Source organism: Chaetodon trifascialis, chromosome 11 (genome assembly GCF_039877785.1).
Source record: "Chaetodon trifascialis isolate fChaTrf1 chromosome 11, fChaTrf1.hap1, whole genome shotgun sequence".
Classification (NCBI taxonomy): domain Eukaryota; kingdom Metazoa; phylum Chordata; class Actinopteri; order Chaetodontiformes; family Chaetodontidae; genus Chaetodon; species Chaetodon trifascialis.
Window position 1 is genome coordinate 8,334,349 of NC_092066.1, and position 102,309 is coordinate 8,436,657.

At 40.1% G+C, this 102,309-nt stretch overlaps 4 protein-coding genes across 7 annotated transcripts; 3 read left to right on the forward strand and 1 right to left on the reverse strand.

Annotated features, from left to right (window-relative positions):
• Window positions 1-1,301: 1,301 nt before the first annotated feature.
• On the forward strand, window positions 1,302-16,995 carry mrc1b (mannose receptor, C type 1b). Its single transcript, XM_070973726.1, has 31 exons — window positions 1,302-1,486; window positions 1,989-2,345; window positions 2,789-2,959; window positions 3,061-3,216; window positions 3,579-3,689; window positions 4,444-4,581; window positions 4,693-4,869; window positions 5,217-5,371; window positions 5,834-5,947; window positions 6,228-6,343; window positions 6,788-6,936; window positions 7,034-7,233; window positions 7,918-8,033; window positions 8,665-8,737; window positions 8,844-8,997; window positions 9,452-9,490; window positions 9,836-9,999; window positions 10,112-10,173; window positions 10,710-10,810; window positions 10,948-11,090; window positions 11,804-11,909; window positions 12,199-12,326; window positions 12,544-12,588; window positions 12,795-12,897; window positions 13,275-13,507; window positions 13,853-14,018; window positions 14,323-14,487; window positions 14,572-14,688; window positions 15,267-15,422; window positions 16,145-16,174; window positions 16,370-16,995. The coding sequence occupies exons 1-31, from the start codon at window positions 1,384-1,386 to the stop codon at window positions 16,615-16,617; spliced, it is 4,296 nt and encodes a 1,431-aa protein (XP_070829827.1). The 5' UTR covers window positions 1,302-1,383; the 3' UTR covers window positions 16,618-16,995.
• A 3,944-nt stretch (window positions 16,996-20,939) lies between these two features.
• Window positions 20,940-35,236, forward strand: LOC139338777 (macrophage mannose receptor 1-like). Its single transcript, XM_070974040.1, is given in 30 exon segments — window positions 20,940-21,003; window positions 21,330-21,686; window positions 21,987-22,157; window positions 22,447-22,602; window positions 22,887-23,006; window positions 23,397-23,534; window positions 23,660-23,839; window positions 24,242-24,396; window positions 25,048-25,161; window positions 25,741-25,856; window positions 26,026-26,174; window positions 26,266-26,465; window positions 27,074-27,189; window positions 27,566-27,638; window positions 27,761-27,914; window positions 28,123-28,161; window positions 28,315-28,478; window positions 28,607-28,668; window positions 29,375-29,475; window positions 30,163-30,305; window positions 30,576-30,681; window positions 31,226-31,380; window positions 31,836-31,938; window positions 32,223-32,455; window positions 32,946-33,111; window positions 33,447-33,614; window positions 33,705-33,821; window positions 34,144-34,302; window positions 34,838-34,873; window positions 34,964-35,236. Coding segments are annotated over 30 exon segments (4,272 nt in total). The 3' UTR covers window positions 35,221-35,236.
• Window positions 35,237-42,241: 7,005 nt separating this feature from the next.
• Window positions 42,242-59,904, forward strand: LOC139338578 (macrophage mannose receptor 1-like). The gene is made up of 33 exons (XM_070973725.1): window positions 42,242-42,380; window positions 42,667-43,023; window positions 43,403-43,570; window positions 44,658-44,813; window positions 45,086-45,196; window positions 46,109-46,246; window positions 46,364-46,543; window positions 47,070-47,224; window positions 47,576-47,689; window positions 47,941-48,056; window positions 48,175-48,323; window positions 48,414-48,613; window positions 49,259-49,377; window positions 49,562-49,634; window positions 49,739-49,892; window positions 50,079-50,117; window positions 51,270-51,433; window positions 51,538-51,599; window positions 52,003-52,103; window positions 52,256-52,398; window positions 52,585-52,690; window positions 54,070-54,197; window positions 54,323-54,343; window positions 54,536-54,559; window positions 54,746-54,781; window positions 55,395-55,497; window positions 56,221-56,447; window positions 56,709-56,874; window positions 57,099-57,269; window positions 57,375-57,491; window positions 58,032-58,190; window positions 58,369-58,395; window positions 58,484-59,904. The coding sequence occupies exons 1-33, from the start codon at window positions 42,317-42,319 to the stop codon at window positions 58,744-58,746; spliced, it is 4,311 nt and encodes a 1,436-aa protein (XP_070829826.1). The 5' UTR covers window positions 42,242-42,316; the 3' UTR covers window positions 58,747-59,904.
• A 2,181-nt stretch (window positions 59,905-62,085) lies between these two features.
• Window positions 62,086-100,443, reverse strand: cacnb2b (calcium channel, voltage-dependent, beta 2b). 4 transcript variants are annotated; one of them, XM_070973727.1, is made up of 14 exons: window positions 99,259-100,443; window positions 75,169-75,234; window positions 72,236-72,358; window positions 71,853-71,992; window positions 70,814-70,875; window positions 70,685-70,710; window positions 70,010-70,090; window positions 69,806-69,864; window positions 69,591-69,700; window positions 68,589-68,597; window positions 67,432-67,583; window positions 67,180-67,275; window positions 66,408-66,581; window positions 62,086-64,865 (listed from the first exon to the last, which is right to left on the reverse strand). In XM_070973727.1, the coding sequence occupies exons 1-14, from the start codon at window positions 99,304-99,306 to the stop codon at window positions 64,125-64,127; spliced, it is 1,887 nt and encodes a 628-aa protein (XP_070829828.1). In that variant the 5' UTR covers window positions 99,307-100,443; the 3' UTR covers window positions 62,086-64,124. The 4 variants fall into 4 exon arrangements, with proteins under 4 accessions (XP_070829828.1, XP_070829830.1, XP_070829832.1 ...); XM_070973729.1 differs by lacking the exon at window positions 99,259-100,443 and adding an exon at window positions 88,337-88,846; XM_070973731.1 differs by lacking the exon at window positions 99,259-100,443 and adding an exon at window positions 82,389-82,539.
• Between the last annotated feature and the right edge of the window lie 1,866 nt (window positions 100,444-102,309).

The window sequence follows — 102,309 nt, forward strand, 5'->3', positions numbered from 1 at the left end:
ATATTGTGTTGCTACACTCAGGATGCACAAAAATTTCTCTTCATCAGCAACAGTGCAATATCACTCTACTCTAATAACCTCACAACAGCCTTCCAGCTACCATAGTACTTCTAGTGTATAGACTATGAGTAAATTATTGGTTTTTAGCATTCCTTTTTGTGCATGCCTGCTGTCGAAGGAAAGCTCACTGGCTTATTGCTAGTTTCTCGTCTAAGGCTGAAACTTGCATGCTTGCATTGAGCAAATAATCTCCATACTCAACTCTGATTGGGCAGTTATGTCCTCATGTTGCCACTGTACCAGGGCAAAATGAAGTGGTTCCATAGCCATGCACACCAGCGGTTCCTTAAAGTCATTTAATAGAGAACTGGAAAGCCACTGATTGCGACAATCTTCGGTTTTAGTTGAAGCGCTTTCACAAAGTTGGGCACAGTAGAAAAGAAGTAATGGATTTTATTTCATGAGGGAATCAAAACAAAGGCAAGTGATTGTCTCCAGGCTGGTGCTGCCATACGTCTGAGGACTTTGAATTAAGTTGAATCTTTCTAAACTTCAGTATGTAATACAGTTGGGTGCCTTTTACATTTAAGAAGTACATTATCATGCAGTGGGAGTGTGAATCAGGTTGAATGACACTGTTCAGATCTTGGCGTCTACATTCAGCTCACCACACTGAACCATACTGTAAGTGTGCACAAGGGCAGGAGGTTGCAACTAATCAAAATGTGCCAGGTTATTAGTTGATAAGATCTCATGTTTGCTGTTCATCTACTGGACATAACAGACTACAGCACATATTAGTGATTAACATGAATGAAAATACATGCACATAACCAGGCCATCAGTGAGAAAAGTGCTTGCTGCTGCAGTATAAGTCTGCAGACTTATCATCTCTTTCGGTGTTTATTCTCTCTTTTGTTTCAGACCATCCATCTCGTCCCTATTTGTTACATTAAAATGCAATGAAAAGTGTCAGAGTGGGCAGGTCCTGACACCTTGCAGACAAATACTGTCAAAATCTGGAAGGCTGGATGCTGCACGGGATCATCAACTCTGATGAGTCATGTTTAGCATAAATCACTTACGCATCAGTTTTTTTCCGGGACGGGAAGTGAATGGGGCCACTTTTTGCCATTTCTGGAGAGAGATATCCGTGCAAGCAAGAAAGTGTGTGTTTGTGTGTGGGTGTTATTGTGTATGTTACCCCTACTTCCCTCCCAACCCCCCTTTTTACCAGTAGCAAAATGTTGAAATGTGGCAATCTGAAACATGACACTTTCTCAATGAAAAGAAAAAAAAAAAAAACTGACAGTGTCAGTAGTATTAAGATTCCTTCCTTTTCATGTTCATGCTCATAAGTCCTCTGCTTGCAATGCATGGACAATGTCTGCTGCTCTGAGACTTATCAGAAGAATGCTGACCCCAAGGATAACTCTAGCTGCCTTTGTGCTCTTCATCCCAGCATCTCAGTGCTTAACAACAAATGGTACAGTATGCACTCAAGTTTTCTTATGTGACATATTCTTTATGTCATATCTGTATGTAATGCCTGTCTTCCAGATACGTTTGAGAGCTGTTAATATGTCTTGGTGCTGATGCAAAGATCAGCAGTTCTCATACATTTGTCTGAATAGGTATTGTACTAGAATCTCATTCGCTTCACTACAGGATGGTGTTTTGTAAATTATAATTGTGATTATGTGGACAGTGTACATGTGGACATGTCAATATAGCCTTATTAAAAAAACTTTCAATTTGGGCAAAGCAAAAAGCTGACACAGCTACAGACTGTATTTCAAGGACGCTCTGAATGCATCTGTCAGAGTTAAACAGGAAACTATGTTTTAAAGGGACAACAGCTCCAGTTGAAATGCACCAAGTCGTTCTAAATGCTGCACTCCAGAAAAGTCCTACAAAGCACATCCATGTGCAAGAATAGAACCGCATACAACATAATTTAAATCGATTTTCTTTCCATTTCCGTGCAGATTCCCCATTCGCACTCTCGAACAAGGCCACTGGTTTTTGTTTGCTGAAAAGATCAACCCGCTGCCTTGACGTGCGCTGGACGACTGGCGATCGACTTTTTGTTACCACAACCAAAAAGTGCCTGGGAGCGCAGGGTAAAAGTGTGGGGAGTGAAGTAAGCCTCTATGATTGTGACGACAAGAGTGACCTCCAAAAGTGGGAATGCAGGAATGAAACACTGCTTGCCCTCAAAGGCCAACAGCTCTACATTGAAGTAAAGCCTGATGAATCAATTGCTCTCTCCAGAAACGTCGGGCCAAACAACCAACTCACAATCACAGGGACATCCAGTGGTGCTTGCTCGAGAACATACAGAGGTACAGTATGAAAACCTCTGCTCTGAAGTCAACTGTCATTGAGAACCTCAAGGTGAAGAACACAGTCCATGAGCAATTTAACTTAACAGCGTTGAGAGCACTCTTCCTTTAAGCTGACTTGCATCACTGTACGGCTATTGTCGATCACTGCTGCTGGTGGGCAGGCTGTTAGTTGACTACTCTTGATTTTTACTGGGATTTATCAAACACCTAATCTCAAAACCTATTGAATACAAATGTCATCGGAAGTATGATCAAGCAGAATGATGCATCACGTTCCTTCTCATGAAATTTTGGTTATGCATGCCTGCAGTATGGAGTATGGTGAAGAAAAAATTTTAATGATTTTTATCAGCCCTGCAAGAAATTTGTAAAACAATACATATTTACAGCCAATTCAATTTTAGAAGATTTAATTTGGTCAACCTCTTTTTCCCTTTCAGAACTTTATACCATTGAAGGAAATGCGTTTGGTAAGATCTGCATGTTTCCCTTCCTGTACAAAGACCGGTGGTATGGAGACTGCACCACGTACGACTCCTCAGCAAAGCGTCTTTGGTGTGCAACTGGAACAAAATTTGAACATGAACAGTGGGGATACTGCCCAACTACTTGTGAGTACTGCATTCGAGAGCTCTACACAAACTTTCAGACAGCACACATTAGATAAACCGTCCTGAAGATTTATTTTCCATATTTCTGTATTGATGCACAGCCACAGACCACTGGGCAAAAAACCTTGTAACTGGAGCATATTACCAGCTCAACACACAGTCAGTTCTGACGTGGGCTCAGGCTGAAGCCAGCTGCAAACAGCAGAGTGCCTCCCTGCTCAGTGTCACTGATCCCAACGAGCAGGCTTTCATCTCAGGTAAGGTGCCAACTGGTGGATGTTTGCTGGCTCTGAAATACAATTTTTGACAAGTTTTGTTCTGGAGTGATATGAAGCCTCTGCACTTCAAGTTTATTTTGAGTTCAACTGCAAAAAATATTAACATCTGATCCTCATTAGGGACATTAATCTTGTTAGAGTTCCCTGCACGGTATATTACTTTACTTGTGTTTTCAAGCATTTGGATTATGTCCCTGTGTTTGTTTCACAGATTCTTGTCTTTTTGTGGCATTTTGTTATTAAGCAATGAAAAAGAGGAACAACGTGGAAAAGAGGAACAATTTCTTTACTCCTTTTCTGTTTTGTCCCTCTCAACCACACAAACACTCATAAACACACAGCATTTCTGGGATCTGGGAAACACAAACTTTGGATTGGGTTGGTCCTGGACCCAGAACATGGCTGGCAGTGGTCTGATATGAAGCCCTTCCGTTATCTGAGATGGACTACAGGTAAGTCACTCTTTGTATGTGACAGAGGTTACTCATACTTCAAAACCAAAGCCAATACAGTTCACCTCAGCTCTTTAAAGTGTTTTAACGTCCGCTTTCAGATCATTGGGTTAGATTTTATTGCCTGCAACTTTACGGTTTCAGTTCACTGTCATGGCGCTCACCAGTATTGTTTCCAGACACTGAGTTTTTAGAGGAACAACTCTAAAAACCCTCTGTACACTAGCTGCCCGGCACCAAAAGCCAGGCAGACAAAGTTAGCAACTAGCTGGTGAACACAGTTCAGTAGTTTAAGAGCCAGATATTTCCCACAGGTGTTAGAGGAGAGCAAAAGCAGATTTAGGGAGAGAACACTGGACTTACCTTTTGCTGTTCTTCAGAAACACAAATCCAAATGGATGGAAACATTGCTTTGAATCTGCTGGATGTATAAATAAGCAGCTGTTCGCCATATCAACTATAAGGCCCAACATGGCAGAGTTAAGGTTTCAGTCTGTTGACACTGACCCCAAGTGGCCAAAAATCAATTAATGCAGGTCAACTTCTTTTGAACAAGACATTTTCTTTCACCCTGTCAATCATAATTAGCATTTTCTTTCTGTGTACTTCTGTTAGGTCTTGATCAGATCTTATTAAATTTCAAATAGAACATCATACCCTCTGATATCTGATATGTAATGATTTGATGACACGATGGATGTGGATCTGCACTAGCAAAGAAGGAATCTCAAATTAAATCATCCTGTTGTTTTAGGAAATCCACTTCCTAATCCGGGACACAACTGTGCATTTCTGGACACTGCTGGGCAACACTCTTGGCAAAGTTCATCCTGTGGCAAGAAACTGGGCTACATCTGCTACAAGGACGGGGCTCCAGCAACTCATCCACAAAGTACATGGAAATATTCTACTCTCCGCTGCAGTATTGTTTCTTTAGGTAACACATTCACTGTGTCATAGCAGTCATTAAACCCCATATATCTTTTTTTCTTTGTGTCGTTAGTCGAGCAAGGATTTTGTTCAAACCCTTGGATTCCCTACAATGGCCACTGCTTCCACCTTTATCGTACTACTCAAACATGGTCTGATGCTCAGAGAGAGTGCCGCAAAGAAGGAGGGGACCTGGTCAGCATCCGCAATGTGGAGGACCAAAGCTTTGTCATTTCTCAACTTGGATACGGTGAGGACAAGACATGAAGACGGTCTAACCTTTCAAACGACTGGGACTGTACTGGTCTGTTTGCTGTAGACTGGTTTTAAACCATAAGCTACTTTTGTTTTCAGTATGAGAATAGAAAGAAGGTACATATAAAAACACAGACTGTAATAACTGTCAATATTATTGTTTTCATCATGCTAAACAATGGCTACAACTTAATTTACAAACTACTTGCTGACAGATTTAATGGTCTACAACTGTCCACATTTACCAGTGTTCAGGTGGTACCAATAAATCAGTTCATTTCAGCGTGCAGAGCATGTTAACATGTTAACATGAGGTACATTCTTAACCGTCCATGTCTGCAGCGTCCACCGATGAGCTCTGGATTGGACTGAATGACATAAGGACGGAGGGGCTGTTTGACTGGAGTGACCACGCTATTGTCAGCTTCACCAGCTGGGAGTTTGGGAAACCTGCCACATCCACCGAGACCGAGGACTGCGTTCTGATCAGGGGAGAGGTAAGATGCACCATGTGGACATGATGAAACAAAGGTGGCCATTGATTTGTGCAACAAATATTCAACTGCATTACCACACAGGAAATCAAAAGTAAGAAAATAAAACAAAAATCCAAATATTTCTGTGCAACATTCATGAAACATTTGAATGCACAGAAGTTATCTTACATTGGGTGTACAAAAAGAAATCAAGAACTTTTCAGATTTGTATGTCATTACAGATATTATGGTTTGTGAAAAGTTCTAGGTCATTAAGTAGTAAATAAATCATTGGACTGCAGGAAATCACAAGATATGACGACAACTGTGAATAGTTCAAGAACAAATCAATCGCTATGGTGCCATTTTTTATATCAGTTTGTTTTTAACCAAAATACTTCAGAGCAAAAGAAAAAAACATAATCTATCCAGTACATTCAAGATGTAAGTGCACAGGTGTTTTACAGAGATGCTTTCTTGCAGAATGGGAACTGGGCAGATCGCTCATGTGATGAGAAACATGGCTACATCTGTATGAAGCAGAGTGCCACTGAAAGCACTGGAGAGGAAGTACAAATGGATGTCGGCTGCAAAGTTGTGAGTGAAGTTTACATGTAACCTATGAAAGAAAAGTATCTGGCCTTCATAAACATCTGAATAACCAGGGTGCATGATTAAAACCCAGAAACTAGTCAGGTAAGCATGTAGATCCAAACACTGTAGACTTTGCATTGGAAGCAGATAAGTAAGTAAATAATAATAATAATAATAATGATAATAATACAACTTGACTCTTTGCCCATGAACTGCAAACAAATGTTTTTTGTGATTAAAATGTATCAGGCAGCATTTCTAACCAGAGTTCTGTTTCTCACAGGGTTGGAAAAGGCACGGCTCTTACTGTTACTTCGTAGGAGCAGAGACAAAGACGTTTGATGAAGCCAAAGACGACTGTAAGGCCTCAGACTCCTACTTAGCTGATGTTTCAAATGGGTGAGAACATTTTGTGTTTTTACAATTATTATTGCTGTTAACACTGATTGCATGTGAACGACTGAGCCCTGCGAGGTGCCCCTTTCAGACCTTATCATGATACCTGTTACCAATGAACCTGTTTACCTGTGGAATGTTCCAAACAGGTGTTTTTGGAGCATTCCGCAACTTTCCCAGTCTTTAGTTGTTTGTGTCTCAACTTGTTGCTGCACCAGATTCAGAATAAGCACATATTTACAAAAATCAATGAAGCTGACGTCAAACATTAAATATATCATGTTTTCACGGTTTTCAATTGAATATATGTCACAAAGGATTAGCAAATGATTCCATTATGTTTTATTTATGTTTTACACAGCGTTTCAACTTTTTGGGAATCAGGGTTGTGCTGTAGGGTATGTTTCACATGATTCAATGAGACAAAACTTGTGCAAATACTTCCAGGGTGGATAATGCATTCCTTGTCAGCTTGGTGGGGTTGAGACCAGAGAAACACTTCTGGCTAGGCCTCTCAAACCAGAAAAACATTGATGAATTTGTGTGGACCAAAGGAAACGCAGTGAGATATACTCACTGGAACGCTCAAATGCCAGGTATGGAGAAAGAAGCAATTCCACCTCTGAATGAGCAGGCGTGAACTGCAGCTCCATCATTTAAATGTGACTATTTTATTTCCCTGAACAACTCAAGGTTACCAACAGGGTTGTGTTGCCATGACAACTGGGATTTTGGCCGGACTTTGGGACCTGCTGCCCTGCACCAATACGGAGAAATACATCTGCAAACACCTGGCAGAGGGGGCAGTTTTGACAGTTGCACCACCCACTCAAGCTCCTCCCAAGTGTGCCGAAGGCTGGACTCGAGTGGGAACAAGAAACTTCTGCTCAAAGGTACAAGCAGAGGTCAATCTCCACTGACCACCGCTGAAACACACTGCCTGCTAATAATAACAAAACAAGAGGCTCTCCAGCTGTCCAGTGTCCACCCACCATGAAATATTCAACACGAGCACTTAGGCTACTGCAGGCAATTCAAGTGACGCAAACATGCCAACTGTGAACACATTTAAGCAATTGTTTCTACATCCTAACATGCTTGTTTCCACCTAACACATACAGAAGGCCTACCTGTAGTGTCAATTAACGCTGGGATCAGCCCACGACAGTTGTCAGCTCTAACAATCACTGTGCCATAAACCCCTTGTTCATAAATGCCTGTAATTCTCCAGCCAGGAGAAAATCAGCTCAAAATCCAGTTTGTGTAGTCTGATCCCCCATAAGAGGCTATTGGTTTTATATCTTCAAACGTTTATGGATATAACTGTTATTTTTTCTTATTGTCAACAACTCCTATGAACAGATTTAAACCAGCAAAAAAAGTGAATATTTGACTTACACTGATTAACTGGCCAGAAATCAGACTCCAAATGAGTGATGATGTTACAACACTATAACTTGCTTCTGCTGCCCCCAAGTGGTAAAGAAAAAAAGGCAAATTCTACTTCAATCATCTAGTCGACTTCTGTACATGTGGTCTGCTTTAATTCGACATTCACTTCTTGTCATGTGTTCCAGTTTTTCACAGGGCCTCGAGCTCATGAAAAGACCTGGTTTGAGGCCAGGGATTACTGCAGGGGCATCGGTGGAGACCTGCTCAGCATCCACAGTGCTGCAGAGCTACATGTGGGACGGTATGAGTTGGTTAAATGCAATTTAACTGTGTCAAAAAACTGAATTCTTGCAGCATTAAAGATGGCAACCATTAACATGTATCACTAGATCCATCTGTATCTCAGAGAACTGTAAAACACAAACATTGGTAAACAGGCATACGCAAGAATATTCCAGTCAAAGAAGTCCACATTCATGTATTCTTACTTAGCGGTGCAGTTACTTAATATATAAAATGCTCAATGGAATAGAAGATGCTAATCTTCATGCTAATTGCCTTAAAGAGCACCTGTCAGTGTCATTCAGACCTGTTCAGAACAGATCTGACATGCTGGAAGGCTCACGTTTCACACCCTGTTTGCATTTTCACACACTGAAATCTGAAGCACTAATCCAGTAGTGAACATCAGACTTATTTAGCTCTCACCTCTTCATTGTAATGACTAATTCAGCTTCAGCTTCTTTACTGTAGTTCTCATCACTTTAGTAACGGCTTGCCTCTAAATAGCAACAACATGTATAAAGGTAGATATTTTAGTGTACAGCTGAGCAGTGGCACAGAGCAACATCAGGAAACTGCAAAATCAGACAAAAGTATTTTTGAAATAAGGTTGGACACATGAATCAATCACGTGATTTTGTGTACTGCAGACATGGAAGAGCCTGGATTGGACTTCATGCTCCTGACCCGAGCACTGGTTATACATGGAGTGATGGATCCGCGGTTAGTTAACTGTGTTCTACTTTTTACCGCTAATCTGACTCTACAAATAATCTTGTTTTTTGTTGTTTTTAATATTGTTATTTATGTTGATTCTTTTTGTCCACAGCTAAACTTCCAGCACTGGCAGGAAGGAGAGCCAAACAATCATAACAATGACGAATCTTGTGCCGAATTCACAATGTACAACTGGAATGAGGGTGGATCTTGGAACGATGTGAACTGTGAGAGCTATAATGACTGGCTGTGCCAGATCCGAGCAGGTACAAATGGAAAAATATACACTGAAATCTACACTATTATTTTCAAACTTCATATATGAAAAATTGACTTGAGCATGCACTCCTTTTCAAGCTCAGTTTCAGTTTCAATGGTGGAGTGGTTGCTTTCTCCCATTCTGCAAAGCTTCCCACAAGCCAGATCTTTGTCACATACAGCAGGAGTTGAGAGCTGGTGTGACTTTGTTACAGAGTTACAAAAATGACTTCTTTCAAATTTGGCCAGTAACCAGGTCAGGTATTTAACTAAAGGCAAGACTGGAGAACTAAACTTCATGTCTGTCTTGGTTTAGATTTTTACAATAACAGACCATAAACAAACCTGCAGACTGTAGAGGGAACAAATGATCAAATCAGTTAACCGAAGACAATCCAGTAAAATGAGCAGGTTTGTTTGCTTTCTGTCTACAACAAACTGACACTCGTTGTGACCTTACAGGAGTGACTCCAAAACCACCTCCAAACAACACTGTTGTGGGTAAGTTGCATAACCACACACCACAAAAACACACACCACGGGTATCAAAAACATAAAATGCAACATATTAATAAAGTAGGGGTAGCTGTACATTGGAGAAATTTGGCTTTGGGCAGAGATTTATTTCATGGGTTAAACTTCTCTACTCTTCTCCAATAATCTTCTCCAAAGAGCTTTTTGAAATAAAAATGAATCAAAAATCTTAAGCAACACAGTCACAAACAGCGACAGGCAGGTGATTTTCAGCTGGAACCATTGCAAAACATGTTGTCTAACCTTTCATTAGACAGGCAGTCAGAGGGTAAGCTGTGAGAGATTTATTTATCGGATCTAAAACCTTTGCAGATTATGACACCACTGCAGATGGTTGGCTTGTGTGGAGAGGGAACCAGTATTACATTAACAGAAACTCAATGGCCATGGAGGAAGCTCGTCACTTCTGTCAGCAGAGACATGGTGACTTGGTATCCATCAGCAGTAGAGATGAAAATATCTTCATATGGAAACAGGTGGGTATTTTCATGTCAACATTCAAATATTGCCACCACTGAAAGATCGTTTACTAACTAGAAAAATACATCTTTAAGCTTTAAGTGTGTACTTCTGTGTGTGTGTTGACAGATTTCCAGAAGCTATGGGTCCTATTATTTAGGTTTGTCAGTGGATCTTGATGGGTCATTTTGGTGAGTATCAATGATAGTTACAAAATGTAATACAGGTTCTGAGGACAAAGAGCATTAATGGTCCTTACAGTAGAGAGGCTGATAGACTGAATAGCATAATTGATTTGTTTGCATCGCGCTTTTCCAATTTGACTACCACTCAAAGCGCTTTTACAACAAAAGTCTGCATTTACCCATTCACACAAACATTCGTATGGCGGCTTCATCCTCTGTCTATTTACTATGTCCCCCCTCACATCAGTGTGGGTTTCCTCCAAAGTCCAAAAACAGGCAGCTTAATTGCTAACTAGAAATCTTCTTTAGGTCTGAATGTGAGCGTGAATGATTGTTTATGCCTCAGCCCTGTGATCTGTCCAGGGTGTACCCCATCTCTCGTCCAATGAGAGCTGGGATCTGCTCTGCCACCCTCCAAAGAGTAAGGGGTTATAGATAATGGATGGATGTTTATTCATTATGCATGAAAAAGGTGTAATGTCAAGCAATTATTGTTTACATGATTACACTTTTTAATTCAACTTAACTGTTTGTGCTTCAAGGTGGATGGATGGTACTCCAGTGGGGATACAAAGATGGGATGAAAATCAACCAAATTCCAATAGCTTTGATGAGAACTGTGTTAGTATGACTTATTATATGGGTGAGTAATCAAAACAAATAAAACAAAGCATTAACCCGAGATAACATGTTCTGGATAAAATTAACATGATGCTCTAAATTAAAAATAGTAAAATGCTGCTGATGAAATCTTTCTCATTGTGTCTCTGCTGCTTCCAGGCTTCTGGCAAACTTGTAATTGTGGTCAAACGTACCAGTCCATTTGTAAACGAGGAGGCTCGGCACCTGTCAACACCACCGCAGCCCCCACAGTTCCTCCTAAAGGTGGCTGTCCACTCAAGTGGTCCAAATTCGACTCCAAGGTCAGAGATCAAACCTCTCAAAACGTTTCAGTGCACAACCTTCTTTGACACTTTTTAAATGTCAGATCTAGAGTCCATGTGGGATTGGTCTGATTTTTTATAATTACAGCGGCTCTCATGAAGGAAGCTTTGGAACTCATTTACACACACATTGCAATTATTGGGGTCTTGCAGTGACAAGGAAGGCTGGTCACAGTTTAATTTGGAAACCACATGTACATAAATGGCATGATGGAAAAAACAAAAGATGGATCAAAGTTGCTGAGCTTTACAAGAAGTCCTACATATGCAGGAATGTCCCATCCTTCAGATAAAATTTGTACTTTTTAATTTTAGTTAATACTTTTGCCACCAATAATGAGTAGATGCATCTTTCAAAGTATAACTAGTAATAAAATACTAATATTGATGAAAATACAAAAAGCACAAGTCAATCTATCAAATATGGAACACCAAACAACCAAAATACAGTATATCTAAATAGCTTTTATGCAACATTTACACAATTCCTCACACAATGTAAATACTATCTTGATAAGCAGAAAAAGATGACACTGATTTTAGGCCTACAAGAAATGTGAAGTCAACAGTGTTTGGAAGAGAAATAAGCATAGAAGTTTTTAAGATCACATCAAATGGTATCAAAGTTTCACAAAGGAAAGCTAGTGTTTGTTTGTAGAGTGAAAAATCAGCATTTCATTTCTTTTCTGTAGTGTTACAATATCATTAATAACCGGGCGACCACCTGGGAAGAAGCAAGGAGACAGTGCATTACCATGGGAGGCAACTTAGTCTCAGTTCCCACGAGGCGTGTGCAAGGTTTGTTCGGCTGTTTTCCCATAGATTTAAAAAAAAAAAAAAATCATAATCATACAAATCCTGTGTACAGTGTTAATAAAAAGTATGAACGTTAATTTTTAGTGTTAGAAACAACAGCAAAACTGTCTCCATTTAAGATGTTTTGTTAAGCAAATTTAAATCTAACTTAATAATAACTCTGCAAAATGATCACTGTACTTTAAATTAAACCTCTGTAAAACTTTGTTAGAAATGTTGCCAAAATAAGGAAAAATTAAAATGACTTAATTTCTACCTTTGAAATTTTCAGCATTTTTGATCACCAAAATGGCAGAAGCACCAGCGTCAGACCTGTGGATTGGTTTAAACTGTTTAAAGCAAGATGGGTTTTACTGGACCGATGGAAAACCAAGGCGATACACCAACTGGGGCTATTCAGTAAGTATACACAATCTATGTATATCTGTCACATATCACATACATGAATATCTATCTATCTATCTATCTATCTATCTATCTATCTATCTATCTATCTATCTATCTATCTATCTATCTATCTATCTATCTATCTATCTATCTATCTATCTATCTATCTATAATTAAATATCCCTTGTGTTAATATTTAAATTTAAAAACATCTTGTTCTGCTCTTCAGAAACAACGACGCCGTCCGGGGAGCTTTTATCAACGATGGAATGAGGTAACACTTACTCTAACACTGATTTTAAAGTAAAATATAACTCCTTTCTGGTTTTGTCATGACGTCAGGTCAAAATGTCATTTGCTAACAAAGAAAGTTTTAGTCATCAAGTCAGTCAATCAATCAATAAATGAAACACCACTACAAGTTTAAATGAGTTTTAAAAAGATCTTGAAATCCTAACCACTCCTGCTGTCCTCCACCAGGAAGACTGTGTTGTGATGAGCACCTCTCCGACCCTTGGCACTGGCAAATGGTTGATTAAGTCCTGCAATGACACCAATGGATTTATCTGCCATCGAAATCTTGGTGAGTTCATGAACTGTTTCTCTTTCATTATATTGTATTGTAGATTGAATTGATTGAATTGTAGATATTGTCTTAAAAATGAATCAGACAATATCTTATTTGAGTACAATATGCTGTCTTGCATTAAATAGTATATTAAGTAAAAATAATATCAACCCATAATTGCAATTGGTGCACAGCCCCGTTCTGCCCAAACAGCAGTTTCCAAACCTCATGTGGTTCTTTACTGTATACAAAACATGGTAATAACTGAAAGAATAATAGTCTGCAGTACTATAAAAACAGAATTTGTCAATAAGGGGCTTACAGAACGTGTGACAGTAATGATGTCTGTAATAATGAAAAGAACAAACTGATTTCATTTCTCCTCTCAACAGACCCAAGTTTCCAACCTAAACCAGATCCAGCAATTCCAAACATCTATGTAACCCTGGGAAATGACAGCATCAAGCTTGTGACTAAAAATCTGACGTGGGAGGATGCCAAGAAACACTGCGAAGGTGATAAAGCCAACCTGGCAAGCCTGCGAAACGACTGGACACAGGCCTATGTCGAGCTGCTGGCTATGAATCTCAAAGCTCCTGTTTGGATTGGACTGAACAAACAGCAGGTACAGGGGTGCAACCATCTCATATTACTGTACTGCAGCACAAAAACTTCTACAGGCTAGTTCCAGGGAAAAGTGCAAGCTCAAAAAATACTTCAGCAATATTTTAGGTCAGATATTAGACAGCTCCAAATGACTAATGTATTATAAATGAATAGCTTTTATCCATGACATACAACATGGGCTTCTCACAAAGTAGCTGACCATCCACTCTTACAATACCAGGGCTGCTTAATCCATTTGGCAAAGTAACACGTTTTGTTATTGCTGTTGTTGTGGAATTTAAGTAATGCTGAATAAAAGCGTATATTGTCAATGCGAGTAATTTTGATTCATTCTTGCTTTCAGACTAACGGTTACTTCAGGTATATTGATGGCTGGCACCTGAACTTTGCCGGCTGGGCTGAAAATGAACCCAGCAGGGACCGACCGTGTGTGTACCTGGATGTGGATGGAAAATGGAAGACTGCTATCTGCAATCAGACCATGAACAGTGTTTGCATGCAGACTACAGGTAGGACTGTTAGCAGGCAATGTTAACGAACAGTCAGATGCACATAATGTATATGACAGGACTACAGCATGACTGATGCTGGACTGTACCATAAACTGAATTACAGTCCATGCCGACACTAATAGCTGGAGGCCATATTGCATGTGTCACTGTTGTCATTGTAATTCAGGATCTGGATCAGAGCAAGGTCTTACAATCATTATGCATCCCAGTATACAAAGGTTTTATGTTCACTGTGTTCAATGTCACAGCAGGACATTTTGGAATTATCTGATCCACTCATCACTGTCTCTGTCACTCACAGATGTTCCACCAACCCAGTCAGCCAACTTCCCAGGAATCTGCCCTGAAGAGGCACGTGAGGAGTATCGCGAGAGTTATTCCTGGCTGCCATATAAGGGTCACTGTTATTTGTTTGTCACAGATGAAATTGAATGGGCAGATGCAGCTAGCAGCTGTGTGAGACATGGTAAGAGACACTCGTTCAGAGAAAATTAGACAGCAAGTAACGTGTTTCGTAATTCTAAAAATCAGACTGATTTTTGTTGTAAAGGTGGAGTCCTGGCCAGCATTGAAGATCCTGAGGAGCAACAATTCATTAAAAGCAACGTGGAAATATTTCAAGACAGTGTCAACTCTTTCTGGATTGGCCTGTACAAAACTCATAAAGGTATGATCACACGCTCCGCCTCTGAGCAAATTAAACAAAAAAAATGTCCCAGACAATGAACATTTTTTTTATTGTCAAATATTCTTTCTGTTTTGAAATGAATAATACATTAGTGATAAATAAATATTCGTTGGGACCAAAAACAAAGAGGTGCTGCTGGGAGGACTCACATTATTTATTTATGTAAGTTTGCAAATTTACCTTGTAGCAGGTGATGCTGCTCTCTGCTAATTAATGTTTTTAACTACCTAGACTTTTTTCACTCAAAAGGTTTAGTTACAAAGGCTTGTTTTTTGATTTCCTGTGGATAAAAAATTTTCTATTTAAGTGCACTGCAGAGTTCAGATCTACTTCAGCAAAGAGACAATGCAGACAAACATTACTCTTAAAGAAATGTTCATTTAGGTTCAGTAACATTTTATCAGATGCAAAAAAAAAAACAGAACAAAACATGATGATAGCATTTTGTATTGGCCATTGGCCATCTGCTCTCCAAATATCGGCATCGACCGCTGGAAAAACTCATATTGGCCGACTACGAGAAAATAGTAACACACTGAGTTTTTATTTGGCTCTAGGGACATGGAAGTGGTTGGATACAACAGTCATGGACTACACCAACTGGGCTCCAGATGAGCCCGAGGACGACTATGGAGAGATCAACGCCGCAGATGGGACTTGGACGACAGGTCGCAGATGGCACGACAGAGGATACATCTGTGAAACACCCAAAGGCAAGATGTTCACATCCATGTAGCTTAAATATATGGTTTTCACACATGTACGACACACGGCTTGCTCAAAAATAATCTGGAGTAAAAGGGAGCCATACACAAGACTTACAGGTCCATCTTCCTAAAAGAACTGCTAAAATTCATTTTCCATTTTAGTGAATATTGGACATGGGAGTTGCAAACAATGACAATAATGATAATGATGTTCAGTAGGAGAAATGCACAAGATATTCTCTCTCAAAATCTCATATTACTTAATCAAATTGGTAGACTTTCACCGACATCCTCTAGAAAAGCATCATCTGGCATCAGCAACAACCCCCGTAACCTTACTTAAACATAGTAATGTCAGTATTTATATTGCAAGACATTATAAATTTAGATTTCTGCAGACAAATGTTGCTAACAATTAGACTACAATGGTGCATGTGAAATAACTGATGGTTTGGTTACAACTGGTCAGTACATATATCAGCAAACTCCAAAAACCCTTTCATTACTATCCTCCCTGGAGTTTTGATATAATACTCTAGTAAATAATAAGCATACATACTTCTCTGCACAGTGCAGTCATATAAACAGCTACTTTGTACTAGCTTCTAGGACCTGTGGTCCTTTTTATGAACAGCAACCAAATTTTTCAAGAGTAAGGGGTGAATGTGGAGCTGATAAAATCACAGGTTATATTCCTTAAAAAAGATTGTCCCTTCTTTTCCCAACAGTGATGCCCAATGATGCAGAGTCAAAAGCGGGTAAGTTACAGCTTTGTATCTCCTTAGGCTGTGTTGAATTTGAATCATTTAATAATAATGTTTGAAAAACCATGTAATGCTACACTGACGGTCATATAAAACTAGTAACAAAGTATTAATAGTAAAACGCAATCACTTAAATTTTGTTTTGAATTGTTTTGACTGATCAATATGTGCTTGCTGAATGTTGTGCAGAGCCTCACGGAGGTCAGAATCCTCACAGTCGTGCCCACTCGAGTCTGGTAGTCGTGCTGATCATTACTGCCATTTCTACGCTGATCGCCGTTGGATTCTTCCTTTACAAGAGGTCTCCGCGTCCCTTGCCCACATTTGACAATCCACTCTACTTCGACAGTGAACGATCCCAGCCCGATGTGGTCGATACCAACAAACTGATAGAGAATGCAGAGGCAGAAAACCCTGAGCCGATTATAACTCTGTGATTTACAAAGTAGCAGAATCTCATGGGACATAAACTGTAACCCAGACTGATGTATTACACTTTGATGCTTCATTAGTATTTTTGCTTTGTTATTTTTACTATATACAGTATATGTTCAGTTATTTAACAATATGTCACTAAGTGCGAGTTTCAATGGAGTTGGCAATGTCCAACTTCATGGAACAGAACAATTTAGGCTCTAGGATGTCTCAATGGGAATGATTGGTATTTGATTTTTTCTTTTTATCTATGATTGAATGTATATAATTGTTACACGTTGGGCTTGTGCTCACTAGAGGGTGTTCATTGCATATATTCTTGAATTGTGTAAAAAAATCTCACTGCCTGTCACTGTTAAATAAACATTAAACTTGGCACTAAATAAATGCTCCTTTAGGTTCTTTAAAAATCAATCAAATGGACACTGACATGAAATTCCCACTGCATATTTTACAGTCTGAGTTTACAGAAGGTTCTGTCTGTCTTTAAACCAAGCAACAAAAACACTCCCATACCCATGCACCAGCTCCATCTGGTTATTGTACACACAGACCAAGGTCGCTATAACAGTGTTTGCTGCTTTGTCTCAGCAGGACAAAACAAGCTTATTCTCACAATAGGCACTCTGTCAACAGAAGGCAAGCATGTCTGCGTCATGTGACAGTAATTCAGTGAGCTTCTGCTCTTGAAAACAATAAGCTGTTAGTAGCTTTCACTTCATTATTCACTAAATTTTACTTTAACAGTTAAAGCACTCTAATTGCATATTAGCATATTGTCAGTAAGAAAAATATGTAACACAAATGTCACAAATGCTCCATCATTAGACTCTGACCTGTTGATAACTCCTGACCAACTGCTGCACAAAAGACTGACTAAAATGCACACATGAAATGCACTAAAATGCACACTGTAGTAGGCTCAGTTAGTCGAGTTCAGTCGTATATCCACAGCAATAAATAGTCCTACAGGCTTGCTATTGCTTTGGGAAGGATGTGGGTGATGCTGTCATAAATTGCATTTTTTGAAGTGTTTCCACAGACACTTTAACTGAACAGTCTGGCACCAATAGTTGTCAGTTTTCGCTATAACTTACCAGCTACCAAAGGGGAAAGGAAGTGAGGAAGGTTTAATGACAATTCAAAAGGTCTGTTCAAATGCAGAGTTTGCAAGTAATATTGCTTCATGTAAATGTGCATTCTCTTCCTATTTTCTCACTCTCTTCTCTGAGTGTGTCCACCACACAGTTCCATGGAACAGACTGATTAACAATCTTGAATCTGTAAACTCGATTCCATGGAGTTTCTCTTCTCCTTTACAAATTCTGGTTAATGAACATGACCAAATATGAGATGGTGATGGTGAAAGTATCAGGTCTTTGTAGACATTTAAGTAGACTGAATGCATTTCTGCCGATCTAACTTTGTTATCAGACCAGTTTTGATAATGGACTTTCATTTGTTTTGGTAAACGCTGTTATATGGAACGCCACTTAAGTGGGGTAAAATGCTATAACGCAAAGGCTGTAAAGTGTATTTATGTGCATTATTACTGAAAGCCACCTTTAAATGTGCAAAGGTAACCCTAACCCTAACCCTAACCCTAACCCAAACATAACCCTAACCCTAACCCCTAACCCTTTAAAATTCAATCTATTTACTTTAAAAAACAATAAATAAATAAATAAATTTTCCAAAACCTTATCGTTCTTTGACCATAATACTACAAGAAGCTTTGACATTACTTGACATTATTCACTTTGGACCACAGGTGCTGGGAGGAGATTTGCCTACGGCCAGGCTGTGTTCACACAGACAGAGGCACCTATGAAGCCACTTGTCATCCTAAAACTCATCTGCTGAGTGCTGAACATGTTACTCACCGCCAATGTTCTCAGTTTATTCCACAGACTCACACAAGCCACTTCCTGTTTTTGTACTACGCTCCCTACCAAGGCCAAATCATACTCTTTCCTGTCAACTCTGATGGCTAAACCCATCCCGTACAGTAAAACACTTCCACTGCAGAAATACTTAACATGGAGTGAGTATTACTCATAAGTAACTGGCAGTCATGTAAGTGTGTCAACATCAAATCATTACTACATCAAAATCACTGCTTTAATCAAAGCGTCACCTGAATATATGGTTCAGCATTAATGGTGCCTTCACAAATGTGCAGGTTACCCATATGATGTGCATCAATGCAGCCCCATACCACCACGGATGCTAGCTTTTGAACTCTGCGCCAATAACAACCCGGATGGTCCTTCTCCTCTTCAGCCTGTAGGACGCTAGAAGTTAAAATTTTGGCTCGTCAGACCTCAGGACAGCCCAGGACCAGAGAAGGTGGCAGCGTTTCTGGATCTGGTTTATATGCAGTTTCCTCTTGTTTCATCTTGTATTTGTGGATGCAGTGATGAACTGTGTTCACAGACAATGGTTTTTTGAAGTGTTCCTGAGCCCATGCTTACTTTTGATCAAACCTGTATTGGTTTCTATGAGCTGAGTGTCATTTTAGACTGTAGCCACTGAATTATCAAACAAGACTCATGAATGTCCAAGAATTCTAGTGATTACAGAACTCGGGACTGCCAATCAATTCCTGACGTTTGTGTTCACTCTCAAAGACAAAGTTAAAGAACAGGCCATCAGCATTATGATGGCTCCCTCTCTATAAATGTTGCCCAATACTTTACCCAGTAAAGAACAGTAAAGAAGTCAGACAGCCAAAACACTCTTTTCTCTAGAAACCATGTGAATCATGCCCGGCTTTCACACCACAATCTTACTCATGTCTCCTTTCTGTCCGAGGAAAAAAAAAAAAAAGCGTAGATAGCAGATACTGTAGATTGGCCACTGTGTTGTTCATCTGATGTTTTATATTAACATTTTCTCATTGACTGAATTTTTTCTTGTTTGATATTTTGATTAAATCTTATTTCATACACTACTCTCCACATGCCTTGTTGGAGAATTATCTGGAGGTTTTTGAGAACATTAACAATGACTGCCTTCCATTTAGCTGAGCTATTTTCAGTGGGACACTTGATTAAAACCATGTCTTTACGTAGCGTGTGTAGTCAGCTGTACTGATTGTTCCATCAGACAGGTGTGAGGCAGATGATTGAAAAACATGGCTGAAACGTGTCTCCTGCGTAGAAATACATTACGAGCTAGGACACAATGAAACACTGGCTAAACATTACTTGTTACTGTTAGGAAAAGACATAAGACATAAAGTTGCATGAGCTGAAAAATAACAGAACAAAAATAAAATCAAATACTGTGGTAGACTGGTGTAAAGTGATAAAAATTACTAAACTATAATGTAGACAGGTTGTATATACATAAATAATGTGCTGTGTGCAGGCATATATGTATACACAGAAATGAAAACAGGTCGTAACAAAGAAAAAAGTACGCAGGTGTACCAATGTGGCGCAAGTGACACAGTAATGAGCTTCAGAGTTCAACAGTTCAAGAGTCTGATGGCCAATGGGAAGAAACTTGCAAATTGTATTTTGGCAAAAATCCAATACTGTACATTTCTCCTTTTACTCTTCTGGACTTTGTGCGTGATTACTAGATTATTTACTGTGTTGTACCTTTTATGAGAACTAGAGTGTGGACCCCCAACTCGAGCCCAACAAGACACATTGGGACCCGACAGGTCGGGCTAGGTTCAGACAAAAACTCGCTCATGTCAGCTGAGCTAGCCTACTTGGTGACATTGTGTTTCTTCCCGACATGAAGCACAAATCAGAAATCAGAATCAGAAATCAGAAAAAGCTTTATTGCCGAGTACGATTTTACACATACAAGGAATTTGCTTTTAAAAAGTTAAAATATAAAAAAGTTAAAATATAACAAAATATATATAACAATATATGTGTGTGTGTGTGTGTGTGTGTGTGTGTTTGTAACTAATTTGACAGCTAGTCTATATTTTTGTGAATCCAGCTCTCTTCACTGTACCATCTAATTTTTTAACTCATTAAAAGGTACAGTAGCTTTTTTTTTTATTCTTGTTGCTGTCACTGAACTTGTGCAAGACCATTTTCAGGGTTTCACAATTGTCACAATTTATAAGTCAGTTTGGGTTCAAGGGGAAAAGAAGACTTATAGTAAATTTGCTCCTCCCCGTTCATCTGAAAAATGAAGCTGATTCATTAAAAAAGGATGAAAGAAGTCATGATGACATGACTTGTCAGGATGGGCCAAGTGGTTTTAAGATGTCCATCCTTTCGTAATCATTTACACAAGCCTTAAATCCTGTGTTTGAAGTGCATGGACAACATCTTCTGCTGTAAGGCCACTAATGATGAAGATAACCTGTACAGCCCTTGTGCTCCTCATCCAAACACTGCAATGTCTGGCCGCAGATGGTACAGTATATTAATGTTGACTTTCAAATTTCTTTGCTGGGTTTTACAAAGTAGGCATGTCATGCAAATTGTTTGATAAATCAAACAATGTGTATTTTTGTAAGTATGATACAGCTCAATATTGCTAACTCTAATATAAGAACTTTATTTATTTATTCCATTTCTGTTTATTCTGTGAATAATTTAATACAATTGTGTGTGGAATATAAAATCCAATCAGACAAGACTGATAGTCTGTGCTATTTTTTATTTTTTTTAGATCATTTTCTGATTTCTGATGCATTCTATCATAAGAACTGTCTATTAATTCTTATTCTTCTCTACAGATTCATCATTTCATCTAATTAACAAGGCCACTGGTTTTTGTTTGGTTAAAAGATATGACTACTGCATCGACATACGCTGGACATCTGGTGACCGAATTATGCTTGCCTGGACAAACAAGTGCCTGGGAGCGCAGGGCAAAAGTGTGGGCAGTGAAATAGCCCTCTACAATTGTGATGAAACGAGTGAACTCCAAAAGTGGGAATGCAAAAATGAAACAGTGCTCGCCCTCAAAGACCAAGAGCTTTACATTGAACTCACTGCAGATAACACTGCAGTTCTCTCCAAAACAATAGGACCCAATAACCACCTCACAATTTCAGGGACATCCAGTGGTGCTTGCACAAGAACATACAGAGGTACAGTTTAAAACACTGCTGTTTGTCCAAACTCTTTAATAATGAGGAATTAGTGTGGCAGCTTTTATACATCTTTTAAAGAATTATAATGTTATTGTCAATTGAAAATCTTGTGTGAATTCAAATGTGGAAAAACATAAAACACCGACTCACTGAATGGACTCCAACTCGATTTCAATTATTTTGCATCACAAGTGGTGAAGTAATGTGTCATGCTTACTCTTTAAATGTAAATTACTACAGGTACAGACTCTAAGCTGTTCTTTGTTTTGCTCTTTTGTCCTTGTGTTGGCCTTCCAGAATTTTACACCATTGGAGGAAATGCACATGGTGGGATCTGCATGTTTCCCTTCCAGTACAAAGACCAGTGGTACTCATCCTGCACAACGTCTGACTCCTCACAGAATCGTCTTTGGTGTGCAACTGAAACAAAATTTGAACATGAACTCTGGGGCTTCTGTCCAACTAACAGTGAGTACTTCCTGTGAGAACTAGTCTTATTTATTGTATTACACTATAGCGGGAGAAGGGCATAGTTGTAGTGCACAATTTTTTAAGTGTACACAGTCTCTCAGGAAAATGATGGTCCTATAAGCAGGAAATCATTTGATTGATAACCTGCTACTTGTTTACATTAAAGTCAGCTTCTAACATTCAATGTAAACAAGGTGCAACTAAATGTGCAACTTGAGGTTATATGAAAAAATGATTTCATTTGGAAAAGCATTGTCATATTTTTGCTGTTATGTGTATTTCACAGCCAAAGAACACTGGAGCAAAAACAGTGTAACAGGAGAATCTTACCAGCTCAACACACAGTCAGCTCTGACTTGGCCTCAGGCTGAAGCCAGCTGCAAACAGCAGGGTGCCTCCCTGCTCAGTATCACCGATCCTCACCAGCAGGCTTATGTCACAGGTAAGGTGACAGTGACTGTGCTGGATGTGGTGATAAAGGGAGCATGTGTATGCCACCAAAGCTGTTCATCATTTGTCATTTCTTAAACATATGAAAGTAATCTAGTCTGTATATAATTAGTCTAAAATGGATATCAATAGGATAAATTCAACGTGTACATGGATACTTCTCTTTATGACAGTAGTCCAGTCAGTGGTTAGTGCTTGAACCTCACCCATCATACTTTCATCATCTTTGTTTCCTGTGTTTTTTTTTTTTTTAAACACACACAAACACATTCACAGCACTACTAGTGACAGCAGGCAGGACACAGGACAAGCTTTGGACTGGGCTGATCCTGGATCTAGAGCATGGCTGGCAATGGTCTAATGGGAAGCCTTACCGTTACCTGAATTGGGACTCAGGTAAATTTTCTTCCCACTTGCTAATCTGACAATGCTCAGATTAGTGCACCTCTGATATCTTCCATGTGTCTTTTATACTTCCTACCTTTTACAACCCATGTCGCAGTCAGCAGTAAAACTGGCATAATTTTGCTTATTACACCTCTACTTTGGAAGTAGAGGACTTCTGAGTGTTGAGAAGTTTGGATTTTTAGTGTGTTCCCAAGAACACCTGCCAACTAATTTTGCCATTTGTATTATTAGTTTTAGGATGGAAATGGTGCTGACTGTTACTGTTCATCTGAGTTTAGGTGCTACAAATTAAATTTGTGTGAATTTGAGGACTCTGAGAAACTTCTGAGAACTAACAAAGAGTGTCTCATGTCAAGTTTAACCATTGTTCTGTTTTAGGCCATCCATTTCCTAATCCTGGACACAGCTGTGCAATTGCTAATGGTGCTGTCCAGTTCTCCTGGCAAAGTTCACCATGCACTAAGAAACTGGGATACATCTGCTACAGTGAGGGAGCTTCGACTCCTCCTACTGAAGGTTAAGACGAAAATCTATTCCCTTCTGCCTTAGCAAAGCTTTCCGCCAGTTAATGTATTGTCTTTGGTTAACTGAACAATAACAGTAACTCAGAAATTAGACATCTTTGTTCTTTTCATGATCAGAGGCTGAGACAGGATTTTGTTCAAGACCTTGGATTCCCTACAATGGACACTGTTTCTACCTCAATCGAACTCAGAAAACATGGTCTGATGCTCAGAAAGCGTGCCGCAAAGAAGGAGGGGATCTAGTCAGCATCCGCAATGTGGAGGACCAAAGCTTTGTCATCTCACAACTTGGCTATGGTATGTGAGGACAACAAAAAGAAAGAACACTCTTTTGAGACCACTAGCCTTTCCTCTAGTGCCACCCTTCGGCAAATTGTTAGATAACTACATGTAGAGGCATGGATCTGAGAACAGCAATCCATGCAGCAGTTTTGTTTCCTGGTATGTCATAAGCATTGCAGTCTCAGCCATCTATGGCACCAGCGCGGCTGTTGACTTTTAGTCCTGGTTCTTAATATCTGAAGAAAGGATTTCCCCAAAAACTTTTTAACACAGGCTAGTCAATATAAAACTCTTGACAAAATTACACTTGATGATAATCTACAACGCAAAACAGTGAACTGCATAATGAGTTGTGCAGAGCCACAATAAATGACAGATAACTGAGGGAACAACAATTTCTTCTGTCCATGTTTGCAGCATCCACTGATGAGCTTTGGATTGGACTAAATGACAGGAAGACAGAGGGGCTGTTTGACTGGACTGACCACTCTACTGTCAGCTTCACCAGCTGGGAGTTTGGGAAACCTGCTGTCTCCACAGTCCAAGAAGACTGTGTTCTCATCAGGGGAGAGGTATGGAGCACCATATCAGAATGGTACAAACCTCCTTGTAAAAGTATAAGATATAAGATTAAAAATCTTGACTGCTTCAAAGCAAACCTGCATCATTACATATCACACTTTAATTCATACCTTTTGACTGGAACATATGGAAACTCCTGTCAACACACTATTTACTTTTGCTCTGGAGCTGTTTTTTATGGTTTGAGCTCAGCCCTGTAGTTTGAATCATGGGAAATCTCGATGATACAGCAAACGATATTTTAGACAACAGTGTGCTTCCAACTGTGTGGCAACAGTTTGTGAAAGGCCCTTTCCTGTTTCAACATGTTAACGCCCCTCCATACAAAGCAAGGTCAAAGAAGACATGGGGATCAAATCCCTGCAGTCAGGTTGCAAAATCTCATAGAAAGCGTTCCAAAAAGAGTGAAGGCTGTTTTCAATATCTTTGGTTTTGGAAGAAGTTCAACGATCACAAAGGAGTGCAATATCTGGATGTCTATATATTTATTGAATTTACATATTTATCTATGATATTAACTTATTTATAACATATTCAAGACAACAGGCTTTTTGTTTGATGAAATGCATTGTAGTTTGCCTGTCTGTCAGTACATCCAGTCTCTACACAGATGAACATTTTACAGTGCTTCTTCCTTGCAGAATGGGAACTGGGCAGACCGTGTGTGTGAGGAGAAACATGGCTTCATCTGTATGAAGATGAGTGCCTCTGAACCCTCTGGAGATGTTGTGGAACAGAATATAGGCTGCAAAAGTGTACGTGAACTTTACTCCTTCTAATTTCTGAAAAAATGTCTTTATCTCTTTTATAATGGTTTATTCCCCAAAGCTGAAATGTTGTCATACAGATCTGGGTACTGTGCTTCAAAACTTTGAATGGGGCAATAATGAAAGTTAGGTCTACATGCTTGATTAAATTACTGGTTTTGTTTCCTTTATATTAGATTTTGCCAAAGTGGTTGTGAAAGTACAGTGCTATATACATTTCAAAGTAAAGCAACTGATGATATTTAATGGCGGCCCCAAACTCCAACCTCTACTGTAATTTAAAAACAGATACAACTTCAACAAGGAGGCAAGCTGGATCACACAAGATCAGCAGATCCAATTTAAATATCTAGAGAGGACATCTTATATGTACAGTATGTGATACTGAACAATGCAACAAATTGTGCTAAAATGCAATTATATTCGAATCACTGAAGTGACTGAAGCAGGATGCTTTTTTTGCTCTAAAGAGAACACATGCTGTAGAGTGAAAGCCAGATATCTCAGTATGTGAAATATTCACAACAACCTAATGATATTTTCCTAATTTTGTTTTCCACAATCCAGGGTTGGAAAAGGCACGGCTCCTACTGCTATTTCGTAGGGACAGAGACAAAGACGTTTGACGAAGCCAAAAATGACTGCAAGAGCTCAGATTCTTACTTAGCTGATGTTTCAAATGGGTAAAAACAATTATTAATGACAATAATGAGATTACACAAAAACAAAAATAAACATATTAGATTTTAGATGTTCAAATGTAACGGGATCTGTTAGGCTGATTATATATACTTGTTACTGTCCATTATTCACTGATGTAAGAAAACCTGCTGTCTAACTTAATACTTCCAGGGTGGACAATGCGTTCCTCGTTAGCTTGGTGGGGTTGAGACCAGAGAAATACTTCTGGCTAGGCCTCTCAAACCAGAAACACATTGATGAATTTGTGTGGACCAAAGGAAACTCAGTGAGATTTACTCACTGGAACGCTCAAATGCCAGGTATGGAGAAATTAGAGTTTCTCTCTGCAGAATGTAGCAGAAAGTGACTTCCCAATTGACAATTTTAAAACTTATCTCTTGACAATGCAAGGTCACCAACAGGGCTGCGTTGCCATGACAACTGGGATATTTGCTGGCCTCTGGGACGTGTTGCCCTGTACCAATAAGGAGAAATACATCTGCAAACACCTGGCAGACGGCGCAGTTTTAACCCCTGTACCGCCAACAGTTCCCGCTCCCAAGTGTGCAGAGGGCTGGACTCCTTTGATATCAAGAAACTACTGCTATAAGGTAAGAGCTAGCACAGTTTAACACGAGTGAAACATGTACAGCTGCACTTCTGACATGCGCAAACAAAAACCAATTTTTTTGCCCCCATTCAAATAATAACAAAAAGAGCGTGGGCTCCCCCTCGAAATTGAGACAACTGCTGCAGAAGGAGTTTCATTTGACCAAGTTCAAATATAATCTAGTTTGGGGGTTCCCTTCACCACATCTCTGACATTTTTGATGTAGCCCCTGTAGTTTCAGCTATTAGTCAAGGACTAACTATTACTATTACTGACTAACTGCCCATTGACTTTAGAACACCAGCGTGCGCTTGTCCCTCTGTATACTATGAGATTTTGTGACCACATGATTGTATAAAGGATGCAAATGACTGCATTCTGTTTTTATTTGTATTTTAGACAGCATCCCCATGTTATTGGAATCAGGGTTATATGTTAGTTTGATGAGCCTTGCTACCCAAGAGTTTTTAAATATCACTAATGAACCAATAAATATGGATTTCTGAATTAAGGACTTAACACCTTTTCCTCACCGAACCACAAAGTAATTCAAATGTAATTGTCATGGGCATTTTCACCAAAATAACAAGCCCTTGCTTTGTGTTTAAGTTGTATGTGCAGCCATCAAACAGGAAGACCTGGTATGAGGCCAGAGATTACTGCAGGGCCATCGGAGGAGACCTGCTCAGCATCCACAGCACTGCTGAGCTGCAACTGAGAAGAAGGTACAGTCAGGCATGGTTTCATACAATTAGGGCTGCGCTTGGCAAAATGTTCCCAGTCTAAATGAATACATGAGCTCCATCATCACATAAGACCATTCTCATTCTTTCAAGAAGCTTGACACAAGGTTGCAATAGGAAAAGCAAAGCTGTTTCCCTGTCATGCTACACGCACATAGAATATCTATACAAATAATTAAATTAAAATAATTTCAATAAGATTCAAGGGACTCAAAAAACAAAACTGGGTGCTAAAAATAATGGTTAGCTAAAGTCCAGAGACAGTGCATCATCAGATATAATATAAGTTAGGTTTGTTGCTGAAATATTTCACACAGGTTCCATATTTAAATCATTAATACACTTTTGTTCATTATAGGTATGAAAAAGTCTGGATTGGACTTAGTGCTCCTGACCCAATCACTGGTTATGTATGGAGCGATGGATCCCCAGTAAGTAAACCGTTTTCTCTTTCTGCAGTGGTTGAGTAATCAATCAATTATAGTTTATTCAACTCAAATAAAAATAAACCACTTTTTTCATTGCACGTTCCATCGTTTCCTTTTGTTTACAGGTAAATTTCGTACACTGGGAGGATGGAGAGCCAAACAATAAAAACAATGCGGAATCTTGTGCCGAATTCAAAATATATCAATGGGAATGGACAAAGTCTTGGAACGACGTGCATTGTGAGACGATGCATGGATGGATGTGTCAGATCCGTGCTGGTAAAACATGGTCATTTGGTTCCATGGGTTTCAAAGAAAAACATGTAATTGGTGTGTGTTGAGTTGTGTTTGTGCATGAGCAAGGTTACTTTTTCCCAGCGATGTCTTCATGTGTGTTCAGGGTGAATGCAATTTCAAACCAGAGGTGCTCACCATCACCTCAATAATGTATTCTACATATAGTTATCTTCTGTCTATGTCCTCACAGGAGTGACTCCAAAGCCACCTCCACCTCCTGCCACACCTGGTAAGTGGGATTGTATGTTTTTATGCTAGATCATACAGATACAATCTGTAAATTACATTTCCTGTGCTCTCTTTTGAAAAATAATTCTTTTTGCTGTTGAAGTAGGAGGGCATGGTGATATAACTAATCATCATCTTTCTGACATGGTTTCAGACTACAATAAGACCTCGGACGGGTGGCTAGAATGGAAGGGAAATCAGTATTATATCAACACAGAAACGATGGCCATGGAAGAAGCTCGTCACTTCTGCCAAAAGCGGCATAGTGACTTGGTAACTATCAACAGTGAAGCTGAAAGTGTCTTTTTGTGGAAACAGGTAAGCAGTGACATGTATACTTCACTAAGCAAAGAACACTTAACATATACATACCATGGCATGTAACTTCAGCACAAACTGCAATGTAAGTACAGCTGGTTTTACCATGTACCTCTGTCTGTGTTTAGATATCCAAAACGTATAGGTCTTACTGGATAGGCCTGACAGTAGACCTTGATGGAACATTTGAGTGAGTATGAATTAAAAAATAGACTTCTTGGGAAAAAGACATTTCAAAGCCTCACGAGTATAAAATGCATATAACACATATGTCACCAGCTAAAAATACATTGGTAACATTTCTGTAATTTTATTGTTGAATTTTAAAAAAGGTACTGCTGAAAGAAGTAACATGGTGCAGATCCACACTGTCAGTTTTATGTGTTCTTCAGACACACTGCTCAAGCAGCAGGTGCACAGGAATTTAGCCAGTGAATTATTTTCATGTCAAATCATTCTGTACCACAATTAAACAGCCTGCACAGTCAAAGATGTATGTAGTCATGATAATGCAATGACAGATATCGAATGTGCCAAACTTTGGACTCAAAGGCCCAAAGGTAAAGCTCCAGTTACAGTGTTACCAATGAAGAATTCTAGTAAAATGGACTCACTGGATGTGTGTTTCATTGAGGATCTGATGGATCACTCTATACAGCAAAAACTAATGGCAGTTACTCGTCACAACATTAAATTGCTCCTTATCTTGTTCCAACATATAGCAAATTGGTTATTTGTCTTCAACATGTGAACCTGGAAGGAGAACAAATATAATGCAGTTTCAGCCTTTAGACTTGAATCAGTCTGTCTTAGACTTAGACTGAAATTCTTTATCATGCTAGTAATATTTTCAAGAGTTTTTATGGCAAATCTCCACTGATTTGTGTTACATGAAGATGGTTGGATGGTTCTCCAGTGGTGTTTCAAAGGTGGAATGAAGGCCAGCCTGATTTCAAGAACTTTGATGAGAACTGTGCTGTCATGAATTATTATACGGGTGAGTAAACAGAAATATGATTCATGCTGACATACAAGCAAATGGAAAAGTAAACACTGCTGAGGAGCTGGAGGTGTTCAACCTGTTGCCTGCAGTTCTTCATCTAACACTGTGGCTGCTCTTGTTCCATTACTGACTTGCAAAAGTAACAAATGATAAGATGACAAAAAATGATAAAAAAAACAAAACCTACCTCCTTGTTTTGTAGATGCACTTTTTATGAACTATATAGCGATCAGCAATAACTCCAGCAACAAATATGTTGTGTTTGGTGTGGCTGCTTCACAGTAAGTCACCCAGTGTTTTGCCACTTGAACAATTTTAATGTGAAGCAATCGCAGCTGGATATTTAGGTTTTAGGAGTGCCTTAACAGCTCTGATAGGGTGAGAAGACAATAAACATGTGAGGCTCTCAGTGAGAATGGACTAGATGAATCTCTCGTGCTTAAGAATAAAATCTGAATGAAGTGCAGAAATGGAACTACACTATAAACTACAAATAAAAACTACTAATTACTGAGAATGAATACATTGAAAGGCTGACCATTAATAGTATTAAAAATAGGGTTTCATTATGTTATGTTAAAGTTAAGAATTATGACTTTAACCCCTATTTGATGTCAAATTTAAAAAAGTGCATTGTATTTGCTTAAGTGCTGATTTTTTATATCTTGCATTGGTTCACAGGGTTCTGGCATGATTATAATTGTGGGTATGAGCACAAGTCCATTTGCAAACGCAGAGAATCACCACCTGTCAACACCACCATAGCACCCACAGAGGCCCCAAAAGGTGGCTGCCCACCGCACTGGAAAAAATTCAACTCAAAGGTCAGAGGTTATATAGTCTTTAAGCGTGTTGTGTTGAATGGATAAGTTCTGTAGTAGATGTAGTTCTCCATGCTTGCAATGACAAGTGTCTTTGATATGTGAATGCTGATCTTTTAGAATATAATTCCTTTATGTAATGCTCTTTTTAGATGTCACATTAAGCTCTTTTGTCATGTAAAATTGGTGTTGATGTACTACCTAGGACACTCTTAGAGTGACTGTATTTGGTACATTTTCAGGAGTTGTAAATAAAATGTTTCTCACCTTTAGTGTTACAGCATCGTCAATGACCAGAAATTAACATGGGATGAAGGGAGGAAACAGTGCCAATCTATGGGTGGAAACTTGGCCACTATTTTGTCAAGACATGTAGAAGGTTTGTTTCACATATTTCTGGTAAAATATCCACTGATCTCAATTTCTTCTCCTGTTTGTGGTTGCATGGTGAGGTCCATGTATAGCAGAGCCCTATTACCAATTAGATCAGCTGAGACAGCACACTGCTTTAAAAAACTTCTCCAACCCAATTTCCAGTGACTTGCCTTCCCTGTAAATGGACTGAAATGTATTTTTATTCATGTAGGTGTATTTATAGCTGTATGTCCATTATTTGTCTGAATCTGCTTCCTGTGAGGTACTTTGTAATTTTGCTTTACAAGTATCCACGTAAATAAATCTGACTTATTTATGACTGGTCAATAATCACCTTACAGGAAAACAGTTTCATAGGGGAAATAGTTTTAAAACATTCAAATGGCTAATTGTGGAACAAATCTAAAGCTCAGCTGCTGGGTGCTAGAAGTGGTTTACTGAAAAAAAGGAGTCATTGTATATGTGTTTTATGCCTATTTTGAAAAAAACAAAACAAAAAACTTCCATACAAACATCTGATCCTTCAATCATTATCTGTTAATTTTCAGTGTTTCTGATGACACAAATGGCTGACAGAGCTCTTTCAGACCTCTGGATTGGCTTTCGCAGTTTAAATGGTGATTTTTATTGGACTGATGGGCAATCGAGGCAATATGTCAACTTGGATTTTAAAGTAAGTAGACTCTGAATTGTGTTTTATAATGTGATGCAGGCTGTGGGGTAGCACTCATGATAATTTGCGTGTCTGTATGAAAAAGTGACTCTTTGTTTCTCCATTGTAGAGTCGCCGCCATGGTTCAGCTGTTTCGGTAATGTTCAAATGTAACATTATTTGAGGCATAACTGTGTTCAAGAGCGTAGTATGCATCAAGTGATACAATGTATAGACACAAGATTAACTTTGCCTATACATGGATGTGATGGCCTTAATGACATCATTTGTATAAAAAGGGGCAGCAAACGTATTCTCCTATTTCTTTTTTCCATGAGATAGTAGCTAACAAGCTAACAAGATCAGTTAACAAGAACCACATATTATTACCATCAGAAGAATGCTCTAGTCATAAGGAGAGAATATATTATCATGTCTCTGTAACTATGTTGGACTCTGACACAGTTTTCCCTTTTCCTCATTTTGCTCTCACTGTGGTTTGCCAGAGAACTTGTGTGATGATCAATACCAATCCTTTTCTTGGTGCTGGGAAATGGATATCAAAGTCCTGCAATGACACCAATGGATATATCTGTCATCGAAATGTTGGTGAGTCCATGCTCTGACTGTGTCTTTGATGCCTTCCCTGTGGTCTAAAATGATTTTACAGTAGTGGAATAGTAGTAGTAGCAGTTGTAAGGATCAAAACGATTGCTTTTAGTATATCTTTTAAAAAAAAAGCTATAAGCAATATTTTTACAAGACAAGACACCGAGTCATTCTCAAGAAACCTGAAAAAAAAGTAACTCGTAAGCATCTACACAACAAAGTGCTTAACCTTAAGATGAATGGAGAAACTAAACTGGTGTATTTTCTCACCCATCTTCTCACAGACTCTTCTCTCCCAGACTCTCCTGAACCAACAACTTCTACTGACTATGTCAGAATATTTCATGACTCTATCAAGGTTGTTCCCCAACAAATGACCTGGGATGCAGCCAAGAAGCACTGTGAAGATGACGGTGCTAAACTCACTAGCCTGAGAAATGAGTGGTCACAGGCCTATGTTGAGCTGCTGACTTTGAATCTCAAAGCTCCTCTGTGGATTGGAATGAACAGAGTGCAGGTACAGGGCAGAAAGCCTTTCAAACAGCACACAGCGAGATAACACGACTCACCCCTGTTTTTATTTGGTCGTAAACCAAGAAGACATTCTAATTTTGACCTGACAATCACAATTTGATTACAAAGTGATTGCAACTCATCCTAATCCAAACCTTAAAACATTTGTCCATTCACAAGCACAAATGTCAACTGAGGTGGGGAAAGTCAGGGGATCACCAACATTAGTAGAATTCATCCTCTGGGGACTGAATGGCTCCACAAATTTTCTGTTCAACGGTAATCCTTCCAATACTGTAGCTGACACAATATTTCTGTCTGGACAGAGGTTGTGGACTGACTGACAGACCAAGATTTCAATTCGTACAGCCACGCTGCTACCACGGCTAAAAGTTTTCATCATTCGTTGCTTTAAAAATCCCCAATGACACATTTTCTTGAAAAATATGTTGAATGACAAAGCTGAATGCAGTTTTATCAATCTCCGCTTTCAGACCAATGGGTATTTCAGATTTATTGATGGCTGGCACATGAGCTTTGCACGCTGGGGTAAAAATGAGCCAAGCAGGGACAGACCTTGTGTCTACATGGATGTGGACGGAAAATGGAAGACCGCCCACTGTAACGAGACCATGAACAGTGTTTGTATGAAATCCACAGGTAGGTACAATAACAGACTGGACTAAATGAATATGTCACTCATCCTAAATTCCAAGATATCTCAACTTTATTATTCTGTGAGGGTCAGAATACCTCCTGTGCTCAATTGTTTCCACAACTGTTAATATCAGATGGTTTTAAGTTACCTTTTAATCATTCTTCAGAAATGTTAATTATATAGATTGTAAGTCTTTTCCTTAGTACACTTTTAGATTTGAGTTTCATTGAATAAAATACTGTAAAATACAGTAAGTGTCTATTTCAATACACTGGATTGGAAAGTATGAAAAGATCTAATTAGTTGAGCCCTGTGTCACTCTCTCTGTCGTTCACAGATGTTCCACCAACAGAGTCAAGTCTTTTCCCAGGGGTTTGCCCTGAAGACCCAGAGACACTGAGCACAGGCCAGAGTTATTTTTGGCTACCATTTAAGGGTTACTGTTACATATTTTTCACAGAATCAAAAAACTGGGCAGACGCAGCTACCAGCTGTGTAAGACATGGTAAGTTCTTTCCGTGGATTGTGTAAGATACTGCATTTCTTTTAACTAAAATGCATGTAGCTCTGAGTCTGAACTTTTTCTTTTGTGAAGGTGGATCACTGGCCAGCATTGAAGATCCCTCTGAGCAAGATTTTATTCAAAGAAATGCACAAATATTTAAAGACAGTCAGGCGTTTTTCTGGATTGGCCTGTATAAAACTCTCAGAGGTATAGTCATATTGTCTGCACTTTCATGATAACAATCAGCCACAGAGAGCAAAAAGACTATTGATAATACATTATATATATAAATACGCGCACACACACACACACACACACACACACACACACACACACACACACACACACACTATACATATACTGTAGAGAGAGAGATGTTATTTGGGGAAACTTGAATGATTTTTAAATAATTTTTGAATTATTCATTTTCATTGTTATTTTTGATTGTTCAAAAAGTGTAATTGTTACTGTTGGGTTAAGCGCATCAGGAGACTGACTAAAGTAAGAGAAAAAATCTCTTTGACTCCAGGGGAATGGTTTTGGTTGGACAAAACAGTCATGGACTACACTAACTGGGGTGAAGGTGAACCCAATTATGACAACCACGGAGGGATCAGTACTTCAAATGGGACATGGAGAGCAAGCAATCACCACTACAATAGACCATACATCTGCAAAACACCCAAAGGTAAAATAATTATTCTTATCTGGACTCAGTTTGAATCATAATGATGTTATTATGTCAAGATCAGATTACATCATATTTTGTGGGTATGGGTAATATTTGGCTGACTGTGTTAGACTGGCAATCACATCATTCCTGCCATCACTCAGCCAAGAGAAATGGAAAACAACACACTGGTGCCTGACTATCCATAGCTTTCCAGCTTTCAAGATTTGCATGATGCATAAATGATCAATAAGGTGCCAGGGACTGATGTTACTGTACCAAGTGACACCACTGGCAACAAATTTTTTGATATTTGTAGTTTCATGAATGAACCTGGAACATTCTTAAAAGTGCTGGGTGCTCCAATTGGCCAGTGTCACAAAACGCTGTACAGAGAGAAAAAGAAGGAGAAGGAAAAATTTTGACATGATTGTCGGGAAGTCATGAGGCTTCCCAGATGCTGTGTTGGTTGTCAGGTTGGGCCATTATCAGGCTCATACATTATACCCAGTTTTTGGTGTACAATTGTCACATGTCCTCTGTGTCTCTCTAGTATTATCGCCAATGACATCAGCATCATCACCACCTGGTAAGCAACATCTCTTTATCTTCTTTATTTCACTCAAAATTGTGACAAAATTCTTCTGGCAGCTCATCATCTGTTTTTCATTCTGTGCAGTAATTGATCACCGTCACCGTAACCACATCGTTTTGGCAGCTGTACTGGTCATGACTGTGGTTGCCATGGGGGCAGTCATTGGCGTCTTCCTCTTCAAGAAGAGCAGACATCGCTTCACCATTCCTGACAAGTCCACCAACTTTGACAACCCTCTTTTCTTCAACAACGAGCCGTCCCAACCTGATGTGCTTGAAACCAATAAACTAGGAGAGAAAGCACAGGAAGAGAACCCTGAGCCTGATACAGCAATGTTGTAATGTGCCCTCTGCACCACTTGTGCCCCCTGCTGTGTAAAGTGTAGAGTTGTAATGTTTAATTAACACTGGACAAAGCAATAAATAGACATTATTACTGTACATTACTGTATTTCATCGTGCTTAAAGTTATATAAAACTTAGCTTTATCCATCTGGAAATCCTGTCAATATCCTAAGACATGCCTTGCTCATAAAACAATGTTAAGAGAAAGAGCAAAGAGTAAGGAAGACGTATGAACGTGACTAATCACAGCACATCTTATTTCTTGATCATCCACAAGGTCAGATGTCATCAGGGAGGTGGGTGAAGCAGTTGTCAATCAAACTGACAGAAGCTTGTGTAATTTTATTTCCATAGTTATTAATTCAACAAGGACCATGGTGGGCCGTGTTGGCCACATCAAACAGGATACTTTAACGTTTGAGCTGGAATTAGTGATGATAAGCACATTCCCACAGTTAGGCCCAGGATAATATTATGACCACATAGCCAGTTCCTCACCTGGCTGATGAAGTGTTTCTGCTATTTCTCACCAACATTTGTATTTTTTGACTCGGTCATGCTATTCCTTCGAGGAAATGCCAAATAGAGGTACTGTTCCAACAGCTCAATGAACTTTTCCTCTCTTTCACTGACAGCAGCAACCTCAGCATTCCTCTCCTCCTCCTTTTCGCCATGGTTACCCAGTGTTTCCCGTAGAATTTTTTTCAGGCCCAGTGGCACCCACTGAAAAAACCCTAAACAGTGGTTCTAGTGGAAAACTAGCCTATTGTCTGTGTTATTTTCATCATTATTGCTTACCAAAAAAAAAAAAAAAGCTCAATCAGAACAAAAATATAAGCTAAACAACAAATTGGAAACTTACCATGGGGAGTGTGGTACAACCAAGGGCTGTATTTATGGTTATTAAGCCATTCGGGATCCTAGCCAGATGTTCTGTGTTTAGCTGTTTTTTTGTTTGACTGGGTTACCAGTTGGACTGGGGTTGGTAATCGGAGCGGGGTCACCCGTCGGATCGCAACCGGCAGTCAGAGCGGGGTCACCCATAGGATCGCGGCCAGCAGTCGGAGCGGGGTCACCCGTCAGACAGGTGTCAGCTGCAGTAATGGTCCACGAGCAGCCCCTGTCTCCACTGCAATCTGCCCACCTTTCTTCTGTCTCACCTGCACCTGTCTTTTTTCATTTTTTTAGAGTTGCCTCTGTTACTCTCCCTTCATCTATTTTTGTTGGCTCCAGAGTCTGGCAGAAAAACTTCTTTATATTAAGTTGTCTGTCACCCGTGATATTTTTTCTTTTCTTCAGCGGCGCCATAGTTGGCTGGCTACAAACCTTAAACATCCCATAAAGTATGCCCGCACTCTCAGCAGCGGTACTCACATCGTTACTAGGCAACGAAGCAGGTTGATTCACGTTGCGCTGCACAGAGGCGTTCCTAAATCTAAATGATTATTGATTTATGAATGAATGGATAGGTTGCTTATTTTTGGCATGTTGATTTTTTTTGGGGGGGGGGGGCTGACGGGGGGTCTCCTTGGGCTGGCGGCCCGCCAGGCCTGTACAATGGTAGGGGAAACACTGGTTACCTGACTGTGCTCTGGAGAAAAACACCTGATTGGTAAGCACTCAGAAACATGTTGTGGGAGATCAAACACTAGGCGTGTCAAGACAAAAAATTCTGATATGCTAGTCTCTCTCTTCTTTCTTTTCTAATTTTATTAGCCTGATCAGCTACCTTCAGTAATCTACACAAACACACATTATGAGACTATAAACCATTAAGGAAAAAAATGCCCCTCAAAAAATAATAAAATGTAAAAACACTTGTGTTGATAGACACAGACACTTAAAACCATTAAACAAACCACTAAGTAAGCACAGTCAGTGAACGTCAGACAACCTTATTATACTTTAGCAGTTACCTAATGCTTCTGTGGTGTTGACGAATCATTAAAAAAATACAGTGTCTGCAAAAACACATTACTCTAGGAACACCAGATAAAATGTGTCATATGTCAACTGTTTTCTTGTCAATTCTATAGAATACCATCTCACACTACTCTGATGACAGAGACACTGGGAAACGAGTTTCTCTATTTTTTGCATGGTATGTAGTTTCAAATCAGGAGATGTGCAACTAGGGCTGGGTGATATGGCTGAAAACTCTATCACGATATAGGACCAGGAGAAAAATACATTCAATTTAAACATTTTATTTTAAATGTAACCTTCCTCTGATTATAATCCCCTCAGCTATCAAGGCAGAAAGGAAAGGAAATGTCAACACAACCATGGAAAACACTCAAATAATAAATGTAAAAAAAAGTGTAAAAATGTAAACAGAGAGAAACCTGAGAACTTTTTTTCTGCAGGTTTAGTGCAGAAAGTTCACAAGCTGATTCACATTCTGCTGAATAAAATGTTTTCAGATATGTGCAGTGTTTTGGAAACATAGCAGAAACTGAGGTGGACTTGACATCTGTAACATACAAACAAACAAACATGATAGACAGTACAGTAACACTGACTGAACTATAAAACCAGCCTAGACATATAAGCAACTTTAGTCGCTCTTCTTACTCTAAACATACATGAACTATTCAATTATATTTTTATTGCAAAAACAAACAAACAAAAAAAGCACGTGAAGGAGATGTTTATAACCTGACTTCTCCTCAGTACTCAGTGAAGCATGTCTTTAGCTATATGATATGGCACTGTCTCTGTCATGTCTTTGTGCCTTTTAGATGATTTGTCATAAGGCAGTGAAGCAGATACCTCTGCATGGTGGTCTGCTGCTTGTGCGGTGGTGCTGTGGTTGCAGATGTTGTTGGACGTTGGCGAATACGGCTGCGCTCCAAAGAGTGAGCGCGGCTAAGGTGGTTAAACAAGTTTGTGGTGTTACCGGTCCTGGTGGGGACGACAGTCTTGCATAAGTTACAGACTGCATTGGTCTGACTACGGTCCGACTTGTAAAATCCAAAAAACTGCCATACCGGCAAGCTGACTTTCCCTGTTTTATTGACAATTTCTTCGCTCGCTGCAGCACTCACTTTCTTTTTCTCATCTCACTCCTCGCGGAGCATCAAACACGAGACAACGCGATGGCACAACCGACTTGATAATGTTACATGATTGGCGTGTTAGCGTGTCTCTCTCACTGATTAGCGATTACTCCCTACGTTGCTCGGTTACCTGAGAGCGAGTGCCTTTGTAAATGCAACAAACCTCGCTTCGCAACTTCAGGTTTCTTCCGATGAAGAAAAAAAAATTATCGAATGTTTTATCGAACGCATTTTTTATTGATATTGATGACGTGTCTATCACGAGACATATCGCTATCGTTTTGTCGCCCAGCCCAATGCGCAACTTTCTTTTAAGGGCACAATGACCAGCCATTGTGGAAGAAGGGCACAATTAAAGAAAAATGTATTAAATATTAACAATAGTAAGAGTCTACAGCCAGGCTAGCTATACATAACCACGCTTTCAGATAAACCCTAACAATAACATCAAGAAAAATGAGTTTCTTTGTCCAAAATGATTATGTGCCAAAACTAGTGAAAATGAAAATGTAGTGGATTTGTCATTCAGAGTGACAGAGTCTAGAGTATCTGCAATGAAACTGCTTCCTGACCAGCTGCCCTCTTCAATCTTAGATCATTGTTAATACTGCATTCAGGCAAGACACTTTATACAGTTCAGCCAAAAGAGGCAAGAGATATATTTGGAGGAAATGCTTTGGCCAAATTGTGCTTAACCACGCAGAACGATTTAACAACAATTTACGAAGGATTGCCAAACCCTCAATTTGAATTTGATGTTGCCCAATTGCTTTGTCTATGCAGCAATTTATATAAGCACACCTGTTTACTTTGTGACCCCTTACTGACCACAAGTGTTTTCACAGCTCACTTCTCATATTCACAGAGGCCACTTCCTCTTGGAACAACAGTTTTTTTAAAAAAGGCTCACAGGCACATTTAATTTGGTCCAACTGACCAAATCATTGTTTTTAAACCAGTACTAATGATCGCTGACGACACATACAATGTATAAACCAATTTCTGTACATAACTATCATTGATATGTGTGCTTGTAAGATTTTAACACCATATGGCTTCTTTAATGAAGCATGTTTCTCTCCTTACGGCAACGCATGCAAACCTACTTCCTCTGCTGCGTCTGCAAGCTGAGGGTTAAGGGTGTGGACCAGTGAAGACAGATTTGTAACATTTTTTACCACTCCAGGAAGTGGTACAATCTTTTACCACACATAAAATATTGGAATGGGTTGTGATAAACTGACACTGCATATGAAGTGCATGACTCAAACACTAGAGGCAGTGGGTGGGTGGACTAATGTATGGATCAGGGATACAGACTGCGACCGGACCCCATCTTGGAGAGAGTGCTACACAATTTCACAACTAGGAGCAACAGTGTGGCTTGCAAACATTGTTTATTAGATTTGTTTATTGAAAATTAACACTGTAAATAATGTGAAGCTACAGGAGCAGCGTTTCCACCGGTAAGATTTTGCCATGGCAGGCTGCCACAGCAGAAACAAACAAAAAAAAATAAATATCACAAAACAAAACATTCCGCTTTCAATCATCTGATCCACTTCCCTAATACGATACAGATGTTGTACAGATGTTACTGCTGTGCCATGCGTTTGTCACTCCTAGTAACCCCCTAGACCGATCTGCCCCAAAGAGAGTAAGAAGGAGTGAGTCGGCACCTGGACAGGGGCTGGGAGGCGACCCATGACCAGATTATCATAGTTTAAGAAAATGCAGTGTAGTGAGGATGCAGCCAATTCGTACATGAAGTGCATCTAATGCGGATCAACCCATGCTTATTCAACTTGTCATGAAACCACTTATATGAATCGGCCATCACTCTGTTTGTCTGATTGTAGAGAGAGCAGTCTGCAGTGCAGTTCATATACTTAACAGACAAACCAGAGGACTGTAGAGTAACAGTGGGCTTCGAGGGTTTGGATATCACATGTACATTTCTGTCGACAGTCGACCATACCCTCTTGTCCACGTGAGCACTCTATCCCTCCCAGGGTGTACAGTATGTTAGAACTTTAATAAATGGATACTCTGACAAACCTCCACACACAACCTCTAGTTGCAGTTCCTTATGAACTCCCCAGGCGTGTGTCTGTCAGACAGAAAAACAAAACTAATCCTCTTCCTCACCACAAATATGAACACACAAACACACAAATACACGTGTAGCCTGTATGCTGGACTCCATGGAAGAGGACCCACACCTTCTGTAGATACAACAAGCTCATTCAACAAAACAAAAGCACAATGAATCTTAATTTCTACATTCCCAGATCCCCTAAATCTTACACACTGGCCCTTTAAAGTAATACTTTTTACATTTTGTGACTTTTTCCTTAATAAAACACACTATTGTGTGATGATATTAGTGGTTCTTACGTTCAAACTGGTGCTCCGAAGATCGATCTATCTATCGATCGCTCTATCTATCTATGGATGGATGTATGGATGCTTGATTCTCTTCCTGTGTGTGGGTGGGATTAAGCAACTACATCATTTTGCTGGCAACCCTGTCTCCTAGAAATAATGCTGATACAGTTGGTACTGATGCCACATATTTTTGGGCACTCAAAGCACTTGTTTAAGGTCAGAGAGACCACTGTCTTGGTTAACCTTCGAAAAAGTCAACCTGACTTAAAGTGCAAGTTGTGACCTTCATCAGCGGATGAAATTTATTCACTTGTCATTCACATGGTTCAATATTTTGGCATGATCTAAGTTTGGAATCACTGTCGCATGATAACAGCCACTTGTTATCATGTGGCCACGTGATAACAACTGAATCTCCATGACAGCTGAGCAAACTCCATCTTCTGATGAAGACCACAGCATGTTGTGCTTAGTTAACTTTATCACTTTTCTAACAAACATTAGAAGGTCTCGTTTCAAAGATATTCATAGTGTTATACTCAGTTGTTCAACTGAAAAGCAACAAGAATGAAAAAGGAGTGCCAGAGAGAGTTCACCCCGGCTCCTTCCTCAACTCCACACTTTATGCCAATTCACATTGTGCCTTCAGTTCTTGTAAACACAGTTTTGTTTGTTGTTATTTTTTATTTATTTATTTTTAATCACACCTGTGTAACAGACTTTTGTCTGCTGAGACACATTCTATAATGTAACCATTAAATGAGTCATTCTAGGAAAATCAGTAACTGATGTTCAAAAGTTATTTAACCGCACAAAGACTTGGAAGCATTTGGAACTTTCTGGAGAAGGTCCAGCAGTCACTTTCGGTGACATACAGAGTCAGCATTATGATAGCTTCCTTGTTGTGAATATTGCACAATACTTTCTCTCGTGAAGTTGAATTTCCAAACGGCCAACCACAATGTTCTCTAGAATCTGTGTGACTCATGCTTGGCTGCTTCAACCGCGATCTGTATCACATCTGCTTCTCTGTCTTTACTTATGATAGCATGGATATCATGGAAGTCAAGTTCACTGCATTTATACCTGTAAAATAAATAGATAATTAGTATGTCGAATAACTGGAGGTTACTTAAATGGCAACCGATGGGGGTGTTTAAGAATGTAAAAATGAAGAAAAACTGTCAAAATCAAAAATCAGGTTTGTTTCTGTGTTTGGTTTCTGCATAGACTGGCTGTCATTTAAAAGGTCACTTACTAGAGCATGGTACCAGCACTTCCTGTTCCCCACATTGTCTGTATATTATGCAATGGCATCCATGTTGTACTGTGCATGTTGTTCTAGGTTTGCAATGAGTATGACAATAAAACAGCCAAGTGTGCAAATACAAGCATTTGGGTTCCTTTTGGGGGGGGGGGGGGGCGACGACAATTACTTGCCCCTCCTTGATTGCCTGAAGTAAAATGTTGGAGAAAAAAAAACCTGAGACAAGACGAAAAAAAAAGTCATGACGACATGACGAGACAGGATGTGTCAGTACTATAAAGACTGACCTTCAACAATCATTCACACAACTCTTCAATCCTGTGTGAGAAACACATGAATTACATCTTCTGATGTAAGACATCTCAGAAGAATTCTAACCATGAAGAAAACTTGTACAGCGTTTGTGCTCTTCATCCAAACAATACAGTGCTTGGCTTCTGATGGTACAGTAATCCAATATTTTTAGTTTTTTGTTACTTTGTGTAGATGTGCATTCTACTCTGTATATGAGACTGTTGTGTTTTTTACCATATGTCAGCGTGCACGGATCAATATTGAGGTGACTTATATATATATATTTTTAGTCACTTTGTTTGCTTATTAAATCTATTTACTTTGTAAATATTGTCAGTATAAAATTTTATTACACAATGTTCAAATAGATGTGAGAAAGATTTTCTGAATCCCTCTGAAATAAACAGTCAAAAGTGCATAATTCTTTCTCTACAGATTCACCATTTCAACTGACTAACAAGGCCACTGGTTTTTGTTTGGTTAAAACAAATAACCAATGCAATGACATTCGTTGGACAACTGGGGACCGTATTCTGGTTCACCAGAGGAAAAAGTGCCTGGGAGTCCAGGGGAAAAGTGTGGGAAGTGAAATAGCCCTCTACGATTGTGATGAGAAGAGTGAACTACAAAAGTGGGAATGCAAAAACGCAACAGTGCTCGCCCTCAAAGACCAAGAGCTTTACATTGAACTCACTGCAGATAACACTGCAGTTCTCTCCAAAACAATAGGACCCAATAACCACCTTACAATTTCAGGGACATCCAGTGGTGCTTGCACAAGAACATACAGAGGTACAGTACCAGTGTTGTTTTAAAGAACTTGCACTGCCCAAACTAAATCCTAAATCCTAACGATATTCATAGTGCAAAAATGAAATAATGAAGATGACAATTTTAGTGATGATGCTTCAAAAAGTCTGTGATTATGTTATGTTATGATATTTACATATTAGCTCCAACAGAAGATCAAACTGGTTAATAGCTACCCATAGACTGTATCATAAGTCTTCTTTAATCTTTATATGAACTGTAGATAAAGCAAGCATATTCTCAGAATGCCAGTATGCGCAAAATACAATTTATTTGTTATATGTGTCATATGTGGTTATAAAGGTATATTGCTGCACCCACAGATGTTTTGAAACTAATTGTTGTTCTCATCATCTTTTAGAGATTTATGCCATTGGTGGAAATGCAGCTGGAATGCTGTGCATGTTTCCCTTCCACTACGAAAACAAGTGGTACTCAGACTGCACAACAGTTGACTTTGGAAATCAGCTTTGGTGTGCAGTTGAAACAAAATATGAAAGTGAGCGCTGGGGCAACTGTCCAGTCACTAGTGAGTACTGCCTGTAAAACCGTGTTTTTTCTATAATGTAGAGAGAGAGGGCCATATTTACAATGTCAGTGGAAAGTCATTAAAGTTTTCAGGAGCCAGAGTTACCAACTACTATATCACATCACTCCTAAATTTGCATATAATTATGCCACAACTTCATTTGCATAAAAATTATGTCATAAGTAAGAATATATAGCTCAACAGATCACTCTTGCAACTTCTGTATATTTAAGAAAACTGAAACTGAAGTAATCAAGTTAAAGCACCAGTGTGTAAGATTTAGGGGGATCTATTGGCAGAATATGGTAGAAATGGAATATAGCATGTTTTCATTAGTGCCTAATCACCATGGAAATAAGTTGTGTTGTGTCTTCATTACCTTAGAAAGTGCTCTTTCTATCTGCTGAGTCCACTATGTTTCTACATTGGCCCAGAATGGTGCTTGAACACCTTTCATGTTTTTTACAAGTTTCATCACCACCTTAGCTTCTCCTACACGATTGATAAAGGAGGGGTGAGATCAGGCGTATTCAGTTTGTTGCAATTTACAACCTCACTGCTAGATGCCACTAAATCCTACACACTGGACCTTGAAATTGTTAAGAATGAAAATAAAGGATATGAAGTTAACCAGACAATAAGAGTGAGGATTCGTGATGGGTCATTCAGTGCGCACATTTATAGTTCTGCCTGGCTGATGACTACTTAGCTGAACTTGCTGCCCACTCACTGAATAGACAGCCAGTCTAGGGAGCCACGGACACATGAGGGCACATTTGACACATACTGGCCACTCTCTTCAGGACAGTGGAGTTAAGATTTCCCCCTTAAAGTTGCTAGATTTGTTGAAAAAGAACAAAGAACAAAAAAGCTGTTAAAGGGGTCTTAAAAACCATCAAATCTTGTGATCAAGTCACTAATTGTTGTTCTCATCCACTTTTAGTCACTGTCAGAAGCTATCATTTGGTTTAAACTAATGGTAGAGTCTATGGTTGATTCAACCCCAATCATTTAATAGAGACATAGTAATACAACTTTGGGTTCACAGTAAGCATAACATATCCATATTTTCTATATACTTTCATAGCCAAAGCAGGCTGGAATATACACCCAGAAACAGGAGCGTATTACCAGCTCAACACACAGTCAGCTCTGACTTGGTCTCAGGCTGAAACCAGCTGCAAACAGCAGGGTGCCTCCCTGCTCAGTATCACTGATCCTCACGAGCAGGCTTATATCACAGGTAAGTTGACCGACTCTATACTGAATGTAGTAATAAAGGCAGCATGTATTTGATTACAAACAATAATTATGGACCAACTCATTTGTTTTCTACAATTAACTTCTTTCATTGCTAGATTTAATTTATAATATCAGTCTTTATGAAAAAGATTATTTTTATGCATTAAATGTGTTACCTCTTGGTTGGATACTAATGTGTTTTTGAGCCTTACTAAAAACCACACAGAGAATGTCTCATTATTTTGCCATTTGTCTTTCCCATGCTCCCAACAGCACTACTAGGGGAAGGGGGCAGTAAAATTTGGATTGGGCTGATTCTGGATCCAGAACATGGCTGGATATGGTCCAATGGGAGGCCTTACCGCTACATGAAATGGGACTCAGGTAGATTCTTTCTCCACTCTGTTCTGATATATTACATAACTACAGGCACAAGCAGAGGGAAGCTGGCTGGTATAACATTTGATTTAAAGAAAGCAGAATCGTGTGTGTTGAACACCCGTGACTGCAAGATGTAATTTTTTTTGAAGCCAGCCAGCAGATAGAGGAAGTTGAAACTTTTTCTCCCTCATGCTCAAATTTGTATCAGGAAAACATGTACATTTGTGTAAGAGCTCTATCACGTGTTATGTGAGTTTTCTCTAAAAATTCATACCTTTAAATTAATACAAAGCTTTAGTTAATTTACAATCTAGTACATCTTCTAATCTCTTTTTAAACATTCATCTACATTTTTGTTCTTTACAGCATGTTTTTTTATTTACTTCATCCATTCATTCAGATGATGTGATTATGAATTCAAGTTAAAGATTTATAGATGATGTTTCTTCTACCGTATTTCTACTTTGTTGTTCTTATTTTAACATTTGCAAACCAAATTTTTTATATGAGCCTGCAGCAGTGGTGAATTTATTGTGAGGTTACTTGGTGAGGTTCTTGATTAATAGGAAAACGCTTCGCTTTCTTGCAAAGACTTAGATTAAAAGATTGATACCACTCTCATATTTGTCCATGATAAGGTTTCAACAGCCAGCAGCTGGTTATATTAGCTTAGCATAAAGACTGGAAACAGGGGGAAACAGCTAGCCTGGCTCCGTGCAAAGGTAACAAGATCTTCCTACCAGCACTTCTCAAGCTCATTTGTTTGTTTAATTCATCCAGAAAAAAAAGGAAACATGACACTTCGTGGTTTTGTGGAGGATTGAGTGTGAGACTATGACAGTGAGACAAATCTGAGAGCTGACTGGTTGTCAAAACCAACAAGTCAAGCATACTGTAACCATCATCTTGTTTTAGGACATCCACTTCCTAATCCAGGACACAACTGTGCAATTTTTGATCCTGCTGTACAGTACTCCTGGCAAAGTTTACCTTGCAGCAAGAAACTAGGGTACATCTGCTACAGTAAAGCGGTTGAAGAAGTGCCTACACAAGGTAAAGAAAAATATCTATTTCTATTCTACTTTACACATCCTCTAGGTACCATATACCAACATTGTACACCATATCTATCACTAAGTCCTTATATTTCTTTGTTCTTTTCGTGATCAGCTGTTGAGACAGGATTTTGTTCAAGACCTTGGATTCCCTACAATGGCCACTGCTTCTACCTCAATCGGACTCTGAAAACATGGTCTGATGCTCAGAGAGAGTGTCGCAATGGAGGAGGAGACCTAGTCAGCATCCGCAATGTGGAGGACCAAAGCTTTGTTATCTCTCAACTTGGATACGGTATGTGGAAACAATAAAAACAAACAGAAAAGAAACTGTTACAACACAGAACATCCCTTTATGTGATCAGGCCTTTCAGCTTTTCTTTCAGTGCTGTGATGCCCTGCTCTGATTAACTGCTTCAAAGGAAATGTACAATCTACTATCATTCACCATTATGTGCTGAGGCAACTGCAGCAGTGAATATTGTGAGCGTATCAGCAGAACAATGATAAAAGTGTACACCTTCATAAATAGGATTGGCTGCTAATAGCAGTCTGGTAGCCGAACAGTTTTAAAATGAGCAAATGGGAAGCGTGAATAAAGCAGATGTCGATCAGCTAATCCAAACACTACTTCAATGCTGTGCCTGATCTAACGTGATCTATAAATGACACAAAATATAGTAGATGAGCAAAGTAAGTTGAGAGCTCCACAGGAAGGACATATGAATAAAAACATGTGAACGCCAGGTGCAGATGTCTGTTATTTACTGGTGACATTATTGGCAAATGGAAGGATAATTATCTTCTGTCCATGTCTGCAGCGTCCACTGATGAGCTTTGGATTGGACTGAATGACAGGAATAAAGAGGGGCTGTTTGACTGGATTGACCACTCTACTGTCAGTTTCACTAGCTGGGAATTTGGGAAACCTGCCACATCTTCTGCAATAAAGGACTGTGTTCTCATCAGAGGAGAGGTAAGAAGCACTAAGTGGGCATGGTGCACATATTACTTTTATACACTATAATAATTTACAATTTGTCAATACACACTCATTGAGCAAAAGTGGCATTGAATAATATCTGTAACCTGAATTATTACGCAGAGAAAGCAGCTACATATATCTCACAGTTTACTTAACTGCAGTGTGTTTAGTTGAATACAGACAACACCTATTGTACATGTCTGTATCAAAAGTATAATACATTTGTTTACAGTTTTAAGAATGTGAAATTTTAGTTTGATGTTCAATTTATCAGTTAATTGACTGTACTACCTTCAACTGCACTCGGTCTCCACATGAAAATTTCCTGATACTTTGCTGCAGAAGGGGAACTGGGCTGACCGTGTGTGTGAGGAGAAACATGGTTACATTTGTATGAAGATGAGCGTCCCAAAACCCACTGGAGATGAGCTGGAGCAGAGTGAAGGCTGCAAAGCTGTGCGTTAAGTGTATTTAAAATAAAATGTTAACTTTAAAATACTTCATAGATGTATTCAGGCCATGTTTAGATTTATATAAAAGTCATGTGATTGGAGTGATTATAGCATCTTTCAAATGTTCTCATATGGCATAGGTTTGAAAAGTTATTGAAAAATGAGACAACCATGGTGAAAACTGGTGGAATGTGTTGCTTTCAGCCCCTTCATTGTCATGCTCAGTCGTCACTTTGTTGTTTTCCAACAATCCAGGGTTGGAGAAGACATGGCTCGTACTGCTACTTTATAGGGACACAGTCCAAAACTTTTGATGACGCTAGAGATGACTGCAAGAGTTCAGATTCTTACTTAGCGGATGTTTCAAGTGGGTAAGAACTTTAATTTTTACTCCAAATGTTCTGAGCAACACTACATTTCAGAAGTTCACATGTATTGGGATTTAGTGGCACCAGATTCCTATGATTCTATATGTGTATATATTTCCAGGGTGGATAACGCATTCCTTGTGAGCTTGGTGGGGTTGAGACCAGAGAAATACTTCTGGTTAGGCCTCTCAAACCAGAAACACATAGATGAATTTGTGTGGACTAACAGAGACTCAGTGAGGTTTACTCACTGGAACGCTGGAATGCCAGGTATGGACAAATCTAAAGCTCAATTTCTAAAATGTGACAGAAAGCAGCTTCACGATTGACATTTCGCAACTTCTCCCTCGACAATGAAAGGTAACCAACAGGGCTGTGTTGCCATGACAACTGGGATTTTTGCTGGCCTCTGGGATGTGCTGCCCTGTACCAACAAGGAGAAATACATCTGCAAACACCTGGCAGAGGGGGCAAGTTTAACCCCAGAACCACCCACTGTCTCCCCTACCAACTGTGCAAGTGGCTGGACTCGAATGGGAACAAGAAACTATTGTTCTAAGGTACAGCAACATTCACAAAAAATAAATCCATATCAGCTTGAAGGATAAATTAAAATGTTTATGTTTATCTTAATACACCATACATACACCCAGAAATAATGGTCACTAACGTAACTGCTCCTTAAGAGTGCATCTGCAATACAGGAAATGTAAAGCATGGAATAAAACTGGAGGACTAATGCAATTGGATTTCTCCTCTCTGTTAGCTTGATGACTCAACAGTAGGGCTCCGCCGAATGTCAATTTTAACATTCAAAGAATCTATTGAGGTTTTCAAATGAAGCTTCGAATTTCTGTTGTCATATTTTGCAACACCACCCGCTTCTCGCCCATACAAAAAAGCAAATTTTCCCCTAGTGCTTGACAGTGGAATCATTCGTGTTTATTCACCCCAAACAGTCAGAATACTGTACATCAGCCCTCAGATAGCAAGCAATGGCTGGCACTGCTGAGATATATTAGACGTTTTAATTACCATGGTTCAGATACATACAATCGCAGAAATGTATATACACTTGGGCCATTATTTATCAGCAAAATTCCAACAGGTACACATACATATGATGCAAAGACAAACACAGGGCCAAAAAGAGAGCAACACTACAAAACCATATTGACCATATATCTCTTTGTCTTGTGTTTAAGTTGTTTTCAGAATCTTCAAAACAGAAGACCTGGTATGAGGCCAGAGATTACTGCAAGGCTATTGGAGGAGACCTGCTCAGCATCCACAGTTCTGAAGAACTAGATGCGCTTCCAGATCGGTATAGTATGACCTGGCAAACTGAAAAATTAGGAAATACTAAACTGGTTGCGGCAGAATATGAAGGTCGGCCAGTGTTCAGCAGAGCTCTAAGACGGTGCCTCTACTGATTAATATTAAGTTAGGAAGAGGTTTGTTCTTTTAACATTAAAAAACTTTAATCAATATCATTTTGTCCACTTCAGCTATGAAGTAGCCTGGATTGGACTTAGTGCCCCTGACCCAGTCACCGGTTATGTATGGAGTGATGGATCCCCAGTAAGTTAACAGCTTTCTACATTTATACTTCATTGAATCATTTTTAGTGTAGGACACTCAATTCAAAAGGTAACATGTTTTTTATTGTCTACCTTTGTTTACAGCTGCAGTTCCAACACTGGGAGGATGGAGAACCAAACAATAAAAACAATGTGGAATCTTGCACTGAACTCAAAATACATAGGCGGGATAGGAGTGGGTCTTGGAATGATGTGCACTGTGAAACGTATCATGGATGGCTGTGCCAGATCCGTCTCGGTAAAATGAGGAACTGCAGTCCTTTCTTTCTCTCCTGTTTGGTTACTGAGCAAACTTGACTTTCCAAATATGTCTTCCTCAAATGCATTTCAGTGAACATACTCTTAACTCTGTGCTGCCGACCACTCCAGTGCTCTATTCGGTGTTGTGAATAAGATTATCTTCTGTCTACGAATGTCCTTACAGGAGTGGTTCCAAAACTGCCTCCAGAACCTGCTGCACCTGGTAAGTGTGGCATTTTTCTATGCAGCTACTTACAAACAATCACAATTAACTCATTCTCTGTGGGTTGATCGACATTTAAAATTTAGTGTTGCACATTGACAAGCAGGGTTTTTCCTCCTTTATTCAAAGGAAAATTCCATCCAGACAAGCAGTTTTCTAAAAATCTCCATGCATATGAAGATGTAAAAATAGAGCTGAAGTGCTGTCATCAGCATGCAAAACCAAGGGGTAGCAATATAACCCTGCCCCTAAAGACACACTGACCAATTCAGAAAACTGAAAAAAAGCCATTACCAGTAAGCTACCTGCAAGCAGAGATCCAAACAGGTCTCATCAAAAACCAGAAGCATTGGCAGAAGGATCTGTATTGTTAAAACCAGCAATATTCTGGCCACCAGGGGTGCATCACAAGCCAAAAACCCTGTTTTCCCTGTCTTAACATCAACTCTGCAAAGAGAGCTTCTAAATAACTTCACACTGGAAAGAGTTTTCCAAAAAGTGCATTTTCATAGTGACCTAAAACTGCGTTTGTGTGTGGATGAAAGGCCAAAACATACAAAAAAAGCTATGTTTTGAAAAATACCTGTGTACATGTTGACTAGGCACAAGAGTCTACAGCCACACTAGCAGTTCTGTAAGGTTGCACCTAAGGTAACTGTTAGCATTAGAATGCAAACATGTCCACGATAACAATGCAAACATGTTGATGTTAAGTACATATGTCTACCATACTCACCACATTAGTTTAGCATGTTCGTATACTAATATTTGTAATTTAGCACTGAATAGAAAGTACAGATGAGGCTGATGGGAATGTCATTAGTTTTGCATTTGCATGTATTAGAGAACACTCATAAACCAAAGTATTAGAGAACCTTTGACTTGAAGGGGACATGAAGGTCTGAATCAAATTTCAGTTCAATTTCAATCTTTCAGTAAGATTCAACCTCTGGAGATAAAGTATCTGTACAAAAGTTCACATAAATCCATCCAGTAGTTCCCTCTAGACCAAAGTGGTGAACCAGCCAAGTGATAACATCGCCACCCATCATGCCATGCCTCTAGCATGGCTAAAAAGCTACTGAATATGAAACTACATACATATATGAACCTATGTACTATAATATATTACATATTTCTAACATGGTGAAGACTACAACAGGACCTCAGACGGGTGGCTAGAATGGAGGGGAAATCAGTATTATATCAACAGAAGGTCGATGGCCATGGAAGAAGCCCGTCACTTCTGCAAACAGGGGCATGGTGACTTGGTAACTATCAACAGTGAAGCAGAAAGTGTCTTCTTATGGAAACAGGTGAGCAGTGATATTTACACAACATTACTCTTTACACATGACACTTAAACTCAGAACATCCTGCAATACTGCTGGTTTTACCATGTGCCTGTCTGTGTGTGTAGATAGCCAGAAATTATGGGTCTTACTGGATCGGCCTGAATGTAGATCTTGATAAAACATATGGGTAAGTATCATGAAATCATTTATCATGGATTAAATAAAAATGAGAAAAGAGGTCAAAGAAAAAAAAAATCAAGATTATGTAAAATATAGATGATGTGAACAAGTGAATGTTTGCTTTGTGCACTTTTTTCCACTCTTTTTATTAAATTTTCAAAGAAAGAAAATATAAAATTACAAATATACCAACCACCCAAACAAATTGACATATGCAGTATATAAAGAAAATACAACAGCCATTTCAGTCATACCATATGTGATTACATAAGCATACACTGTAGTTCCACATGCAATGATTAATGCAGCAAATGGGCAAGTGCGTTAAAAAAACAAAATGGAAATCAAATTAAGAGTATGCCATGAATGCATCTTAAATTTTCACCTGATTTGTATTGTGTCCCAAAAAGATGGATGGATGGTTCTCCAGTGGTGTTTCAAAGGTGGGATGAAAATCAACCTCATTTCCTGAACAATGATGAAAACTGTGTTGTTATGACAGCCTCTATGGGTGAGTAACTTAAAGTTGATTAATCTTGATTTCACTTTCATACAATGAATTTAATGAGGAATAAATCTGAGATTAGATTTTAAATGGTCTTAAAATAAACGTCATGTTGTTTTGGCTGAAATATCTACTTAATATTCTGGATTGTCTGACAGGGTTCTGGCATGATTACAGCTGTGGGTTTGAGCACAAGTCCATTTGTAAGCGGAGTGACTCACCACCTGCCAATGCCACTGTAGCACCAACAGTTCTGCCAGTAGGTGGCTGTCCACAAAACTGGAAGAAATTTGAATCAAAGGTCAGAGGTCACTTTCATTTTCATAGTTATTTGACAAGATGGGAATACGTGATATAGCGCACAATTAAATTCTCATTGTCTGTAATGAAATGGGCCTTCAATCCGACAAAGCATTGATTTGTGGATAAAAAATAAGATATTGATCTTTTGAGTTATGACACAAAGCTATTGATTTTTCACCTACAGTGTTACAACATCATTAATAGCCAGAAGGAGACATGGGAGGGAGCGAAGACACAGTGCAAAACAATGGGAGGAAATCTGGCTTCAATTATCTCAAGAAAAGTGCAAGGTTTGTTTTATGATGACTTTAAGAGATTTTATTCCAGAAAAGTACATACTGTATCGTTCATCTTTTCAGAAAATGGAAATGTCTGCTGCGTGTCTAAATGAAGTGGGCCTCATTTCTGAAAGGTCACATTTGAAGATGTTTGTATTTACAAGGACTTTGGTCAATATTTACATACAGTAATACAGTATTAAGGGTGGCTCTTTGAACATCAGGCATATTACCCAAGAAAGCCAAAAGCAGTTAATGATAAAATGGAACGTACACTATTTATAACTATTCATAGTCCTGAAACCTCTCACCAAATCCCTGAGGGAGTTTTGCAAACTCACCAGCATATTCAGATGTTCAGAAGCAGGCTTTAGTTCATGCAGAAAAGAAAAATGCAGTGTTGCCTCTTTCCAGCTGCACTTGCCACAGCTTTAATTTCACTTCAAATGATTTCACATTTGAAAACAGGGAGCTGGGAAGCTGGCTGGGGCTTAAGGTTCAGCTCTGGGAGGTACTTGTTTAAGTCCAATATGAAGGCCAAATTACAAAGCTGCCTCAATCAAATGTCAGCTGCTTTCCACTGATGCCGAGGGTAGCCTACAGTACTTTTGCATGTGTGCCACAAGCTCACTATCAGCGCCGGGGTTCCAGAACTGCATGCAAAGTTGTTCATTGTTGTTGTTGATGGAACATTGTTAATTTCATTCTATTTTGGTTGCGAGAAATAATATTATGTCCTTGGGCTATTCTTTATTTACCTCACCCACTGTGTTTGTACTCAAGTTTTATATTTGTTGTTAATGTCGGTAATGTTGTCAACATTTGTTATTCCGTTTCTGATGTTGTTCAGAGCATAAAACTCAATCACGTATCACATTTTTGTTGTTGTGTAAAAATAATAATAGTAATAGACTTTATTTGTATAGCACCTGTTATACAAGAAACAAAGCTCAAAATCCTTAACAACAAAGACAACGCTTCATGTAAAAGAGACACTGAACATTAAAAATGTGTTAAAACGTTATTGTAAAATAAGATGGAAAATCAAAGCTGAGGTGCAATGTAGCCACTTTGTGGCAGGAAATGGTATAGCAGCTATTGGCGGCTCCTTCAAAGTCCTTCAATAAGATTTCGAATCTATTAGTAATCCTGTGTATCAAAAATTGGATAAGCCCAATGCTACTGTTTGGGACATTCCACAGGAAAACAAGTGAGGATGGGATGAGGTTCACCACTTTGTGAACACATGATTGTATAAATTATATTACTACATGGGCTCTGGAACATTTCTTAGAAATGTTGTTGGTAAACACAGTTTGTTAGCAAATATATACATATCCACACGGACACACATTATAAACAATAAATCATCAACATGTGTTACTTTTCAGTGTTTTTGACAACTACATTGGCAGAGGCGCCTACCACAGACTTGTGGATTGGTTTACATAATGTAAATGGAAATCCATTTTACTGGACTGATGGGAAACCAATGCGATACAGCAACTGGGGGTCTTCAGTAAGTGGACACTTAATAATTTAAAGTAAACGAGTTATGTGCTGCACTACAAAAAAAAAAAAAACATTTATTTTTACCTTTATTTTTCATGAAAATGTCACTCTCTTTTCTTTTTATTCTTGCAGCGCAACTATGATGACTCTATGGTAACATGTTTACCCTTTACTGTATGAGTATACTTCACTGTGTATGGTGTGAACTTAGGGCCTAAATAAGTTATGCCAAGTCCACACAACCTTAATTCAGTTTTGTGATAAATAATATGCATCTGTATTGTTTATAATAAATTTATTTACTTTTTTGCTAAAAATTTCTGACAACCTAATTTTCCATTGCAGAGGGATTACCATTTCCACTATGAGGTAAAAACTTTTCGATATTTTCATTGTAATGTGCAATACCATTTCATCTGTCTTGACTTCAAGCCAAACTGGTACATACAGGCTTAGTTCTGAATTTGGATAAATTATATGCATTTGTACTGTTTGTAACATATTTTCTGTTTGTGTATTCATACAAATTTCTTACATCTTAATTTTCCACGGAAGATGGATTATGACCTGATCATTCCATTGAGGAATAAGGTACTACTTTCTTAACACATTAAAACTGTAAGCACTGTAACAGCTAAAAAAAATAAACTGTAATAACTGTGGAAGTGTAATAGGGGACAGTAAGAGTACAAATACAGTATCACACTCTGTTACTGTATGTTATCTTCATTCATCTACTTCATTATTTCATTTAGTTTTGATATCAATTCAAATATTATTTGTTAAGGAACTGTGGGTTATTTAGTGAAGATACTTCTATCAATAAGTCTAAAGAAATAAAATAAATAAGTAAAGAATTTACAGAGAAACCTTTAAGAAGTACAGTATACTGTATAAAAATGATTGGTTGCTCTGCCATCTCCTCGGGTTTGTTCAAGTTTAACTTGTCAACAGATGGTGATTTTTAGGTTTATGAAGTAACATTCGAGCTTCTGAGTCAAGATAAAATGGATGTCTAGGTCAACTAACGTTCATATTCTGCCAATATTGCTAACATGCTGTCAGTCACTGGTCACTGTTGGCAAAGATTCACTACACTGACATAAGAGCAGTCAATTTCAAGCAATGTTTCAGCAGGATTGCATCTATCTACAAAGAAATGTATCATGAACCCCGATCTTACCACAGTTTGCTCTCTCACCAGAAAGAGTGTGCTGTGATGACAACCGATTCCAACATTGGTATTGGGAAGTGGACAAAAAAGTCCTGCAATGACACCACTGGCTACATCTGTCTTCGAAAAGTTGGTGAGCTATTCTCTGCCCTTTCTCTTGAACATATTTGCTATGGCCTACAATGATTTTAACAAGGACAGACATAATATTATCCATTTGTATTTGTTACATAAAAGGACTGCCACATCTTCATTGTCTCAAAGAATATATATATGTGTGTGTGTGTGTGTGTGTGTGTGTGTGTATATGTATGTATGCACACACATATACACACACCTATACACACACACACACACACACACACACATATATATATATATATGAGTATATTGAATACTATGCACCCTACAGCTATTGTGGGCGCTTGCACGCTTGCACTCTTTCACAAGAACATATTGCGTGTGCATGACAAAGAGAGCAACTGTTAATTGTCAGTAATAAAAACATGGGAGCTAAAATTCAGGACCCATTTTTCAATTGTCTGACTATAGACACTAGTTCTATTCCATGCCAGGTGTTTGGGAGCACACTGATTGATGAAACTAAGAAGACTAAATTGAGTGTTTGAAAAAGACTTGAATGATCAACATTCTGATTTCGACAATAGAAACTTAAAACACATGTACTGTATTTAAAACATCAGCGCATTCAAACTGGACAGCTTCTGAATTAAGCGAATCATTCCCCTCAGGAAAATGGAAAAAAAAATAGTAACTCTTAAGCATCTATATGACAGAGCGCCTGACAATAAGATGAATGGAAAAACTAAATTTGTCTAATTTCTCACCCAAACAGATTCTTCTTTCCCAGACTCTCCTGAACCAACAATTTCTACCAACTATGTCAAAGTAATTAATGACTCTATCAAGGTTGTTACTCAACCAATGACCTGGGATGCAGCCAAGAAGCACTGTGAAGGTGATGGTGCCAATCTGGCAAGCCTGCGAAACGTGTGGTCACAGAATTATATTGAACTGATGTCTCTGAAAGCTCCTCTGTGGATTGGAATGAACAAAATGGAGGTACAGGGCAGACAGACTCTCAAACTGCACATAGCTAACACGACTAAACTCTGCTTGTAACTTGAATCTTGCTGACTAATGCAAATATAAGGAAAAACATCTATAACTGGCAACTGACTTGATGACGTCAAGATTTTTACTTTAATAACTCCACAAGAACTAAATATTACCAAAAATATCTAAAGGCTGACAGACTTCTTTGAAAATATAATAGAATTATATTTTGAATTAATGATGCTGATGATCAATCTTTGCTTTCAGACTGGCGGATATTTCAGATATATTGACGGCTGGCGTCTCACCATAACCAACTGGGGTAGACGGGAACCAAACATGGACCAATCTTGTGTGTATGTGGATACGGAAGGAAAATGGAGGACCGCTGACTGCAATGAGAACAAGGCCAGCGTTTGTATGAAGTCTACAGGTAGGGCTCATGTAAATTTTCAAAATAATCATCTCAAATGTTATCCTGTTAATGCCTACATACATCCTCCCTTTACCTGTGAGGAAGATGGTTACAATTGTTACCACTGTAATTTGTTTTAAATGTGAGTTTTCTCATTCTCCAAAATTGCGCTTTGGATTTGAAAGCATGTTCTATACATACAGCAGCTGACCCAGTGACATCAATGTCTCTCACATCTACAGAAGTTCCACCCACAGATTCAAGCGATTTCCCAGGATTTTGCCCTGACGACCCAGAAAATTTCGGCTACAGAAGCCAGAGTTCTACCTGGCTACCATTTAAGGGTCATTGTTACCTCTTTCTCACAGAAAGGGTAGAGTGGCCAGATGCATCTGCTAACTGTGCCAGACATGGTAAGGATTTTCTAGGGATGGTCTAAAACATACTCTTAATCTCTCAGATATGTTTATCTTTAACTAAAGACTTTTATTTATTTATTATTTTGTCTTTCTGTGAAGGTGCAAGTCTTACCAGCATTGAAGATCCCTCTGAGCAAGAATTCATTCAAACAAACATCAGAGTATTTCATGACAGCGTTAGCACTTTCTGGATAGGCTTGTACAAAACTCACAAAGGTACAGTGACACTGTCTGCTCTTTCATGAATGAAACATTAAGTTACATTTTATTGAGCATGAAGATGGAAATATCTTTTTAATTCCAAAAACAACACAAAATATCATTCAGAAATCAGAAATTATTTGTAGGAACAACTATGTGGCATTGTTCCAGAACATGAGTCAACCTGTGTGTTGTTGCCAGGGAAACTTCTGACATGATGACAGCGCCACTACCAGTGTTCCCCCTATATTCATTCTGCAGCATGAGCACCACGGTTAAAATTTCCCATCATCATTAATGCTGTCTGCTTTTCCCTGAGAGTGGACTCAGCCCCTCCACATACATGGAGAGACAAACACTATAATATTCTTTTTCACATTCTTTTTATGTTTCACAACGGAAATGCTTGAGATGTCAGGTTACACATCATACAAGCACACTTGGAAAAATTCAATATGGCAAAATCTTGCTTTCATTTACAATAAATTGAGTATCAAATTATAGAAACTTGTGCAAAAAGTAAGAAAGAAATACTGAATTTCTATTTCTCCCCAGGCACATGGCAGTGGTTGGATAAAACTGCCATGGACTACAATAACTGGGGTGACAGTCTATCTCAAGACAACAGTTATGGAGCCATTAGATCTTCAGATGGGCGATGGACTACAGGCAGTCGGTGGTATGACAGGCCATATATCTGCAAAACCTCCAAAAGTGAGACCATCATACTTATTATTACTTAGTTTGAATTAATGTTTGTACAATAACATGAATGTGTGACACATAAAGTGTTGAGATTCCCAAATTAAATATACATTTTGATAGTGTATAATGTCACTGAAATGATACAACTTTTAGAAAGTTTTTGTGATCATGTTTGTTTTTTTTCCAGTTTTACGAAATGCACCATTAACATCTCGTAAGTTACATCTCTTAATCTTTTTTATTTGACTCATTATGACAATTTAGTTCTTCTGGCTAATCACCTATGTGTTGAATCTATACAGCAAAAACTACAGAGGAGCATCAAAACCGTGGCCACTCCGTTTTGGCAGCACTGCTGATCATTACTGGACTTGCTGTTGGGACAGCCATCGTCTTATTTCTCTACAAGAAGTCTGGCCGGCACTTACCTATCCCTGAAAAGTTGACTACCTTTGACAACCCACTCTTCTTCAACAATGAGCGGGCTCAGCCTGATCTGGTCGACACCAATAAACTGGTGGCAAATGCAGAGGAAGAGAACGCTGGACCTGTTGTGACTGTGTGATGTAAATATCAGCAGAATCTATTGGGACATACAATGTTATATATTAGGAAGTTCTACTGGGGCATACGATGTATCCTGGCCAGAGGGTTGATGGCATCCTTATTTGCATGACCAAAAATTTGTTTTGAAATGAGAGAGGTTTCAATGCAGTTGGCAATAACTGGCCTTGATGAACAAAACATTTAAAAGTGTTGGATGTCCTATTTGACATACAAATTTCTATTTGTAAGAGACTGAAATTATGATTAATTGTATAGTTTGTAAAAGCCAAGACTTTACTGATTGATTGAATGTACAGCGGGAATCTTAATTCATACCTTATTTTACTGTAAACAACTATACCTGCTAAGGTGTTCCTACTGGACCATATCATAAGTTAAGACAAACAGCATCACCACTGCATTTCATCATCCTTGAAGCTATTGCAGATGGCGTTTTATCCATGTAGAAATCTTGGTGACCCCTGAGATATGTCGTGCAGGTACAAATTAAAGCAAATGTATTAAAAGACATTGTAAATAACAACCCATGGGCATCTACATTGAATGTTATGCTTTAAGTTCAGGAAACACTCAGAGAAAGCTCAGAAGATTTACTGAAGTGCTTAGCTTTACTTCGCTTAAACACTGAATGTTTTTCACTTGCATTTTGTCGAGTGTTTACACATCAACTACTTCTCAGCCAAAATTGTTGTACATTTATATTCATTCCATTTATCTGCTGGTTATGGTAACAGTTATACTTACAGGTGTTACACTGAACATTGATTAATCTGTTACATTTATTGTTGGGTTTATTTTTAACCCTGCTTGGTTTGCATGCAAAGGAGTCTGTCTCCTTGATAATGACTGCGCCCTCTGCTGTTCAAACAAAAACACCACCATTTTTAACAAGGAGAGGTTGTAAATAATCATGTAAATGTCATGGTAGATAGCAGTTTGAGAGATTTTGACAACTGTGAATTTATATAACAGATCCCTCAACACCCTCACCAATAATTTTCGGTATGAACAATTGTTGCAGTTGCTAAAAACACATCTATGTTGCAAGTATAATTTTGCTGCAAAATAATTTCTAAACCAATGAAAACAGCAACCACAGAACACTCAAACACAGAAAGTGGAATATCACTTGTATATAAAACATTATGGATCAACCAATCACAGCCCTCTGACATCATCAGTGTGCTGCACCTGTGCTTCTCTCAAAATTCCTCTGTGCTTTGTCAGATCTAAGTTAATTTTTCCATAAAAGAAAATCCTCAGCGAAACTGAACAAAATTCTTAATTGAATGTCTTTAAGTCATTCATTCTTAGTCTTTAAAGTTCAGGACTACCTAAAATTGCAGGTATAAATCAATGTGGTTAAATTGTGTCGCATTAAAATACAGAGAGAGAGGAATTAAATGTGTGTCTTGTGTGTTACCCCCTTCCAATATCACTGTATTAAAAGTATTATCTTATTCTCCATCTTCTATGCATGAATAATAATAATAATAATAATAATAATAATAATAATAATAATAATAATAATAATAATAATAATAAAAACACCCTAATAAACTGCTGTGAACAGCCAATCCTAAGTTCTTAGAGAAATCCTGCTCAAATCAGATCAGTCTGAAAAAGCAATTTTCCACTTGTGCACTATATAGTGAAAAGACCAAAAACATTCACAGAAGGTCCCATCAAAATGCATCAATGCATGTATCAGATACATGGCTTACACACACTTACACACTCACTTGGCATATCAAAGAGATCCTGTGAGCTCTGGAGTCTTCTAGTCTTTGGTTAAAGCTATTTACACACAGCACAGCTTTAAATCAAAAACAGAGGAGGACGCTATCGTCATTAGCAACTCAAAGACAGTATGAATTCTTCACACCAAGCAGCTGAACAAGCCATTAATGCAAAAACTTGAGGAATTCCTAAATTATATAAAACCCTACAGGCCTGTCACTGTGATTATATTTGAGTGCACAGCAGTTGAAAGACAACAACAATAACCGAGTACAGGCTGCACAGAACAAATTATAACCTCCGTAACATCAATATAAACACAGCTAGGGGTTAAATACACAGAGCCAGCCATGGAGACATTTAGGAAAAGCGAGCAGAGGAATATGGATTGACAGACTGACAGGCAGAAACAAGTTATAAAATCTTTTGACTCACATTATTTGACGTCCGAGTCCATTCTGCTTCCTGTCATGAAAATGAAGTATCCATGTAGTTCATATAAACATCCTAGTACACTTTTTGCTGTGTTGGCCATGGCGGTTGAAGGCTCCCCATCGCCCGTCTCCATCTTCTAGCTAGTAAAACGCACGTCGCGTTAGCTGATACATCTATAGCAAACGAGCTAAAAAAAAAGAAAAAACAAGCTAACGTTAGCTAGAGCTGACTTTAACTTTCCCGGCTCTTTCGTTACGCAATGAATTAGTTGTTAATGAGAGTGATTGTCTTTACAATTCGCTTAAGAGTTTCTTTTCCAGAGACAGCGATATGACTCCCTCTGGCTCGCTGTTTGTTGCGAATAGTCCTAATCAAACGGTGCTAATCTCACCTGTGATTCCCTCAGGTAGACATTCACCAGTTTACTCCGCACGCGCTTGATGACGTTTACCAGCTGTTACATCCAGGGGGCGCTACTTTACACATTTAAGGAAATCAGGTAAAAAGAGAAGAAGACATAGAAGGCAACGCATTAAATGGCGTTTGCAGTGACAAAGAAGGATCTTTTTATTAAAACATAGCTAAAAAAAAAAAAAAAAAAAAGAAAAAGAACAAGAAAAAAAAGATGGAAGATATTAGATTTAAATGCATCAGGTGACCAGATACATGACTCCAAATGAATGATAATGAAGATCTGTAACTACTTGATGGATATATGAGCAACTTAAAAAGTGATGATATATCAGTACTGTGCTCACTGCTTGTGACCAAAATCGGTTGTTGTACGTTTAAGTCTGGACTTTGACTTTTTTTTACTGTAAAGTGATTTTAAAAATGAGGAAATGTCACTCATGTTACTCACATGGTCACAACTACTAATTTAATTATTCTCAGGATAATTTATGGGGGGGGGACCTCAATGCTTCCCATCTAATTTCTCCCCAAAACAGACCCTTCTCCTCCAGATGAACTCCAACCCACTGTGTCAAAATAGTTAATGTTTCCATCAAGGTTTCCAAACGAGTACTGTGAAGGCTTGCCTGAGAAACATGTGGTGACAGAATTATATTGAATTGATGTCTCTGAAAGTGGTCTGGACAGTATAAAGTAAGGGAGGTGCTGACATCTCGTAAATAAAATGTCACTTAACGCTTCCTTTGTTTTACATTTTAATGGTTTTCAACAATAGAATGCATATTTGTTGAAATTAACTTCTGAATGATGTACAAAAAAAAAAAAAAAAAAACATTTTGAAAGGAGTCAGTTCGGTCTCAAACTCAACTCAAAGCAGTCATACACAGTCGGTCAACTTCTACCAAACAGTGCAACAGGCGCTCTGGTTCTCCTTGCATTTACCTAACAAGGCAATTATGAAGTATGTACAAATGCATAGAGATTGTTTTCAAGCAATATATTTTATCACAAGAAGATGCATAGAGTATCCAGCATACTGTATAGCACAGGTCAGTGTCACCAAAACGTTTTTCATGCTTCCAGACAGAACAAATGCAAGTCAATAAATATGCTTGAACAACATTTAGAAAAGTAGGAAGCAAAGTATGACTTCCCTTTAGAATCATGTAGAAAAATAGTTTGACTTTCCTTAACAATGTTTAAAATAAATTGTTGTCTCTTGAAGATACACCAATTTAAACACATGGGGGCAGAGTCAGACATGACACTGAAACACACAAGTCTGTTGTTCTCCACAGTTATTGGATTATTTGAGAAGACAAAACCTCCCTCTGTGTAACTTTGTAGAAATAAAACTGATGAAATGCATTCAATGTATGGAAGCCAAGACCAGCCGCTGTTTCAGTAATTTCATCCTCTAAAGATCACAAGTTAGATACTTCATTATGTCAGGATAACAGAGATGTTTTCTCATGATAACCAGTTCTGGGCTACAACTCATAATTATTTTCATTATCCATTAATCTGCTGATTACTTTATTGATTAATCAATTAAGCAGTCAGTGTATAAAATGTCAAAAACAGTGGAAAAATGCCCATCAGAGGCAAAGGTGACATCCTCAAATTGCTTGTTTTGTGCGACCAATAGTCCAAAAACCAAAGACATCCTATTTACAATAAAACATTTAAAGAAAAAACTAAGTCAAATCTTACATTTGAGAGGCTGATACCAGATAATGTTTGGCATTATTTTCTAGAAGAATTCATGATATCATTAGTTACTTAAATATTTGCCGATTATTTTTATGGCAATTGATTCATTTTTTAAAAACTCTATATGGGACAATTATTTTGCCATTTTGGGGGGGAAAAACTCTATTTTTGGGCAGAGGATATCTCAAAAAAAGAAGCTCTTGCTCTTCTTAGAATCCAGTCATTACCGGCATTGGTTCACCTGATTGATCATGTTGGAGGATTTAGTTTGTGATGCTGTTGAACTGAGTTTTGTCCACCTCATTTATAACAAGCACAGGCTAAATAACAGTGTGAAAAGGCCCCCTCTAGTGGTGACTTTATCACCAGTTCTCCCCCACTCCCCACCAGAACTCGGCTTCACTGTTCATGGACTTTGGGCCAATTAGAGCAACACCCAGATGTCCTCTGGTGTGAAGTATATTGAGTGTGAGAGTTAAGAGTATGTTTAATTGTTGTAAGTGTCCTAGAAACAGAAATAGCTGTCAGTATAATGCAATACAATTAAACAGCACCACAAAAAAGTTGATTCAACACCTCTAATTGAATACCATAACCTTCACAAAGGCAGGATTTATTGCAGGACTGTTGCATTAAACAGCCTTAGTTTTCGCTAGATGTACTTGATGAACCAGCAACTCGATTTATCCCATTTTCACAAGAAAACATGCACTGTATCCTGAGATAACAGCGATCCTTGGTTTCCGTGCATTTGCATGACCAACGCAAAATAAAAAACTTTAGAACAGATGTGTTTATCTTGACTAATGTTTGTGCAAAAATAGACACAGGTAGACCCAAATGAAACAGGTGATAATGAGACGGACAAAAACCGAGAGACCATGTTCATTTGGGTGAAGACCAAGGGAGAAGGACAAAGTGTGTGAGTGGCAGAGAGTAAAAAATAAAACATGGCAAACAATACAAGAAGAAATGTTGTCTATAAAGATGACATGCCACTCTGCGCTGTCCATTAGTGCATTTTAACTTGAGCAGCATAAAACAATGCACCAACGCACAGAAGAAACAACACAGTCACTGGTGTATGTAGGAATCCCTGTGCCATTGTCGTGCATCTCTGTCTCTATCTCTGCCTCGATCCCTATCTCTGTCCCTGTCTCTGTCTCGTTCCCTGTCTCTTTCCCTGTCCTTGTGTCTTTCTCTATCTCTATCTCTGTCCCTGTCTCTGCCCTGGTAGTGGTGGTAGTTGTGACGATTGTGCGCAGGATAGTGGTCCGTGTGGTGTGTCCGTGGGGGAATTTGCGGGTGATGCCTGTGCTGCCGGTTGCGTTCATTGTGCTCCTGCTCATAATCTTCCCCGACGTGTGGCTGGCTGTTCCCACGGTGATGTTGGTGGTGGTGATGGTGGTGATGGTGGTGGTTGCTGTTATGATGGTGGTGGTTATGGCCCCGGTGGTTATAGCGAGTCTCCTCCTCGTCCTCCTCTGCCTCTTCCTCCCTCTCCTCTGGCAGGTGCCTGCGGGGAGGCCTCTCGCTGTAATCCCTGCCTGACTGCACGTCCAGGGCACCGGATGCTTGGTTGTGCTGCGTGTGGCTGTGATGCTCCATCCGGCGGTGGTGGTGGTGGTGATGGTGATGGTGGTGGGTGTGCTGGGGTCTCTTTGGTTCAGTCCTCAGGAGCCGCTCTTCCTCGTCCCTCTGGCCCTCCTCAGCCCTCTGTTCCTGTGCTGGGGCTGGAGGGGGCTCTTGGTCTAGATGGTTCTCCCGGGAACCCTTCCTCTTGGAGCCAGCTGACTTTTTGTTTTTCTCCCCATCCTGGGACAAGAAAACGCAACATAAAGGTCACATACACGCACGTGAAGGACACACATATGTAGACAGTTTACTAACAACACAAACACATACTTACATGTTGGTGCACACACGCTCGCACACACACTCACACATACACTCACACATACACTTGAGTTTTGTCCTCATAAGGATGGCCAGTCCCCACAATGAGACTGTGTGAACAGATTTATGTCCCCACAACATGAGTAATACATATCCACACACACACACACACACACACACACACACACACACACACACACACACACACACACACACACACACACAGCTGCTGTTGAGGAGGCAGCTGGCCCTCGAGTGCCTAAACTGGCAATGACACCAGAGGCAGTTTGAATATTTTTGGATGATAATACTCAGTGTTGTCATGGGACTTGAGGCCACGCAGAGCAGCCTTGTGCAATTACTCACATGGAAACAGACACACTTGCTGCCTTGGGCTTCTCCACATCTGTTCTACAGCTGGTGCGACTGCTGTTCATTTGAACTATTAATTAATTGATCTCACTTTAAACTTATTTGTTTTTTTTGATTACCTGATCAATTATTTTGTTAAAAAAAAAACAACAAAACAAAAAACACATTTCATACAAAAATAATGATGTGTTCAATTCAGTCAACCAAAAGTTAGTTGCGATAATTTGATCAGCAGACAATCTCATATCTGCATCACTGTGACCAGTTATTCATATTCTAATCAATTTTTAGTAATCATCTATCATTTCGAGGTTTTCAAGCAACGTCACTGTGAGCTGTGCTCGTCGGCACATCTCATCACGCATCATAAAGCACATCATAAAAACCAGCATTGGTTTTTATTCATGTACAAAGCTTTAATACAGATGCTTCCACCCTATATTTCATCCCTTTTAACTCTGAACTCATATAATCCTGGAACTCGCTCACAGACAAGGTTGTTGCTCCACATTCCATTAATCAAAAGCGAATTGGGAAAAATGTCATTCTTGCATCTTATACAAGGAATAACGTGCAAAAGGCTTTAAACTTAAACTTAAACAGTGGTCTCTTGAGCTAAAATAAATAAGCTGGAGGCTGAAAACAAACGACAATGACTTAGAGATTATGAAGCGATCAACCTGAGGACTTTTTTATGCCATAAACTGGAAAGTTCATGAGTTATCTGTGAGAGAGTGATGAAGAAACGCCAGTTTTAGAAAGAATCCAGTCATTTCTGGATAAGTTGCCAGTGTAACTCATCTCCATTGCTGCAGTGGAATGGTGGCAGAATCTGAAGGCATCTCACTCACCAGAGGCAGACCTATTTCATTTCTTCAACTTTCCAGAGGAGTGGGATGAGGAGAAATGAAATGAAAATGTTAGATGAATAAATGGAAACAAATAGAGGCAGCATACTGTGATTCTAAATATGTTATAATTTACTATGTAGATTTCTACATTTAGCAGACTCTCTGTACAGGTGAGATGAGTGGGATGAGATGAGATGAAAATGACATCACCAATAACTTTTTTGTGTGTCGCATGTACCTGTATTGCTGAAGGACTGGCGGGCAGTGTATTCTCAGCCAGCTGGGCCACCAGTGCGTTGTCAGACTCCATCTCTGGCGGATGAGTGGCTCTCCAGTAAGACTCCAGATAATCAGCAATGTGCTCACAGGCATCAGTTAGCTGGTTCTCATCTAAGATGACATCAAACATTTCCTGCAGGAAAATGAGAATAAGGACAGTAAAAGACCACCAGCAGGAAACAAACAAAGGCCGAGCCAGCAGCAGAGACAGTAGATTAATATAGAAACTGTGACACAACTGATAGCGTAGCAGAACTGTGGGTGGGCTTTAAAAATAACACTTCTGGTAATCACGCACGTCTATAATTAGGACTTGCATTGAGATTCAGATGCGGAGATGTAAGGAAATACCTCAAAAAGGGGCACCTGTGTCAGCAGTAACACAAGCATTCAGCGAGGATTTTGAATTTGGCATCAGGAAATGATATGATGAATTTGGCTAGAACACTAATTCTGATATCTGTAACAGCAGGATTTTTAGAAATACTGAGGTCATTTGTGGTCACAAATCTCTGAAATATTTCATATTTTATTCATTCTGTTTTCTGTAAGTTTCATTTCCCAACATGAAGGTCAAAATGCTGTCCCAGTGCTGCCCTCCCTCACTTCATATTTTCCCTAATACTAGTAAAATTCAAATGGAGTCTGAAAATATTCTATTCAAGATCAAATGTTGTATTCCTGATCATTAACTACCACTGCGTCAATTTCGGACACTAGATGGCACTCACCGGCGGGCACTGGGCAAGCTTGTCTGCTGCCACCAGCTGTACATTAAGATGTTTGGTCTGTGACTTCCCTCGAGTCTTGATCAGTCGTGTCAACACCTCCAAAACAGAAGTGAAGATAAAAGATGCAGAGAAAGAAACAATCAAGGTTAAACAGGCTGACTGTTGCAGGACCATTCTCCTGTGGAGTCCACACTCAGTGCAAACTAGTAAAAGAACTGGGGAGCAGCCAGTCCAAAAGAAGATGAAGCTTACCTTTGGTGAGGAGATCTTGACATAGACTAGGATTGGTGCCAGGGAGGTCTTGGACACCTGGAGAGGGTGGTTGACTGTGTCTGCATCTAGAACCACCAGCTGCAGACTGCGGGCCAGCTCAAAGATCCGCTCCACCTCCCCCTGGATCTGGGCTGCAAAGGCAGAGAGTGAAAGCATGACTTTGACCCTTAAGATGCAGGAAATCCGTCAGTTGTGCGCGTTTCATTTCTTGTTAAATTCAAAACAAGATGCCACATCTCCCAGCAGATATTTTCTTATCATTGATCTGTAGCTTTCAATTGTAATTTCAAAGTTTATGATCATTTATTTGAAACACCTACATTTTACCACTGAGCGTAATTTCAAATTATTTCATCAAGTTAAATCAAGATCCAGAAATGAGGAGGTAAGGAGGTATTTCTCACCACAAGTCCATTTACTGTGATAGCTGTTGTGGAGCTTTCGATGGAATCACACAATCTTCCTCAGATGAAGATGTCAACATGGATAAGAAGTCCTTATAGCGCTCAGAAAAATGGAAATTTGATCTGCAATCTACAATTCCATGATAATTGGGAAACTCCATCTACTGAAGAAGACCATGCGGTGCAATCAAAAGCTCTGCAGCTACTAAATGGACCTTGTGGAGAGCTTGCAACAAAATTGTCAGTTTTGTAACTACAAACCCTTTTTCTGCATCTCAGCTCAATACAACGAACAAAAACAGAAAATTCTTATTTCTATTGCAGAAAACAAGACAAGTCAAAAGGACAGACATGAAAAAAATGTACATGTCCTGTGAAACAGCGCTTACTTAATGTGACTCTCTAAATAAGTGATGTATGTTTTATTTTCTGGGCAACTGATCCATTAAAAGAAGAAATTCAGAGATTGGCCACTAGAGAGCAGGAAAGCAGGGCATGGAGGAGGAAGCTGCTGAGGCTGTTTCAGTCCCTGAAGATGTCATAATACTCACAAATACCATAAGAGTGAATTACATCTTACACATCTGATAAACAGCAGAGGACATCTGTGTGTGCCACTGTCTGCGTATTTATACACACTGAACAGTGTTGGTATTGACATGAGGTGATGAGAGGGAGGAGGGTGGAACATTCAAACAGACATGGACTACCAGTGCTTTCAGTCATACATACCGGCAGCATCTGGAGAGGAGGAGAGAGCAATGAGAAAGACAAGAGTAGAGAAAACCAAGTAAATCTTATCCTGCTTCTGTTTGAAAGCCATCTTTTCTTTCTGTAACTGAGGGGAGATTCAGCCTACTGCACAGTGTTACTGGGGCAATGACAGCGAATGCTCAGCAAATATCCAGTGAGCATACTGACGCAATCCAGCCACCAACTCATGTTTTAGATGTCAACTGGTTTTTCCATCTAGGGATATTCCAGCTGTTTTGCTTTCTTTCTAGAGTTAGAATAAAAGCTTGATTCCACCCTCAAAGCTGAAGCCAAATATGAAGCTGCAGCAGAGTTGCTTAGCTTAGCATGAAGACTAGAAACAGAGAGAAATGGCCTGAATAAAATAAACAAGACATAACATGTTGGTTAGCGAGCTTCAACCCTCTGACAGAGCCAGACTAGCTGTTTTCCCATTCCTGCCTTTTTGCTAAGCTAACCAGCTGCTGGCTGTAGCTTCATATTTTGGGTACAAACATGAGAGTGGTATTGATCTGCGAGAAAGCAAATACACGTATCTCCCAAGATGACTAAGTATTCCTTTAATTAGGAGTATTCATCTCTATTGTGGTGCATACAGTGATCTTTAACATTATATTATCCTGTTGAAAAATGGACCGTCTATTCAGCGTATATATTAAAAGTCTGCCCCCCAAAAAACTGCACAATCTTGTAACGAGATTAAGAAAAAGTGAAAGTGTGACATTCATTTCAGACCTGGGTCTGATAGTATCAATTGCTTGTTTTAACCTAATTACGGTTGCAAGTGGGTGAGGTTTGCCACAAGGGACAACACAATGAGAGCCAGAAAGCTAAGACAATTACTAGAAGTTATTTTTGAATTTAGTGTACTCTTCTGTTACCGATTCTATCTGAGCTAAACCCCAACCCTCTTACTCTTAGATAAAAGTGGGGCCAAAGATAATGACTGTGGCTTCAGGTTGGGATGATAAAGCTGTGTACCTAAATTGGAGCGGGTGTTCGACCGGTCCATTAAGGCCTTTTTGCCCGGGTTGTTTAGGATGGACCGTTTAGCCAGAGAGATGTCTGCTGTGACCCGTGTAATAGTAATTCTGGAGAGGAGGCAGAGAAACAGAGATTGTTACACAGTCATGATTTTCATCAGGTTTAACTTCCACATAAAAGGTGCGACACTGACGACTTAAATCAGAACTTACCTGCCTTCAAATCGATGTTTTAAAAAGTCAAATAGTGCTTTTTGCATCATATCTGTAACCTGGAATTTCACAGGAAACATAGATGTTAAATGAATTTCCCTGCTATTCAACACAAAATACCGGCATTTATTTCAGATTAGGTTTCTCATCCTTACAGCATCTGAGGCCCTTCACAAGAGCCTATTAAGAGTGTGGCTGACTCACCTCTAAGCCCTTCAGTGATGGTCCCATTAGAACCACAGGACGCATTGTAGGCACTACATCATACATAGACACCTGCTCCCCCTACACAAAGAAACACAAGTTGAAATCAGTACATGAAGGCCTGTGAATACACATTTACATACCGCAACCTCGTCATCAAAGCGAGGCTACGATCCCTGTGTACAGCAGAGCAGCTGCACCCATCATCAAATAAATGGATCCATGAACGAGCTCAGTGTTTGACGCCGGATGATGAACACAAGTTGAACTCATGTTTCATACCGGACTGTTTGACACATCATCCACACAAGACGCAGGAGCAGAACAGTGGCTCTGCCCTCAGAAATGGCAGCTCATGCATGAATATTAAATGTTCAGCCAATTAACCGATTAGTCAATCAACAGAGAATCAATCTGCCATTGCTGCTATTTTCACCACTGATTGATAATTTCATTTTTGTTGGTTCAATATGGCAGTGAACTGAACATGTTTAAATATATTTTTTATAATGGGTAATTTTTCACTGTTTTCCGACATTTTATAGACAAACAGATGAACCAGGAAAAAGAAAGGACAGATTATTTAATAATGAAAATAACAGCTGCTTGCAGGCTTAATGGATATAAAGCATAGATGCTGAATTATATTCAATAGCTCTGGTTTCAGTTACTTACCGGTTTCTTTTTCACCTGCTGATTGGCTGTTCATACACAAGGATAAGAGAGGAGTTTAATGTTAACTCACCAATCATCAAAAAACAGACAACAAAAAATATTTTTACACAATTCAGCACATGCACTGACCCTGTGATGGAGGAGTATACTTCTTTGAGTTCATGTCTTGAGCTGCTTGAGATGCTGCTTTGCTGAAGTGAGAGAAAAGTCCTGAATTAGCTCAGATGTTTCCCACTAAAGATGGAGACAAACAGGCTCGTCTTTACCGCCTAAATGTCAGTGATTCAGTCGCGGTGAAAACAGAGCACTATGTTTCATAACAATAACATAATTTGTGCTTACACACTGTATATCCACTTATATAAGACACGGCTACATGAAGCTTAGAGGGTAAATCCCTTGAAGTGATTCAGTACACACAGTCGCCAAATTTCCAAGATCCTCTAGATGTGTTTCTTTCAGTCTAACTAGGTCAAGTCAAAATCTTTCAGTCTGTAGTGGATCTTTCTGCCTGCCAGGCTGATTAGAGTAAAAACAACCCACTGACAGAACAAAAGGGAAACAAACCTACTTTTTCATACTAGTTTCACATGTTTGAGAGGAGATTTAACACCAGGCTGAAATAAAAAGCAACCAATGGCTGTAAAAAAGCTGGAAAATGTATTAAAAAAGAATAGCTTTGGAAAAAACATTGATTACAGTTGTCAAGTAGTTTTCCAACCAAGACCTTGGCTGAAAATCAAACCGCCTAACTTTGTGTATTTGTTGGGGACTTTTGTGCACAGAGTGGGAGAACAGGGGTCGCTCGGGGCCCTCAGCTCAGTGTTCCCACAGTGCACCCTTGCAGTTTTTCCAGTCATGCTTGCTTTGTTTCTACCCACAAAACAATTCCTGGAGTGACCCTTTCACGCTGGCAACACCTCTCTGGTCAAAATACAGTTTGACTAATCTGTGGATGTTTTCAAAGAGCGTCAGCTGAATGCCTAAAATGTCATCTAATCCTCTGCATTGCACTTTGTAGTGATGTTTGGCTTGTATGTGTGCTGGACCAATAAAGATTATTATTAGGATTACAAGATAAATCATCCCACCACTGCGTGGGCTTGTGTACTGGTTTGTAACCGCGTTGTACTGAAGCCTGCGGAAAGGAGACACAGGCAGCACATACTTGGCTAAGGCCTTGGCAGCTTTCCTCGCCTGGACTTCTCTTCTGATGAGAATGGTTTCCAGGTTGACTGGACTGGGGATGAAGCCCACCACACCATCCTCCTTCACCGGCCGTCCGATCCACCAGTCATTGTTAAACTTCTGCTCATTGAAAACAAAATAAGAAGGTAAATTCAAGGCTTGATTCACAGGCCTGGCTCACATTTGCTTTTACTCTGATGTTAATAACTCTACTGAGATCCTGTGTTATTGCATCATGTTGACTGCTCAGTAAAGTGTGTGTGTGTGTGTGTGTGTGTGTGTGTGTGTGTGTGTGTGTGTGTGTGTGTGTGTGTGTGTGTGTGTGTGTGTGTGTGTGTGTGTGTGTGTGTGTTTGTTTCAAACCTCTTTGACATGGAGGAAGTCTCTGGCCTCAAAGGTGACGGCCTGGCCCGGGACGGGAACGTTGTCGTCGTCTGCTGGCGTGTAAGAGAAGTTGCAACGTACCGCGAACGCCACAGGCTTGTACTGACGACAGAACAGGTGTTCACACAATATGCTATTACTAATGGGTGTCTGGAATTTCACACACACACACACACACACACACCTTTACACAAAAAAATCACTAAAAATGATTTAAAATGAATCTACACATTGAAAACAATATTTATCACAATCAGGAACAAATACTTTTGCGTTGGAAAATCAATGTGAGTGAGCGTGATGAAGGCACAAACTCTCACACAATGTTCAACACTGTAATCCACCTCTTATTTTTACTGGAGTAAAAGATCTGAATACATCTCCCACATCTTATTGTATGTGGCTGCTCTCTAAGTAGCTTACATGTATTTTTTTTTTTCTTTTTTATTGAGAACTGTGCTTTTCCCGACTGTCACGTTGGGCCAAAGCAGCTCTGCAGCTTACTATTAACAGCTAGTAAATTATAGCGTATGACTGTACATATTTAAGGAAGATTAATAAATAATGCAAAACTGTTTAAGTAGGAAGTATTTGGCAAAGATATCAAAAGATACTGCAGATATACAGAACCTAACCAGTGTCATGGAGTAAAAATGTGCTCGGGAATTAACTTTTGCCCAAAAATGACTAATTTGTGCTCTAAAATAATTAATTTGTGCACATAAAGTAACAAAATATAGCACACTGTATGATAACTGTGTAATTCACATATGTGGGACAGTAGATAAAAAGGCATTATTGAAGAGTGTCGGCAACACTGGTCAGGTTCAGCTGTGCAGCCAAACGTAGTGTAAAATGAACATTTGTCTGACCACAGCAAACCCAAACATAATCTGAAGAGCCTTTTTCACGGACCAGATTTTGACGTGAAGGAGAAGCACAAGTGTAAATAATAAACTTCATGATCTCATTCAGCTGCTTCAGTCTCAGACAGCTGGTACTCTGCCTCTCTGTCACGGCTTAGTGGAACAGAGCTACGGTTACTGTTATTACTGACACCTGTTCCTGCTACAACAAACCAACATGATGCTGTGAAAAAGCTCTATTGCAGCTTCCTCTTTGCCGCACAGCCGCTCCTGCATGCTTCCCTCTGACTGAATGCCTGTTGGAGTTGTAATCCTATCAGAGTAAAATGTCAGTGTCATACAGATCAAGCTGCTAATTACTCCACTTTGGAAAGATGAGGCTGTAGTAAAGGCTGTGGGGTCAGCAGGAGACGGGCCGAGCGAGGGCCGCGTTAATTACAGAGCACCGGTGGGAGCACATTAAATCTGTGGGGGAGGATTTAATTCAATATTCAATGGGACATGTATCAGCAGGCGCCGCTTAAGAGAGGGGAAGAGTTTGATGTCAGCTGTAATAATATCATTTATTTGTGTAGTGACCTTCATGGTCAAAAAAAAAAACCAAAACATTAATCAGTGTGAGAGATGGTACATTTAAAAAAAGTCCTGAAAATGTATCATTTCGATTTGCTAAACTCAAACATTTCAAGCATCGGTGATGTAACTTTGGGCCCGGTCCCAAAGAGCTGTGAGCAGTGACAGCAGGGTCAGGGCTCAGGACCCGCGGCAGCACGTCTGCAAGCAGCAGCGTCGGAGGCCAAGCGATGGGCCCGTTCCAAACAGGCACGTTTTCGCCGGGCGCTGCTCTAGTTTCTGTAACTTTCCCCAATCTGACATTCACCCACTTCACGCAGTGATTGGCCAGCTGTGCCAAGGTGAGAAGTGAGTCAGGCTCTCTTTTTTCATTCTTGACACAAGCATTCCTGACACTTTTTTTAAGGTGAACAGCCCAGTGAAACGCCATGAATGCCTTCCAGGAGAGACGATCAGAAAATGTGCTCCATTATCTCCATCTCCGTATCTCCCCGCTCTCTATGATGGCAGGTTCCTAACAGCTATAAACACTTTTGATTTCCTACAAAACGTCACTCAAACCACTTTTTCTTGCAGTATAACCCGGCCTTAATGCTAAGTGTACAGCCAAACAGACTGCTCATGTTCAAACAACGCCAACAAACGGTTGGAGAATTCATCAGCTTTTAGCATCAGCTGGTAACAAAGGTTGCAAAATAAATCTGACTGGTTGCACCATGATTGTTGGGAAAGGAAAGAAGAAGGAAAAACATTTCTGCTGCACAAAATAAAACAAATTCTGATATTTCTCAAATCTTTTTTCTTTTCTTTTCAAAACCATAAAAATCAAGCAAGCTGAAGACAGCACTTTTTGGCTGAACTGATCACAACTCATGGACGTGTGCAAGCTGTGACGAGGGATCACGAGTAGGCATGAGATGACTGTAAAGGGTCAAAGCCAAAGAGGCTGGGAACAGTGTACTGATAAATAAGTAAATAAAATGATCAAAATAACACTTAAAAACTCTTATAACCTTCAATTGTATATGAACAAATGTTTTATATGGTAAAATTTCAAATGGGATAATGTGACTTCCCTCACCTCAAACACACACTGGATTACAGATTTCTGTGCTCGTATCTTCATAGGTGCTAATGCTAAAACATTTATCAGCTGCAGCTGCATTCGACTCTGGTTTCTCTCAGTGGAAATATATTGCTACACTACTATAAAGCCGTCGAAGGAACTGAATCAGCAATAATCAATATTCTTCATTATTATCCTTCTTCAGACATGGAGCACGTAAAGGGATGACAAGGAAGAAGACTGCAGTGACTCATTTTAATAGCAGGATATTGCTCTGCCAATCCGATGTCTCGATGTCTGTGTTTCCTGTCTGTGATGTAATCACGTCCTTGAGAACAGCCTCTCTGAAAAATGAGTCTGCGAGGGCCGTGGCAGGTCGGCCGGCTGATGAGAGAGTGAGAAAGTACCTTGGCCTTCTCCAGCTGCACCTGAGCGTTTCTTTCCTCAACGGCATCCGAGTCCTGACGCTCTCCCTGCAGGAGAGAGAGAGACAATGACAATTAGTTTCAACAATCCTCTGCATTGATTTCATCGTTGTGCATTTTCTGTGGACTCGCTCAGATCAGTCACTCACTCTGAATTTTATTGAAGATGTGGAAAATGTATTTTTGATGAAAAAGTAAGAAAACAATGAGAGACAGAGAAAGAAACACATCAGTCTCATAGATAAATGATCTCAATTATAACTAATATGTCACTTCTGACTGATTGAAGCTACGGTTGGGATAACTCGTCAGACAGAATGTCAAAATTGATGCAGCACAGATGAGGATATCTTCATTTTTATGGGTCATACTCCATAAACACTACATCCTACATTTCCCATAATGCACCTAGACAGCACCCTGTGTTAGACCCTCCCTGCCTGGTTTCAAACTCCACACCCCCAGCTGTAATCCATAATTTGTTTTTTCAGTCAAAATCTCCAAAGCCAAGCCAAAAGTACACAAGTGGGTCACTTGTGTAAATTTTCTCAGACACGACAAAGCTCCTCCAGAGCCACAGATATTATTCAGCTGTTCCCACGGGCTGAGTGAACGATTGTGACTTGTGAGGAGCCACGTGAGAAGGAGCCTTCCCAGTCACAGCAAGCAGACAATTAGTGTTTTGGAATTTGATTCACAGATACTGAATTGTTTCTTCTTTCTATATATTTCCCAGTGAGCTACAAAACAGTTATTTCTAAAAATGAGTCTTTGAAGAATAGAAACAAATTATTTGATGGAATTAAATGACTTTTCATTTGATGTTAAGACATGATTATTATCATTATTATTATTATTGTATTGCTGCTCTTTTTGACCATGGCTGCTTGTTAACTGATACAGCTTCATGCTGCTGCAGGCATTGTCTCTCTTATGTTTTTTCGGGATTTTTACTGTCTGCATTTTGTTTTAGCTTTATATGGATCAGGTCTCTATTCCTGAAAATTAATTTAGAGCTTGGGCAGGTTTTCCACTTCTGTTTTGGATTGATTCCAACATTTGGACCTGTGAGGACTTCAACCTTTTATGCAAATGAAGCTGCAGGATGGGCACATGGACCAAAATTGACTATAATTATTGACTGAAGACCAGTTTTGATTAAATAACAATAAACATCAAAAACAAGGTTATGTTTTTGGCTTGGTTTGCGTGTTTTTCAGCGGGATTACAGAGAAACTACTAGCCTGATTCTCATGAATCTTGGAAGAACGGAACGGAAGAACCCATTAAATTTTGTGGCAGATCTGAATCATGGGGTGGATACATGAATTATTTTTCGCTTTTGCTAATGATACGAGCATTTGACCTTAGCAAAACAGATGCCATAACAGTGGCTTCATGTAAGAACTGCTACAACTGTAACAATGCTTTTTTCCTCAAATGAAGATATGGTAATGGAAATATAAATAAGCACATCATGCAACTAATTATACTCTTACTCTCACTGAAATGTGAAACAAACTCCAGCAGAGACATTAAGGAAAAATGTTCAAACTTTACCCTTCGAGAGAGAGAGTACATGATAAATGCACTCCAGAGGTGATGAGGCTTCAGCTAGGCACAACAATGTTTTGACATTATTCAATAGTTTTGGAAATATATCCAGGCATATACTGTATAGCAGTTGCTCTAGCAGAATTGTAGAAAAGTGGATCTGCCTCGGGTGGAGAGCTGCGTCATCCCTGCTCGTTTATATCGTTCTATCAATCAATTCCTCAAAATTCCGTAAAATCCCAGCTCTAATTCAAAGTGACTGAACACTTCACCATTAAGCTTTTGACCTCATAACATCTCCAAGACATGTCTTCCCATTTAATGTCCCTTTTCCCAGAAACCATCCTGCCTTTAATTGTCAGGAAGTGTCGCAACCGATCCCTCCAGGGACGCTCAGGTTTATGTGCCATGTGTCCCAGAGATTAGATTGTCCCCTCAAAGACATGGTAATTAATGCCCTCTGTGTCATAGCCAGGAGGTGGCACAGCCCTCTGCGTCAATCTGGCACTCAAGATACACACTTGCATCCTAAAGTCACAAATCAGCTCTCCCTCTCATTGGAGACAGTCTGCTCAGTCTGATGCATTTAAACAACACAGGGATCCTGTGAGTCCTCTGTGACTTCCAGTGTGTCGAGTCAATGCTCTCAGGTCTAATCTCAAATTGTTGCTCTGCATATTAATGACAAGAAACTTTAGTAAAGAACAATATTTTGCACTATATGTCATTTATGTGCTCAATAGAACGTCAGGTTATTAAGCTGAAAATAAGTTCTTGTATCACATAAGTTCACGATGCAAAACAAAAGTACTGCAACGGAAAGACATCAGAGCACTGCTTCACAGCTCCTGCTGGTGAAGCATGGCAGAGTTGACTGCACTCCTCTGTAGCTGAGCCTCCTCAACTCAGCTGCAAATTACAAATGCATTTTGTAGGAGGCATTCACAAAACTGAAATGTTAACATTTGTTGTTTGGAGTTATGTGGCAGAACGTTTGGCATTGACTGGTACCATCATGCCTCTACTTAAAGGTCCAGGGTGGATGGATACACTGCTGTTCGATGAGAAATAGTTCCAGCATGTAACCTTCTCTAAAACCATAAATACTTGTCTTTATGTATCTGCTTGTGTACGTCTATCAGCGAGCTTTAGAGGTGTTGGTATGTATATTTTTGACCTTGGATGCTAAGCTAAGCTAACTAAGCTAACACACTGGCATAACACTGGTATCGACCATCTCATGTAACTCAGAGAAAGCCAGCAAATCTGTCAATTTCCAAAATGTTGAACTATTCACCAAGCATTTTAGAAGCTTAACAACATGGGACACAAACCATCGTCAAGGCAGCAATTACGTTTCCTCCAAAACATATTTGGCACAACAAACCATGAGAACACAGTATATTTTGAAGGAGACAGCGCTGAAGTCAAAGAACACACTGGGTGAATATCCAGCCTCATGCTCGACCAGCAGAGAACAATTTCCCTTTATCCCGTCTGCTACTATACTCTGTGTTATTCCTAATGAGCGCACACTGCACTGCCTGTTACTACTGAGACACCCTAACTCTGATGCTAGTAGCCAGCGTTTGCAGCTAGTGTGGTAAAATACTTAAGCGCCAACACTGTCTTCTGGCAGTCATGTTAATGGAAGAAACCCATCCAGTATCAAAATTCATCTCAACTGCCAAGATGAAGAACAGCTCAGAGATGTCTTAAAGAGAGCTAATAATATCAACCATGATAAAACACTAAAACACAAAATTCAAACGACGTATGGTTCAGTTACAAATTGAGCTAAAAGAATCACTAAAAAAGCTGTTAAATGTGTCAGAAACAAGCAAAACAGAGATCAGAGGCTCAACTGAAAACAAATATGTCCTTAAACAAAATTAAAAAAAATAATACGGCCTCAAATAATGTAACACAAGGACATGATGCATGTATTAACAAGGCGGGGCAGCATTGGTAATTGGCAGAGAAAATAAGTGGAGACAATGTCAAGAAAGCGAATTCAACATGATGAGGAGGGAATAAGAGAGAAGGAGGAAGCAAATCTCCCCGGGGCAGAATTATGCCCAGGCATGGGTTTTTGTTTACCCATGGCTGGTGTAGACATCTGTTCGCACAGCACTCGCCTCTCCTGCAAGCCAATGTCACCCAGCCAATAGTACAAAACGCCCCCACTGAATTATTAAACAATGTTGAGCTCGTTGCTGCAGGTGAGTAGAGAAATCTACTGTCTGGGTGGAGGGGAGAGAAGCAAAAATTAAGGAATTACATGAATAATTAATTATTATGAATATTTGCTTTTTTTCTGCATTAGTGTTGATTTGAATATTTACTCAAGGAAGAAGTCACATCATTCAAATACGTTAATTATTGCTGAGGTGTGAGTCATCTGTCCAAGGCACCACAGGGATACTATGAAAAAATAATACTTTCAAATAAAGGGTCCATTTACTCAAGCATTTAGCTGAAGCCATGTACATTTTTAAATAGAACCAAAGTGATTAATTAATTAAACAGAGAACTGTAGAAAACGACAAATATTCTCTGATTCCAGCTTCTCAAAAGTGAGGATTTCGTGCTTTTCTTTGTGATCAGGGAACTCAGTATTCTTCAATATTTTCTGACATTTTCTGGACATTACGCTGCATTGTATCTGAAACTAATGATCAGTTGTGAGGCTAGAGCACCTTTTGTGATAGGAAACAAGGGCTTTGATATGAATCACAGAACACTTCAGGAATCTTCCTCTTTATTTACCAATGAATTCCTGAGCTTTAATACTATCATACAGTATTCCTTACTTATCCATTTCTTTTTTCTTATATCATGTGCTCTCCTATTCAAACTCTACTTTCACTCATTCTCCCTTCCTTGCATCCTCTCCCTTTCTCTCCCCCCTACTCCTCCCTGTTGGACAGCCAACCCAGCCCATTAACGTGATGAGGAAGGTGGGCAAAGGGAGGTGGAGGACAAGGATGATGGGAGGGTGGGTGAACAAGTTGAGCTACGTTCTCTCGCGAGCTACCTGAAGGTCACTCCTTTCCCGCTCAAAAGCGTTTACACAGCTCTTTTGACACGTGCCAGGGGAGTACATTAGGCGAGCAGCGTCTGATTGGGGAGATGGGCTCCATCCCTAAACTGAAACAATCAGAGCCATCGAGTCACCAGGAGCCAGCTGGCTGGCCTGGAGCACTGCGATTCCCCAGAGGACAAACTGAACTCTGGTCTGGACTCTGGTCTTCAAGAAATGCTGAGATGCAGGTTTTTTGTTACATAAGAAGTATTATTTACTAGTTAATAATTAATAGTATATAATGGTTAATAATGGTTAATAATTTGAATTATTTGATCTGAATAAGCTGATCAGGTAAGAAGGGTAGGCGGAAATAAGCATTAGCTTCAGCCTATGCCTTTTCGGTTTGGTTATTTGTCATCATAATTGTATTTTCTGGTAAACTGCATATATCTTAAATGACCTGACTGAAATAAATTTTTCATTCATTCATTCATTCATTCATTCATTCATTCATTCATTCATTCATTCATTCATTTCATTCATTCATTCATTCATTCATTGAGGTTATGTTCAAGCATATTACCGCTTTATTTTTTTATTTGTTGAGAAAACGGCTCTTTTCATGCTAAGCTTAAGTCACACAGATTAACTAACCTCCCAAGATTTCAGGTTGCTTGCTCTAATAATACAAAATACGCACAGCATGTGTCCATATGGCAATTGTTTCAAAGCCCTGAGTCACTTGAATTTCACAGAATGGGCTGAAACAAAAGTGAACACTGTTGTGTGCAGAGATGTAACAAAGTAAATGTTCCCACACAAGCTGCAGACCGAAGAAACACCTGAAAAATAACATTCAAATGCTTTGAGGAACTTTGATGTTACGCTCACACTTCTGAAAAACTCATTCAGTTTGTTTGAGTGAGACATCGTCTTAACCACTGTGTGAGAGACCGTCCTGGACGTTTCCAGCTGAAGAGCTCAGGGAAGCAGCTGTGCACTGCTCTTCATCCAAACCAGTTCACCCTCATCCTGGAGGGATTTTCTGTTGTAAAACCAAAACATACAGTAGAGTTTGAAAACACTTGTAGTGAAGCCTAAATCTCAGCTTTGTGTGTCTTTTGACAAATTTGGTTTTGAGTCTGTCCAGAATGGTTCAGAAAAAGTCAGTCTCTCTTTAAGTATTCATTCCAGCCAAAGGTGAAAAGTATACTTAAAGGATGAGGACTAAGTAATTGGTTTGGCTTACTGTATGTGGGCCAGGTTAACATCGAGCGTCTGCACATACAGCTGCTTCCCTTGTTGCCTTTTCAGTCAGACACTGCTTTGAACTCAAGGGCATGCAGCACACATTGTCAGTCTGCAAACAAATCCATATTTCAGCCAATCAAAAATACACTTAAAATGTCTGTTTAAGATTGTCTACTGAATTGTGAAACTGCGTTGTGAAAACGGATGCTTAAAAGGTGGTTTATCCAATAGGTCTAAACTGTTTACAACCTGTGTGGTTAACAGACAGCTGCTTGTGCTGGTCTTCATTGTAAGGCTTTCCCCTAGATTGTATCTCAGCTCTCATTTTGGTGAATCAAAGGTCATCATGACCAAGAGGAACGAAGGCTAAAACTACAATAAATAAGATAAAAATCTGGAAAAAGTGCTTGAGTGCTATTTGGAGCTTTAAAGGGCATTTAGTATAAAATTAAAAAAAAACTTGATATTGGTGAATGGGTAGAAATAGTAAAAGGTATACAGTAGAAGAAATAAATATCCATCCATCCATCCATCCATCCGTGAGACTGTGGTTCAGCTGAAGAACTGGCCTGTTTTTTCTGTTTCTTAATTTAGGACTCAATCTTCTCCACTGAACAATATCCCGAGTGAAGTGCTCTTGGACAAGACACTGAACCCATCTTTGTGGAACTGTGTGTGTGCATGGGAGTGTGTGTGAACAGATGAGCGTGGAGCTTTGGATGGAAAGGACCGGATCGCTCCTGATGGGCAGGCTGGCACCTCGCATGGCAGCCTCTGCCATCAGCGTATGAATGTTGACGTGCTGTAAATAGTTTTGAGTGGTCCGTAGACTAGAAATGCATTATATGGACACAGTCCATTTACCATCCATTTACTAGGGATACCAGATCCTGCTGCACACTCCCTCATGTTTCCATGGCAACCATTGAGAGAAATATGCCACCTAAGCATAAATGACTCCCACTGATGAAAATACTGCTCCTATCGTAACTTGCATGCTATAATCCGCAGAGAAAAAATCATCCTCCATACCTCCGCTGCCTTCCAAGCATTTAGTGAAATTCACTCCATCCTCATTGACTGATCAAAGGCACTAACACTCATTGAACAGCACATTAAAATCAATGGGAGATCCATAGAGAAGCTATTGAACTGACAGTTAGAGCTCCACAGAGAATAACTGAGTCCACTTGGCAGTGATCAACGCCACCGCTACTGTACTTCTCACAGTCGAAGACGTCAAACATCTAACGGTTAAGTGTCATTCACGCTGGTTACATGCCAGTCACACAAATGAATAAACACACACACAGAGGAACAGAAAGGAAGATCATCTAATAATAAACAGTAGCAGCAGATTCTGCCTTACCCTGCATGGTATGTGCATCCTTCTCACACAGCACGGAGTGACCGAGCATCAATACAAAATGTAAGCAACAAAGAGTCCACATGGACGAGATGATGTGAAAGTCTAACTCCACAGTGACTGAGAGAGGAGTTCACTGCACTAGACTCGATGAAGAGTGGGTGGCAGATTACAGGGGTGGATGTGTTTAGCCTGCATGGTTGAGTAGAAGCTGTTATTCTAGTTGTTTGGAAGATCAAGTGTGTGATTCTGGCTACTTTCAAGGACACATTTCAGACAAAGACCAGTTAACTGGGGACTCCCCAGCTGGGAAAAGCCAATTTCTTGGTCAGTGGTTAAGGTTAGGGTTAGGGAAAGGTTAGGGTTAGTGTTAGCCCAGTCGTGGTTCTGGTTCCACTTAGGGTAAGTCTCCAGGAAATGGATGTCAGTTAATGCAATGTCCTCTGAAAGGATGGAAACTATGTGTGCCTGTCCTCCCCAAGTGCTGCCACTATCAACGTCTCATTTGTAGTTACGAAAAGACATCTTGGGTTGAAAGGTTCCACCACAGCAAGCAGCTCCAGGATGAGCAGACCTGTGATGCCCTCATCCCTGTGGCAATTGAGTATCTTGTAACCGAAGGTCAAGTGACAAATTTGTGAAGAACCATCCAACCATAGAACCATAGAGCCATCCAGTGCCCTGCTAAATAGGTCAATCGTGCAGGATTTTGTGTATCTCAACTAGTGAAGGAAAAATATACATACAAATACATACAAATGTTTGTAAGAATAAAGCATGGTGTGGTCAAAACTGCAAAGATCATCTAATAATACAGTAAATCTGAAAAAAAGTGCTGACTGCTACTTACTTCATTTATGTCTTAATGTCATAATTGATGTGTCTGGTCTCACATACTGTTCCATGCCCATCCCGTGTGTCTCATCCGTCTGTGCAGTGCTTGCATAGTTGTTGATCTGTCCTCACATGAGAACTCTGAGATTCAGTGTCAACAAAATAAGCTAACTCAGGATTTGCAGGAAAAAGGTGTCAAACAGCAAACACATATAAAGTGTAAATTATGCATAAACACCCCCAGGGATGTACAGATAACAGAGTCAGCCTGCCTTCAACTGCCAGTCCCCTAAAATCGCCCATGCAGCAAATAAACAGAACTTTTAATTCTAAAACCATGGACGGCAAATTTACTCCTCCCATTCACATCTCCACTGGAGAGCAGCCTGTGGTGCTTGACTTGTCAGTGTGGTCCTGGCTCAAAGTGTGACATCCAGTACCAAAATGTGCTTTTACTGTGAAAGTTCAAAGCACATCTGCTGGTTCTGGTTGACAGAGTATTAAAGCAGACCTGGTTTGTGAGTTTGTCCGCTTTTCGAGATGACATAATCTTTCATGATACAAGATCAAAGCTGTAATATGTTTATTCATATCTCAGAATATTCTAGTTGATCTGCAGAAACATTTTGAAGTTTTAAATTAGTAAGCTTCATTAAAACCTTGCTGGTGAGCTTCAGTAGATAGAGTCATGCATCAAAAAGGACAAAAACACTGTCTGCATCCCAAACAGTCTTTACCACAGTTCATTGTTGGCTGTGGAGCAGGTCACTAATCTAATTGTGACTAATTTCCTGTCAGCCCACCAATGAGCTGCTGGCACTGAGCCCAGGTGTTCAAAATTCTCATTTTCACCTGTAAATATTTTCTCATATTGGCTCTTTCTGCTGCTGAGAAACAGTAAATTTAATCTGATAACACCAATCCTCTCGCAATTTAGCTGCTGTTCATTTACTTTGATGTGTTATTCCACATACTGCGAAGATTTCATTGCTACTCTATCTCGTCTTCATTAACAGCCCAGTCGTTTGCATGCAGCGTCTGCTCCAATCCAGTTTTCTCCAAGCCCTGTCTAATCAGCAGCTTTGCATCATCTGTCTGAAGGAGACTGGCTCCATGCCCTCTGCCTGATGCTACCATGGAGCAGATATGGCTGGGCTGGCACCGCCACCTTTACTTTGGCACAAGTCTCCGTCTGAGGAGTTAAAGGCTGCATCACGACTCTTTAGATATCCAATTACAGATCAAGAGTGGCAGTGAATCTGTACTGCACTAAATGTAATTTATGTCTATACAGTATGTTAATGTGGGTTTGATTACTTGTGGTGCCAATTTGTGGTTACAAATTAAAGAAAGACTTTAAAGTGGAAATTACCTCAATTAATTGACTGAGGCCCACCCCCTCAGCTACTGTTGTTACACCTGTTAGTTTTTCCATTCCCCCATATACGCACATATGCAGTTTACCATGATAACTGGCAAATTTACCACTCAATTGTCACTTATTTTATTATTTAAAAGCAAACCTTTCATTTATAGCTGATAACTGTGGATGCTGTAGGCTGAACTGACAACTATTGCTGCAGATTTTATCAGCCAGAGCTAACTAGCTAATAAAGCTAAGATTAGCCTATGGGTTGAGAGCGCTGCCTCTGGCTGACTTTTTAAAGTTTGAAGTATGAACCCTATTCAAGGGGCCTTACCTATGCGCTCGGACACAGGATATCAGGCCAAAAGACTGCGGCTAAAGCTAATCCTGTACTGCAGTGTAGGGCTACTTAGTCCTATTGTTAAGTATGATAAATGTAAGATCAGATATTTCATTCAACGCATAATGTAGTATGAAATGCTGCTGGCTTTGTAGACAGCAGTTAGCTGGCTTGCAAACGTTTACAGTTTACACTGTTTAGTACACTATAGGGATGTCGGTTGCTTTCGATAGCGTGCCATCCTTTAACCAGTAGCTAACCAGTTCATTTTGACCTCAGGAGCACACTGGACTGCATCTCCCAGTCAGCACTGATGGTAGCTGTGATGTAGCTTTCATTTGTCAGAGCTGTCCAGCAGTCAGTGGTCAGAGCCAGCTAGCTTGACTTGACAATGCAGAAAATATAACTGCGGATCTACCTAATGCAGTCCTTACACTCTCGTGTTTTTGGTTTTAGGTTGGGTAAACAAAAAGAAACCACCATCCCATCTCTTTATATACAGAGTGTTGCTTTGATTACAGCCTCGTGCATATGGCCTGAAACTGTTTTTAGTGGGCGTTTAGCAAACAGTCAATTCCTTCTTGATTCATTTCATTTTGTGTAGGATCAGGGCTTACCCTGAATCTAAAAGTAATAATACAAGAGTAGCATCAATTTTTTAACATCACATGCAATGTTCGTATCATTTCGCAGTTAATGACTACCCGCTCATAGCATTTAACTTCTACGACAGAGAGAATCTGCACATTTGAAGGAACATCAAAAAGGAAAAAATGATTTGCCTTGAAGAAAATCATGGCATCAAAGACTAAATTGGAAAAAAAAAAAATCATTACAAGGGAAAAACCAGTGTGTATTTGAGCTCCTCTCTCTCTCTCTCTCTCTCTCTGGGTCATGATTGTCTCTGAGTAAGGAGATTAAGATAGCATGCGTCAATCCAGGATTTAGAGAGAGAGACACAAATGCAAACTCCTCACAGACATCCAACGCTTCTGCTTGGACTGCATGTGCTCAAGCTCCCTGACAGTCATCAGATAGAGATATAATAGCTGCATTAATATTCTCTATACAACTTAATTTGTGGCTCGCTCGGCTCCTGTCACAGATACATTTCATCTGTAGGACATAGATGGGAAGTCTCTCTGCTCCTCTGCATTGCATTGCTGCATTATGATGCAACATGATTACTGTTGGTAAAAGGAGGGGTGTGCATGTGTGGGGATTATAGAAAAAAAAATTGACACTCATTACTGGTACGATAATTTCTCACTTATTGCACTGAGGCATTTACTGAACCACCAGTATCACTGCAACTGTCATCTGCGTCACTCATCTGCAGGATAAAAGAGATTGAGAGCATTTTTGTCAGGTTAAGCACAAAAAAGATGGATGTACAGTCAGGGAAAATGAAAACAACTTGGAGACCATCCTAATCCAGGTCTACAGAATATTCCTGTGGAAGGTTCCAGATATCTCCGCCGCCTTATTGCTCCACTTCCTGCCTGGAAGGAGAGCAGGTATCTGGATGTAATGCCCCTGTAACAGCCACTAAGAGGCTTTTCCTATTCTAAGTAACAAGCAGTGGGACAGCACTAACCAGCACACTGTAATGCCAAGACAGTAGGCCATCCGGAGACTAAGAGGTTTCCTCAAGCTCCAGTTTGTGTGTCTCATTACACTCATGCCAAAGATCTGTTTTTCTGAAGAATAAATACCCAGAGATGTGTGAAAAACCGACAAGGTTGTGTAACATTTACTGCTGTTCTGAAACTATTCAAAGAGTCCTTACATCTAAATGTGCAGATTTTTTGGGCACTCCAGGGCAGCACAAAGAAACCATAAACCCAACACTGACATATTACCACAGATCAAGTTGCTATGGCAAGCAAGATAGCAAACATTTGCTTATTTACACATCCATTATTTACAGATATGGAGTTATGTTTCTGGCCACTTAATGAATGGAAGTCCAATAAGCACTCAATTTAAATCTGTTTTTGGTCTCCACCTGCTGCAGCGGGAACAACCCCAAACGATGTTCCATCGTTTCCCAACAGTCACTACGTGTAACCAGACATTACCAGACATTGTAAATTTATCATTGCTATCTTGACCATGGAGGCCTGCACACTGGAAAATGACACTAAAGCTGTACCCAAAAAAGGATGGCAGGGGGTCCAGACCACGCGTCCGGATGTGCTGAGCTGGCAGTGAGAATGTGTTGGAGGGAATATCTGGCTCTTCAGCTGCTTGATGCTCCACTGTGTTCACCAACGAGCCGCTAACTTTTCTGTTTGGTGCTGGGCAGGTAGCATATTGTGGGTTTTCAGAGCCTTTTTACTGAAAGCTGCTGCTTTCTGCAGCCAAAAATGAGCACAGGGAGAGTGAACCAAAATAGATGAGTTGCATGGCTGGACAGTCCCTGCTTGTTTTGAGCAAGGCAACGCAACAAAAATGTTAGCCCATTATTTTGTATGAAAACTAAACTTAACATCAAAATAGACAAACATAATGGATTACAAAGCTTTTTGATTTTGATTTTTATCTTTTTTTGGGTGAGAAAAAAAAATGCACTTATGCTAATCTTTTTTTTTATTGTGCAGCAGACAGAATATTTTTCTATCCAAATGGTTGGAAGAGGCTTTAAGGATTCTGGAAATACCTCCAGAGCAGCACTAAGTGTTGTTAAACAGCCCCCTGGGTTTTTCAAAGACTGATGGCTGGATGCTTAGCTCTGTGACTTGAGCGTAATGGTAATGCATGAGAAGGGCAAAAGGGTAGGTGTCTTCTCTCAGTCTCACCAAGTCTGCACGTGTGACTCTGATATTTCAATCGTACGTAACATACTTTTTTCAGGAAAATGATGAGAATTATGTAGGTTACTAAAAGACTAATAAAATCAAGAGTGAAATTTTCTAATCGGGTATCCCTGTATGTGCATTAATGGCTCGAGGATGGGGACTTAACAACACCTGCTGCTGTTGTACAAATATAAATGTTTCACATGTGGAGTGAAAATAGGGCTGAGCGCAGTTTCAGGAGCCTGCACACAATGTCACACCGAGTTCACAGCAGGTCCAAGGACCACAAGTAAAAGAAAGGGCAAGAAAAGAGCTTTAATCCACCTGATCTTCACAGGCCATTGGTTATGCAACTGTCTCTGAAGCCTGAACATATGACGCGATACATGCATGTGGATATGCATCTCTATCTCCCTGTTTTACTGAGTGCAATGATGTGGAAAGGCCTCACACAAGGATTAACGCGCCCGGTGCAACAGATGGTGCATTCTCCTACCCTTCCTGTTCAGCGCGCGCGCGCATGCGAACACACACACACACACACACACACACACACACACACACACACACACACACACACACGAAAACATAAATAAATTGCATATTTTACCTTTTTCTTGGGTGGCATGGTTGTTCAAGCGGTCCACCGGTGGTATTCCGCGCTTGTAACGACCAGATCAAGTTATCGCTCACCTGGCTCCGGTAAATGAGACGTGGGCAGATATTCCATGAGACTGAGTTTACCTCTAAAGCAGGTGCGTAAATCCGACGTTCAATGCAGCAAAGCGCCGCTTTTGTGCGTAAATATTTCCCAAGACACCGCGATGCCCAGGACACCGCCGGAGACACGGATGTGTGTGAGGGGTTTCACCTAAGTCTGTGCTGTGAGTTGAGTGTAGTTACCCCTTCCCGAGTCCTGTGGGAATTAAAGGCTTATTCCTCGGTGCGGCATCTGTTGAGCCGCACACCGCTCAGTCTGACCTCAACTACCGAACAAACCGAGAAGGTGTCCAACCCGTCTGCACTGTCCACGCTAAATAACGCAAAGTGAGGAGCGCTTCATTTATGTGGTTGACCACAGTTGGCTCCGTCCGCTGCGCGTGCTGCCTGATTAGTGAGTGTGTGCGTGTGTGTACATCCAAACAACTTCCTGGGGTTTGGCTGCACAAATGGGAGTATTATAATGGCCTGGCTCCAAAATAGAAAGATGAAATTAAAAAGCTCGCACGCCATAATTCCTTTGTGTGGCCGATTTACAACACAGGCCTGCAACTACATCCAGATCTACTACTCGCCTTCCCGAGAGCGAGTCATGGTCATCTTTCACCATAATTAGTTCAGGGTCATTGTGCCACTACTTAAAACTATTTGCCAAGTATCAGGCACATGCAGGGACTGTCCTCCGCACATTACTATGGTAGGACTCTTCTATCTTAAAGTTACCCTCACACTGTGTGGAGCTGCCTTCAGAGGGGCGCAGCTTATGCCTTCATCCACGTGTTAATGTTAGAAATAGCCTAAAATACCTTTAAAGCACCTGAGGGTCAGTACACCTCCAGGAGCTGCTGAGGTAAAACTGAAGCGTCTCAGTGCGCTCTACAAATCTATCCAATAAAACAATTTGAAGAGGAAAAATTACTCTTGAGTTGAACTGCTCTCAGCTCATGTCTGTACTGAGGCCATCACCTGTGATGAGGGGTTGACAGGTTCCCTTTTAAGGGGCCATAAGGCAGAAGTGGAACCACAGCTTTATATCATTGTCTGATATGTGGCTGCACTTTCAGGCCTGTGGTCTTCTGAGAGGAATTTGTTTGTGTGGCTGGGAAATTTAAAAAAAAATCAGCCATAACATCTTTTTCAAGAAACAGATTGTCATGTCATGTCATGTTTGTAATCAACATGACAGACTGTCAGGAGCTTCCATAGGAACTACTTCTTTCAATGAAAATAGTCATCTTATAGCTCAAAACCTAGACAAAATAGTACAAAAATACCTGAGTGCCTGTACCAAACCAGACACTTTTACCTCAGTCAATCTTTGAATGATCTTTACTTGCATGCATTTCTACACTGCAGTAATCTTAATACGTCCTCTTCCTCCAGGCCAGTGTTTAGCCTAAAGGTAAGTACCTCTGCATGGTCCATTTGTCACTGTGGCCTGTAACCCAGGCTGCCAGGCAGGGGACGTCAGCAGATGGGCGATACAGTGAGGTACCAAAATCTCCAGGGAGAGCTTTGGGAGGCGAGGGACACAGATGAGAGTGTTACATAACTGAAAATGGAAACGAATCATGCAGGGCTGGCGTCAGCTGGGCCAGGCAGTGACAGTGTGGAGCAAGAAGCTGTGACACTGACCTCTGGGTCAGACACACATCTGGACCAAGGATACACACAGCTGCACACACAAACACAGGCTGCAGGTGCACACATAGTGTCCTTATCAATATCTCTACTGCTGGAGTGTCACCATTAAAGGTCAGAGCACTGTGATCAGACCAGCTGTGACAGAGACAGAAAGAAATAAATGGAAGGTCCCAACATTTAGCCCATGACCTGGGACTGAACCAGACTTGGAGCTTTGCTAAATCTGCTCCATGACACCTCAAATCTCCTCCAGAAGGAGCCAGCTCTCCACAAGTGCCAACAAAATGCTCCAACAGAGTCCCTGCTTACTTTGACTCCCACTAAGCACATCTGTGAAGTTGTTATATAAGGCGGTCAGATCGTTCCTGTGCTGCTGAAACGAGCTACCCATGGAATACACGAAGAAGCTGAGATATGCTTCACACCCACTGAGCATACACTCTGTACATTAGCTGCATGCACCCTCCAAGGATGTGAGAATTTATGTCTGATCCTAAAAGTTCCAACTCTTTAAATCTTTGAAAACTGAAAGAAAAAAAAAAACAATCCTTTTTTCATTGCAGACACAAAAAACACAGTTATAGTAAGTTCACAGTAAATGCCTTCAGCACCCAAAAGTGGAAACTGCTACATACAAGGATGCCATATTCACATTATCAAGGAAAACCAGCTTTTGTGCACATCTCCTTCATTATTGTTCATGTGCTGTGTTGCAGCAGTCCGGCACTAATGTGCACTCAGCAGAGGCAGCGCTGAAGGTTCACATTTGTTGAACTTTGACTAACGACTGAAGGCCACTGCTTGCTCTTCAATTAAAGATGAAGGACAAATCAATAAGGAGTATTTCATATCATACTGAGACCAAACTGAAAATGTTTTCTGTGTCTGATATCGGGCTTTGGATTCAACTACACGGTTTGTCACAAACACCTTGTTTAAGTCTGTCTAGCAGTGATTTAACTGATGTTAACAATGTCCAAATGCAGTCGTCTTTGTCGCTGGTAATTAGGTAACATCTTAGGCGAGATCATAACATCCTGACCTGGAGCAAAGCAGCATGAGCAGCAGAAACATAGCTGTTCAACAGTATCACAAAGCCCTTGCATTAGAAATCTCACTGTCCTATTTGATCCTAATCTCTCTTTTGAAGAACATATCAACAATATTACAAAGACTGCACGTCTGCTTAGGAAACGTTGCCCAGATTCATCTCATTCTTTCCATGACTGATGCTGAAACACTTGTTCACGCATTTGTCTCTCTGGCTTACCTAAATCAGCCATTAGCAAACTACAACTTGTACAAAATACTGCTGCTGGAATATTAAGTAGAAAAATTTATCATGCTAGCCCTGCTCTTACTTCTGACTTCGAGATTCTACTTTTAGCTTGTAAAATATTGCAGGGGCTTGCACCATCCTACCTATCACCTCTAGTCACTCCTCACATACCTGCTCAGGCTCTATGGTCTGTAAAAGTCCGTCTCCTGACTATTCCAAAAATAAGTAAAACATGAGTGGGTGGATGGGCCTTCTCTTACCAAGCCCCTCTTCTCTGGACTTGTCTTCCTACTCATATTTGAGAGGTTAACTCAGTCGACTCACGCTAAAGTAAACTCAAAAACATATCTTTTCGCATTTGCCCTCAAGTCTGCCTTAAATACTAAACTACAGCTATCCATCTTATATGTATGCATGGTCATACGGATGAAGTGTATGTTACGTCTGACACTGAATTTGGAATTATAATAAAGAAAATGTACAAATCAAATCATGGAGAAAGATAGATCAGCCCATTTAGATAATTATTACTACACTTATCCGACAACCTGACTCAGTTTCAAAAGCATTTTTGATTTAAAAAGAAGTAAAATACGTCTTAATCACCTGATGTGGAAACAAGCAGTTCAGTTGCTACTGCATCATTCGCAGAGCTTCTATCACACAACCCGTCAGTCATCTCACTTCCCCCATGCATACACAGCACACATGTTCATGTACACATGTACATAAACAAACATCTGTCCCTAAGCTTCTTACAACCCGAATGTGTGTGCGTGTGTGCGTGTGTGTGTGTGTGTGTGTGTGTGTGTGTGTGTTGTCATGCTGGGGCCACTAGTGCAGGGCAGGGCTGCTGGGGCAGAGATGGATGGCACGCACAATTCCAGGCAAAGCTCCAGACCTCTGCCTTCCTCTCTACCCTCCACTGTGTCCACACAGCTAGAAACCACACATCTGCCCCGACCTAAAAAAAGACCCCAGAACTCATTATTGCTCGCAACCAAAACGTATTTTCATTAAACTGCGGTCAAGCAAAGTCAGCACACGTTAGTCCTTCCCACTTCGCACTCACTGATTTGAGCCTAATCATCACCTTTTCTTTTTTGTCAATGCTTTGTTATTTCTCAGCTGGCTGAGCGGTATGGTGTAAAGCAGGCCGGAGAGGAGCGCAGTGGGCTTTAGGATAGTTTTGACCTCACAGCTGTTGGACACATTGAGGCAGATGTGCAAAAGAGCAAAGACAATGGTTTTATCTATCCTGTTCCCTATCTGGAGTCCTAAATTAAGACCATAAAACATGCTCCTTCTTTGGTCCAAAACAGAACAACTGTGCTTTGGACATCAAACTGCTGTACGCTGAAATTCCTAAAAATATATATGAAGCATTCCTTTTAAGAAATTACAGCCAAAGATAACAAATTCCAAAGCAGATAAAGCTGACAGAAATGAAAAAGCACTCAAAGTGAACTCTTATAATCCACTAACAGCCCCCCTCCACCGCCACCCCCTCTCCAATCCTCCCCCCATCAAGCAGCCACAGAAGCAGTACTCACCCAGGAGACATTTTTATTCTTGGGCACTTTTGACATGGCTGGAGGGCGGTGAGGCCACAGGCCCGACTCCCGAAACACTCAGCGTCCTCACACACGCACACACTCAGATCCCAGTCCACCTTCAGCAGCAGCAGCAGCCCGCTCGGAGATGGAGACGGTCTTTTCATTTGACGTCCTCCACTGTTTCCCCCTGTGCCAACAACCCTCACCAGATTTACATCTGCCTGGAGCGTCGCCCTCCAATCACACCCGACTAAACATGATCCAAAACTGACTCAAGAAGGAGGAGGAGGAGTGGGAGGAAGAAACAAAGACAGGATAACTCCAAAAGTGCCTGTCGGAGGCAGAGATAGAACATGCAGGAAAGTTCCTTCAGTCCTTCACCTGAATCTTCCTCTTCCTCCTCCTTGTCAGAGACTGTCTGCGCTCTTCAGATTCATAAAGCTTGTACAGTATGACTATGCAACCCAACATCTGGCTGATGCCCCTCCTCCGTGATGCCGGAGGCTGGGGCCAGCAAACGGCCAATCCTGCCCTCCTAACATCTGGGAGAGGAGAGGTTGAGAGGAGATGGATGGAGGGGGAGAAGTGAAAAGGAAGGAAGAGAGGAACATGGTGATAGGAGGAGAGAGAGGAAGGGGAGCAGAGCTGAAGAGATGGAAGGTTGCTGAGTAAGTAAGGATGGTGGGAGATTGAGTGAAGGTGGAGGAGGTGGAGGAGGCAGGACAGACGACTGGAGAGGGCCAGTCAGTTGAGGGCAGACACAGACTGGAGGGCAGGTTACTGATCCCTTCCATGAGATTAAAAAAAACATGTTACATTGAATTGGTTGTTGTGAATATTTCTCCATAACTTGCCCTTTAATTTCCAGAAAGACAGAAAAGAGACAGAAACAACAAGCACATTTGTAATTCTGCGTACTCTGTTCATGTCATCTCGCGTGTATGTGTTTGATTGTAATCGCGCTGCTGAGCTCCACGGCAGTGATTGGTTAGAGAGGATGAGATGGATTGACAGAATAAGAGATTGATGGTATTATACATGAGTGTCTCTCTGCCAATCCCAAATCCCAAACTCGGTGTTTTCATGAGCCCCTTGATAATGTCCTGAATATACTGCACTCACGGGAACTGCAAATTATGCAATACATGTGTTTTTAAAGGAGCAGTTCAACATTTTGGGAAATTCGCTACTAACTTTCCTCATGAGGGTGAGATGAAAAGATCAATACTGTTTCACATCTGTTCTTAAAGCGCAGCTCTGGGGCCAGGAGATTATTAGCTTAATTTAGCATAAATGCAAGCAGGGACAAACAGCTGGCTTGTCTCCCCAGAGGTCAAAAAGTGTAGGTTACACATCCATAAACAAGCAGAAATCTGAAAACAACATGTTTTGGTTTTAAAGGGATTTACATGATGTAGCCTAACACAGCAAAGTGCAGTGATTTCTCAGAGTCTTGTCGCTGATTGTCTGTTGATTGAATAGATGGATCGTTAATTCCACCTAAAACCACAAACGGGCTCCTCAATATGTTTCTATTTTACAAGAGGAAAAGATTTGAAGATTTGAAATTCAGATCTTGACAGACCTTCTATATAGTTGCTAAGCTATAGTTTAGTGAATGGTTGTTTTTACAGTCTATCAGTTAAACAAAAAAGTGTAAACTAGTCAATTTTGAGGGGTTGGTGAGCGATTTTCTGAACTTCAGAGAGAACCAGGCTAGCTGTTTCCCCCTGCTTCTAGTCTTTATGCTAAGCTAGGCTAATGCCCTCTTGGCTCAGATCCACACTTAAAGGACCAGTGTTTAGGATTTAGTGGCATCTAGTGGTGACCTTCACCTCAACCTCTTTCCAAACATGTAAGAGAACCTATGGTGGCTGCGCAAAAAAAGGAACAGCCCTCTTGGTGACAGTGTTTGGTTTGTCAGTAGGTATATAGAATTAATTGAAAACACAACATTTCTTATTTTCAGGCTATTGTACACTAATGACAACATACTTATGAATATTCAGTTTTTACCAATACAACACCCTAAATCCAACACGCCAGACCTTGAACACACAGACAAGTGTGAAAGAGAGCGACTGTTCCTTTAAATGTAAAAATGGATTCAAACTAATAGACTCTAATTACTTTGATTGATTACTCGGACTGATTATAGAAAATATATCACAACCTAAATGCATCTTCTATTCAGACATTTAATTCAAGAATTGCAACAGCTTATCTTTTTCCAACTTTATAAGCAATTAATGCAACCCCCCTCCATGCGACCCCCCCACCACCACCACCACCACCATTTTACTTCTAATGCATTGCAATTCTAAGAATAAATAAATAGCTGAGGCAGAGCAGCCCCGAAGAGCTTTTTTGGTTCTACACAGATACTCATCTGTGATCTACAATTCCATCGCCTCCGGTGAGGCAGGAAATAGCGGCGTGAGTGTTGAGTGTGGAAACAAGTCAATACTGAGCTTGCAGCGTGTTTACCAAATCCACAGGATTTTGATTCAGCGTTATAATCAATGTCCACCTCAGCACCGTATGGATCTGTGGTCCTTGTAGACTCACCCCGACAGAAGAAGGCTACAGGAGGAAAAGGAATCACAACTACCTCTGCAGCATAAAAAATTCAAGGGAACACGTTGCATCCTGCACATGAAATAAAACCAGAGGCTGAAATGTGCTACCACAACCAGAGAGGTCCAAAAAACACTGGAAGTACTGGCGTGAGCAGAGCTAATTGTATTTCCTGCAGGTTAAAAAACTCCATGAGAAGGTGAACATTTTCCACACGTCCTCTCCGCTCCAGATTTAAGACTTGATGCAGTTAAATACACATTTCAGTCATCAGATTTTAAACTCTTCTTCAGGTAAAAACAGAAACTCGCTGTCACTACCTCTCTATGCCTCTCCCAACAGTCACCTAAAGTGAGGTACGATTGTTGCCAAACGTTTTGAACCTGTTCAGGTGTACAGCAGGTGAATCCAGGTCAGGAAATGTGTACAGGAAAATACACATGAAAAAAGGTGGGGCATTTGTCACATGTCATTGTTCCCCTTCCCCTCTCTCTCCTCACATTTCCTGTCTGCCTCTTGACTACAAACACAATCAATCAAAGGCAAAACACCCAAAAAATAAAAAGTGAATTTCCCTCCTCACTGCAGCAAATCTTCATGCAACATTTGTTGACATCTTTTGGCAAAAGAACTTGCATGTTTCACTGTCTCATCTGGAGACAGACACCAAACAGAAACAATGACAATCAACAACCAAATGCTACACTTAAAGATCTAAGAAACTGCATATTCCATCCTCTGAAACATCTTTGCTTTGTTTCTAAGGTTTTAGCAGATTTAGATAACGTGGATGGCGTCGTCCCGCCCTTCACCTGTTGGCCGGGCCGTCCTCACACTCAGCGTTATGAAAACAGCAGCAGCTAAGCAGAGAACAGTAAGATGTCTTAAGCTCCTTCTCCAGCCAGGCAAGCACTTAAGGTAATCCAGCTCTGTCCTCTGCCAGCAAAGGCCACACCTGGAGGAACACTTCTAAAAAATATGAATCTGAAATTACAAGTGGAAAATAAGTTTTTGAACAAAATTGATGTTACTTCTGAAAATCATTTTGATGAACTCTGAAAAAATTATATCAGGTGCCAAATCAGAAATGTCTTCTAAACCAATGTCTCCCAGTCTTTTTGGTTTATGATCCAGTATTTCATATTAAAGAAGCAAAGATTAGAGAAAGATCTAAAAATCTTCTTAACATTTTAAAGCACTTTATCATTCAATATAACAACTTGGTGCAGCAACTTGAGTGTAAAGAGCAAAAACAAGCTACATGCTAGCAAACATTGCAGGGAAGGTGATTTGCAAGTCATAGAAGCAACTTTGTGAAATATTTGACAGTGCTGTAGATAACTGAAGATACCTCACACCCACCCACCGCCATCGATTGAGGGTCTCAAGAACCAGCCAGAACATATTCAAGAAGTCTGTTATTCCCTGTGCCATACAGGGGTTGAGCACAGAATGACTGCATCAGGGAACATGTGTTATTAGATTGCTCTCTGGTATCATCTATATAACCTTTGCCCATCTGCACCTTTGTATTTTGTAAATTTTTTATATATCTATATTTTTCTTTATGCCTCCACGGTGGTGCCAGCTGTGGCCAGAGGCATGATGTTTTTAAGCTGTCTGTCCGTCCATCTTTACATCCTCAGGAATGCCTTGAGGGAATTTCTTCAAATTTGGCACAAACGTTCACTTGGACTCAAGGATGAACCGATTAGATTTTTGTGGCCAAAAGTCAAAGGTGCCAATGCTTTTGTCCATAGCTGAAGAATTTATATGCTAATTATGACAAAATTTCACACAAATGTCTCATAGGATAAAAAGTGATGACATTTTATATCCAACAAATCAAAGGTCATCTTCATTGAAACATAATGTCCTGCAAAAAGGCCATTATTCAGCACCATAACTCAGGAACAAGGGGAGACCTTGAAAATGTGGTGATTGTTTAGATGTGTGTGAAGCATCCACGATTACATTTGAAGCTAAAATTTGTAGCTTCTTTGCAGCAACACCCATATTTGAAGCGTTGTAGTTCACCACATTGATTCTGCTGATATTGATCTTCAGGTGATGTTGTTGCACCATGAGATGAAGCTCTCTATCAGTCCGCTGTAAAAATCGTCTCTAAATGAAGAAAGCATGTTTCTCACTGGAAACGTCAATATAGAGATAATTCTATTTTGTCCCAAAATACACTTAATACCTCAATCCTTCAAACTTTTCATGGGATACATTAAATGAGCCTGGACAGACATGGATGTAAACAGCAGCTTGACTGGTTGGCGGAGGCAAACAGCCGTGAGGTGGCAATTCTAATGGTTTAATGGTGTGTTGTGCTCTGCGTAGTGTATGAACCTCTGCTGTACTCCGGAGAAGCCAAAGACAAAGTCAATTAATCATCTCGTTTAAATCTCCTTCATGACTGTGTTGTCGGAAATGCAAAACATAATGTGCTGTAGCAAACGGACTGAAAATAAAGGATGAGTAATGTACTTGCACCACATGAGGCACAAAGGCGTTAACCATGTATCATAAGCTCTTCAAGCCCGAGTGCATCAAAGCAACACATGTTGCAGATTTTCCGTATATTTACATGCATTTTCTCAGCTCAGGGTTTTTAATTTCACTAAGCTGTAAGCACATGCAATCAATGACACTACGCTGAATGCGGGCACCAGGTCCCACTTCTTGATACTGCTTTTAGCTGTGTGTGGCTTTTCGATCCAGTAAGTTTCTTTCCTGCCTTGTTGCTGAGGTGGGCACACATTGCATGCAGCAGCACAGATTGTGGTAATCTGTGAGGCTCTGCGCTGACAGCCTATTGAGTGTTGAGGGCTGACAGTAAGCCTATTTCATGTAGGAATGTGGTTACGATAGGGTCCTCTGCAGTCAGCGCCATCACACAATGCACAGCTCTGAGACTCTATTGCCTCAGCTGCAACAGGACTTAACAGAGGTTGGGGTAGACACATGAAGGGAAAAAAAACAACAATGACTGTAGTGGTGAACCAGCAGACAGACTGGGAGAAAGACTCACAGAGAGGAGAGGAAGGACAGGAAGAGAGAGTCAGAGGGAAGAGAAGAAGAAATAAAGAGGAACAGGTGGAGGAGAGGAGTGAGACTGTCCTCCCTGCTCCTCTCTGTCATTGAGAGGACAGTAAAACCTGGCCTGTAATGAGATAACTGCACCTGTCTGTCCTCCCCCGCTCATCTCCTCCTTCAGACAGCTCAGACAGGACAGATGATGTGAGGAGAACAGCTCTTCTAAGCAGCTGTCATGTATTTAAAACCACCTTATCGCTGGTGTGCAAAAATAAACATTTTGCATGCACTGTTCACTCACTTGGTGAAATCAAACTGTTGCCTCACAGTGGAAAACAAACCAGGTGGTGAAACCACCAGAATCCCGGTTTATTGGCTTTAAGGTAATGTTTTCTCAGAGTCCTGTAGTGGGATCAATACTGCGAGCTCTTTGACAATGCCATCGTCTGCCCTGATAAACTGCAGCCCGGCTGAAAACTCACACAGAGCGTCACTGAGTGGTGAACCCTTTAGCAGAAAATAACAGGTTGGAAGAGTCACACTCACTGCTAGTAGCTATAAATGTGAATGCATCATCAGCATTATTTGTAAAAGTGACTGCACACACAATACATGCAAAAATCTGCCAGGGCACGTGTATCAAGATATCACTGTTGCTATGGGATCAACAACATGGGGATGGGTGCTGCAAGTGATGCTGCGATGGTCACTTACATAGGTGGACTGCACTCTCCGCCAGTGTCCCAGCCCACAGCAATACATCAAGACATCCAGTTGGGGGAAGAGGAGGGGACAGGCCGATCAAGCCTCCGGGGTGGGTCGTCTCAGGCCAGGCTCACACACAGGATCCTCATCGCACAGGTGATCCACCTGATCGCCAGCTGTTCAGCTGAGTTGGGGGATCCCGCAAAAAGAAAAGGAATTTAATCTCTTATGTCCTCAGGTTCTCGCAGGAGGGGGGTCACCTGGGGGTTCAGTGCCTGGTCTCTCTCATGAGTTAAGTCCTCAGACGACTCCAAGTGATCCAGACACCAAAAACGTCTCACGGCGTCTTCAAAGTCCTGCGCTCCTGAATCCGGCGGCTGTCCCAGGGACCAGGCTGATGTGCTGAGGAGTGTGTGAGGTTCGTATGTCTTCTCCTGTTAATGTGTGTGTGTGCTCACCTCATCTCAGGACAGGTGGTTCATCTGCCATCCTGTGTTTATTTACCCTCCCACTACCCACCTCACCCCTCGCTCTCTGTCCCGACTCACCCTTTCGAAATAAACCTCCCTTCCAGCCTCCCCCGTCTTAAGCCCCCTGAATAGTCTTGCTACAAAAACTAAATGTCATTTTCTTCTGTGTGTGTGTGTCTCTCAAGTCTGTTCGGATGTATCCAATCAGAGCTCTCGCATCACTCCACATCCGTCTTGCCTGTATCCCTGTCTATCCCTCCCTTGTGAGCCCACCCTGGGAGTCCAGATACAGAGATTTTCAGGTTCTGTGCAATTCCTATTTTCTTCCTCCTCAAAACCCCCAGCTCTGTAGCTCCTCCTCCTCCAGTATCTCTCCCTCTCCCTCCACCACGCGGCTTCCTTCTCTCAAGGGTCCTCTCTCATCAGGAGCGTTCCTGCTTACCTGAGTCACTCCTTGCACTCCTGTTGTGACTGTGTATGCACGTGTGTGTGTGTGTGTGTGTGTGTGTGTGTGGAGGCTGCAGCTGAAGCTCACCACTCTCCCCCTCTCTCTGTTGCCATGCTAGAGCAGGTAACATTCGGCTAGCGCAGGAGACACACAGCCTGAATTCAAATGCGCCTCCAGCCTCGCGGATTTACAAAGCCTCCACCCATCCTTAACAGCAGCCCCCATCTCTCCCCTCCTCTCTCTATCTGTCCGCTCTTTTTTCTCCCTCTATCTCATTCTCCTCATCTCTGTCCACAATGTCTGCTCCCTCTCCCTCCACTGTTGCTTCCTTTCATGTCATCTCTCCTCTGTGCTGTCGCGCTCTTTCTTGTTTTTCGTGTTACCTTGAGAGCGGGATGAGGAGACTCTGGGGGTAATTCTGCTTCGGCTCAACGCTGCAAAAAAAACCAAAAATAAAATAAATAAATAAATCTGGCTTTTCAAGCCATTTCTACCTAGAATTTAGTTCAAAAATCTTTTGACACAAGTGAAGAAAATCTGCAGTCAGAATATTCCAACCTGTTTCCAAAAGAAATCAGCTTGTTTGTTAAAGGCTGCACCTATGCACAGTGATGCCAAAATGCTAATATTAGCATGCTAACTTGCTCACAATGACAATGTTAACTTGTTCATGATTAGCAAATAATGATCACATCATTGTAGTTAATTAGTTATTAATGATTAAAGAACTTTTTCAATATAGCAAAGTTTATTGTTATAAAACAAAGTATTTCACAATAAAACTTCTCACCTGATGATGGATGGTGGGATTCATCATCTGGGGAATGTTTGTGCTACAATTCGAGGAATCATCTCGTAGATGAAGGTGTTTCATAGGATAAGTGAAAACTTTGACTTGCTGCTGAGGCGAGATTAAAAGTCAGGGGATCCCCAAAATCGGTACGATGCATCCTCAGGGAACCTTGGATTAAAGGATCAACAAGTCTGACGATGTTTATCTGAGCAGAATATTACATCAGTACAACAGTTGTTGAGATGTTTCAGTAATAGTCAAACCAGCCTCATGGTGGCAGTAGAGGAAATGTCAATTCATTAAGATTCATCCTATTCTGATCACGAAATTTCACAAAATTTCCCGGCAGTCGATCCAATAGTTGAGACGACACTGATGGTCCAGACTAAAATAATTTATTGCTATCCCAAGAGCCACACAGCTAAAACCGTTACAGGGTTTGGTTAGTAGCGACTCAAAAAACTGCCACATGCCACATATTGTGAAAATCCTGTCTATGGCCCTGCTGGGTGTTGAAGAGATAAAGAAAAAGGCAGGTTGCTGCATTTGAAAGTACTGGAAATGAATTGATTTGCATCAGAAATGCATTGAAGTAATCCAACAGCAGATTGTTTCACCTGATTAAAGAAAATGAAACTTAAAGGAGCAAATTTCATGAAAACAACGAGTGAGTGAATATGAAGTTATCACTGGATGAATGAATGCAACGCTTCTCTAAGCATGCATGAAAAGTTCATTTGATGATTAAAAAAAGGGAAAGCAGTGAAAGCCTCTGCCTCAGACGACTCTTCACAGCTCAACGTGGATCTTACAGACTCAGATAAAGAGGGACAGATGCAGACTGTTGCTTTTTCCTTTGATCATCCTGAGTGTTTGTTCATGGGAATAAGAAAAAGTGCTCTGCAGTCTGCCAACACGACATACTGTAAAATGGCCACAATAACTCAGGCTGCACTAATGCTTTCTTGCAGATTATAGTATGAATCATTAAGGAGGAGGATGATCGTGGCTATGGGGAAATTAAGGGAAGTTAATTTTAGTTTTCATATCAGTAAATGAAAGCAGGCCAGCTTGGTCCCTCCCTGTGAATTACACTGATTGTCTGGTGTCCTGTCACTGGCCGTGCATATCATTAATAATGCCTGAGCTGATATACATTTGTGCTTGAGATTCATCCAGCTTATCACCACAGATGCAGCAGGATGTTTGCTCCTATTTTTCGGATTCTCTCATTTTTTTCCTTCTTTTTTTCCGTTTGAGAGACAGGAGCCACCGATTTGGCAATTCCCTTAAACAGTTTGTCACACAGCCCTGGCTCATCCATCAGGCGGACAAAGACCAAGTGCTCC

What these genes read in the sequence shown, in the direction of transcription:
- mrc1b (XM_070973726.1), top strand. Translation starts at nt 1,384, where the DNA reads ATGTCTGCTGCTCTGAGACTTATCAGAAGAATGCTGACCCCAAGGATA. An exon ending in TTTATCAACGATGGAATGAG is followed by an intron (nt 12,589 to 12,794) that starts GTAACACTTACT and finishes GTCCTCCACCAG; the next exon opens with GAAGACTGTGTTGTGATGAG. An exon ending in TATCTGCCATCGAAATCTTG is followed by an intron (nt 12,898 to 13,274) that starts GTGAGTTCATGA and finishes TCCTCTCAACAG; the next exon opens with ACCCAAGTTTCCAACCTAAA.
- LOC139338578 (XM_070973725.1), top strand. Translation starts at nt 42,317, where the DNA reads ATGAAGAAAACTTGTACAGCGTTTGTGCTCTTCATCCAAACAATACAG. An exon ending in TCCAGAACCTGCTGCACCTG is followed by an intron (nt 50,118 to 51,269) that starts GTAAGTGTGGCA and finishes AACATGGTGAAG; the next exon opens with ACTACAACAGGACCTCAGAC. An exon ending in AAATGCACCATTAACATCTC is followed by an intron (nt 58,396 to 58,483) that starts GTAAGTTACATC and finishes GAATCTATACAG; the next exon opens with CAAAAACTACAGAGGAGCAT.
- cacnb2b (XM_070973727.1), bottom strand. Translation starts at nt 99,306, where the DNA reads ATGTATTGCTGTGGGCTGGGACACTGGCGGAGAGTGCAGTCCACCTAT. An exon ending in ACTTCCTCCATGTCAAAGAG is followed by an intron (nt 71,993 to 72,235) that starts GTTTGAAACAAA and finishes TTCAATGAGCAG; the next exon opens with AAGTTTAACAATGACTGGTG. An exon ending in GCTGCCAAGGCCTTAGCCAA is followed by an intron (nt 70,876 to 71,852) that starts GTATGTGCTGCC and finishes CTCTCACTTCAG; the next exon opens with CAAAGCAGCATCTCAAGCAG.